Source organism: Zingiber officinale, chromosome 3A (assembly GCF_018446385.1).
Source record: "Zingiber officinale cultivar Zhangliang chromosome 3A, Zo_v1.1, whole genome shotgun sequence".
Classification (NCBI taxonomy): Eukaryota; Viridiplantae; Streptophyta; class Magnoliopsida; order Zingiberales; family Zingiberaceae; genus Zingiber; species Zingiber officinale.
This window is the reverse complement of record NC_055990.1, coordinates 158641811-158785989: the sequence shown is the minus strand read 5'-3', so window position 1 is coordinate 158785989 and position 144179 is coordinate 158641811. Positions and strand designations below refer to the sequence as shown.

Genomic DNA, 144179 nt, shown 5'->3' with positions numbered 1-144179 from the left:
CTCGCTTCTCCACCGCTCTATATAAAGAGCCTTATACTTCGCCGGAGGTACGCGTTGGACACTTTTGGAGCCACTTTTTTCACTATTTGCTTACCTGACTTGAGCGTCAGAGGGTCGACGCCGGGAACCCCTTCCTGGCCCGACTTCTGTGCAGGTTCGCCGGAGGTTCGTGCAACCAGTCGAAGATCCACGTCAGCAGCTGGGGAGCGCCACGTGCCCAGCGTCCGTTGATTCAGCATTCGGACAGGATCAATTTGGCGCCGTCTGTGGGAACGCTCCTGCATCCGAACGGAAACAATGGACGAGACTGGACGACAACACATGGTAACGCTCTCCACGGAGGAACTCGACGCTCTGATCGAGTTGAGGGCCGCCAAGCTTGTGGAGCAAAAACAGAAAACAACAGCCGAGCGGCCAGAGCAGCAAGCAACCTCAGCATCTGATGGCCGAGCGGAAGCACCTCAAGCCACCGTTGCATTCCACTGGGCCCTATTCTATACTCCTGAGGCCGCAGTAACCAATCGAGATAGGGGATCTTCTTCTGATGAAAGGCCAAGACGAGACGACAAAAAAGGGAAAGCCCCCCGAGCGGACGCATCACCCGAGCGGATTAATCGCCAATTTTCTGAGGCTATTCTAAGAGACCCTCTGCCCAAGCATTATGTGCCTCCGACGATCGGCGAGTACAATGGAACCAGCGACCCGAATGATCATTTAGGTAAATTCGATAACACTGCAACTCTGCATCAATACACAGATGGGGTGAAGTGTCGAGTTTTCCTCACCACCCTTTCCGGATCGGCTCAACGATGGTTTCGGAGGCTGCCGGACGGATCCATCACAAGCTTCAAGGACTTCCGAACGGCCTTCCTCCATCATTTTGCAAGCAGTCGGCGCTATCAAAAAACCAGCGTTAGTCTGTTCGCCATCAAACAAGAAGCCCGTGAATCGCTCCGAGCTTACATCCAGCGGTTCAACAAAGTGGCCATGGATATTCCAACGGCCACCTCGGAGACCATGATGAATGCCTTCACACAAGGCCTAGTGGATGGGGATTTCTTCCGATCGCTCATCCGAAAGTCGCCCCGAGACTACGACCACATGCTACACCGGGCCAACGAATACATCAACGTGGAGGAAGCCCAAGCAGCCCGAAAAATGAAACTCCAACCGAGCGGGCTCCTCCTTCCGAGCGGAAACAGCACGCTGCTCATCAACCGCCTAGAGGATCGAGGGCCGAAGCAATCCGCTCCCCCCATGCCAGGTCTCACGTGCAAGAGGTAGCTGCCGCCCGACCCAAGTCAAAGAAGAAATGGACCCCGATGTTCTGCTCCTTCCACCGGACGGATACGCACAACACAAGGGATTGTCGAAGTCTTCCCTTAATTGCTCATCCCGTTCCCCGGAATGGCGGCCGACGGTCTCCCTCAGTCGACAGGCGACAGAGAACTCATGAAGCCGATCGGACGCAAGCCGACAGGCGACAACAACAGACTCCCGATCGACATCGCTCTCCGAGGCTGGAGAATCGCCGAATGTCAAGAGAACGGTCCCGACCATCCGCTCGGGAAGAAGAAAATAGAAGTAAAACTTCCCGAGGCGAGATCAACATTATTGCCGGCGGGTCGACCGGAGGAGATTCCAACCGAGCAAGGAAGGCGAGCGTTCGGCAGCTCCAGATCCATGCGGTCGGCTATAGCCAGGAACGGGCGAACGGACCCAAAATCAGTTTTGGGCCGGGGGACTTGGAAGGAGTTGAAGTGCCCCACGACGACGCTCTGCTCATCAAAGCGATAATAGCCAACTACACTATTCACCGCATTTTTATTGACACAGGAAGCTCGGTCAACATAATATTCAAAAAGGCGTTCGATCAACTACAAATTGACCGTGCCGAGCTGCTGCCCATGACAACCCCCCTCTATGGGTTTACGGGCAATGAAGTCCTGCCGGTCGGACAAATCCGGATGGCTATTTCACTAGGAGAAGAGCTGCTCAGGAGGACGCGTACAACAAACTTCGTGGTGGTCGACTCTCCCTCATCATACAACGTCATTTTGGGACGACCGACGCTCAGCGAGTTCCGGGCGGTCGTCTCCACCTTCCACCAGAAGATCAAGTTCCCCGTCGAAGACAAAGTGGGAGAAGTACGGGGAGATCAACTGGCAGCTCGGCGATGCTACGTCGAAATGGTCCGAGCAGAAGCAAATTCCGCTCGGAAGTCGCCACGGATCGAGGTGAATGCTATAACTGAAAAGCCTCCCTCTTTAGTTTACGAAGAAAAAGAGGAAGTGCAAATACACCCGACCCGATCGGAGGCCACGACATTCATCGCGTCCGATCTAGAGGCAAATCAGAAAGAGGAGGTGATCCAATGCCTCTGAAGAAACCATGATGTCTTCGTCTGGTCAACACATGAGCTGCCCGGAATTTCACCAAGTATTGCGCAGCATGAGCTCCACGTCCGACCGGATGCTCGGCCAGTAAAGCAGAGAAAAAGAGATTTCAGCGCCGAGCAGAATGTCATCATCCGGGCGGAGGTGGAGAAGCTTCTGGAAGCCGGCCATATACGCGAGGTGCAGTTCCCGAGCTGGCTGGCGAACGTAGTATTAGTCTCCAAGCCGGGCAACAAGTGGAGAGTATGCATAGATTTTCGGGATCTCAACAAAGCTTGCCCGAAAGACTTTTATCCTCTGCCCCGGATAGATCAGCTAGTGGACTTTACGGCCGGCTGCGAATTAATATGTATGCTCGACGCTTACCAAGGCTATCATCAAGTGCCGCTCGCCCGTGAAGATCGAGAAAAAGTCAGCTTCGTGACGGCCGACGGCACCTATTGCTATAATGTGATGCCGTTCGGATTGAAGAATGCGGGAGCCACATATCAGCGCTTGATGAATAAAGTATTCAGAGAGCAGATTGGGCGAAATCTGGAAGTGCACGTGGACGACATTCTCATCAAGTCCGTCCGAGCGACCGATCTCTTCAAAGACATCTAAGAAACCTTCCGAACGCTACGCAAATATGGAGTCAAGCTAAATCCTCAGAAGTGCCTGTTCGGAGCAAAAGGAGGGCGCTTCTTAGGTTACATAGTGACCGAGCGGGGCATCGAAGCCAATCCCAGCAAGGTGAAAGCTCTACAAGACATGCCACCCCCAAGAAATTTGAGGGAAGTGCAGCGCTTGACCGGCCGGATAACTGCTCTGTCCAAATTCATCTCAAAAACCGCCGACCGGAGCCTACCTTTTTTCAAAATCTTGCGCAAAGCCACCAAGTTTCACTGGGACGAACAATGCGATCGGGCGTTCGAAGATCTGAAGGCATATCTGAACTCTCTCCCGGTATTAGCCAAGCCGGCTGCAGGTGAGCCACTTTGTATCTACTTATCTTCTACTGAACAAGCCGTCGGCTCAGCATTAGTAAGGCCGAGCGGAGAAGAGCCTGTGTATTTTCTGAGCCATATTTTAAAAGATGCTGAATCTCGCTACACCGGGCTCGAGAAACTTGCTTTCGCTTTGGTCCTCGCCGCTCGGCGCCTTCGCCCATATTTCCTGGTGCATACCATCATTGTCGAAACTAATAGTCCGCTCGGACGAATATTGCTGAATCCAGAAGCATCCGGACGACTCATCAAATGGACAACGGAATTAAGTGAGTTCGACATTCAATACCAGCCCCGGTCGGCGATAAAAGCACAGTCCTTGGCGGATTTCGTCACCGAGGTACAAAGGCCCGAGCCCGAAGCCATGTGGAAGGTATTTGTAGACGGATTCTCCACTCGGCTCGGGAGCGGTATTGGTGTATTATTGCTGTCTCTCCAAGAAGAGAAGATGCACTTATCCGTCCGGCTGGATTATAGAGCTACGAATAATGAGGCAGAATACGAAGCTCTTATAGCTGGTTTACAGGCCGCCCGGCATGTAGGGGCTGAACGGGTAACACTGCATTCAGATTCCCAATTGGCCGCTCAGCAGCTCACAGGTACTTTTGAAATCAACAACGCTCGGCTCAAGCTTTACGCTCAAGCCTTCGAGAAACTCAGGGCCGACTTTAGAGAAGTTATTATCCAGAAGATACCCCGAGCGGAGAACCAAGCGGCTGACGAGTTAGCCAAACTTGCAAGCTCAATAACGCCGATCGCCATCCAGCAGCCAATTGAACAAGTATCTTTAGTGGCGCACGTCGACCGGATGGAGGGCCTCACATTTCCGAGCGACTGGCGGACACCCATCATGGAGTTTCTCTGCTCGGGTGCTACATCGTCCGATCGGGATGAGGCCCAGCTACTGAGGAGGAGAGCCGGTCGGTTCACGTTCATTGGAGATCAGCTATACAAGAAGGCTTTCTCCCGCCCGCTTCTGAAATGCGTGAGTTCAGAAGATGCGGCATACATCCTTCAAGAAGTGCATCAAGGATCGTGCGGGGGTCATCCGGGCGGGCGATCACTAGCTAAAAAGATACTGCTGGCCGGATACTTTTGGCCAACTTTACAAGCAGACGCCGCTCGGACAGTCGCGACGTGCCTTTCTTGTCAAAGGTATCATAATTTCTCTCACCGACCGGCGGAGGAAATGAAGGCCGCTACTGTCTCTTGTCCGTTCGACCAATGGGGAATGGATATTGTGGGTTCGTTTCCTATGGCGACCGGACAGCGGAAATTTTTATTGGTGGCGGTTGATTATTTTTCCAAGTGGGTGGAGGCCGAGCCGCTAGCCAAGATCACCGAGCAGATGGTCAAGAAATTTATTTGGCAGAACATCATCTGTCGATTCGGCATCCCCCGTCGACTTATCTCCGATAATGAGCGACAATTCACAGGAAAATTGCTCGAAGATTGGTGCAAAAGCTATGGTATCGAGCAACATTTCACGTCCGTGGCATATCCCCAAAGCAATGGTCAAGCCGAAGTAGCCAATCGGAAAATTCTTCGTATTTTGCGCGCTCAGCTCGACCATATGGGAGGAAGCTGGGTGGATGAGGTGCCCGGCGTCTTATGGGCCTTTTTGATAAGTTTTTAAATTAAATTAATTATATGCTTAATCTAAATTAATTAACACTTTAACCTAACAAAATAATTAATTAAAAAAATATTATTTTGAAAAAAATATATTTTAAAACTTAATTTAAAAAAATCATTTTAAAACTTACTTAAAAAAATTGTTTTAAAACTTAATTAAAAAATCTTTTTTTAAAACTGAATTACAAAATCTTTTTAAAACTTAATTAAAAATCTTTTTTTACAAAAAACTTAATTAAAAATCTTTTTAAAACTTAATTAAAAACCTTTTTTAAAAAAACTTAATTAAAAATCTTTTCAAAACTTAATTTAAAAATATTTTTTAAAAACTTAATTAAAAATATTTTTAAAACTTTGTTAAAATAATTTTAAAAAATTAATTAAAAATCTTTTTAAAACTTAATTAAAAAATCTTTTTAAAAACTTAATTAAAATTATTTTAAAACTTAATTAAAAAATATTTTTTTAAAAAAAACTTAATTAAAAATATTTTTAAAACTTAATTAAAAAATTACTTTAAAACTTAATTAAAAAAGGTAATTTAAAACTTAATTTAATCATTGATAATTTAATAATTAAATTAAAACATATTAAGACTTAACTTAATACTTAACTAAATTCTAACTTAATAACTAAACTCAATTTAAACTCAAAGCAATTAAAACATAAAATATTTATAACTATATTTACCAAACTTTGGTTTAACTCCTTCGTTATCTGTAAGAATCCAAAGTTCTAGACAAATAGATTTTGGACAGCGGCTACTCTAGACATATGACTAGAGACCAGCACAAATTTACTAGATTGAGTTCAAAAACCTATGATAGTTGTCTTTGGAAATAATGATGAACTAAAGGTAATTGGTATGTAACACCCCAAATTTCATTATTTGGAGCTCTAAAAGTGCTTATAAATATCTATAAATGTTTTAGAAATGTTCTAGATATTTTTAGAAATTTTTAGAGTATTTTTATGTAATTTTTGGAGTTCGTTTGGTATTTTTACCAAAAAAGAAGTTGTAAAAACATAAAGAGGTTCGGCCGAGGTTCGAACCCGCGACCTCTGACCCGATCCATGACTTAAACGAAGCGCGATAGCCAAGCACCCAAGCAGGTGTTTCGTGATCAAAGAGATGGCGAAATAAATTTAAGTAATAACTGAAACCGAAATACCCTAAGTATAAAAGGATAAGTTAAGAGAGGGATTGGGTTATTTTCCTTTCTCTCGATCAAAATCCTCTCCTCTCGCTTGCGAACGACGTCGACTCCCTCTCGGGCGAAAATGAAGCCGAAGCTAGGGCTTCATCTCCGGGGGTCGGCCAAGGGGTATTTTCGTGAGATCTTCACACGTTCGTGACCGTCTCGTCGAGGGGAGCACGCAGACGTGAAGAGATCACTGATCAGCGAGCCTCTCCGCAAACCCTAGAAGCCTTCTTCTTCGGTGGTGAGTCCAAGAACGCAAAGGTAAGTGCTTTCACCTGCAGTAAGAGTAGTTCTGAGATGTTCTTTCCTTGCTGCTGCAAAGATTTTGGTAGCCGTGGAACCCTAGCATGCATGTTGATTGATTGCTTCAAGTGTTATAATCCGAACCCTAGTTTTCAGTTTGTGCTTATGGCTTTAGTATTTCAGTTTAGATCTTGTTGTTTGACTCAAGCATGAGATTTTAGGCCTTTCTGTGGTGTTCAGCATTTCAGTACAAATTTCTTGTTATTTTAACAAGCCTGGACAGCCTTTATTCTAGCATGTGGTTTAGATTTGCTTCCTTGCTACCATTTATTCCAAGCATACAGATTTAAGTTTCCTTGCTACCTCCATACGCATGAACGGTGTTATTTATAAGCATGCAATTTTTGATATCTCAGTTGTAAGCTTCAGTTTTAGATTTCTTGTATCTAGAGTCAATTGTTATAAGAATAGCTTCTTATCTTGCTCCGGATTTTGTACATGTACATTTATGAGTAATTATAGGTAAAGGAAGACCAAGGTCTTAATTTTGATCCCAAATTCCAGCATTTGAGGATCAGCAGCACGCCTAGTGCTTGAAGAAATGCCGAGGCATTATATATTAGAAGTAATAAAAGATAATAGGTATTTTATTTGAAAAGGGCTAGTACCCGACTTCCGAAGTTGTCGTTAAATAAATCCAGATGACCAATTGGTAAGACCAAGGTCTTTACCCTCATAGGACTAGTGGCTCGCTATCTCAGTTTCTATTAGGGAGCGCGCATTGGTACTAAGCCTGAGTCCAAGAGATTATTATTATTATTTTGAAATATTAAACTATACGTATTTGAATTAACGAAGCAAGTGTTTTAGAAGTTCAATTCAGCAAGTTTAGCTTCTTTCATTGCAAATTTAGCAAGTAGCAATGCGGATTTAGTTTAATTGCCATTTTCATTGAGCATGCATGGATTTCCTTAAACTTTCAGTTTAGTCTTTCTTGAGTATCTAGTTTTAGTTTTGTTATATGTATATGCATATTGTGTTTTTGTGAGTTAGACGGCGCTTACTAAGCATCCGCTTATAGTTGCATTTCTTCTTACTACAGATACAGGAAAAGGAAAGCTATAGTGAAGGAAGGCGACAAGGATGTGTGGGATGGATGTATGATGTCTGGACTATGGAAGCCTCGGGACCTTGCTAAAGAATTTATTAAGATTTTGTATTTAGACTGTTAGTGAAATTTTGGTAGATTATGTCCTTCTTGCATTGTTGGAACTATTCTTTCATGTTGATGATTTATTCATAGAATGTTTTTATGTATTTATAATTCTTCCATTTAAATTGCTATGCACATTTAGTTCAATTATTTGAATTATATCACTGTTGCATGCATGTACAAATTGATATATTTTAGTTGAGAATAATACTCGAGTAGAATGTATAGATGAGTTATTAACGTTTCCAGCTGCTACCAATTGCATGTTTCGAGTTTTCAACGAGTTCTAAGTATTACTTTTAACATATGAGCAAGATTAGTTAAGTAAAGTTAATAGTTAAGTAACACCCCACCTTCACAGACTAGTAGAGAGGAGGGTGGGGTCATTACATGGTATAGGTGAAATTATATTACAGTCTAACATATCAATTAAGAAAGTATTGCTTATTGAACATTTTTATTACAATTTGCTTAGTATAAGTCAATTATGTGATTCTGAATTTAAAATAAAATTTTTATCTTCTGAATGTCAAATAAGGTACACAAATTCAACCAATATATTATTAAAAGAATTTAGAGATAAAAATATTTATTCAATAAATCTACCAAAATCCTCATCCAAATGTCTTTTGACATAATACGAAGAAACATGGGTATGGCATAAGAGATTAGCTCATATCCATGTTAGAAATTTATTAAGATTAAACAAAAGTGGTTTAGTTAGAGGTTTACGAAAATTAGGAATTCTTGCAAATAAAATTTGTAATCCTTGTCAAAAAGGAAAATAAATTAAATCAATTCATAAACTAACTAATTAAAATAGAACTAATAAAATACTTGAATTATTACACTTAAACTTATTCGATTCCCGTGGAGTTAAATCACTAAATGGAAGTCTTTACTACTTAGTTATAATAGATGATTACTCCAAATATACCTGGGTAAAATTCTTAACTCATAAATATGATTCTTTTGAAATATTTAGTAATTTCTGCAAACAAATAGAAAATGAGAAAGAAATTAAAATCAAGAAAATTAGAAGTGATAATGGTGGAGAATTTAAAAATTAAAATTTTATAAACTTTTATCTAGAAAATAATTACCATCATGAATTTTCATGCCCCAAGACCACAACAAAATGGTCTAGTAGAACGTAAAAATAGAACCTTACAAGAAGCTACAAGAACAATGCTAAATAAATATGATTTACCTAAGTATTTTTGGATAGAAACTGTTAATACAGTTTATTACATCTAATAGAATTATAATAAATAAATTTATAAATAAAGCATCATATGAAATTTATTTTAATAAAATTCAAAATATAAAATACTTTAAGGTATTTGGATGTAATGTAATATTTTAAACCTTAAAGATTACTTAGAAAAATTTACTTCAAAAATTCAAAAAGGAATTTTCCTTGGATATTCATCTGCAAGTAGAGCCTATAGAGTTTATAACAAATCCGCCCTAAAAATTGAAGAAACAGTTAATGTCACTTTTGATGAAAATGTTAATAAAGATAATTAATCCTGAGAAAACTAATAATCAACCAAATTCAACAACTCAAGAAGGAGAAGAACAATTAACACAAAACAAACAAATAGAAAACCCCAACCAAAGAATAATACGACAAAATCCTGATCATCCAATTGAACAAATAATAGGAACTCCTAAGTTAAGAGTTCAAACTCGATCATCTTTTAGGAACTTAAGTCAAATAGTACTAATATCTCAAATTGAACCCAACCCCATTAATGATGCATTGTCTGAATTTGACTGGATAATTGCAATGCAAGAAGAGTTGGGTCAATTTGATAGGAATCAAGTTTGGGATCTAGTACCTCCACCAAAAGGTAAGTCAGTTATTGACACAAAGTGGGTCTTTAGGAATAAGTTAGATGACCAAAATGAAATCATAAGAAACAAGGTCCGACTAATTACCAAAGGATTTAGTCAAGTCGAAGGACTCGACTACGATGAGACTTATGCCCTCATAGCTAAGCTTGAATCAATTAGGATATTGTTAACCAATGCAGCATACAAAAAATTCAAGTATATCAAATAGATGTTAAATCTGTATTCTTAAACAGGCAAATTAAAGAGGAGGTCTATGTAAGTCAACCACCAGGTTTTGAAAGTCTAGAATACTCCAACCATGTTTTTAAGCTAAAAAAGACACTATATGGATTAAAACAAGCACCTAGGGTGTGATATGATAGACTATCTAGTTTCTTAAATTCAAAAGGGTTTAAAGAAGGATAAATTGACCCTACACTTTCCATAAAAACTGTTAACTCAGACATATTCTGTAACGACCACCCTTCTTACTACTACTACTCTCTAAGGGTGACCGTTACTTAACTACTAACTCTACTTAACAGGTATAATCGAAACCACGAGGAGTCTCTACCGAAAAATTTCGACAGAGTCTCCCCTGTACCGGTGACCATAAACTAAGATACAAACATAGTATACATCAGCCACAGGTGGCTGGAACATATAACAAACTCTCACGCAGTTAAATAAGTATCAAAACCAAAAATACATACCTACTAAACTGAATTCATCTTAGCATACTATCTAAAACAATCTCAAATGACATGGAACTCAAAATACAATCTCAATATTTATTAATCACTAAAATGCGAAAAACTCATCAACATCCCAAGTCTCTCCCATAGTCCTGGCATCACACACCATCCGCACATCCTCGTCGTCTTCCTTTATCTGCAGTAAGAGGAAATGTAACTATAAGCAAAATTACTTAGTAAGCGCTATCTAACTCACAAAACTCGAATATGCATGTAAACATACCGAAATCCAAGAACTGAAAACTCTAAAGAAAATACTACACATTCTCATCTAATAGCAAAAGAATAATGCATACTGGAATGCTAAACATGTAAAGCTAATCAGAATAACATGCTAGCATAAGGAAAACTAAAACTTGTTTAATTATAAACACTTTCTGAATCTTATTTCACTTGCTTAAAAACTTATTCTTTTATTTCACTTGTTTAAAAGCTTATACTTATAATACTTCAAAATAGTAATCAACTTCTCTTGGGCCCAGGCTTAGTACCATCTTATGCGCATTCCCTAATAGGTTGGGGTAGCAAGCCACCAATCCTAAAAGAGCAGACCTTGGTCTACCAGGGCCAAGACCTTGAAATTGGACACCTGGATTTGTTTAACGATAACCTTGGAAGTCGGGTACTAGCCTCTTCAAAGTAAAATATCTTATTATCTTAATTACTTCTTCTTTAAATGCCTTGGCATTTTAATAAGCACCTTGTGTGCCAAAATCCCTAAAGTCTTGACTTTGGGATCTACTTAAGGCCTTGCCTTTTTCTTTCTTATTTTTATCTTTCTTATACTTGTTAATACTTCTAAAAGAATGCTTCTTTAAAAATAAACTGAAATGTTTAAGCAAATTCTAACTTTGAAATGCTTAAACAAAAATCTGCATACTATGCTAATCAAAATTCTGCATACTATACTAATCAAGATTCTGCATTCTATGCTTCTGCATACTATGCAAACATAAATTCTGCACTATAATACTTAACCAAACTACACTATAATCTTTTTCTTTAAAAACTGCACTATAAGTTCCACCAAAAATCTACACTACAAGTTCCACCAAAAATCTGTACTATAAATTCCACCAAAAATCTGCACTACAAGTTCCACCAAAAATCTGCACTATAAACTTTAAAGAAATATGCACCATAAGCTCTTTAAGAAATCTGCACTACAAGCTCTAAAGAAATCTGCTCTAAAGAAATCTGCATTTTAAGCTCTAAGAAATCTGCACTACAAGCTTAATTAAAATCTGCGCTATAAGCTTACATAAAATCACTATGTTTAATTAAAATCAGACTATAGGCTTAATTAAAATCTGCTATGTAATTAAAATCTGCACTATAAGCTTAATTAAAATCTGCACTATAAGCTTACATAAAAATATGCATTATAAGCTTAATTAAAATCTGCACTATAAGCCTACATAAAAATCTGCACTATAAATTTTAAAGAAATCTGCACCATAAGCTCTTTAAGAAATCTGCACTACAAGCTCTAAAGAAATCTGCATTTTAAGCTCTAAGAAATCTGCACTACAAGCTTAATTAAAATCTGCACTATAAGCTTACATAAAAATCTGCACTATAAGCTTAATTAAAATCTGCACTATAGGCTTAATTAAAATCTGCACTATAAGCTTAATCAAAATCTGCACTATAAGCTTAATCAAAATCTGCACTATAGGCTTAATTAAAATCTGCACTATAGGCTTAATTAAAATCTGCACTATAAGCTTATATAAAAATCTGCATTATAAGCTTAATTAAAATCTGCACTATAAGATTAATTAAAATCTGCACTATAAACCTACATAAAAATCTGCACTATAAGCTTAATTAAAATCTGCACTATAAGCTTAATTAAAAATCTGCACTATAAGCGCTTCTCATTCTTCGAATTCAAGAAGAACAAAGGTCCGAAACTACTCCTACTACAGGTGAGAAGCACTTACCTTTGCGTTCTTGGGCTTACAACCGGAAAGAAAACTTCTAGGGTTTGCGGAAATTGCAAGCTTCGACCCCTCCTTCGTGCTCACGGTTTCCCCTTGACGAGAGGATCACAACCATGTGAAGATCTCCCGGAAATCTCCCTTGGCCGGCCGCCGGAGAGGAACCCTAGATCCCCCCTTTTTCCTTCGCCCAAACAGGAGACGCCGCGCCGTCGGGAGAGAAAAGGAGAGGAGAGGTTTAGGTTTTGGAAAATAATCCCTAAGTTCTCCCTTTTTATAACTTAATATTTATGTTAACTATCTTAAATAAATTCGCTACCTTTTCTAAACAGACAAATCCAACATCAACTTATCCCTTTTATAATTCAATTTTCTGTTAACTATCTTAAATAAATTCGCTATCTTTTCTAAACAGACAAATCCAACATCAACTTATCCCTTTTATAATCCAATATTCTGTTAACTATCTTAAATAAATTTGCTACCTTTTCTAAACAGATCTTTCTGTTTGAACACTTGGTTAGCCAGATTTGCTTAAGGTTTGGGTTGGGTTGGAGGTTGCGGGTTCGAATCTCGGCTTATTTTCTTTATTTTTTGCAACTTGTTCCTTTTGGTAAAAATACCAAACGAACTCCATAAATTACATAAAAATACTCTAAAAATTTCTAAAAATCTCTAGAATTTTTCTAAAGCATTTCTAAATATTTTTACGTACTATTAGGACTCGTAATAAGGAATTTTGGGTCGTTACAATTCCCCATATCTTATAAAAAGTTTGTCCTCGAACTTAGAATAATTCTGGAGATCTCTGTCTTATACTGTCCTCACGCTCCCACGTAGTCTCCTCACGTTTCTGAGGCCAAATGACCTTTACTAGTGGTACTTCTTTGTTCCTTAGTCTCTAAACTTCTCTGTCCATTATCACCTATATCGCATTGTACCCATTAGTGGTCCTTGGAAGACTTGTTATAAAGTCCCTGGAGACCGTAGGTGCATTAGTCACACCAAATGGCATGACTATGAATTCGTAGTGTCTATATCTAGCCCTGGGAACTATTCTGGGTGTATCACTTTCTTTCACTTTCAACTGATGATTCCCAGAACGCAGGTCTATTTTAGAGAACACTGTTGCCCCCTTTTAATAGATCATCTATTCTGGGAAGAGGGTACTTGTCCTTAACCGTTACTTTGCTGATCTCTCTAAAATCTATGCACATTCGTATAAACCCGTCTTTCTTCTTAACATCTAATTATGTAGAGAGAGGAAATCTGAAATTATCTCTATACTCTCTAGACATATTAACATAGAAAGACAATCAAGAACTTTTATCTAGCTTAAGCACATATAAACAAATTCTTCTAAAAATTTCTCTTTACTGTAGAGAATAAGAAAAGCATACTAAAAAAAAAATTTAAATACTTTCTTACTTGAAGACGACAAGGTTGGTGCTGATGTGTGATGCTGGAGAATAGGAACTGCTCTGATACCAACTTGTAACGACCATCCTTCTTACTACTACTACTCTCTAAGGGTGACCGTTACTTAACTACTAACTTTACTTAACCGGTATGATCGAAACCACGAGGAGTCTCTACCGAAAAATTTCGACAGAGTCTCCCCTGTACCGGTGACCATAAACTAAGATACAAACATAGTATACATCAGCCACAGGTGGCTGGAACATATAACAAACTCTCACGCAGTTAAATAAGTATCAAAACCAAAAATACATACCTACTAAACTGAATTCATCTTAGCATACTATCTAAAACAATCTCAAATGACATGGAACTCAAAATACAATCTCAATATTTATTAATCACTAAAATGCGAAAAACTCAACAACATCCCAAGTCTCTCCCATAGTCCTGGCATCACACACCATCCGCACCTCCTCGTCGTCTTCCTTTATCTGCAGTAAGAGGAAATGCAACTATAAGTAAAATTGCTTAGTAAGCGCTATCTAACTCACAAAACTCGAATATGCATGTAAACATACCGAAATCCAAGAACTGAAAACTCTAAAGAAAATACTACACATGCTCATCTAATAGCAAAAGAATAATGCATACTGGAATGCTAAACATGTAAAGCTAATCAGAATAACATGCTAGCATAAAGAAAACTAAAACTTGCTGAATTATAAACACTTTCTGAATCTTATTTCACTTGCTTAAAAACTTATTCTTTTATTTCACTTGTTTAAAAGCTTATACTTATAATACTTCAAAATAGTAATCAAATTCTCTTGGGCCCAGGCTTAGTACCATCTTATGCGCGTTCCCTAATAGGTTGGGGTAGCGAGCCACCAATCCTAAAAGAGCAGACCTTGGTCTACCAGGGCCAAGACCTTGGAATTGGACACCTGGATTTGTTTAACGACAACCTTGGAAGTCGGGTACTAGACTCTTCAAAGTAAAATATCTTATTATCTTAAATACTTCTTCTTTAAATGCTTTGGCATTTTAATAAGCACCTTGTGTGCCAAAATCCCTAAAGTCTTGACTTTGGGATCTACTTAAGGCCATGACCTTTTTCTTTCTTTTTTTTTTCTTTCTTATACTTGTTAATACTTCTAAAAGATTGCTTCTTTAAAATGAAACTGAAATGTTTAAGCAAATTCTAACTTTGAAATGCTTAAACAAAAATCTGCATACTATGCTAATCAAAATTCTACATACTATACTAATCAAGATTCTGCATTCTATGCTACACTATTTCTGCATACTATGCAAATATAAATACTGCATTATAATATTTAACCAAACTGCACTATAATATTTTTCTTTAAAAACTGCACTATAAGTTTCACCAAAAATCTACACTATAAGTTCCACCAAAAATCTGTACTATAAATTCCACCAAAAATCTGCACTACAAGTTCCACCAAAAATCTGCACTATAAACTTTAAAGAAATATGCACCATAAGCTCTTTAAGAAATCTGCACTACAAGCTCTAAAGAAATCTGCATTTTAAGCTCTAAGAAATCTGCACTACAAGCTTAATTAAAATCTGCACTATAAGCTTACATAAAAATCTGCACTATAAGCTTAATTAAAATCTGCACTATAGGCTTAATTAAAATCTGCACTATAAGCTTAATTAAAATCTGCACTATAAGCTTAATTAAAATCTGCATTATAAGCTTACATAAAAATCTGCATTATAAGCTTAATTAAAATCTGCGCTATAAGCTTACATAAAAATCTGCATTATAAGCTTAATTAAAATCTGCACTATAAGCCTACATAAAAATCTGCACTATAAACTTTAAAGAAATCTGCACCATAAGCTTTTTAAGAAATCTGCAGTACAAGCTCTAAAGAAATCTACTCTAATGAAATCTGCATTTTAAGCTCTAAGAAATCTGCACTACAAGCTTAATTAAAATCTGCACTATAAGCTTACATAAAAATCTGCACTATAAGCTTAATTAAAATCTGCACTATAGGCTTAATTAAAATATGCACTATAAGCTTAATCAAAATCTACACTATAAGCTTAATCAAAATATGCACTATAGGTTTAATTAAAATCTGCACTATAAGCTTAATTAAAATCTGCACTATAAGCTTACATAAAAATCTGCATTATAAGCTTAATTAAAATCTGCACTATAAGCCTACATAAAAATCTGCACTATAAGCTTAATTAAAATCTGCACTATAAGCCTACATAAAAATCTACACTATAAGCTTAATTAAAATCTGCACTATAGGCTTAATTAAAAATCTGCACTATAAGCGCTTCTCATGCTTCGAATTCAAGAAGAACAAAGGTCTGAAACTACTTCTACTGCAGGTGAGAAGCACTTACCTTTGCGTTCTTGGGCTTACAACCAGAAAGAAAATTTCTAGGGTTTGCGGAAATTACAAGCTTCGACCCCTCCTTCGTGCTCACGGTTTCCCCTTGATGAGAGGATCACAACCATGTGAAGATCTCCCGGAAATCTCCCTTGGCCGGCCGCCGGAGAGGAACCCTAGATCCCCCCCTTTTTCCTTCGCCCAAACAGGAGATGCCGCGCCGTCGGGAGAGAAAAGGAGAGGAGAGGTTTAGGTTTTGGAAAATAATCCCTAAGTTCTCCCTTTTTCTAACTTAATATTTCTGTTAACTATCTTAAATAAATTCGCTACCTTTTCTAAACAGACAAATCCAACATCAACTTATCCCTTTTATAATCCAATATTCTGTTAACTATCTTACATAAATTTGCTACCTTTTCTAAAAAGACAAATCCAACATCAACTTATCCCTTTTATAATCCAATATTCTGTTAACTATCTTAAATAAATTTGCTACCTTTTCTAAATAGATCTTTCTGTTTGAACACTTGGTTAGCTGGATTTGCTTAAGGTTTGGGTCAGGTTGGAGGTTGGGGGTTCGAATCTCGGCTTATTTTCTTTATTTTTTGCAACTTGTTCCTTTTGGTAAAAATATCAAACGAACTCTAAAAATTACATAAAAATACTCTAAAAATTTCTAAAAATCTCTAGAATTTTTCTAAAGCATTTCTAAATATTTTTACGTACTATTAGGACTCGTAATAAGGAATTTTGGGTCGTTACATATTCATAGCTCAAGTATATGTAGATGACATAGTATTTGGATCAACCAACTCAAATTTTTTTAAAAAATTTATAACACTAATGGAAAACGAATTTAGTTGGAGAGTTAAACTATTTTCTAGGCCTACAAATTAAATAAACTAAAGAAGGAAAGTATGTACATCAAATTAAATACACAAAAGAACTAATTAGCAAATTTGATATGGAACATTCTAAGGAACTAAAAACACCTATGGAAAGTAACATAAATTTAGATAGCGACCTAAATGGTAAATCAGTTGACTTAAAATACTATCGAAGTATGATAGGTAGCTTGCTATACTTAACTATAAGTAAACCTGACATATTATTTGCAATAAGAATGTGTACTCATTACCAAACATGCGCTAAAGAATCTCACCTATCTTATGTTAAAAGAATAATTAAATATTTAAAAGGAACTATTAGTGTAGGAATGTGGTATTCAAGAGCATCACATTTTGAATTAGTTGGACATTCTGATTCAGATTATGTCGGCTGTAAGTTAGATAGAAAGAGTACAAGTGGAGAATGTCAACTACTAGGATCTTCTTTGGTTAGCTGGTTTAGTAGAAAATAACATTGTATTGCCTTATCTACTACTGAAGCCGAATAAATAGCAATGGGTGAATGTGTAGTCCAATTGCTATGGATGTCTCATACTTGACTTTAATTTAGATTATACAAATGTGAAAACCTACATTGATAATATAAGCTCTATAAATTTAACTAAAAATCCAGTACATCACTCTAAAACTAAACATGTAGAAGTTAAACATCACTTCGTTAGGGATCATGCCACTAAAGACAATATCAAACTTAACTATATTGATTCAAAATCTAGCCTAACTGATATATTTATCAAACCTTTACCTGAAGCTGAATTTAGTAACTTAAGAAGACAATTAGGCATGTGCTATATAGGCTAGGTTTTTTTATTAGCATATTTTTGAAAATTATTAATTATTAGTTTTTTTAAAAAAAAACTATTTTCAAAATTCCCCTTTTAAAATTTGTTTTCAAAATAGTGTTCAAAATATTTTATCTTTTTGGAGTAGCCTAGGACTTACCGTAGAATTGCATATTCCTATAGTCTTAGAAGCCAACATCTCACAAGCACAATAGGGTATGTTGAAACATAGAACGGTGTGAGATGCTTAGGACTTGGTCTAAGATTTTAGATACTTATGTCAGTGCATCGGTATAAGTCTGGGCTTTAAGCAAAACACATTGATCAATTTGAGTACTCTAGCTAGTAACAAACTAGTTAGAACCAAACGCTCAAATTGATCAACCCGAATCAACAGCTGTTATCTTATGGTAGTTAGCTAAGTATGAAGGTTGGACATTTCATCATAAGGATTTTTTTTAGTTTTTAAAAACCATGCTTAGACTTTTAGGTATTTTTAAATTTTAGGGGGAGCTTCAATATTATTTTTTAAAATTTTTAGAACTAATTCAAACTTAATTTTTTAAAATTATTTTCAAACTTTATCGTTAAATATTTTTCAAAATTAATTTCCAAATTTTCTTTACCAAATTTCTTTTCAAAATAATATTTTTTTTTCAAAATTACTTTCCAATTTTCTATTCACCATATTTTTATCTTTAAAAATGTAACATTACCTTCAAATTTCTCTTTATCATATTTTCAAAATTTTTGACTTAACAAATTTAAAAAAAAAAAATCTTTAACAAATGATCAAACTTACTTTCAAAATTTTATTTAACTTTCAAAATTTTCAAACTTTTTTAAATTTATCTTTAGAATGTATCTTTGGATAAGTTTTCAAAAGTTTACTTTTTAAATCTATATATTAGAATTTTGATTAAATGTTTTTACCAATTCTTATTTTTAACATCTTCATTTGTTCAAACTTGATGCTTGTGTTTTTCCTATTTTTGATGTGTGTCAAAAGGGGAGAGATAGTAAATTCAATGGGAGTTATTAAATTCAAGGGGAGTGTTAAGTAAAAAATTACTTGTTTACTTATCTTTTCTTATGTTATTAACTTAACTGTGAACATTGATTGCCAAATATAAAAAAAGCGGAGATTGTTGGTGCAGTAAGGTGCACCAGAATCGAACATGAGTTTTGATATTGTCAAAGGTTCAAATTAATTCATGTTGTGATCTAACAAAATAACTAAGTGTGCAAGATGTTACTCAATCAGGAAAGCCTTAGCAGATCGTAAAAGCTAGGCAGGAAGCCTAAGTGGGTCGAGAGGACTTGACACTTGGCAGAAAAGCTCAATAGGTCTGGAGGACCAAAGATCGAGGAGAAGTACTAGTGAGTCGATCGGATGCTAAGCAGCAAAGTCCAAACAGGTCTAGAGGGCCAATGGTTGGCAGGTAGGTTGAGGTAAGCAAACTGGAGAGAAGCGACAATGAGGTCGTATTTCGAGAAGGAACAAACCCTAGGTTGCTGATCCAACTGAAGAAACTAGGAAAGTATCTAAGTTTGGATTAAGATAGTGTTACTGTCAATTACTACTCATGCATCATACTATACTGTGCTAACCTTTGTTTTGCAGGGATATATTGTGTTTAGCTCTGTTTTACAGGAACCGACCTGATCGGTCGACCGAACCTTGATGATGTGGCATAGATCAGATCGAGCCAAAGCAATAAAGGAATCTAGGCTGATCGGTCGACTGAACCCGGGGATCGGTCGATCGAACGATCACTTCATTAATGTAGAATTAAGTACGAATCTCAACGAATAAGGAAATTCACTGTTCGATTGACCGAACCATTAAATCTCATAAATGCGCAAAGATTGGATCTCCACGAAGAGGGAAGGGAGTGCATTTAGTAGATCGATAGGAGGTTTAGTCGACCGAATAGATCAGTCGATCGATGGATTTATCAGTCAACCGAACCATGCTTATAAAAGGGGAGCTTGAGGTCCGAGGCACATCATCAGTTTTTAGTTCACCTCTGTACTAAATCTCTTTCGTGCTACTAGTCTGTTTCTCATCTTCAAGAAAGCTACTGCACTATCTAGAAGTACCGACCGAGCTCAATCTACTACATATTGTCGGTATATTTTTGTTTAAGCCTGTATTATTTAAATTTCCAAAAGATAGTAGTGTGTTACTATCTTACATTCATCATTTTGTATGCATTGCTTCTTTTTGAAGATTTTGAAAAGAAGAATTCTAATGGATTGCTCAATGGTGTGATCAAGAGATCGTGGGTCTTAAAGTAGGATTCGACCTAGGTTTTGAACCAAGTAACCGAAACGAGTCTTTTATTTTCTGCTGCACTACTTTTGTTTTAACGTCTAAAAAAAATTTTAAGTGTGATATTCATCCCCCTCTATCGCACCTTTTCGATCCTTCAAATTGCATAATGAATAACACTTCGACCGAGATAAGACATTAGCTATCATCTCTTTAAACTTCTATTGGCTCAAACTAACCAGTGACGTAGCTCACTTCATGAACTGTTGCATTGTCTGTCAACAATCTAAAGGAACCCTCAACAATACTGGTTTGTATACTCCCTTACCAATTCTCAAAGCCCTTTGGTGAGAGGTTAGCATGGATTTTGTATTGGATTTACCCCACACCCAATAGACCACAAATTGTATTTTAGTGGTGGTGGACCGATTCTCTAAGATGGCTTACTTTATAGCATGTAGTAAAACCATGGATGTTGTTCATGTTGGTGCGGTTAGCACTAACGATCTAACTCAGGTTTTGATGAATGACAAATCAGGTTAAGTTAGATTTGTCATTATCTAACACTCTGATCGAGTGTACAGGATAAGTCCAGACAGGCAACGGGTTGACCGGATGTCTGGCACGAAGTCCAAGCGGGTCGACGGGCTGACCGGACGCTTGGCACGAAGTCCAAGTGGGTCGACGGACTGACCAGACGCTTGGCATGAAGTCCAGCTAGGTCGAAGGGCTGACCGGATAGCTGGCGAGAAGTCCAGACGGGTCGAAGGGCTGACCGGACGTCTGGCAGGTGAGTAAAGGTAAGTCATTGGAAGGGAGTGACTGTGAGGACGCGTTCCCGGGAAGGGAACATTAGACGTCGATCCGGCTTAGATCCATTTCGGATATCTAAGTTGAGATCATGACTAGATTCCGGTCTCGGAAAGACGAAATCTAAGTCATACTCTTTTTGTCAAACAATAAACTGAACTAACACTCTGTTTTGCAGGTTATAAATTATATATTTGCCTCGGACTAACCTTGTCTTGCAGGAAAAGAAGTTTTCTGGAGAAAGGTGGTCCGGGCGCCCGGAGGCAAATTTCATCCTGATCACGGTGTCGACACATGGAGCTCACCGGTTGGATCTGCTACGTCACACCAGGGCGCCCGGAAGGGATCTGGGGTGCCCCAAGCAGCATATAAAAGAAGGGCCAAGGTTGGAGCTTAACACAACAACTCTGAATTGAAGAACTCGCTCTCCTGTGCTCCTACGACACTGCAAAGCTCCGACAAACGCACTGCTTTCTTTTTTTTAAGTCTCTTATTTTGTCGGTATTGCTTTAATTCTTTCATTAGCATTTTCTGTACTTAGTTTGTAATATCTTTCGAACTACTAGTAAATTGCCCATCGAAAGCACCCTTGTGTGCGGGCCTTGGAGTAGGAGTCGACACAGGTTTCATACCAAGTAAAAAGGTTTTATGTTAGCATTGTTCTTTCTTTTCCATTGCGCTTACTCTCGACAATTTTTTTTTTTTTATCAATATTCCCCCCCCCCCCCCCTCTATCGAACGATCACGATCCAACAAGTGGTATCAGAACAGGTACCGCTTTGATTTGGTGCTACCACCAATCAGACAGGGGGAGAAACATTTCTTTTAATTTTTTTTTGGCTCTCAGTTTTTCGCATAACTCCAAACTGGTATTATTACCTTTTTGAATTTTTTTTCCGTTGTAATTAAAACTAAATTGGTGCAACACCAATTTAGCTCTTTTTCATTATTCTTAATTCTTCCCGCACTACTAATCCAAGACCAAGTCTTGGGATATCTTGTCTATTTGTTGATTTATGTGCAGGAAAATTATGTCTCAATTGGAAGGCTTCAGCACAGTATGTCCTCCCCTATTCAACGGGGATGACTTTTCATACTGGAAGAAAAGAATGGAAGTTTACCTGAAGACATACTACGATCAATGGTTCAGCGTCACAAAAGCCTACCGAGCGCGAGTCGACAACTCCGGAAATCCACTAGACCCGGAACAGTGGACTCCGGACATGAGGAAGAAGGCATCAACGGAGAACAAGGTGATTAACACACTACACTGCGGACTAACAAGGGAAGAGCTAAACCGGGTTGAACCACATCAGAATGCAAAAGAACTATCGGACAAATTGATCGAGCTACACGAAGGAACCAGCGATGCTAAGGTAACAAAATGAGACTTGCTTCTAAATAGAATATTTAACATAAAAATACAGGAAGGAGAAACGGTCAGCCAACTCCACGCAAGAATCAAAGATATTCTCAACGGACTCCACGCAATAGGACACCAAATAGAGAATCGGGACTTAATAAGGTATGCCTTAAACGCTTTTCCACGCAACAGCTTGTGGGCATCTATCGTAGATGCCTACAAGATCTCTAAAAATTTATCAAAATTAAAACTAGATGACCTTTTCTGTGAATTAGAACTGTATGAGCAAACTAACGTCGAGGTCAAGAAAGGTGTAACTTTATTTGCAGGTTCTTCAAAAGAAAAGAAGAACAAGTCTGAACTTGAAGAAGATTCTGACTAGAACTCTGAAGATGAAGAACACCTGGTGAACCTGGTAAGGAAGATGTTCACCAGGAGGAAAAGAAGCTTCAGCAAGAAGGACCTTCAAAAGATCAATTCTCCAACCGAATCGAGGAGTGTGACGTGCTTCGGATGCAACAAGAAGGGCCACTACAAGAACGAGTGCCCGAGATTGAAGAACGACAAACCGAAGACGACCAAAAAGAAGGCCCTCAAAGCGACGTGGGACGACTTCTCCTCGGACGAATCAGAAGCAGAAGATTAGAAGCACCAGAGCCACCTCGCGCTGATGGCTCGCGAAGCAGAGTCGGAAGACGAATCGGAAGACGAGTCCGAACCTGAATCGAGCCACGAGTCTGTACTCGTTTCCGAAGGTTCCGAAGAGGTATTCCTAACCTTAAACCGAAAGTTCTTTAAAATTATTTCTTGTTTAAATAATAAGTTAGTTAAATTAGAAAGTGAAAACAAAATACTCCTCGAGGAAAATCAAATCCTCAAGGGGTAAGTTGTAAATAATAAACCAACTCAAGATCTAACACTTGAGGAGGAGAATTCATCATTAAAATTAGAAATTAATAATTTAAAAAATATGTTATAAAAATTTACTACCAGATCAAAAAATTTAGATTTAATCCTAAACAATCAAAAAACATGTTATAATCAAACCGGACTCGGATATAAGTCGAACTCAAATAAAACTTTTAAATCATTAATAACCCAATACAAACCAACGAATAAAGTCTGGGTTCCGAAAGCGTGTTTGACCACGCAAATAGGACCTAACCAATATTATATCCCTAAAGATAAAATATATTATGTAAAGTCAAATAAACCAAATCAAAAACCAGAATATAAACCTAAACAAAAAAACTTAAAATCTAAAAATGTTAGAACTCACCAAAATTTAAACTATCACCAAGTAAAATATAATTATAAAAAGAATAGACATAAACCTAGAACTAAAAATTAAATCAACGACCAATAATTCAGGGGGAGGCTCCAGAATAGCTGACACCTCCAAAACTAACTTACCCGACAGGGTAACCCAAACCAACCTACCCGGTAGGGTAACAAGGACTAATTAGAAAGGGACCAAGTTTAACTTGACCCATGGTACTGGTGAAATTTTGGATGATAGTATGTTAAGGAAGCTTAGTCTATGCATGTCTAGGAAGATATGGCTTCGACCTGTTGCATTTGGCTAAGTGGAACTGACCGAAGCTACCCTTTATGGATCCTAACCAGTTAGACCAAGGTTTTGTACTAAGTCCAGTGGATAGGACTATTTGGAAAACCTCGAATGCATGGTTACTCTAATGATGTCCAAGTGACTCATCATGACCCAGAAGTTTATCCAGAGAACACCTATTTGTTGAACCCAAAGCTAAACCTGAATCTAACACAAGTTAAAAACAAACCCTAAAATTGAACCTGATTCATCTCACAAAATTATAGGATTCCCTAATTAAAAACATAGATCGGGTGAGATGACTAAGGACTTTAACTTTTAAATTTAAATTAAATTAAAATTAAAATTAAATTAAATTAAATTAAATTAAATTAAAATAAATTAAATTAAATTAAATTTAAATTAAATTTAAATTAAAATTAAATTAAAATTAAATTAAAATTAAATTAAAATTAAATTAAAACTTAATTTTTTTTAACCTAAATAACTATTTTAAAAATTAAAACTTAAATTTTTTTAACCTAAAAATTTATTTTAAAAATTAAAACTTAAATTTTTTTAACCTAAAAATTTATTTTAAAAAATTAAAACTTAAATTTTTTTTACTTAAAAATTTATTTTAAAAATTAAAACTTAATTTTTTTAACTTAAAAAATTATTTTAAAAATTAAAACTTAAATTTTTCTTAACTTAAAAATTTATTTTAAAAAATTAAAACTTAATTTTTTTAAAAAAAAAATTATTAAACCTAAAAATTCACTTAACAATTTTTTTCCCTTTATAACTTAAATGATGCTTGCTTGAGAATTAACTTAAAATAACCTTAAAAGACTAAAATTAGATTAACCTTAATTCCTACTTATTGTAGGAAACAAAGTGGATTTTGGACAGTGGTTGCTCTAAACATATGACTGGAGATCACACAAAGTTCACTCAACTCACTTATAAAAGCTTAGGGACAGTTGCCTTTGGAAACAATGACAAACTCAAGGTAATTGATATAGGTAATATTGAATTAAAAATAGATTTTATAATTACAAATGTTTTACTTGCCGAAAATTTTAAATATAATCTTCTAAGTATAAGTCAATTGTGTGACACTAGGTATAAGGTCAAATTCTTATCTACAGAATGCTTAATCAAACATCTAGATAATCTTAAAATAAGTCTAAAAGGGTTTAGGAAAGACAACATCTATGTGATTAACTTAACTACTTCAATTAAGTGTTATTTAACACAAAAAGAAGAAACCTGGTTATGGCATAGAAGAATGTCACACACGAATTTCAGAAATACAAGCAGACTAAATGGACTAGTTAGAGGACTACCAAAATTACCTAACTTTGATTCAACCATATGTAATGCTTGTCAACAAAGTAAGCAAACAAAATCTACCCACAAACCAACTAATGAATCACAAACCAACTCAATATTAGAACTTCTACACCTAGACCTATTTGACTCCCATGGAGTCAAATCAATAAATGGAAGCTTATATTGTCTAGTAATAATAGATGACTACTCTAGGTTCACCTGGATAAAATTCTTAAAAAATAAGGATGAAACTTTTGAAATTTTTACAAACTTTTGTAAACAAGTTGAAAATGAAAAGGACCTTAAAATTAAAAGAATTAGAAGTGATAATGGGGGAGAATTTAAAAATCATAACTTTAACAAATTCTGTCTTGAAAATGGCTACCATCACGAATTTTCGTGCCCTAAAACCCCCCAACAAAATGGGATTGTAGAAGGAAAAAATAGAACCTTACTTGAAGCCTCTAGAACGATGTTAAATGAATACAACTTACCTAATCCGGTAGTAAGAGCAGGGGGCCCCGCCCTGTGAAGTCAACACCACGTGGAAGTCACAGTGGCAGTCGTCCATCCGGAGAGGGCCGGGTCCGACCGGACGCTCGGAGAGGGCCGGGTCCGACCGGACGGCCGGAGAGGGCAGGGTCCGACCGGACGTCCGGCCGGCCGATGGAATCGAACGCCCGGAGAGGGATGGGTCCGATCGGCTTGCCGACCGGACGATATACGGCTGATGGTTAAAGGCGCCCTGTCGAAATCAGGGTTCCGGCGCTCAGTGGAAAAGGTCGTGGGCCGAGCGGACCTCACGCTCGGCCAAAGCCATAAGGTAACACTGCTAATAGTCCCTATAAAGCACGTGATGGAGGATCTCCCCAAGTAAACCATCGCATATGTCCGGCCGGATGTTGAGGGAGCTGTCCCCCCGGAAGCCAGATTTGGAGCAAAGGGGAAAAGGACAAGGAATGTTTTTTTCTGACAGCAGGTATGTTTCACGTGTGGGTCATGCTCCAAATCTTGTGACAGGGGATCCCGCTGTCCCGTCGAGGACATGCTAAGACTGTAGCAGTATGGGTTAGGGAAGCTCACTGACAAGTCCTTATTGGAGTATGGGCTATGGACACGTGTACACCTCGGTAGGTGTACACTCACTTCTTCGCTGCCCTATATAAAGGCCCTCATTCTTCGCCGGAGGTACGCAGTCTACGAGTTTTAAAGCCACTGTTTCTTTCTGGAGCTTCGCCTGACTTGAGCGTCGAAGGGTCGCCGCCGGGAATCCCTTCCCGGCCCGACTTCTGTGCAGGTTCGCCGGAGCTTGGTGCCGCCAGTCGAAGATCCACGCCAGCAGCCGGAAGCGCCACGTGCCCAGCGTCCGTTGATTCGGCATTCGGACAGGATCAAATTGGCGCCGTCTGTGGGAACGTTCCTGTATCCGAGTGGAAACAATGGATGAAGCTGGATGACAACACATGGTGACGCTTTCGAACGAGGAACTCGACGCTCTGATCAAGATAAGGGCCGCCAAGCTTGTGGAGCAAAAACAGAAGGCAACAGCCGAGCGGCCAGAGCAGCAAGCCACGTCAGCATCGGGTGGCCAAGCGGAAGCACCACCAGCGACAGTGCCATTCCATCGAGCTCTCTTCTGCACTCCTCCTGGAGCCTTAGCAACTAATCGAGAGCGGGGATCATCTTCGGATGAAATACCAAGACGAGACAACAGAAAAGGGAAAGCCCCCCGAGCGGACGCATCTCCCAAGCGGATCAATCGCCAATTTTCGGAGGCTATTCTACAAGACCCTCTGCCCAAGCACTACATGCCTCCGACGATCGGCGAGTACAATGGGACAACCGACCCGGATGATCATCTGGGTAAGTTCGATAACACAGCCACTCTCCATCAATACACAAATAGAGTAAAGTGCCGAGTTTTTCTTATCACTCTCTCGGGATCGGCTCAACGGTGGTTCCGGAGGCTGCCGGACGGATCCATCACAAGCCTCAAGGACTTCCGAACGGCTTTCCTCCATCATTTTGCAAGCAGTCGGCGCTATCAAAAAACGAGCGTGAGCCTGTTCGCCATCAAGCAAGAAGCCCGTGAATCGCTTCGAGCTTACATCCAGCGGTTCAACCAAGTGGCGATGGACATTCCAACGGCCACCTCGGAAACCATGATGAATGCCTTCACACAAGGCCTAGTGGATGAGGATTTCTTCTGATCGCTCATCCGAAAGCCGCCCCAAGACTATGATCACATGCTACACCGGGCGAACGAATACATCAACGTGGAAGAGGCACAAGCGGCTAGGAAAAAAGAAACTCCAACCGAGAGGGCTCCTCCGGCCGAGCGGAAACCACACGCCACACATCAGCCGCCCAGAGGACCAAGGGCCGAAGCAATCTGATCCCCCCATGCCAGGGCCCACGTGCAAGAGGTAGCCGCCGCCCGGCCCAAGCCAAAGAAGAAATGGACCCCGATGTTCAGCTCCTTCCACCGGACTGATACGCATAACACAAGGGATTGCCGAAGCCTTCCCTTCGTGACTCATCCCGTGCCCCGGAATGCCGGACGACGGTCTCCCTCAGTCGACAGGCGACAGAGAACTAATGAATCCGATCGGACGCAAGCTAATAGGCGACAGCCACAAACTCCCAATCGGCATCGTTCTCCAAGGCAAAGGAATCGCCGGGCATCCAGAGAACGGTCTCGACCGTCCGCTCGGGAAGAGGAAAATAGAAGCAATACTTCCCGAGGCGAGATCAACGTTATTGCTGGCGGGCCGATCGGAGGAGACTCCAATCGAGCCAGAAAGGTGAGCGTCCGGCAGCTCCAGATTCATGCGGTCGGCTGTAGCCGAGAACGAGCAGAAGGACCCGAAATTAGTTTCGGGTCCAGGGACTTGGAAGGAGTTGAAGTACCCCACGACGATGCTCTGCTCATCAAAGCGGTAATAGCAAATTACACTATTCACCGCGTATTTGTTGACACAGGGAGCTCAGTCAACATCATATTCAAGAAGGCGTTCGATCAGCTGCAAATTGATCGAGCCGAGCTGTTGCCCATGACAACTCCGCTCTACGGGTTTACGGGTAACGAAATTCAGCCGGTCGGACAGATCCGGCTGGCTTCCTCGCTGGGAGAAGAGCCGCTCAGGAGGACACGGACAACAAACTTCGTGGTGGTCGATTCTCCCTCGTCCTACAACGTTATTTTGGGACGACCGGCTCTCAGCGAATTCCGAGCGGTCGTCTCAACCTTCCACCAGAAGATCAAGTTCCCCGTGGAGGACAAAGTGGGAGAAGTACGGGGAGATCAACTAGCAGCTCGGCGATGCTACATCGAGATGGTCCGAGCAGAGGCCAATTCCGCTCGGAAGGCACCCCGGATCGAGGTAAACGCCATCACCGAAAAGCCACCCTCTTTAATTTATGAAGAAAAAGAGGAAGTGCATATTCACCCAACCCGATCGGAGGCCACAACCTTTATAGCGTCCGATCTGGAGGAGAAACAGAAAGAAGAACTGATCCAATGCCTCCGAAGAAATCATGATGTCTTCGTTTGGTCGACACATGAGCTGCCGAATTTTGCGAGCATGGCGCGCACGAGCTATGTCCGGCCGGACGCCTAGTAAAGCAAAGAAAAGGGACTTCAGCGTGAACGATTCCATCATCCCGGAGGTGGAAAAACTTCGAGGCCGAAGTATCGACGAGAGTTCCCGAGCTGGTTGGCTAACGTAGTATTAGTCTCAAGCCGGGCAACAAGTGGAGAGTGTGCATAGATTTTCGGGATCTCAACAAAGCTTGCAGAAAGATTTTTATCCTCTGCCTAGACTCTACGGCCGGCTGCGAATTAATCTGTATGCTCGACGCCTACCAGGGCTATCACCAAGTGCTGCTCGCCCGTGAAGATCAAGAAAAGGTTAGCTTCGTGACGGCTGACGGCACTTATTGCTATAATGTAATGCCGTTCGGATTGAAGAATGCGGGGGCCACATATCAGCGCTTGATGAATAAAGTATTCAGAGAGCAGATCGGGCGGAATCTAGAAGTTTATGTGGACGACATTCTCATTAAGTCCGGCCGAGCGGCCGATCTCTTCAAAGACATGGAGGAAACCTTCCGAACACTGCGCAAATATGGAGTCAAGCTAAATCCCCAGAAATGCCTGTTCAGAGCAAAAGGAGGGCGACCGAGCGGGGAATCGAAGCAAATCCCAGCAAGGTGAAAGCTCTACAAGATATGCCGCCTCCAAGAAATACAAGGGAAGTGCAGCGTTTGACCGATTGGATCACCGCTCTGTCCAGGTTTATCTCCAAAACCGCCAATCGAAGCCTTCCTTTTTTCAAGATCTTACGCAAAGTTACAAAATTTTACTGGGACGAAGAATGCGACCGGGCGTTCGAAGATTTGAAGGCATTTCTGAACTCTCTCCCGGTAGTAGCCAAGCCGACTGCGGGCGAGCCACTGTACATGTACTTGTCTTCAACCGAGCATGCAATCGGCTCGACTTTAGTGAGGTCGAGCGGAGAAAAGCCTGTGTATTTCCTTAGTCACATTTTAAAAGATGCTGAATCTCGCTACACTGGGCTCGAGAAGCTGGCTTTTGCTCTGGTCCTTGCCGCTCGGCGCCTTCGTCCATATTTCCTAGCGCATACGATCATTGTCAAAACCAATAGCCCGCTCGGACGTGTTCTACTAAATCCAGAGGCATCCGGACGGCTCATCAAATGGACGACGGAGTTAAGTGAATTTGATATCCAATACCAGCCCCGCTCGGCGATCAAAGCGCAATCCTTGGCCGATTTTGTGACTGAGGTGCAAAGGCCAGAGCCGGAAGCTATGTGGAGAATATATGTGGATGGGTCGTCCACTCGGCTCGGAAGCGGGATTGGAATATTGTTACTCTCCCCTCAAGAAGAGAAGATGCACTTATCCGTCCGGTTGGATTATAAAGCTACCAACAATGAAGCGGAGTATGAGACCCTCATAGCCGGCTTGCAGGCAGCTCGGCATGTGGGAGCCTTCGGATTCGCAGTTGGCCGCTCAGCAGCTCTCTGGTACCTTCGAAATCAATAGTGCTCGGCTCAAGCTCTACGCTGAAGCCTTCGAGAAGCTCAAAGCTGATTTTAGAGAAGTTATTGTCCAGAAGATACCCAGAGCAGAAAATCAAGCAGCCGATGAGTTAGCCAAACTCGCGAGCTCAATAACGTCGGTCGCCATTCAGCAATCAATTGAAAAAGTACTGTTGGTGGCGCACGTCGACCGGATGGAAGGCCTCACATTTCCAAGCGACTGGCGGACACCCATCATAGAGTTCCTCCGATCGGGAGCCACACCGTCCGACCGGAATGAAGCCCAGCTGCTAAGGAGAAGAGCCGGTCGGTTCACACTCATCGGCGATCAGCTTTACAAAAAGGCTTTCTCTCGCCCGCTGTTGAAATGCGTGAGCTCGGAAGACTCGGCTTACATCCTCCAAGAGGTACATCAAGGATCGTGCGGAGGACATCCGGGCGGACGATCACTAGCTAAGAAGATCCTGCTAGCCGGATACTTTTGGCCGACCTTACAAGCAGACGCCGCTCGGACAGTATCTACGTGCCTTTCGTGCTAGAAGTACCATAACTTCTCACACCGACCGGCCGAGGAAATGAAGGCATCAACCGTTTCATGTTCGTTCGATCAATGGGGAATGGATATTGTCGGTCCATTTCCGATGGTGACCGAGCAGAGGAAATTTTTGCTAGTGGCGGTCGATTATTTTTCCAAGTGGGTGGAGGCCGAGCCGCTGGCAAAGATCACCGAACAGATGGTCAAAAAATTCATCTGGCAACACATCATCTGTCGGTTCGGCATCCCTCGCCGATTGGTTTCCGACAATGGGCGGCAATTCACAGGGAAGGTGCTAGAGGATTGGTGCAAAAGCTACGGCATCGAGCAACACTTCACGTCCGTGGCTTATCCCCAGAGCAACGGTCAAGTCGAAGTAGCCAATCGGGAAATTCTTCATATTCTACGCGCTCGGCTCGACCATTTGGGAGGAAGTTGGCCGGATGAAGTGCCGGGCGACTCATGGGCCATCCGAACGACTCCGAAGGAAGGGACGGGCGTCACACTGTTCCATTTGGTGTATGGCGGCGAGGCGGTCATTCCGGTCGAAGTCGGCGTTGAGTCCATCCGGATCCAGAGCTATGATGATGGCAACGCCGAACGGAGGAACATGGAGTTGGATTTGGTCGACGAGGAGCGAGCCAAGGCGTCCGTTCGGCTGATGGCATACCGGCAGCGGATGAAGCAGAACTACAACCGCCGCGTAATCCCCAGATCCTTCCAGGTCGGCGATCTCGTCTGGAAGAAAGTCAAGCCGGTCGGCGACGTGGCAAGCTTGAAGCTCCTTGGGCGGGTCCCTTCAAGGTTATTGAAAAACTCCGCTCGGGGGCCTATTATTTGGAGGATGAAGACGAGCGACAGCTGGATCGACCGTGGAGTGCGAATCATCTCCAGCCTTATCGAGCGGGGTGAAAGGTGCACGAGTGTAAATCATTTTTGTATATGTTAATCGCCCAGACCCATGTAATGCAGGAAGCAAAATTAATTCAAAGGATGGCCAAGGGTTCCGCCGAACGGCAGTGTCGAAGTTAGTCGTAAAGACCGTCGAGCTCCGACGTTAATTATCGAGAGACGAGCCGGCGTCTATAAACGTCCGAGTGGAAGACCGTCGAGCTCCGACATTAAATATCGAGAGATGAGCCGGCGTCTATAAACGTCCGAGCGGAAGACCGTCGAGCTCCGACGTTAAATATCGAGAGACGAGCCGGCGTCTATAAACCCTCCGAGCGGAAGACCGTCGAGCTCCGACGTTAAATATCGAGAGACGAGCCGGCGTCTATAAACCCTCCGAGCGGAAGACCGTCGAGCTCCGACGTTAAATATCGAGAGACGATCTGGAGTCTATAAACGTCCGAGCTGAAGGTCGTCGAGCTCCGACGTTAAATATCGAGAGATGAGCTGGCGTCTATAAACGTCCGAGCGGAAGACCGTCGAGCTCCGACGTTAAATATCGAGAGATGAGCCGGCGTCTATAAACGTCCGAGCGGAAGACCGTCGAGCTCCGACGTTAAATATCGAGAGACGAGCCGGCGTCTATAAACCCTTCGAGCGGAAGACCGTCGAGCTCCGACGTTAATATTGGGAGACGAGCCGGCGTCTATAAAGGTCCGAGCGGAAGACCGTCGAGCTCCGACGTTAAATATCGAGAGATGAGCCGGCGTCTATAAATATTCCGAGCGGAAAAAAAAAAGACTGCAAGTGTCCGAAGAAGTTCGCCGCCAATATCGTTCGACCGACTCTATGTTCCGCTCGGCTCAAGGCCCAAAGGTTCTTGTCGGCTTATAGTGAGCGATCCTTGCTAGCAAAGCGGAATGTTACGCGTCCGGAATATTTGCCCGAGCGGAAGGGCATTGCCAAGTACTTCGCAAAAATGCCTTTCGAATGCCAGAGGTGTGATAATAGGCGAGCGGGCAACACACATATTAATTAGCAAAAGGACAAAGTGCAAAAAGATAGAGTGCGCGAAAGGAAAGCATTGCATTAAAAATAAAATCTCAGGCCGGGCGGCCTAAGTACAAAAGGGATCACATTTAGCCGAGTGGCCAAATTACAAAAATTACTCGATATAATCATAGAGGGTCTTGGGGATGTTATCTAGGAGCATCACCTGATCGCCGGCCGGAATATTGGTGGACTCCGGAAGAAGGCCCTTCGACTTCAGATAGGTCATAGTGGCAGTCATGGCCAAGTCGAAGGCTGAGTACATCCGCTCGCAAATTTTCTCCGAGAATTCGGGCGATCGGATGTAGCTCTGTCGTAGAGCGGCGACTCGGCTCGGCTCGGCATCCTGATATTCTTTGAAAGCCGCCTGGGAGCCTGTGAGGGCCTCGTTCAGATTCTTAAGCTTTTCCGCGTCGGCCGAGCGGCCCGCCTTCTCCCTGTCGAGCTGCTCTGTCAACTCCTTTATCTTCAGCTCCAGGCCCCGAGCCTCAACGTTCTTCTTCTCCAGATCAGAGATAGCTGTATTCTTCCGAGTGGTGGCCAGGGTTATTTTTGTGTCAAGCGACTTGACTTGTCACTCGGACTCGGCCAAGGCGTGGGCCTGGTCGGCTGTCTTCTTCTGCTCGGCCGCCAACAGAGTTTGAGTTTTCTTCAGCTCCTTTTGCAGCTCGGAATAGGAAGGGCCCTGAAGGCCGGACGGACCAACTGCGGCCTTCAGTTGCCGTAGCTCTTCATCCACCAAGGCCAAGCGGTTGGAAACCGCAATTTCCTCCACCCATCTCTGGCAAAAAGAAAATTATAGTTATTAGCGGCCGATCGGAAAGAATGCATACAAAACATAGTAGAGCAAACTTACCCCCGTGGCCTCCCGCATGTGGCTATTGGCCAAGTTTCCGAGGGGTATCAGCGCAGTGCGTGCCCGAGCATCGGCCCACATCTCAGCTAGGGGCCCTTTCAAGGTGATGGTGTGCTCGGGTGCAGATGGGCGGTCGGCCTCTGGAATCAGCTCTTCAGTCGGAAGATGAAGAGTGACCCGAATCGTGCGGCCATGAACGGGGGTCGTCCGACCGGTAGTCGGAAGGGGATCAAAAGCCGGCGTAGAAAACTGGGAATGAATGGTCGAGCGCTGGGCTGAATGGCAAGCGGGCGGAAGGGTGCTGATTGGAATAGCCTCCACTGGAGCAGCTGGCTCGTCCCAATCCGAAGGCGTCCGGTCGGACGAGATAGTTTCGGTCTCTGGCGCCTTGCCCCGAGCAGTTGCAGTGATCCGCTCGGATGGTTGGACCGCGGAGGTTGCCGACCGCAGGGGAGTCTCCACTCGACGCCTCTTTTGTAAGGGCTGCTCCTCCTCCCGAGCGGAACCTTCCTCGGGGGCAGTTGGTTCTCCATAAGGAGTGGCTCCGCTGGCCACGTTTTGCTGAGAAGCGGGAGCGGTCGACTCAGCCTGAGTCCCGCTCTCTCCTTCGTGGGATCCGACCGGTTGGATACCCAAAGCTTCCATTTCTCTGGCCGCCGCGGCTTCCAGAGCGGCCGCCTTCCTCTTCAAAACACCGGCCATGACCGAATCCATAACGATGTCCGCTGCAAAGAAAGGAAAAAAATCAGTTAGCAATCAAAGCAAATGCCCAACCAAAGTTCTTACCGAAGCCGGCCGGAAGAGGGGTCCGTATAGGACTCAGCCCGAAGATGTACATCACTCCCTCGTGGAGAAGTTTGTTGATGTCAAGTCGCTGACCGGCCAGTATATTTGTAGCGTGGAGATAGTCCGGTCGAGTCTTGAACTTCTTCAACTCGGGAGTGGGGGGCAGACTGACCTGCCACTGGGTCGGGAAGTTTGCCTGATTGGGCATACGGATGTAGAAAAAATAATCCTTCCAATGTTTATTGGAAGTAGGAAGTTTGTTGAAAAAGACCAAGCCGGGCCAAGCTTGGAACATGAAGGTGCACGGCTCGGCTTGCTTGGGGTAATAGAAATAAAAGAAGACCTCCGGTCGGAGGGGGATGTTGTGAATCTTAAACAAAACGACAACATCGCAGAGGAGACGGAAGGTATTGGGTACTAAACTGCCAAGCGGCACACCGAAAAAATTACAGACATCTATAATGAAGGGGTGCACAGGAAAACGAAGATCGGCGGTAAACTGGTCTCGGAAGACACAGAAAGCTCCGCGCGGCGGCCTGTGAGGCTGAGCGGAGGGACCAGCTAAGCGAATTTCGAAATCCTCTGGGATTTCGAAATTGTCTGCCAAAATATCGAAGTCCCGCTGTTCGAATCGGGATTGCATGGTGGTGTACCATGGGCCGAGCGACTGATCTTCGGGGTTTGAAGAGCTAGCCATGGGCCGATCGGGAGGAGTCAAAAGGCAAAAAGGCAGGAGCAAAACAACAGCAGACGAAAGGAAGTTTCAAGGATCGAAACTGAGAAAGAAATGCGGAGGAAACACCGGAAAGGAGGAAGGAAAGATGTAAAACCTTGCTGCGGAGAAAGGGATCAAGGAAAAGGCGTCGGAGAGCGTCGGAGAGCAGAAACAGGATCGCCGGAGCTCCGAAGCGCAGGAGGCAATGGTCGAAATCGCGGAGGCAGGTGAGGAAGAGAAGGAAACGAAGAATTTATAGGGTGAAGGTCGGGCGGCCTCCACCGTTGGATCCAAGTCACGGGAATCAAAGCATGCATCGAGCCTTCCATTTCGAATCGCTTCGATCACATCAAAACACCATGCCACCGCCGCCGTACGCCGATGGCAGTGCTCCATGTGGCATTCAATCATTCGGAGCATTTAATGAAAGCATGCTCAACCTTAATGTCGAAGATTGGCGCAGAACACGAGGAGATCCGGTGAATGCCATTGTTGATTCACTTAAGGCTACCTCTATGGTTCTTAGTCCAGTCAGTCGGACTAGTCGCCTCCTTCGACTAGACTTGAAGGGGAGGCAAGTGATCCGGTAGTAAGAGCAGGGGGCCCCACCCTGTGAAGTCAACGCCACGTGGAAGTCACAGTGGCAGTCATCCATCCGGAGAGGGCCGGGTCCGACCGGACGCCCGGAGAGGGCCGGGTCCGACCGGACGGTCGGAGAGGGCAGGGTCCGACCGGACGTCCGGCCGGCCGATGGAATCGAACGCCCGGAGAGGGATGGGTCCGATCGGCTTGCCGACCGGACGATATACGGCTGATGGTTAAAGGCGCCCTGTCGAAATCAGGGTTCCGGCGCTCAGTGGAAAAGGTCGTGGGCCGAGCGGACCTCACGCTCGGCCAAAGCCATAAGGTAACACTGCTAATAGTCCCCATAAAGCACGTGATGGAGGATCTCCCCAAGTAAACCATCGCATATGTCCGGCCGGATGTTGAGGGAGCTGTCCCCCCGGAAGCCAGATTTGGAGCAAAGAGGAAAAGGACAAGGAACGTCTTTTTCTGACAGCAGGTATGTTTCACGTGTGGGCCATGCTCCAAATCTTGTGACAGGGGATCCCGCTGTCCCGTCGAGGACATGCTAAGACTGTAGCAGTATGGGTTAGGGAAGCTCACTGACAAGTCCTTATTGGAGTATGGGCTATGGACACGTGTACACCTCGGTAGGTGTACACTCACTTTTTCACTGCCCTATATAAAGGCCCTCATTCTTCGCCGGAGGTACGCAGTCTACGAGTTTTAAAGCCACTGTTTCTTTCTGGAGCTTCGCCTGACTTGAGCGTCGGAGGGTCGCCGCCGGGAATCCCTTCCCGGCCCGACTTCTGTGCAGGTTCGCCGGAGCTTGGTGTCGCCAGTCGAAGATCCACGCCAGCAGCCGGAAGCGCCACGTGCCCAGCGTCCGTTGATTCGGCATTCGGACAGGATCATTACCTAAATATTTTTGGGCAGAAGCTGTTAGTACAACTTGCTATGTACAAAACAGAACAACACTAAATAAAACCCATAACAAATCATTTTTCGAAGTTTATTATAATAAACAACCCAATATAAAATAATTTAAAGTATTTGGGTGCCCAGCTTTCATCTTAAACACAAGAAAACACTTAGGAAAATTCACCTCTAAAGTTGAAAATGGATTTTTTTTAGGCTACTCCCTAAATAGTAGAGGCTACAGGGTTTATAATAAGGCTACCTTAAGAATTGAAGAAACTACTAATGTGAAATTTGAAGAATCCAAACAAAACCTAGAACAAACACAACTTCAACCAATTGAATTTGTTCAAGAAAATAATAATTCTGAAGGAACCAACCAAATTCTAAGTCATGAATAAGAAGAACAACCTCAGGAGAGTCAACCCCCTAGAACTATAAGAGTCAACCCAAATCACCCAACTGATCAAATAATTGGTGACCCAGATCTTATGGTTCAAACTAGATCATCCTTTAGAAATCTAAGTCAAATATCTTTAATCTCAAAAATTGAACCCAAAACCATAGCTGAATCCCTACTTGACCAGACTGGGTCATAGCTATGCAAGAAGAATTAGCTCAATTTGAGCGTAATGAAGTTTGGGACTTGGTACCACCACCCAAGAATAAGAAAATAATAGAAACAAAATGGGTATTTGGAAACAAATTAAGTGAAACTGGAGAAATTACTAGAAATAAGGTCAGGCTAGTTGCTAAGGGGTTTAGTCAAGTAGAAGGACTTGACTATGATGAAACATATGCCCCAGTGGCTAGACTAGAGTCCATTAGGATGTTACTAAGTTATGCAGCACACAAAGGGTTTAGACTATGCCAAATAGATGTTAAGTCAGCATTCCTAAATGGACTAATAAAAGAAGAAGTCTACGTAGGACAACCACCTGGGTTTGAGAGTCTAGAACACCCTGATTATGTCTATAAATTGAAGAAAGCCTTATATGGACTTAAGCAAGCACCTAGGGCATGGTATGAAAGACTAACTTCTTACCTAATCTCTAAAGGGTTTAACCAAGGTCAAATTGACCCAACCTTATTTGTCAAATTAATAAAAGAAGATATTTTTATAGCACAAATTTACGTAGATGATATAATCTTTGGTTCAACAAATTCAGAATTTTTAGATGAATTTACAAGTTTAATGGAACACGAGTTTGAAATGAGTCTGGTAGACAAATTAACCTATTTTTTAGGATTACAAATCAAATAGACAAATGAAGGTAACTACATTTATCAACAATAATATACTAAGGAATTACTTAAAAAATTTGAAATAGAAAACACCAAAGAGATAAAAACACCTATGGCAGTAAACACAATCCTAGATGATGACCCCAATGGAAAACTAGTTGATTTAAAATACTATTGGAGTGCCATAGGTAGCCTACTATACTTAACTGCAAGTCGACCAGATATCTTATTTGCAGTTAGTATGTGTGCTAGATACCAAACCTGTGCTAAAGAATCTCATTTGACTCAAGTCAAAAAAATCTTTAGATACCTTAAAGGAACAACAAATGTAGATATTTGGTATCCTAGGACTAATAATTTTGAATTAATAGGGTACTCTGACTCAGATTATGCTGGATGCAAATTAGACCGCAAAAGCACAAGTGGCGGATGTCAATTACTGGGTCCATCACTTGTCAGCTGGTTTAGTAGAAAGCAACACTGTGTTGCCCTATCCACAACTGAGTCAGAATATATAGCTATAGGAGAGTGTGTTGCACAATTATTATGGATGATGCACACCCTAAAAGATTTTAACTTGAACCTTACAAATGTATAAGTCTTAATTGATAACATTAGCTCAATTAACCTAACAAAAAATCCAGTGCATCATTCCAGAACTAAACACATTGAAATTAGGCATCACTTTAACACAGGCTCCGAACTAAGTAAAAAGGTTCTATGTTAGCATTGTTCTTTCTTTTCCACTGCGCTTACTCTCGACGAAGTTTTTTTTAATCGATATTCACCTCCCCTCTATCGAACGATCACGATCCAACAGTTCAGACTGTCACCCTCTTCTTCAAAGAGATTGTGCATTTACACAGTATTCCTTAAACTATTACTTCAGATCATGATACTAAATTTGTTAGTCAATTTTGAAAGATTTTATGGGGAAACCTAGGGACAAAGCGAAACATCAGCAGTGTCTATCACCCTCAGATGGATGGTCAGATCGAGGTAGTGAACTAAACCTTAGGAAATCTTTTGAGATGTCTCATAGGAACCAAACTAAAGCAATGAGATCTGGTTTTACCTCAAGCAGAATTTGTATACAACAGATCAAAGAATAGGATCACTGATTTGAGTCCTTTCGAAGTTGTTTATGGACAAAACTCATCTGGGGAACTAGATTTAGTCCTATTTCTCCAATAGGACAAGCTAACCCTCAGGCTAAGGAGATGGTCAAGCATCTTCGGGTGATATGGTTTGGGCAGATCGACATCGACGTTAGGTTCTTTTTGACGTTGGTGATATGGTTTGGGTTGCATTAACTCGTGACCATTTCCCTATTGGTGAATACAACAAGGTCAAAGATTGGAAGATTAGACCTTGTGAGATACTAGAAAAGATTAATGACAATGCTTATAGGTTGTGACTTCCTAGTCATTTAAAAATTTTTGATGTTTTTAATGTAAAACACATAAGTCATTGTGCTCTGGAGTCAGATACACTCACCCTAAACTCGAGGATGAATTCTCTTCAACTCCAAGCCACTGATGCAGGAGGGGATCCCAATTGAATTTTTTAAAAGTATTTATCCATTAATTAAGTTTAGTTTTTTTAATTATATTTAATTTTGTTCTAAATCTTAGGGAACCAAGTCTTACTAGTTAATTTATCCTAAATCTTAGAGAATAAGTCTACTTGGTTATTTTTTCTATTTAGAGTTTTTAAGTAGTTATCTTAGGCACCCCGAGCAGGGCTATATAAACAACCCTGCTCCCAGAAGCTAAGAAGAAAGAAACTGTGAAACAACACTTGTACGCTTTTAGTTTTCTGTTTAGCTCTCTGATTCTATGTTGTCATTGCTGTAAAGAGGCTTCTCCGCCTGAAGGAGAAATTAGTGTGCTTTACTTCCTTGGATTAACAACCTCCTTGGTTGTAACCAAGTAAATTCTCAGTGTCTCTGTCTTTTAGTTTCTATATTATACTTAAGCAAGTGTTAGATTTATAAAGCTATAAATCCAAGAAAGGTCTTTTTGCTTGATTTGTGCAGGGGATATTCACCCCTCCTCTAGCCAACCGCCAAGGGTCCTAACAAGTGATATCAGAGCACGTACACTTCAGGAGGACTAACCGCTAAACGAAGCACACGAGATAGTCAGACCGTGCATCTACCCACCAGTATTAGAGGGGAAGTTCACTTTTTGGAAACGTTGGATAGAGGTATATTTTAAAACCGATTTTAATATTTCACTAACAATTAAATATGGTTTTGATATGCCCAAAAGAAAATAAGGAAAAGAAATTGAGAAGCATCGATGGATCGAAAAGCAACGCAATGACTTCATGACTAACGGTAAGGCTGAGTTCCACCTTCTGAGCATTCTTCCTGCCTAGGATGTCGATAGAATCGGCAATTAGAGAATGCAAAAGAACTTTGGGAAAAGTTTTTAAAGCTCTACGAAGAACCAAAAGTAGTCAAATCTAACTCCTCGATGAACTTCGAGTCGTAATCAGAAGTAGAAAACGAGGAAATTGCCGAAATTGCTCTCATAGCCGAGTACCTACATGAAGATAAAGAAAGTTCTTCAAAAATGAGAATTGAGAGCATCAATGAAGAGGGAGCAACGTCAGAGGAAAGCAGCTCTATAGGGGGAGCCAAGATAAGTCAGGTACGGTCTCTACCTCCTGACCAATTGTTTAATTTGATAAAAATATTGTTGAAAGATTCTTGTAAATCAGAAATAGAAAATAAAAAATTATTAATAGAGAATAATGAGTTAAAAGGAACTCTAGCAACAACTTGTCAATTAGAGGATTTCGACAAACTAAAAACAGAAAATGAAATGTTAAAGGAACATACACAAACTTTAAAAATTTCTGAATATTCAAAATTCTCTGCTTCGAATTTTAAAAATTATTATAGACTAAAATATAAATTTAAATATCACAATGGGCAAATTAGAAAATTGTCAAAAACCTAAAAATTTTCTTGTTAATCCTATAGAAAGGAATCTATTTTGGATTCCAAGATCATGCTTATATTTTTTGCAATTGATTTTTTTTTTAACTATATAATTCCTTTTGAGTTTAATTATTATCCAAAATTAATTTGATCTCAATTTTTTTGAGAAAGAGGAATTCAATATTCATCTATAGAAAAATTTCAATATTTGAATTTTGTTTTTCAAAATTTTCAAGAGTTATCCCTGCTAACTAAGAAAACTTTTCTAAAAAGTTTTTGAGTTATTTATCTAAACATAATTTTTTTTAAGAATTTTTAAATTATAAATCTTGAAAATGTATTTTCTTTTGTCAAAATGCATGCTCTATAATTTTTAAGAAAATATTTCAAGATTTCTAAAATTGTTTTAAGGCTTTCAATTTTTTTTCCTCTTAGACATGTGCTTAACATTCACCAACTTTTTTAAAGTCATTTTAACCTTATAAATTCAGAATTTTGTTTGTTAAACGACTTAAAATTCTTGACAAGTTACCTTTAGACTTTTGAAGTACCCCGCTTTTTATGTGATCAAAGGGGGAGAATGGAAGATTAAGTCTAGGGAGAGGTAGTGTAAACTTTTTTAATTTTTGCACTTTATTGCAAAATTTATTGGTTTTACTTATGTTGGTTTACCCTAACTTAACTTAAGTTGCTCACATCAAAAAGGAGAAGATTGTTGGTACCCAAGGTAGTTTTGATGTGATCAAACAAGTTACGTTAGGTCCTGTTGTGTTTAACCATTTGTCTAAGTGTGCAGGAACTTTGGAGCATAGGAAGTCGAGCAAAAGATGCAGCTAGCGAGAAGGACGACACGGGAGAGAGCCGATGGGCTCGGTGTGTCTGAGGGACGAGGTACTGCAGAAGAGTACACTACGGACGAGAAGGGAGCTTGTGGTGTTTCTGAGGGACGAGAAGTCGGAGCGGAAAATTGCTCGAGAAGTAAAAGACGCAGCTGTCTAAGGGACAAAAAGCTGTGGAAGAGTACGCTGGCGGACAAGAAGGAAGCAAGCAGCGATTCTAAAGGACGAGAAGCCGGAGCGGAAGTTTGCTCGAGAAGGCCGGAAGTTGGGTTTGGGTGAGCCCTATTCCTGATGGCTGAAATCACCCAAGCGAGCGGAACCGAAGATGGAGGCCCGACCCAAAAGTCAGCAAAAGGCTGACTTCTGATGCCCGGGGATCTCGGACCAATTCGGGGCGCCCGGACTAGTCCGGGGAGCTCGGAACCCGACTTTTATCCAGATCAATGTGGCTTTCGACTGTTGCATTGGGGATAGATTTGTATCTCATTCCAGGCACCTGAAAAGGTTCCAGGCGCCCCGAGCAGGGCTATATAAACAGCCCTGCTACTAGAAGCTAAGAAGAAAGAAACTGTGAAACAACACTGGTACGCTTTTAGTTTTCTCTTTAACTCTCTGATTCTATGTTGTCATTGTTGTAAAGAGGCTTCTCCGCCTGAAGGAGAAATTAGTGCGCTTTACTTCCTTAGATTAACAACCTCCCAGGTTGTAACCAAGTAAATTCTCGGTGCCTCTGTCTTTTAGTTTCTTTATTATACTTATGCAAGTGTTAGATTTATAAAGCTGTAAATCCAAGAAAGGTCTTTTTGCTTGATTTGTGCGGGGACTATTCACCCTCCCCCTCTCTGTAGCCGGCTGTCAAGGGTCCTAACACTTACTAGCACTGGTTACAAGAAGGCCATTGGTGGAGATCTCCAGAGGGAAGGTCAGAGAAGATGAAGCACAAGTGATTGGTTTCTACATCACTTAAGGTTTTTAAACAAAAGCCATGAGCTATACTTTCCAATCTCAACCATTCAATCAAAATGGCCTACTTACTGGTAATCATTAGATTGCAAAGAAGGGAGTACCATTGGTCAGTACGAAAAGGTGTACGTCAACTGTCGCTTCGAAGAATGAGGTAGTGGGATAAGTGGCACTTACCCATAAATGGGAATTTATGATGGGCAAGATAATCGCATCATTACGCTGAAAAATACCTTCTCGTGTATCATTAGAGCATTACTTGGATTGTCAAAAACTCGGCATGCATCTTTCCAAGATAAAAATTGATCGTAATATTTAAAGTGCGAGTGGGAACATGGCCAGACAGTCTAATCAAAAGCACGTCCAGTCAGTCAGACCAATAAGTTGGGTGATCAGACTAAGATAAGACTTGGGTCTAGTCAGTCAGCTACAAGTCTCCTTCGACTAGAATTGAAAGGGAGACTAGTGATACAGGATGTTATGAACAGACCCAGAAGTGACATGGAAGTCAAAGTCAAGGTGACGTAGAAGTCAAAGTCAAGGTGATGTAGAAGTCAAAGTCAAGGTAAGGTCGTAGTCAAAGTCAAGGTGAGGTGGTAGCTCCTCATCAAGGCTTAGCTCCTCACTTGACGCTAAGGCCTTCGGTATAAGGACAGTCGGCCTAAAAGCCGATCGTACTTGAAGGATCCAGTTCTCCACTTGTGAATAATCGGCCAGCACAGAGGATGGTCGAAATTATGACCTGTATAACATAACTCTGTTATATATCCGACCAGCCAAAGGCCATCCGGGCTTATTTAAGCTTAGTGTTCATTCTCAATATATGGCCGAAAATATGGCTGAACATCCCTGAAGCTAGGCGGGCTTAATAAACGTATCTCTCCATTCAGTGCCAAGACATACAGACTAAACCCGAACAACCTTGAAGTCGATTGAGCAGATGGGGTTTAGTTCTCCACTTTTACAATATTACCTTCAGCTTATAGATGTCATCCTACAGTGCAGTACAACATTCAGTATAAATCAGACCATCACAAGGATGGTCGTACCTACAAGTCTAAGCGCCTTGTTATCCAATAGTCAGTCTCCCATCGTACGACTCATTGGTCCTAGAGCTGACCAGACTTGCGAGACTTGGCTCCTCATTACTTATCAGATCTTCAGTATGAGCCTACAAGGATATTGCCGATTGGACTTATTGTCGGTCGGACTTATGGGATTCAACTCCCCCTTCAAAGGTATATATATAGTGCTCCTATTTATAAGTTTACTCGGGTTTACGAAGCACTGTTCCCGTTTCATATATGAATGTTCAGGGCAAGATGCATAAGGTTATTCTCATTACAAAAGTCGGTCGAACATAAAGATGGTCGGGATACCCTGTTCGTCCAAGTATTCGATCGAAATATATTCCAGGAGAATGCTCAAGGCAAAATACATAAGGTAATTCTCATTACAAAGCCGGTCGTACATAGAGATTATCGAGATTCCCTGTGCGTCCAAGAATCCAGTCGGACTATATTTCAAGAGATAATATTGCCAGTTAATCACAACAGATTGTCAGAATAATAGCTATCTGTCAGAGAATATTCTTCGGTTACAACATATGTATTCAATAGAACCTTCTTACAAAGGTGACTATACAAATTCTATCATTATTGCGGAGGTTACATGAGACTGTTTATATACCTATAATCAAAGATTTCTTGAAGGATAATTGTACAAATTCTATATTGTATACCTTCCATTATCCGACATCTTCTTACACCAACTATTTCCTGTCACCTCATTACTGCGGAGTTATAAGAGGTGATATAAAAAGAGGGTTCTCCGCTAGCAAGGTACACTTTAGATACTAGAGCACAACATTACTCTTCATCAAACTCACTTAATTTTACTTTAGTTCTTCTCCACTTTTTGCTCAGCTATCTATTGACTTGAGCATTAGAAAGTCTACGTCAGGGACCCCTTCCCTGATTTGTGCCCTAACGTTCTATTAGCTCTTTTGAGTGTGCACAGAAAGGAGTTGAAAGGAGCGTCGGGTGTCATCGTCTCTCCCTAGCGAAGTTTTCTCTAGGTCAACAGCGGCAGCACTTTTCCCAGCGCGCTATCTCTACGGCTTTCAAATAGGATATAGATCAGAATATAATAAATATCAAATATTTAAAAGTTTATCATCTAAACACCTGGACATGATATAAGAAGTTAAGAACAAATCCAAGTAGCAACGTCCCCTCTGAAAATCTAGAGGCAACAAAAGTATAATAAAATAAAATTAACAAGGTGATCAGTACAACATCGCAAGTACTATGTGCCTTATGGCTAAAATTTCTAGCGTTCCATGTTTGCCTCTTCCCTTTCGACCTCAACACCTCCTTTCTCAGAAAATCTAACAAAATACTCACCCAATAAGACATCTCTGATCTTCTGTTCTTCAGCAATTTAGACAGGTCCTGTAAGGCTTCAGATTTAGTAGAGTTATAATTAATGGCTATCAGAACAATTAATGCATATATGTTTGGTAACTTCAGGCAATCAAATATGATACTGCAAAAGAGGGCACAATATATAACACAGCATACAAAACCTAGGTCTCCCCATCAATTGTTTGTACTTTAAGACAATGTTTATTCACACTTAGTAGATTTATCCTAAAGCCGTGCCAAAATATTAAAGGAACAATTAGGTAATTAAATATAGAAAGGATAAAGTCTCCCCTTTAGCTCTTAAATCCTCATGTTAAACCTCCTCTCGTCCCCTCTGGAAGCTAGTTTCCTTTTCCTTCTGAACAGATACAGAATAACTGCTGGCAACTATGCATGCATGCTTTTGACTTAACAGTTCTCTCTCACCTGGGAAAAATAGTCAAGGTCAATATATTTTCATGCATAGAAATCAGAGGAGGAAATGTAGGTCACGGAGGAGAGACAAGAGCCACTCAGGTTAGCCAAGATGACTGCCCATGAAAACCACAAACAGGCTTTTCAGAAACCCTAGAAGCCTCTATGGGGGCATAGGCAAGTCATTCTTGGCTACCAAAGATAAAACTTTGTCTCCATTTAAGACCTCTCTTCATTGTGGCACATTAATGGCTACCTCCAAGGCCTCTATTTATAGTTGTTGCAGTAAGCGAGAGAGTTGTATCTGGCTTAACTTTGCTTTGGTGGCTGTTCTTTCTCGATGCGATTCTTCTCTGTAAATGTAGAATATATTCTGTATATTTTGCTTGATTAAGATTTTTTTTTTTAGAATTATTAGTGTTTTTTCTCAACATATATATATATATACCCTCCATGTTGGGGGTTGACCTTCAATTGTTTGTAGCAATAATTCTTTCATGTACATAGCAACAAAATTTAGAAAGAGGACACCAAGATCACATATTGCTTTGCTTAAAGAAGAAAAGTGTGTAATCAGGAATATATTCTTTGAAAAAATAGCTAGACTATGAGTCACAGGAAGATCCTCATATCGAATGGACCGGAGACTCATTTTTGCAAAGACAAGATTGCCCCTTAACTATTTCAATTTGTCAATGCAAGTCCTTGGTACAACAAACAAAGTAGTTCTTTCAAATTTGAAATCCCTTATTGATCCTCTTTTGTGAATTAGCACGAGCAATGGTAATTACACTAACAACAAACTTTATTTAATTAGGACTTCAAAGATAATCAAAAATATCTCAAAGAAATTGGCACATAATCCTAAATGGATGTTACATTATTAATAAATGATAATTAGTTTGGATCGAATCATGAACCTCACGACCACGAAACTATGCGTCTCCAGTTATGTTACGCCCTGAGAACTACTGCTTTATATAACCAAGTTGATATTTAGAATTGCTTTATTATTTCTTGGGCCATTAAAACACCTCCTTTGCCATGTACTCATCTCAAAAAATATTATGGCAATGGAATGATAGAGATGAAAATGAATAATTACAGGTGGAACTTCATGGACGTCTATTTACAAGTGCACTTATATATATCATGTTCTTTGCAGGTGAATTGACCATAATTACCTATCTGAAACAAAATAATTAATCATCTCGGAAATTTAATTCGATAAAATTTTCATTTTGACAAATCAAATCCTGCTCAATTTAAATAACTCTAACCAATGATCAGCGATTCAATTAATTTGGATTACCCAAAAGGAAAAGTCAACCCTTGCATTGGAATAAGAATCTACACTTTGTTCCTTGAGGTGGAGTACGAGCGTCATGCACATTTAGCTTTCTAATTCTAAACAATTTGTCCCCTGATTATAGAATATGACCCTTCAAATAAATCTAGGCGCATTTCCTTTTTTCTCTTTGGCACGTACAACGAAAAAGAATTGCATTTGCTCCATTATTTCACGGCCGCTAAGTGTTGTTAATCTGAGACAACAATTGATTACTAAAACAAATTAATTATAAAAAGTGTTTTCAACTCAGACAACTATGAATTACAATGATATAATCATTGTATTTGGCTTACTTGAATTTTGGTACCTACATGACAAAAAATGGGCAAAATTTGATTCTGTCGCACATATTACCAGTTCATTTTGTATTGGACGCTGCTTGATACGCACATCCATGATCACGTTCAAGAGGGATTGGAAGATAAAAACAATGATGATAGTCAGTTCCAAAACCTGAATAGAACATTTGAAGATGATATATTGACAAATTGTATGCTCATGGGGCAAGATTCCTCATTTGGGTACAACAGCATGGAGGCCGAGAATAACTTTAATCAAATTGAACTGCAAATAGAGAAAAGAGAATTACCGAAAGTAGATAGAAGACAGAAGTTGAAGCAGAGGACTACAAAACAGGACTACGATACTGAAGCTTAAAGTTGTTTCTAGGAACACTTACAGGTACATATCAAACACTAACGATTGCCTTTCTGCATCTTGAATCTTGAAACTGGCTTTGTGGAACTCTGAGCAGAGGACTACAAAACAGGAGCAATTCCATTACACTTCTAAATAGACACCATCAGGGACAACAAGATGAGGCACTACGGCAGGAACATTGTAGGTATATTGAGTCAAGAAATTGAACTACAAAAAGATGGAATCTAAGGACTTGCATAAGCTACGCAAACAGGTTTGTTTTTATTGTTTCTGGAAGAGGACTGTTGCATTTAGGTAATTTTACCCAAAAAAACATCATAAGATGAATGGAGATGACACGGAAAAAAAAGATGGAAGAATAGATTAAAAGTTCTATTCTGTAATCAAATACTTGATTACTAATACAGGAATATAGTATGCAGAGATATAATGAGTGTGGATTATCTAACAAATAGAAATTCCAGATGAATGCCTGATACATTCATCACCTGTTTTGATATTACAAAATGCACAGGCAGCACAGCTTGATCTGTGAACTCAAGAACGATGCTAGGAGTGACTTTATAAGGCAAGTTTCTCACCATATGTTTTACTTGGGAAAAGATGCCTGCGTCCACATCCTCATCAATTGAAGTTGAAAGTTGGATTAATGCTCAACCATTAGATTCTTTTATTTAAGATTGGAGGGAGGAAGATTTATTTTAAGTCAAAATTCAAAGAGGCGCACTTTAAATCAAAAAGTGTCTAATATGGTAATTTACAACAGATTATGCATGTCTTAGTCTAGCACAAAGCTGGTTGGTAAGGAGCTAGAGGGGTCTGAGTTGGGTAAAATTCAGCCAAATTATGGACAGGTGGAGTTCTATTCTCTAAACTAGCTTCATAATTATGAGGGTTGTTTTGTCAGTAAATGGTCTTAAAATCTCCAACCACAACTTAAACTTTACCCTCAGTTCCCATATCAGAAAATATTTGCTCTCACTCCCTAACCAAACATAATGGACACTAACTTACCTAATTGCCCTCATTTTTTATTAGGTAAAAAAAGTCCAAAAGTATAATTCTTCCTAAATTCAGTACATTTAAACTAGAATCTAGTCTATTTTCTATCAAATTGAGCACAACTTTTTTTCCGTCTAATCAATCGATTGGGAATCATACCATTTAATTGGCTTAAGCTGAATCGATTGATCCAATCGGGGAATCATACCATTAATTGGCTTAAGCTGAATCGATTGACCCAATCGATTAAGCCTAAGTCAATCGATTGATATGAGCTCCCAATCGATTGGTAGGCGGGGAAAAAATCGTGCTCAATTTGATAGAAAATATACTAGATTCTAATGTAAATGTGCTGAATTTAAAAAGAATTATATCTCATTTTGAACTTTTTGTACCTATAAAAAATGAAGGGCAATTAGATAAATTGGTATGCATTAGAGAGTTGAAGCAAAGAAAAAATTGCATGCAGGGAGTGGAAATAAACTTTTTCTGACATGGGGATTGAAGAGGAAGAATAATTTGTTATTAGGGAGTTTTGAGTAATTTTCCCTTGTTTTGTTGTAGAATGCAGCTCTATTATTTTACATAGTGTGTTACTTTTGTTATTGTGCATGTGCAATAACCATCTCTGTCGTTGATGATGTAGTATAAGGGATGTGTTGTGAGCATTTATAGCGACTTCGTAGCATGGTCTGATAGACCGCACAAAGGTCACACGACATATACTTGCAATTGATCGAATGATATATTACTACATGTCTTAGTTTTCTATAGCATATCTTCTGTTTGTCTTGATAATTTATACTTAATATATTGATTATATGCATGCTACTTATGTTTTTGTTATATTTCAGATGGTGTGTTAATCATTATATGATTAATTAGTATAAACTATACAACTTATTTTGCATAGTATGAATTGCTAGGTTGGCATATATTAAATTGATTGCGGACTAAATTAGTGAAAAGTAAACCTTGCCATCTATATGTTGAGCATATTATCAATATAAATAATCTTATTAAAATTTTGACTGTATATGCCTTTGCATACGCACTCACAATACACATATTTGTAGTAGCGGGTCACTTGCATACCTTTTGCATTTGTTAGTTAGTATTTACAACCTTGACACTATTAAATTCTAGTCTTTGCACAAGACTTCCAAAATCAATCTATAAACAAGTTTCAGTCAAAAAAATGAATTTTGGCATTAAAATACTTAGTGAAAGACTCAGCTTCCATTTCTTTTAGCTTTTGCATTGTCATCCACGTCACCATCAGAGCATAACATCAACATATTAAACTTATTCTATCTCATATAAATATCAGAAAACCTGTTTCGTTGCACTTTAAACCAACAAAGTGATTACTTCATAAAATATTGTAAAACATTCAAAGATTTTGCTGAGGCCATAGATTGCTATTTCAAATTTGTATATTTTGGTTCCTTTTATGGAACATAACTTGGATATTATTTCACTTAAACTCACCAGAATGATCCATCATGTAGAGGGGAATCAAGGGATTGTCAAACAGTGGGAAAGTGACAGAGTGCCGAGATTGCTGAGCTAAAGATCGTTGGCAGGGGGGACAGGATCACCATCATTAGGGGGATTCAGACATCATAAGGCATGGGACAACAAGAGACATGTGCCAGATGAGGGAGAAGAAGGCCATTACAAGGAGCAGGAGATTACAAGAGATCACACTTGCAGGTGAAAGGGGGTGGTTTGGTTTGTCTGAGATCAAATTAAAAGCACAGTTTTGTTATATATACAACCAGTGATCACACCTTAATAAATAACCCTCAAGATTAACAATATATCAATAACTAGTAATATACGACAAAACTCATTAGTTGTAGCAATTATCATTATGCATGTGAGGATGATAAAAAAAAATCATATTCAATTGCTTCATTTTTCAACATCCGATTATATCTAATCTAGCTTCATTTTTCAACATCTGATTATATCTAATCTAATATGCCTATTCTTAGTTGTTCACACTATAATATATCTTTCATGATTCATGAAAGAGTACTGGTATCATGTATTTAGATCCCTACTTATTTAAGGATAAGAAATTGTTGCATGTGTCATAACTGTGACAGTCTGACAGATTGGTACTTTTTGATGACTGTATGGGTAGAGGACCAATATCACGCTCAACAATAAAAAGGGCAGTCCGGTGTACGAAGCTCCCGCCATGTGGGGTCCCGGGGAAAGATTCATTGTACGTAGCCTTACCCTGTTTTTTACAAGAGGTTGTTTCCAGAATTCGAACCAGTGGCCTTTTGGTCACATGACAACAACTTTACCGTTGCGCCAAGACTCCCCTTTAATATCACACTCAACAATAGAGCCTGTAAATGCCTACACAGGAAAAATATGAGCACGAGGAAAAAAAACTAATCATAGAAGAAGATGAGCGACAACTATCACTAGGTCTGTTCTGAGATCAAGTTAAAAGCATGGTTTCGACCAGTGATTACATCTTAATAAATAACCCTCAAGGTTAACAATATATCATTAGTTAGCAATATAAGACTAAACTCATTAGTTGTAGCAATTATCATTATGCATGTGATGGTGACAAAAAAAAACATATTCAATTGTTTCAATTTTCTATGTTACTTGTTCAAACTATATCATATCTTTCATGAAATAGTACTAGCATCATGTATTTAGATCCCTACTTAATTAAGAATAAGAAATCGTTGTGTGTGTCATACCTGTGACAGATTGGTATTTTTTGATGACTGTACGGGTTGAGGATCAAGATCACGCTCAACAATAGAGCCTGAAAATGCCTACACAGGAAAAATAATAGCAGGGGAAAAATAATAATCATAGAAGCAGGTGATCAACAACTATCACTTATTAAGAAAAAGGGCAGACTTTGTGACCCCTTGAGACTATATTAAGTGTTTGTCCTGTAGTCTCATGCGGAGAATCCTGCAAAAAGGAAAAAAAAAAAAAAACTCTATATAAATTATCATCATCTATAAAATTATAATCAGATAAAAGTAAATATGTATTATGAAATTAGTATTTCTTGTAGCTATGGAAAATGTTTTTTGTTGTAAGAACTACAGCTGAAACAAAGAGATGTAAAAGGCCTCTCTATAAAATTATGACATGCTTTCACACTTAGGGTTTGTTCTCACAAATTTGCACATGGATTATAAACCACTTGCTTAGATTATTGTATTGCTTAAGCTCTCCGTAACCTTTCCCTTGCTAGTTACCCATTTAAGTAAAGCCATGCATTGATCTACAATGAAATCTAACTAACAACTACATAAAGAAAGATACCTCAATCTTTGAAACAGATGACTGGGCATCAAATGGAGATGATGCAGTCTTCTCTTTGCCAACAGACAGTTCTTTGTTACTAAAAGAATGAGCTGGATGGATAGAGGAACCAATAAAGAATCAGGATGCAATCCCATTATTTTCAATGATTTTTTCGCATTGCAATGTTGAAGACTTGAAACAATAATCTAAGTAGAGAAATACTAGCTCGTCATTGGTAAACATGGTTATCTTATTGTGCTACAAAAGAGAAATTTATTGGCATAATAATTTCTTCCACCAAATAAACAAATAATATAAGAATGCAACTTCCAGTGACACACATCGAAATGTTATTTAACAAATTTTCTATTTATGTCGACTATTTCTAGATTAACATACAACCCAGTTAAGTTTAGGCAAAATTTCTTCACTGAAGACATAATAAACTGAGAATCAGACCAAGCAACTGCATGCACAGTTAGACATCTCAATGAATCACGTCTAGGTCGAGCATGGGCCTGTATTCAGTCCAACTTGGGCATAAAAATGGTTCAATACAGACGTCGGCTAACACGAGCCTAATCATTTCATGCCAGGGCAGGGAAAATTTTGTAAAAAGAAATACAAAACTTTGAAAAAATCATACAAATATAAAAACAATATTATGTAATCAATGAGCATACATTCTAACTGTTGACTCTGATATTTATACTGTACTGCTAACATAGATGTCTTCTACTCTAGTATTTATTGTGAAATCATATGGAATAGCTAGTGGTCAATGTCATAGTCTTCAATTTCACCTGTAAACGGCCTGAATATTGTCTAGTCAACTCCAGTCAAGTAGCAAGAGGAAGAAACAGTTTCAAAGTGAGGACCTGAGTATGCCACACACATGGCCACAACATAAGCTTTGTCATTGCCAGCGCAATTACAGGTAGTGGGAAAACATGTCACCGATCAAGGACTTGAGCATATTGCCCATGACATAATTGGTATTTAAGGATTATGAATGTAGTCATAATGAAACCATCGGACATAATGCAGCCACAGGCCTCCAGCGACACAATCTTCCCTCGTCCTTGCATCAAAGTTGATATATCCATGACCTCGTTGATAATGTGACTTAGCTCCAACTAAATACCAGAACATTGTTATAAGAAAGTACGAGTTTGAGACTTATGATTGATGGGTGATAATGAGAGATGAGGAGAAAAATGAGTTGAGGGTGAAGATTGCAAAATGAGAGATGAGGAAGAGATGAGAAATTTAATCATTAAAGGCCAGAGCAGAAGGTACTCATAAAAGAATAAGTTTTTTTAACATTTAGGAGCATTTTCATTTTTTTACAATAAAATACTAGAATACCCCAATTACATTGATATTTTAATATAAAATAAGGAGGTATATCATGAAATCATGGGAAAACCCACTAAGCTCGTCCTTATCATGCCTAACACTGAGGTCAAACTTCACTGGCTAGATGGTTATGCCCAACCTAACCCAACACTATACCAAGCTTGGCTCTCAGGTGTGCAGTCAAGGCAAGTGTTGTGCTCAGAAAAGCTGGCTGCAGGGCATGTTGATCTCACCACATGGGTCATTTTCCTACCACCCAACACAGGCATAGGCAAACATAGCTAAAGCATGCCATGTCACAAGCAACTCAGCTGTTGGCACCCCATGCATAATATGTTCCTAGTGGTAAGTGATATAATTTAGTTTTTATAACTACTAGAGGGAAGAAAACATTGAGATAGGAAGGGTAGATTAAGGTGCCTGAAATTTTGTGTTTCCATAAGTTCTCTCTCTTACAAACAAAAAGAGTAGTGAATTTGGATAGGAAACATTAACATTTAATTCTTCAAAAGTAACTCAAGTAAACAAACTTATAGCGCACTGCTATAAACATTAGACAAAAAAAACTGTCTACTATATTCAAATTTCTTTACATGTAAAATAAAAACAATGTACCTTGAGCAACCGTAGTTTCAAGAACAAACAACTATTGTGAAAGGTGAGTTGCAAATAATAGCAATAAAAATAGTACTATATAATAGAAGAATCAGCAATACAGGTCACATATTATTACAACAATACTGAATAGCTATGTATAAGACAATAATAGAAAATGATAATAGCAAGTGGAGGCATATCCCATATGGTTGAAGGCTTACCTTCAACTGGAAATTGCATCCTCGAGTTACTCTGCAGTGAAAAAGAAAAAAAAATTATCATTACAATTATAAAAAACATGTACAAACAAACACAACCAGACACAAATAACCAAGTGTTCTCTTACAAATGCTTCCTCCTTTAGTTGTTGTTTTGAAATGTTTCCGGTCTGACGAGAAATAAATGAACTCAGAACTTTTTGGTCGCTAGCCTTCTGTAAGGGATCTTTTAGTTTTTGCTTTGGCTGTAAATGGTTTAGTCAATCATCTTGAAATTGAAGTCCTGAATGAAATTTAACTTATTTGTGCAGAATCACCTCAATAACTTCATATTTATGATCTAATGTCGAGAAACTATGACCAGCCTCAATGTCCTCATCTTCATCTTCATCTCCAGCTTTGCTACCCCCATCTCCATCACGAACCACAGTATCCTCATTCTCCTGAGTGTTATCTTCTGAAGTATTTCCATTTTCAAGCTCCTCCATCCTTTCTAGTTCTTCTATCCTTGCCATAATTCGAGCATATTCTTCATCTTCATCTTCATCAAGCTTTTGCAGATTTTCTGTCTTGCAGGAGTGTAAAGAATCTGAAACAGCTAAATTGAAAATTAGAGGGAAGCACTTCATCTTTCACCCAAACTAGTAATATATCATGCCTTGCAAATGAATATTTACTATGTGTATTACACATCAAAGTAAGTTAGAATCTCAAAAGTAGTTGCACAAAGAGAAGCATAGAAGTTGCCAACTATACTAAGAAAATAAAAATTACAGTATGTGATTCCATTTCAAATAGATCAATATGAAATCTCACAAGAACAATATGTATATCTTAAAAAATGTTCTATATCGAAATATAACAACTAACAAGGAGTGAGTTAACATAGCATACAAAAACATGATATTATTCACAATAAATTTAGTTCTTTCCAAATATGTTAATCACATGCTAGCTTATTAGATGAAAACTAATAAATGCTAGACAACACATCATGGGGAAAACAACACAGGGATGAAGCAGAAAATGCTAATGTAGCTTACTATCTGAACTCAAAGAATTCTTCTCAGGTTCTTCAACATATTCCTCCCTTATTTCCACAATCCCCTCCTGTGAGAGGAGGAAAGTGAATATATTAGAATCTGAAATTAAATGGACAAAAAGAGAAGAGAATGAAGGGTGTGATTTTGAGTATGTAGGAAAATATGAGCATTATTTTTCTTTCTCAGAAACCCTATCTAAGGATAAAGAATGAGCATGAATCTTAGCTATTAGCAGTTGCCATACAAAAAACAATAATGTACGAGTTATGAGAAAATGTTATATCGCACATTATACTATCTTGAATATGTATCACTACAGATACAGTTTATCATTCATGAATATAGCATATGTAGATATTCAACTGAGTGTTCTTATCATAAAGATGTTAGTGGTAGTCGGTAGAGAATAGAGCCATCATTGAGAGGTTAAATATTTTGTGCTGAACAAGAAGAACTATCACCAGTAGCTTTTGAAAAATCCTCAATAAAGAAAATGAGGTGAGAAACAGATAGGCAATAACCAGCAATATTAGCATGTTTATTTTGTAAACACCTCTACCCTATTGTGTAATGCTTAGAAGCAAACCCCGATTGCACAATCGACAATTCTGCAGAGAACCAAATTAACACAGAAAAGCAAGGAAAAAATATAGAATTTTACATCCAATCATTGGATTGATAGTGGAGTAAACTCGTTATGTAGAAGCACTTACAATAGCCTCTTCCGCTGTGGAATTGAAGAACTTAACCTCGGCCTCAAGATCCAACATCGTCGCCTTCAAAGCCTCAACCTGGGCTTCCATTGCCTTGCCCCTCCTATGCAAAATATCCATAGTCTGCTTCGCAGTCCTCTCTGCATAATATCCATCTCCTAACAATACCTAAGTCCACGAAATCATTCCCCGTGCCAAAAAGATTCAATCGCGCTAGAAACAAACGGTATTCTCAACGAAATGAGCAATTTTTATACCAGAAACTCGTTGGTATGGATAAGGCGGCCAGGGAAGAAAGCCACACCTCCAAAAGGAACCTATCAGATTTTACAAGGGAGACAATGATAGGAGTTGGAATTTTAGCAGGGAGAGAGGGGGGTTTAGATAGTAGGAAAAGAAGGAAAGGAAAGCGAATTTCTCTTGCCATGATTTCGTGAGAGAGCTCATCCGGAAGGGAGCGAACAAGGGATATAAGGGCGGAATTCTCGGAGACGAAGCCCTGGAGACGCCGGAGCTCGCTACTGCGCTGGACGACAGCTCCCTCCACCCGCTGTGCGGCCTTCCGCGCCTCCTCGGGGGAGAAAAGGGATCCGAGGGGGGTGACCGTTCCCTTCACGCCGTCGCCCATGGAAGACAGGAACGGATAGAGAAGGATCGAGAAGATCGTACAAGGGTTTCCCGCAGGCCGCTGGGTTTACAACTGAAAGCACTCCCCGTCCTTCTCTTTTAATTCTCGTGCGGTTGCAGGTGAAATAGAGAAAAATTGCAAGGGCTACCGAGGCAGATTCGGATGGCAAACTTGATGTTCTTATTTTACAAAATGCACCCCGTATTTTCTGGTCCACGTATCATCTCTTATTTTATTTTATTTTTTTTTTTTATCTTTGCTGTTGCTGAAGGGTTTTAACGCAACGATATATAGTTTTATGATCGAATCGTAAAAATAAACTCTTACAATGTCAGATAATAATACAGAGATGTTTGTTGGATCCAATTAAATAATCGAATAATTAGAATATATAGAAAGATTTCTTTTTCTAAATTTTAAACAAAATCTAAATATGTTTTTATTGAATTATATATTTTTTTGATACGATATTGTAATATGATTTTATTGAATACTTGAATGGAATAAGTAAAATTATTAATATAAAGCTAATACTATTTTTATAGGACGACGATAAATTATTTTTATTATTTCTTATATGCTAGTTTGTTAATTTTTTATCTTATTATTATTTTTTTAATTTAATAAATATCTAGAATATACGATGAGGATAAATATAATAAATAGATGACATAAAATTAAATTTAAATACGAAGCTGCGCTCGTCTGTTTCACGATTAGTGTGTGCACGAGAAAGAAATATCTAATGAAATTTTGTGAGGGGAATCCGATCACCTCGTTCAGTACTGATCGCTATTTGGATTTTCTTTAACTACGGGACTTTTATGGAAATCATTTTTCTAGATTTTCTTGAACACTCAGGAAAATGAGCGACAGTTTGTGTAGATAATTTGTTTTGCAGATTCACAGCAGAGACTGGTCCGGTTTCAGTGGCGCAGCAGGCAGCAGATGCGAGAGATGGGCGTTTCAGACAGCGAGGAACAATATCCGAGAAAGACAAAAGAACACATAAAACACCACTAAACATCAAAAACACAGCACTTCTACGCGTGCAGAGAGTTAATTGCAACTACAGACAGCATAATTAAATTCTTCTTCTCACATGAGTTTGGAAACCGTTCATTTCCCTTTTGCTTCCTTCTGATCCTTCGGCTTGCTCTTCGTCGTCTTCACAAAGCAGAAGCACGAGCAGCATGGACTCCGAACCAGGAACTTCATGGTCGATCGTTCGTCTTCTCGATTCTTAGCAGTAGTCTGTCTTAATTAGCTTGCGGTCTCTCCTATTTAATCTGCAAGTGATTCCTTTCCTTTGTGTCACTCGTTAAAGGAGATGCCTAGCTACTATCCAGCTCTTCGACTATAACCCTGTTTTTTTAATCAACAGCTAGCCATCTACTTTCCTTTTGTAGGGCCATGCTGATGCTGGCCAATCAAAAAGATAGATAGGCTCTTTGTTTCTTGTTCCGCGAAATCCTCTGGGAGGAAAAGGAACCTCGTTGGTCCACTTTTTTCAACTCGCATTCCTTCTTTCTCTCTGTTCATGCCGACCGAGTTGATTAATTTTTAATTCAAGTGTTCGCATCGTGAAGACAGTGAAATGAGATGCGGCATGGGATCTATGTATTATGAAAATGGTACTTATTCCTCGCTTTATTTTTGTTATTGATGCAGCCCGGTAATAAAATCCGATTGGATCAACGTCCTATCACAATCTTCTATACCCGGGAATGGCGGAGCTAGGGGGGGTTCCACCTGATCCCGCTAAAGTTGTATTAATTTTACCAATTGGTTATATTGATTTTTAATTCTCAAGTAGAACAAGAGGGTCTTTAGCCCAAGGAAATTTTTGGAGGACATTTGTAGCGCAAGCAGGCTACAAATCTTGGCTCCGTCGTTGACGCCGGATCGAGAAGCCCCTCACCATAATAAAGGTCCATCAAATCCCAACCTTTCCTACCCGAGCAGCCATAGTAATTTTAGAATCACGAGGGATCTCGGTCGAGCGGGCTCTTTCCGATCTCTATAAAATCGACCCCACCTGAAAAGCGACACCAGACTAACGGTCAGACATCACCAATAGTATATATAGACAAATGATTGTCACCCTTGGAGCAGCGGCCTGTTTGTGTAGTTAGCCAATGGGCGACGTTTCACTTGTGCGATCGTCCACTCAGTTCATTCAGGACTTATGTGACAGTCTACCTCCATGAAAGTAAATGAATCTTACCTTCTCAGACATCCTTCATTGAGTCTTTTATCGCCACACTCCTGAACAAAATGAATATGCAGAGAGGAAACATCGTCATATAATTGAAACTGCCTTAACCCTTCTTAATTATGCCTCAGTTCCATTTAAATTTGGAGATGACGTTGTCCAAACCTCAGTATACCTTATAAATAGTTTACCCACTCCACTACTTCAAAACAAAAGTCCTTTAGAAAAATACTTTATAATCGCTCTTTGGATTACTCATTCTTTCGTATCTTTGATTGGGCATATTATCCTTGGTTGCGACCTTACTCTAAACATAAGTTAAATCCTTGATCTCAACAATATGTTTTCCTTGGTTATAGTAATTTATATCATGGGTATCATTGCCTACATATATCTACTGGATGAATATATATTTTTCAACGTGTTACTTTTGATGAGTCTCTCTTTCCATTTGTAGTTGTTCCCTCAGACACTCTCTCAGATAATCAAGATACCTTTTTGATTTCCCCTAATAGTATATCAGGACTCTCACAGGTTGCTCTAACAAGACATAATCAAAATACAAGGGAAGATGGAATTTTGGGCTTTGTTCCATCTCCACGAAATCTTGCAGACTTAAGATCTAGCAATGTTCCGCGCTCTAGTCCTGATTCCCATCAATTTGACCGCTCATTTTCGAGTAGTTTCGATGATGATACTCCTCGTCGTATATTTCCTCTAAGCGAGATTTATGCTCGATGCCCACTAGTTTCCACCCGCTATCATCTTCCACAGACTCTAATTGCTTATTCAAGTTTTGTTAAACCAACTAGCTTTACACAGGCAGTCAAAGACCCAAATTGACGTATTGTGATGGCTACAGAGTTTGATATTCTTCTCCGTAATGAAACATGAACCTTAGTTCCTCGTACTCCGTTTATGAATATTGCAGTCTCTAAATAAGTTTACCGAATCAAGTATCACGTAGATGGATCCATTGAATGCTACAAAACTCGTCTTGTTGCAAAATATTTTAGTCAACAACTAGGTATTGATTTTAATGATACTTTCAGTCCGATCATCAAAATTACAACTATTCGATTGTTACTATCTATAACTATTAGCTCTAATTGACTGATACAATAATTAAATGTTTCCAATGCTTTTCTTCACGATCAACTTGAAGACTATATTTATAGAGCAACCACCAGATTTCATTCACTCATAACTTTCAACACATGTTTGTAAACTTCAGAAATCTATATATAATCTTCAACAAATATCTCATGCGTGGTTTTATCGTCTACCTAATTGGCTTCATATTCAGGATTTTTCTGGGTCAAAAATTAGTTCTTCGCTATTCTATAAATGCAATGGAAAATATACCATATTTTTCTAATTTACATGGATGATATTTTAATAACTGACAGTGATCAAAAAGGCATAACTTCTTTCCTCCATCTTCTTAATCAAGAGTTTTCGATTCGAGACCTCGGTAAAACTCATTTTTTTCCTTGGCATGGAGTTTCTTCCATATGCTTAAAGTTGTCTTCTCTCTCAAAGAAAGTATATCATTGGACTTCTTCAACGAACTACAATGGATGATGCACGTCCTATCTCCACACCAATCATTGACTTTCAGATCTATCGAAGTATTATTGGTGTCCTTCAATATATTACCATTACATGACCTAACATTATTTTCACAGTTAATCGCGCCTGTCAATTTATGCATTCTTCCACTGAGTATCATTGGGAAGGTGTTAAGAGAATTCTTCATTATCTTAAAAGCATAATTTTATATGGTCTTCTTTGATGATTTCATCGGTCCTCACTAGAGTTGAATGTTTATAATGATACAAATTGGGCTGGATCTTTGAAGACTTATATTCGACTAATGGATATGTAATATTTTTTGGACGAAATCTTATTTCTTAATTCTCAAAAAAGCAACCTATAACCTCTTACTTAAGCAAAATAGAATACAAAACCATTACTATTGCCACATTTAAAATTATTTAACTACAATATCTTTTTTTATATTTCTTTCACCACTCGTGTAGTGGCTGATGGGCAGCGTCTAGCTTGTGTGGTCGCCCCCTCAGCCCTAAAGCGACTATATAATTAAGGTTTCGTGAAAGTAAATGAACTCTTGAATACTCCTTCATTCTTTCAGTCGTCCAACGTTGACTTGATGGTTAGAGGCCACGCCGACAACATCGACCATGATTCCGAGAGCAGACTCATCGGAGGACAGCACCACCACTTTTAAGGAAGAAGAGTACCCCGAGCGAGATCCATCAGTTATTTTAATTTTTATAAATCGTATTTATTTACGTACTTTTTAGTTGGTCCACTACTCCAACACACGCCTGCTAACTCCCGCCTACGGCCGCTTAACTGCGGCTAAAAAGAGAAGCATGTCGTCCACTTGCACTTGTATCTTCTTCTCACATGCTTCTTGATTATGCGACTGATAAGAAAATAAGTGGGACGTTGCGTGCGTTCAATTATTAATTTTTAGATTGGACATCTCACAAACCTTCAGCATTACGAAAACAAAACAAAATAAAATAAAACGAATTTTTATGATGGGCGTGGACTGGGTTTGGCATGAGGCTCATCTGTGTATGTTAAACTAGAATCATTCTTCTTTAGTTAAATTGATTTAAAATAAAAATTAAAAATTACACTCCAGCTGGAAGACAAAGAAGAAAGATTCTACGCCTTCCAGAAATTTGTGAACTAAATTCAATTCAGAGACATTGCCGACGAGCGGCAGCAATTTTGGCATGCTCGAATTAGACCGTCTCCTATTTCTAAACCATGTTTGACAATTTCCGTCACACTTCTCTTTCCAAGGAATTGCTTTGCTGCTCCGTCTTTGTCGACTCTGTCAGAATTTAATGACCTCCCACGACACAGAAGCAAAGATGAAGAACAATCTTGGATCTGTGAATAACAATCGATCTTTTCTATCATTCTGTGCAGATTGTGTATGATTTTTGCACTCAATGGTAGACATATTTAATCAGTTAAATTAATAATAACAATCCTATTCCGAAGCTGAGCCAGACGGAAAGGCCGGTGATAAGAACAGGGATGTTGACGGAGAGAGGACTTGGAGATGGAACTCGAAGATGCGCTGCAGACTTCGAATTTCACGTGAGGCAGGAAAATACAATTTAAAGTGGTATTCACGGACCTACACACCATCGAGCGAGAGATCACACGGGAGCGTTAGAACAAGTACTAGGGAAAGAGTCCTTAATTAACGTAGGCACTCCGACGCTCAAATCAGAATGAGCACAGAGCGAAAAGTGCAGGAAGAAGATAAATAGTAGAACAGTAGTAGATGCGTGTGTATGCGTGTAAAATATGATACCCAAATAATAATTAAATAATAAAATTATTTGAGAAATAATCTTATATAATTTTCTGAAAATTTTTAAAAAAATTTCAGGATTTAAACGGAGTCTGTAAGGATAGAATTAATGGGCTCCAACAGTTGAGCACACCCGATCGCCGACACTATCTGTCTCTCCCTCCTATCTCCCTCCTGTCTGACCACCGAAGTTAGCCATGACTACACGACCAACTCGTGATCTATTGTGTCGCCACCCTTCTACATCGCCGTGCACGCCATCTAGATCTCTCTGACATGATCTTTGGCTGGTTCAATGGCAGCATCGGCTGGAACCGATGCTCCTCATGCCCGTAGCTTGGTTCTTCGTCGCCATCTACCTCGTGATCCCTCATTATGCTCTCAATCCACCCCCACTGTGAGATCTCGTAGTGGTCTGTCGACGACCCCAGTTACCGCTCGCCTGCTTCACAGTGGGTCTTTCCGTTGAGAAGCCTTAGCAGATAGCTCGACTTCAACCACCAGTATCGCTGCCTCCACCTAGCGTTGTGTTCTGACTGAGACCTTATCGCTGAGTGTTGGCCGCTGTTTTGTCGTGAGCCTCTGCCGGAGCAACAAACAATTGACGGGAAGAAATTGGAAGGTAACGAATTTCTTAACCTAAGCTTGATTGACTTATTTTAGTTCTTATTGGAAATTGGAATTAGAATGCGATATATGGATGTGGGTAAATCTTGGATAATTAGAATTGTTGTTTATCAATACACAGGTTTCTGATATAATGGAATTGTGCAGTTAACCAAGTAATTGGTTAGGAATCTGTATCGAGGATTAAGTGGATTTAGTTTGGTTAAGTTTTGATCATTTGTAAGGTGAAGGTATGGTGGGATAATTAGGGTTTGATTTGCATTATCCGATCTATATTAGATCTAGGTATTGATTGCGTTATTAATTTCAAGATTGATTCGAGATTGGAGCACAGATTGGAGGATATTTAGTATGAGATACTTTAAAGGCAGGTACTGTTTCCTTGGCTTTTATAATTTTTTGAACTTAGTGCATGGATTATCAAATGGATTAAGTTGCTTTATCTTGACTCCAGTGGTATTTTTCCTGAGCTTGATACTTATATGCTTGATCATTGAGATACTCTTTTTATTGTCTATACAGTCTCATTGTTTGATATCCCTCTTCTGTAAGGTGCACACGTGTATAGTGGGTATAATAGGAATTTACATTTAGATTGTTTGTATGTTATAGGGTACACACGAGTTTGGTGTGTGTTATTGGAGCTATCATGCTGATTATGCATATATTAGTGTACACATGTGTATAGGTGCTGTCATGTATTGTAAATGTTGTTGGTTGACTCATATTGGATCTTTTCATGCATATAGATATACGTGATTGAGGGATTATATTTATGGATCTATGTGTGTTGGGTGTGCATACATGTCGGGTAGGTTCTATTGGAAGTATCTTGATGATTATATCTATGTTATGAGTGTACACGTGTTTGTCGTGTATGTACGGGTGGCTAGTGAGTAGTATTGGAGTATCTTGTCGATTAAACCCGTGTTGCTCATGTGCTTAGTGTGTACTATTGGAAGATCATGTTGATTAAATTGTACTTATGTTGAGGAAGTTGTTACATTGATGATCATTATATTAGTATCATGATTATTTACATCATGTTTATTGATCCGGTGGTAAGACGAAGAGATATGCACGAAGCACTGATCGGGGGAGAAAGATCAGTCCCACAGAGACTGAGTGGGATCCAACTCATCTATTAGCCGATCGACCAACCGTTCACCATGCTACTTGTCCAGTCAGTCGGACTTACAGCCTCCTTCGACTAGACTTGAGGGGGAGACACGTGATCCGGTGGTAAGATGGGGCCCGCATGATAGGAAGTCAAAGTGGTCAATACCCAGGGTAGGCGGCCGATCGGGCGAGATACCTTCCTGAGCGGCAGGAAGAATAGCCGACACGACATCTCGACAGCTCGGCCTGGCGCCGAGTTTCCGACACTCATAAGGCAAAGCGAGAAGAGATGAAGGCCGAGCGGACATCCCGCTCGGCTAACTAGGAACATAGCATCGACCCGGCATCTCGACAGCTCGGCCTGGCGCCGAGTTTCTGACGCTCATAAGGCAAAACGAGAAGAGATGAAGGCCGAGCGGACATCCCTCTCGGCTAACCAGGAACATAGCATCGACCCGGCAGCTAAGGCTCCCTCGCTCGATAGGGTGGAGTCGGACATCAAATCAGCGGTCGAGCGGGCATCCAAGTCGGTCCGACATACCGGGAGAGCGTTAACCGAGTGATCCCTTCTCTCGGCCAGGGAAAGGTGCTAGCCGAGCGGTTCCTACGCTCGTCCCGGTAGAGGACAAAGGAAGCAGTTGGTGATATCTTCCTAGGAACTAGTGCCGAAGACAAAAGGCATAGTCGGCGGCATGGTCAGACAGAGAATCGTATGGGGGAAACTTCCACTATTGCGCCAGAGATATGCTCGTGCTATTAAAGTATGGCGTCCTGCACGCTTTTCTGACATATACATTCCAGGTATGCTTTGAGGAGTGTGCACGCCTCGGGGAGCGTGCACGTGCCTTTGGGGAGCCCTATATAAGGACCCCCAGACTTCGACGGAGATATGCTCACTTATTCACTGTAGTTACAGTCTCATTTCTTCTTTGCTCTACTTCTTTCTGCCGGAGGTTTGACTTGAGCGTCGGAGGGTCGTCGCCGGGGAACCCCTCCCCGGCTCGACATTGTGTTTGCAGGTTCACGGCGGCAAAGGATCTACGTCTTTGGAGTCTTCGACCAGTCAACAGGAGTGTCACATCCCCAACGTCCATGGATTCAGCACTCAAACATGATCATTTATCATTGCACTATATGCTTGGTGATGACATTGTTCCTTAGTGGTATGAGTTAGTTTGACGACTATTGCTCCATTTCGGTATGAGCTAGCTTGATGGTCATTGCTCCCATGTGGTATGAGCTAGTTTGACGACCATTGCTGCCTTGTGGTATGAGCTACTTTGATGACCATTGTTCGTTTAAAGTATGAGCTAGTTTGATGGTCATTGCTCCCATGTGGTATGAGCTAGTTTGACGACCATTGCTCCCTTATAATCGGAGCCAGCTGACAGTGATTGTTATACCTCTGATTTGCATGACTTTTATCGACCAGTGCTCCCTCTCGTTGTAGGATGAGGTCAGAGCCAGTCAACGGTGAATGTTATATCCTGGGCTACCCACAATGATCTGTGGTAGAGTGATCTCGCGCAGCTCGTAGTTAGATAGATATTACCTGTTTGCCCACAATGATCTATGGTAGAGTGATCTCGCGTAGACAGGGGTCGGGCCTTGACATTAGGGATGGTAATGGGGTGGGGCGGGGACGGGTTTGCCATCTCCATCCCCGCTCCTGAATTTCATCCCCGTCCCCATCCTCGCCCCCATCTCCACCTTTTCAGATTCGGAGAATCTCCGAACTCGAACCATCGGGGATCAAATTCTCATCCCTGCTCCCATCCCCACTTTCATCCTCAAATTAATTTTATATTATTATTATTATTATTTTACTATTAATATTAATATTATTATCAGTATTAATAATAATTTTATTATTAATATTTAAATTTTTTTTAATATCAATATTATCATTAATATTTTTAAAAATAATATAATAATAATAATAATAATAATAATAATAATATTATTATTATTATTATTATTATTATTATTATTATTATTATTTTCGGGGCAGGTTCGGGGATGGGGACAATATCCCCATACCCACCCCGAACCCGCCCCATCCCCGAAAAAATCGCTGAACTCGTCCCCATCCCCGAATAAATCAGGGATCTCCGTCCCCATTTTGGTTTTCCCTGCAGGGCCTTGAACCCGCGGAGAAAATTGTCATCCCTACTTGACATTGCGGACTGCCCACAATGATCTACAGTAGAGTGATCTCGCGTAGTCCCTATCTAGATAGCTAGATATCTTGATCACTTGTATTTTCTTGTGGCGGAGCGTAGCTCCCACGTATGATGGCTTACTTGTGATTTTATTCTTGGGTTATTATACCCTGGGTTGCCAACAGTGATCTATGGTAGAGTGATCTTGCACAGCCTGTAGCTAGATAGCTACTTCCCTGTCTGCCCACAGTGTAGAGTGATCTCGCGCAAACAGGGACCCTGACATTTTGAATTGCCCACAGTGATCTATGATAGAGTGATCTCGCATAGTCCCTAGCTATATAGCTAGATGCCTTGGTCACGTGCGGATTGTTTGTGGTAGAGTGTTACTCCCACATATTACGGATTGGTTGTGGTGGAGCGTTGCTCCCATATATTGCGGATTGGTTGTGATGGAGCATTGCTCTCACATGCTATGGATTGTTGGTGGTGGAGCGTTGCTCCCACATACAATGAATTGCTTATGGTGGAGCATTTGCTCCCACATATGACGTATTCTTGCGATGAACGATGCTCTTACATTTGATGACCTATTACTGTTTTATCATACATGATTATACTATTATGTATATATATATATATATATATATATATATATATATATATATGTTGGTTAGTCCTAGAACAACGTACCGGTTCCACTGTACAAAAATTTTTTGTACAAGTGTCGAACCTTTCCTTAAATAACCTATTGTGTTCTTTAGAAGTTAAATTAGGAATCGCGGATGGAACTTAACATCATTGATTCCAAATTTAACTTATATGTTCTTAATGGTTTAGATTTGAATCGCAAGCAGAACTTAACACTATTGATTCAAATCTACCTAAGTTATTAATTTCATAAATATTAATTTCCAAAATTGGCTTCCAGGACTGCATGGCGAGGCACATGGCCTTCTTGGATATGGGAGCAACCACCACCGCCTAGGCAAAGTCTTTTAAGGAAAGCTAATATTTATTTCCTTAAATAACTCTAGGTTAACCAAAAAGAACAATCGAATCACAAATTCGAAAAAGAAGAAAACACAAACTCGAAAAAAAACTATTTCGAAAACTCTAGAATCATATGCCTCTTATGTTTGGTATTTCCATAAATAACTATACAAAGAAAACTAGTATGATACAGAAAACAATTACTAGTTATACCTTTCTTTGTTAGCAAAATAACCTCTTGATCTTTTACCGTATTCCTCTTCTTATCTCGGACGTTGTGTGGGCAACGATCTTTCGAGACGAGAACCACCAAGTTCCTTCTTCTTCAAGCTAGATTCGGCCACCAAGAATTCTCCATGAGAAGTAGAGGTCCGACCACCACCACCAAGCTCCAAGGGATGCAAGAAACAAAAACCTCCTTTCTCTCCTTCTTCTCCTAGCTTGAACCGGCCACCATCAAGAGCTCCAAGAGGGGATAAAACCGGCCACTAGAGAAGAAGAGAAGAGGAGAGGGAGAACCTCTAAGGGTCGACCACACCAAGGAGAAAAAGAGAGGAAGAAAAGAATAGAGTTTGTTCACCATGAAAGCACCTCTACCCCCTCTTTTATAATCCTTGGTCTTGGCAAATAAGGAAATTTTAATAAAAACTTCCTTAATTCTTTTGCCATGAAAAGAAAAATTTATTTAATTAAAAATAATTTTCTCTTCTCCAAATTATTTGGCCGCCACATTTCTCCCCAAAATAAGGAAAGTTTTAATTAAAACAAAAATTAAAACTTCTTAATTTGTTTCCAGAAATTTATAAAAAATTTCTCTAATAATTTTAATCCCTTCATGATTGGTTAGTAAAAAGGAAATTTTATAAATTAAAATATTTCTTTTAAACATGTGGATAATTTTCAAAAAGGAAAGTTATCTCTAAAAATTAAAAACTCTTTTCAATTTACAAATAAGGAAAGATATCAAATCTTTTCTTAATCTTTTGTAGAAACTAATAAAAGAGAATATTTAATTTTTAAAACTCTCTTTTAAATTATGATCATGGTTAAAAAGGAAAGTTTTCTCAAAATTAAAATCTCCTTTCAATCTACAAATAAGGAAAGATTTCAAATCTTTTCTTAATCTTTTGTAGAAAGCTATAAAAAGAAAGATTTAAATTTTAAACTCTCTTTTAAAAATATGATATCCACATAAGAAATAATTTTAATAAAAATCTTTTTTAATATTCTAGTGGCCGGTCACCTAAGCTTGGGACCCAAGCTTTGGCCGACCACCAACTTGACTCATCCACTTGGTCTTGGCCGGCCCTAGCTTGGATTCCAAGCTAGCTTGGCTGGCCCCATTAAGATGGGTAAGAAGGTGGGTATGTGGTGGGTATAAATCTCTATATACAAGAGGTTACGATAGGGACCGAGAGGAGGAATTAGTTTTGGTCTCCCGATGAAATTAAGCAACCCGTGTTCGCCCCGAACACATAACTTATTTTCATCAATAATAATTCATTCCACTAAAGAACTATTATTGAACTACCGCACCAATCCCAAATTACATTTTGGGCTCTTTCTTATTATGAGTGTGTTAGTCTCCCTGTGTTTAAGATGTTGTCCACTAATTAAGTGAGTTACTGACAACTCATTTAATTAATATCTTAGTTCAAGAGTAGTACCACTCAACCTTATCGTCATGTCGGACTAAGTCCACCTGCAGGGTTTAACATGACAATCCTTATGAGCTCCTCTTGGGGACATTATCAACCTACATCACTAGGACACAGTTTCCTTCTATAATCAACAACACATACTATAAGTGATATCATTTCCCAACTTATCGGGCTTATTGATTTATCGAACTAAATCTCACCCATTGATAAATTAAAGAAATAAATATCAAATATATGTGCTTGTTATTATATTAGGATTAAGAGCACACACTTCCATAATAACTGAGGTCTTTGTTCCTTTATAAAGTCAGTATAAAAAGAAACGACCTCTAATGGTCCTACTCAATACACTCTAAGTGTACTAGTGTAATTATATAGTTAAGATAAACTAATACCTAATTACACTACGACCTTCCAATGGTTTGTTCCTTTCCATCTTGGTCGTGAGCTACTGTTTATAATTTATAAAGAACCGATAACACGATCTTCTGTGTGTGACACCACACACTATGTTATCTACAATATAAATTAATTGAACATCTACATTTGGTATATATAAATGTAGACACTTGACCAATGTAATTCTTATAAATGTTTATACAAAAGCTAGACTTTTAGTATACACACCAACAATATATATATATATATATATATATAGGTATTATGAGCAGATCTATTGTTGATCCCTAGTGATTTACTGAACGTTATATCATATGTGTTAGATCGGTACTGGTATGTATGTTTATCATGTCATATATGATCATACTCTTATTTCCCTACAGAGACTGTATATCTTTGATCACCTTACACTTTTGTCCATATACTATTATGTTCTTATTACCCGCTAAGTGATCCGCACTCACCACCCCTTGTACTGGTTTTCTTTCGCCAGGTAGTAGGTAGAGGTCTGAGGAGTTGCTTGGAGGATCCTGTTTGTCAGTTCCACGTCACATCGGAGATCGACTTTCCATGTTATTTGGTATTACGCTATTGATTCTCTGTATTTGGTCTTGGTATTGTATTATGTTGGTTTGTTTATGGTTTTGAACTTTGTGGCCACATTTATTCGTTTTGGATTTGTATTGTAGTGTAAGTCATGCCGGCATGCAGTCAGTGTTTTATTTTGCATAGTTTGTGTTTATACCAGCTGTGTAGTTTTATTTTCTTTCGTTGTATTCTTTATGTTTCAGCTGTGTGGGCTACCTATATAACTGCATAGTTATGTTCTTTTTGTTTCAACCGTGTGGGCTAAGTATATAACTGTGTGGTTGTGTATATTCCAGTCGTGTGGGCTGTTGATTATTTCTTATGTGAGCTTGTGACCTTGTATACAAGATTCATTTGTCACTGCTATAGGGGAGGTGCTGTCCGATTTTTGTCGGACAACCTTACTCTCGGGGCATGATAATGCGTATACCTGGCCAACAGAGAGGACCCTCTTTTTATACTGACCATTGTAATTTCCGTAATAATGTTATAATGAGACATCAAAGAAATTCTGGTGTCAGAGTATATCAGTTGATGGAAGATGTCGTGACATGCATGTGGCAGAGTATCGGAACATTCCCTAACGAATAACCGTTATTCTCTAATATGTGGTTGTGATTCCTTGACAATGTTGTCTCCTGGCGATAGTCCAACCAGTACTAGGGTCGACCTAGTATATGTTAGGAGTCGTGCCCTTGAGAAGCTAGGAGCTGAGTCTTGGAGATCTGATTGGTGCTTGGGTTGACCAGGAGTAGACTGAGATCTGTGTCCATGAGAAGTGAGGGGTTGAGCCTTGGAGTCCGATTGGCACGGGGCCGACCGAGAGTAGATACAGAGTCATGTCTATGAGAAGTGAGGGGTTGAGTCCTAGGGTTCGACCGACTCGGGGGCCAACCAAGAGTAGACTAGGAGTCGTGCCCATGAGAAGTGAGGATCTGAGCCTTGGGGGTCTTGTTGGTGTAATATCCCCTGGGCCAGGTTGACCAGGTTGATTAAGTTTGAGTTGACTCAAGCTTGAGTCTTGATGTTTAGGTTTCAATGTTTGATAATATGTGGAGATTGTAGGTGCAATCGTCGATTAGGGAGATCGTTGGTGCAATTCTCCTTTGGTCAATGTTTGACTAGTTTGATGTGAAGAAGAGTCAAGTAGGTCAAGATTGACCAGATACTTGACTGGGAAAGTCCTAGTTGGAGGTTAGGCAAAGGCAAGTCCTAGTGAGTGAAGTCAGGCAGTTGGAAAGTCCCGGTGAGTGAAGCTGAGCAGTGGGAAAATCCTAGTGAGTGAAGCCAGGTGAAAATTCTAATGAGTGAAGCTAAGTGAAAGTCCTGATGAGTGAAGACAGGTAGTTGAAAGTCCTAGTAAGTGAAACTAGGCAAATGAAAATGTCCCGATAAGTGAAGTCGGACAGTGGAAAAATCCTGGTGAGTGAAGGCAGTTGAAAGTCCTAGTGAGTGAACCTAGGCAAAAGGAAAGTCCTGGTGAGTGAAGCCAGGCACATGGAAATCCAAGTGGGCCAAGGTTGACCGGACACCTGGTGTTGGAGAAGTCCAAGTAGGTCAAAGGAGTGATCAGATGCTAGGCACGAAGAGTCCCAACAGGTCAGGGTTGACCGAATGTTGGGTTTGGGAGTCCTAGACTTTACTCGGGCAAGCTAGGGTTGGTCAATTTGATCAAGTGATCAAATTGGACCAATCCCAATCGATCAACTGATCGATTGGGCATAGTGCTGCGATAAACAGTAGCCCAATTGATCAGCTGATCGATTGGGAACCTAAATCACGAGCACAGAATACAACCCAATCGACCGGCCAATCGATTGGGCACCGTTAATCAATTGGTCGATTGATTGGGGGATGATTTTCTCGCGCAATCATGAAGAAGCCTGAATCGATCAGTCGATCGATTCAGGCAGTTTCTAGTAGAGCATAGAGGTGTTCTGAATCAATCAGCCGATCGATTCAAGCCTCCCCAATCGATTGGGATGTGACTGTTGTGAATGAAGCGCCAAGTTTAAAGTCGTATTCCTCGCAGCGACTCAGTATCTCTCCACGATCTTCTCTCATGATTCTCACAGGTTATCACCGCCAGTTCTTGAAGCGTCTTGGAGTGAGATGCTGCTGCATTTCCAAGGTCAAGAGGCGTTCTAAACAAGAAGGAAAAGCAAGCTAGATTTTCGCCATTGTAAATCTTGTAAGATTTGTTATTGTATTAGCTTGTATTTCTTTCTTCTTATATTGAGAGGTTGTACAAAGCTTCTCTGCTTTCGGTAGTTACCGAGAATGAGTGTTTTTCTTAGTAGAGAGTGTGGCGTGTGTGGAACCATGGATTAGTCACCTCTTCTTAAGGTGGATACCAAGTAAATCTACGTGTTAGCGTTGTGAGTCTTGTTTCGAGTCCTTTCCACAGCATATCGACAATACCGAGGCAAGCAAACGAAGCGCGATAAGCTATTCACCCCCTCTCCCCTCTAGCTACAAATCAACCCTAATAGGTCTGACAGGCACGGGGAACAACCGAGAGTAGACTGGGAGTTAGATCCATGAGAAGTGAGGAGCTGAACTCTGGGGTCTGACCTATGTGGGGGCTGACTAGAGTAGACTGGGGATCATACCCATGAGAAGTGAGGGGTTGTGCCCCGGGATCTGACTGACATTGGGTCCGATCGGGAGTAGACTGAGAGTTATGCCCATGAGAAGTGAGGGACTGAGCCATGGGAGTCCAATCGACACTGGAACCGATCGGGAGTAGACTAGGAGTCATGCCCATAAGAAATGAGGGGCTAAGCCTTGGGGTCCGACCGACCCTGTGGTTGACCAAGAGTAGACTGGGAGTCATGACCATGAGAAGTGAGGGGTTGCGCCCTGGAGTCCGACCGGTCGGCGTTGGGGCTGACCGGGAGTCATGCCATGAGAAGTGGGAGCTAGCCCTGAGGTCTAACTGGCTCGAGGGTTGACCAGAAGTAGACTAGGAGCAATGCCCATGAGAAGTGAGGGGCTAAGCCCTTGGGATTCGACCAACATTAGGGCCGATTAGGAGTAGACTGGGAGTTATGCCTATGAGAAGTGAGGGGCTAACCCCTGGGGGTTCGACCGACACTGGGTTGACCGGGAGTAGACTGGGAGTCATGCTCATGAGAAGTGAGGGGCTGAGCCCTGGGGGTCCGATCGACACTAGAGTTGACCATGAGTAGACTAGGAGTTATGCCCATGAGAAGTGAGGGGTTGAGTCCTTAGAGTCTGACCGACACGGAGGCCGACTGAGAGTAGACTTGGAGCCATATCTATGAGAAGTGAGAGGATGAGCCCTGGGGTCCGACCAGCACTGGGGCCGACCGAGAGTAGATTGGAAGCCATGACCATGAGAAGTGAGGGGTTGGGGCCGTGATTTGACCAGTATTAGGGCCAACCCAGAGTAGATTGGGAGTCATGCCCATGAAAAGTGAGGATTGAACTCTGGAGTCCAACTGGCTATGGGGTCGTTCGGTTGTGAACTAAGAGCAGTGACCCTGAGGCGGGGGATCCAAGTCCCGAGAAAAATGGTCCATTCAGACACGTACTCCTTGACCTTGACTATCACTTTTGATTACACATCATCTTGACTGATTCGGTAATGAAGAGGACCAAGGAGTAGAAAGACCGGCTGACGTGGAAGACAAAGTCAAGTGGGGTATCCAAACCGGCTGATCAGACAGACTGGGTACGCTCGAGTAGAATGGGTACTGTCGAGCGGATGGTACTAGCTTAGGAGACAAATAAGTTGGGCACTCCCTGGTCGGGTAAATTGCCCTCTGACAATAAAGAAAGTTAATTAGCAGTTGGTCTCTTTGATTGGGCTCCGCATCCGGTCAGAGCGGGATAACCGACGACGATCAGGAAGCAAGGAAAGAGACGAGCCAATAGGCCCTAAGGACACTGCCAAGCGGGGGTAGCCCAGCCAAGCGAACTCTGGTCGGCTGAGCATGCCCCCACCAAATACCTTATCATATCTTTTTTGGAGTTTGTACTACTGACAATATGACATGTCTAGCAGGTAAATTGTACTTTAGAAGCTTCCAGATTATTACATCATAGGATTGCATGACTGCTTAAGAATGGTGTCAGAGACACTTTTTTGACGTGTCTTTTCCTAAAACACCTAGAAAAATATGCCTAGCTTTGAGATGCGTGCACAAAGTCTACAGTGGCACTATAAAAAAAGGTTCCCACCTACGAGGAGAGGTGTGTACAACTTCATTTACTATACACTTTGTTTATAGTTCTTCATCTTTTGAGATCACCCGACACTGACTTGAACGTCAGATGACCAATATTGAGAACCTCTTCCTTACTCGGTATTGATACTTTTGTGTCACATAATTATTTGGAGTCTTTGCTATATTAACTTTAAAGTCACATCTCCAACTTGTAATCCTTACATGTGATAAGATTATTGACTATTGACCCTACACTATTTCCGATTCCATCCACTATACGCCATATCATATAATACATGTTTTTTTTGCGAAGATTTTTTTCTTTGGAAATTCATTTAAATTGTGGCTATTTGGCAGCAAATATTATCACTGGGAGTAGATGAAGTGTGTTTGTCTCTTAATCAATACGATGAAGGCTTTCATTTTTCTGATTAAGACAAGTCAGAAATTTTCTGAGAATCCATTCCGTTTGTCAATTAAAATTATACAGCTCATGTGCTTGGAATTCAATCTTCTAAGCTTCGCTAAGAAACATTAGTTTGAACATCCACTTCAAAAAACTAAACAAATACTTAATATCACCCTCAAGCTAAATCATTGGCTTGTAAATTCCGAAAATCTACAATGAAGTGTGACAGGATTTTTTATTTTAAAAAAAAGGGAAAATGAAAGGCCACACGAGCCTTCTCTTCTGTTGAAAGAGAAGCCCACGGAGTCCATGTGTTTTTGCACTACCTTTATTTAAAGCTCCAGGTTGCTTGTTTTAAGCTGCAACTTGAAAATTACAATGAACTAGTCTCGAATGGAATAAAGAGGCTGAGCATGATATAAGAGGGGTTATGGAGAAAGCAAGAGGAAGGTCCTAACTGAGCAGAAAAAGCTGCAGTCTCCATGGAAGCATCAAGTACACAGACCTTACGGTCTGCAGAGAATCTAAGCCTTCCCAAGGTATTAATTGCTTCATTTCAGATCAGGAAAAAAAAAGAAGCTATTTTTCTTATTAATTCTCATCACGTGTATAAAGTTCATTAGAATGGATGCTGTTGTCCCTGATCAAGTAGGAGTTTTTCCATGTTAAATTCAGCACCTCTGTATTATCTTGCATTGAGTACTTTTTCAGTTTCTTGGCTGTTTAGGTTTGGATAAAATGGCAACATTTTTTTATTATTTTTAGTTTTTGCTTCATGCTGGAGGGAAAAAGTACTATGAAAAGGAGCTTGTCTTTGTTTTTTTAAAACACATTACTGGACTAGAAAGAGACTTGCAAGAGAGACTTTAGTGCCCAGCTTCTTGTGATCTCACATATTAAAAGAGAGAAGCAATTAACTAGCTCAGAGTTGACTAGATTATTTATTCAAGAATGGCAATTTAACAGACTAAATCCTTCTTAAGTTTTCCTGTGGCCTGATTTTCATGAGTAATGTTTATATTTGATCGAAAATCCATCCCATGGAAAATTGTTTGTTTACCAACAAACGAATTTAATTAATTTGCCATTAAGCTGATTGCAAACATGGTTCTGATGCAAATTTAGGTGCAAGTGGTTGTTATGACTGCCAATATGAGCTGCAGCCACTGCAAGATGAGGATCTCCAGGGTCGTCTCCAAGATGAACAGTAAGAATTAATATCTAGGTTGGGTCACAAGAAATATATATCTACTGCAACAACTTTGGAACTAACTTCATTTGTAGAAGGATTGATAGATTACACGGTGGACATGACCAAGAAAGAGGTAACGATGAGGGGTGTCATCGACACCAAGAAGGGAGGAACACGTCAAACCAAGAAGAAGAGATCTTTGAGTTTATTTGGACTAGAGTGTTTTGGTGCAACCTAGTTACATCATGTACAATGACTAGCATTATAGTTACTGATACATGAAATATTTGAAAATTTTTAAAATGGAAAGAAATAAACATGTAAAGAAGCTACAGACTGTACAGATGGAGATTATAAATATATTTTTCCAAAGTGGAACAGAGGTAGGGTGTGGTGTTAGTTGTTCAAGATTTCATGACTTTGATATGATGATCATAAATGATGAATTTGCACTACATTCATATGGGAAAAAACTGCAACAATCTCCACATATTAGGTCACAGATTACTGCTAGTTTGTTGAAGTCTGAAATCTGAACCAATATTACTGCTCTGCAGGTCTTCATTGGGGACTCTCATGGAATTCCATCTCCTGAGATTTATGGCCAAGTCATGAAATGATTAAGACAGCGAATTTAAATATGATGTCTATTGCAATTGAATCCATGAGCCATTTGATGGCCAGATTTGAAAATAAATAAATAAGCAGCATTAGAAAAGATGTCAACGTAAAGCAACGCTGGCAAATGCATCTGTTGAATTGGTACATTGATTTGTTCAAACCTATTGAACTGAAAACTGGGTATTCGTACGTTTTATAAAGTAATCCCCATGAACCTTTTGCATCTTGTTAAAAGAAGAATAAATCAGAGAAACACCAAACAAATAAGATTCCTATTTTTGTAATAAATAGAATAAGATCAAGTCTACTAACTTTTTCTCTCTTTTTTTTTTTGTTTTAGTAAATAATTTGTGAACCTATAGATAAGTTGTAATTTGTGTAAATTCAAAATAATTCAAATAATACTTTTCTTTTACCATGGTAGGTTGATGTAGGTATTGCCATCCCTAACTGCAGTGAGTCCTTAACAAGTATCTTCTATAGTAGTGAATACCACAGGCCTAGCAAGTTGTTTCTAAACATGCATCTTCCAACAAATACTAATCAGAGATGGGCAAGTTTTCGTATAAATTCCCAAAATGTTTTCGCATATACTCTGTCATGCAGCAGTATTGTAACTTTGTCAGTTTGTAACTGATATATACTTCTCCGCAATAATATCAAGGAAATTAGCAGAAAAAAAGTTATGGCACATGCACGATCAAATGAGTACCTCAGTACTAATATGCCTTGCCCATTCAAACACCATGAATCAAGAAACTGGAAAAAGACAACTCTAGGGAGAGATGCAGCAACGGCCCTGTTGAGATTCAATCAACTTTTCGTATTGGAAAGATTTGGTAAAAATCATGGGTTTAAAAGGATGTAGGAAATCTCCATTGGCATGAGACCTTTTGGAGAGCCCAAGAGCAAAGCCATGAGGGCCTAGGCCCAAAGTGGACAATATATGAACATCCTTTCGGGCACAACAATTAATATCAGGCCATGGTCCAAACTAGATGCAATGTGGGATGACCTTGAACGACGTTGAGGGTAGACCAGAGCTGGTCATGAGTGATCGGATGCTCGTGGGGAGGCCCGGAGTAGGTCAAGGTGACTGGATGCTTGTGTGGGGCTCGGAGCAAGTCAGAGTGACCAGATACTTACAGGGGGCGAGTAGGATGCTTGCGGGGAGGCCCAAAGTAGGTCAGGGTGACCGGATGCGGTTGCTCGCGGGGAGACCCAGAGTAGGTCGGGATGACTGAATGCTCACGGGGAGGCCTGAACCATGAGAGTAATTGTGGTCATTCGTTTGAGGGGAGGATTGTTGGGGTTCAATTAAAGTCTCATATTGGAAAGATTTGGCAAAGATCATGAGTTTAAAAGGATGTAGGATATCTCTATTGACATGATGCCTTTTGGGGAGAGCCCAAGAGCAAAGTCATGAGGGCCTAGGCCCAAAGTGGATAATATCATATCATTGTGGAGATATATAGACATCCTTTTGGGTACAACAGACCCATTTTTCTTGTTTGCTTAAGCGAAGAAGGTAACAACCAAAAGATTATTTGTAAAACCACAAACTGGTGGTGATATACTATAAACTGTCCAATGCTAGACCATTTAAGTTCATAAAGATTGCGTCCACATATGGATCATTACTCCCATGAAATCTTTAGTGATTGAAGAGAATATGGTGATCCACAAGATAAAAAAGAAAATGAATTTATGGGATCCAGAACATTTCTAGATAATCAAACGCCCAGCACAGGATAATCTACACACACACATACATCACAAAAATAAATTCATCATCTTTGCATAAAATTGCTGATCTATTAGCAATAAATATGATCAAGCTAAGATAGTAAAGGAGGTAAATTGTTTAAGTACCTTTCCACAAACTGGACAAGTGTCACTTCTTTCCATCCATTCATATATACAGCCGAGATGAAAATGATGAGAACACCTTGCCACAATTTTGGGATTTTCTGGAGTATATTCTGTGATGAGTAGACAATTAAGAATCACTCAAATGACCATCAGCTGTTCCCATAAGTTAACATTTCTCTCGAGTCTGAATGATGACTTAACAAAGGAAATTACCATAACTAACAAGATCCAAAAGGATATTATATACAAAATTCAGATTCATCTGTAACAAAGAAAATGTAAGAAGACTTTGCAGTAGTAGATATAACTATTGTCTATAGATAAGTCCAGTTTTGGACTTGAAATTTGCAATTATACAAAGTTGATTTTGGAGCATTGGATAGGACAATTGTTAAGTAGTGAGGATGATCTTCCACTTAAATTTATAAGCTATTGAGCTATAAATGTCTATATATTGGAATGCGTTAAGCATGATGGATGGGTAGCTGGTACTAATTGCAAAAATCTTATGCTATCAGGAAAAAACACAATCCAGCCTTACATTTTAAGATTCAAAAGCTTACAATATTAGGAAAGAACACTGATTAATTTTATATTTTAATACTTCCTGGTGTGAGCTTGCAAATTGGATTGTCCAACTCAAAACATGATTAATTTAGCTTAATCAGTTGTATGTTTTTCCTAATTAAAAAAAATCAGATATATGTATCCTCATAACACTAGGAGGAATTGAGCATGCTTCTGTGCAATGATAAACCTGATTAACTACTTGACCCATAAGTTGACATTGTTAGTTTACTGGAACTTTTCAATGTTCATTTTTCTAGAAAAAATAATTTTAAAAAATGAAAAAAATAGAAAACAAAAGATTAACCATCATCTTTTAACTTCCTATACAACAAAACTTATTTTCTATGCAGAAAATCAAGAAAAATAATTATTATCGACCATATTCTGAAATGATCAAACTAGAAAGCTGTAGTTTTAGGAGTATAGCAGACATCATGCTGAGGAGGCAAACTATGTAAAAATGCTTAGACTGGGTTTAGTGTCTTTGAAGTCACCTTCCAGACATGTAGGGCAGACATCTTCATCTTCTGAAGATGTAACAAGCAAACGTGTGCCAGATGCTTTTGTCGACAAATTTTTCTCTGATTCAATGTGGGCCATGTTGCATGACTTGCATCCTTCAACAGATTCTGTAATATTTCGTTTTACAACACTTCCCAAGGTTTCAACAGCAGAACTGCTACCATTTCTTCTAAGTGTGTGCAAATCTTCAAGGATGTGGCTCATAGACTTCTCACGTCTCAAGACCAATCCCTCATGTTGTGACAGAGAATATCTAGGATCTATTTCATAAGGTGGTGGTCTAGGAACAAGGTGAGATGTCTCTGATAATGAACTATCAGAAACAATTCCTGATGCCGAAGATGCTAATGAAGTTGTCTGAATTTGGGCAGAAAAACGCCCATCAAGCCTTTGAAATGTTTCACCACACTGCAAGGATGAAAGATTTTCAAACTCGCAAAAAATCACCAAGGTGAACTAAAATATTAATTGAAGGTGCCAGACAAGTTGACAATAAATAGAGAAATATTCAGAAAGCTTTTTTCTGATATAACTTTTTGATACAATTAAATCTAAGAAATAATGCCAACCAAGAGAAATTATGTGCATTAGAATCACTGAATATTTAAGATGATGGTTCATACTAGAATGACAAGCTATAAGTCCCAATAGTTAAGAATCCTTTAGAAATTTGGGTTGGCTTTTGCCATCTTCTTCAAAAAGGTAAAATAAACTGAAATACTGAAATGTCTACTATTACCCCATTCAATAGCTGATGAAAGAAATATCTTAGGCATAAGCAGTGCTGATATATGGGATTGCTTGAGTAGGCATATTCTTCAAAGTCCTCTGGACACAGACAGCAACAGAGTGCACCCATGAATGCAGTCCCTGGTTAACTTTGCACAATTGCAAGTATTAGGATCACTAAGAGTTCAAGATCAGGTAAAATAAAAATTTAGATGCAATAATATTTTCCGGATCATGAACTTACCACAGAGCAGGTTGCAAAACCTGCAAGAAGTTTCTTAGTCTTGCTAAAATTTCCAGAGATTTTACAAAGAACAAAAATTCAGACTTCTTTCAACCTCCCCCACAATGGAATCAAAATATTTCCATTATTACCCATAAATTGATAACCTCATATTTATCAGGTTATTTACAAGAAAGACGATGCTCAGTCTTTTGAATTGGAGACAAACGCATGTAAACTTGCAACTGATGTTCTGTCCTTGAAATTGGAGTTCAAATGCATGCACACTTGCAACTCCAGGAGCTCAAAACAAAATGAAAAATGCACTTCATCACATGTCAAGCACATGCAGACAATCAGGCATCAACGAGTATATGTGAACCTAGAAACCAAAAAAAACATTGCTTTGGCAAACTCAATATGTAGCAAGAGGAGATACATTAATAAGTTAGCAGTAAGAGCAATCATATAGAAGTTGGCAAGGTTACTTCATAAGGAGCTTATATCCGAAAAGATTCTCCATGAAATGGAGCAGAATGAACAAGCCATAGCCAGACTACACAGATCTTATTGATAAGGTTATTTGTATACATTGAAATCTACTCTAAACTTTTAGAATCACATAATAACAGTGTTAAGGTCAAAACCAAGAATCAAAGAAGTCAAACAACAAATGCTCCAGTTAGGACAATAGTCTGGTATACTCACTCAATCGAACTCATCACATCACAAACATTTCCATACCATCCCCCAACATACAATCAGCTCCTAATGAACCTCTTCGAGTATTAAACATTGCAATAAATATTCAAAAGGCCTTCGTAAACAGAACAATCAAGCTATAACTAATTGTAGAAGCAAAGAAAACAACAATTTAGATGTCAAATAATCTTTGAATAAATTTGACATTTACAAGAGTGTGGGTGGGTTGCTGAAAATAAAGAAACGGATCAATAACATTCGCACATTCGATTTCTGATAAAAGTAAAGATGCCAATCATGCCACACTTATGCCAAGCAAGCAACACTTAGTGTATGTTCAAAAATGATAGCATGATGTCAACACTGGCTGGTAGCAAAACCAATGAAACCTACGCAAATGTTTCTAAACTACACTTGATGCACATTTCTCATTAGCATGTTGGCATGGTAAACTACTGTATAGTCCAATTCTATTTGTGTCTTGAAACATCAAAGAATGTATCCAAATACAACTCGATACTACCACTATGATAATAATGCTATGCTTTTCTCTACACAACCAACTACTTGGTTAAATATAATTAACTACCAAAACTATTATATGATACATTTCCAAATGCTTTCCTCTTCCATACCATGATTATTTACAAATTTAGTCATGCATAGCAACAAACCAGGCCACCATCTATGCAACATATATTACAAAAATCATTTAATGTGTCAAAAATCTCATGCATTTGCCATGTAACACAGGCCAACTATTCATCAAGCCATGTTCGTCAAACCAAGATATGCTGCTATACGAGGTATTTATCAACATGGTTTCTGCATCACAATATCCTAACGATCCCAAATTACACAGTAAAATTTTTCCCTTTGGTAGCATGTTTCATCAAGTGCCAAACTGACTTATCTATTTCAATTATTTGGCTACTTGATTATGCCTTTTGAATAAAAAGTTTTGCTTGAACCACACGTCTACCAAATTCTCCAAGAAATTCTACCCTTTTCTCTGTCTTTTTGTGAAGTCCCAACTCAAGCTAAACATGTCCAATTAAAGAACATTTTCTTTCTTTCTGATACTAGAATCTCATTTCTAATTAGTAATATAAATTGGATACCCAATATATTGACGCAAAAAGGCATTCTATCTTCTGATTTATAAAATATAGAACTAAGAACACAATTGGAACACCACAGATAAATGTAGAAAGATGAAATATTTTTCCGCATTTACCAAATAAAACGCAAACACAAGTCCTGCTCGAAAGAACTACTTCAAAAATTCATAAATAATAAAGCCTCTTCGGCGATACACTATTGAAATACATAAATAAACTGATCTCATCGGGCTCCCAGGAGAGACGATAAAATAATTGGGAAACAGCAATCGAGGCGAGAGATTGAGAAATAACAAAGCTAGGTCTAGAATCAAACAAAATACAATATAGGCGAAAATTCTCACCTTGATGAGAGAAATCCAATCGAGAGAGGGTATACCGCCCTCTCGCATATTGGGCGAGGGGAAAGGCAAAAACCGAGAAAACGAAGAATACGAGCCCAGGAGGAGACGGGTTTGGTGCGGTGTCGCATGTCGTCACCGCTGCATCATTGTGGGCACCACCCCCATAGAAAGTCTACATGCGAGAAGACCGGCCTTTGCCATCGTGTCCTACCATCGTCCGTCCGTTCTGCGTAGCAGAGCCAACGGAGTACGGGGTGCGATAAGAGGAGTCAGATGAGGATGTTCGCATAAACATGCGAGTTCGTGCTCAACAAATGAAATATGCGTGACTGAAGAAGCAATAATATAAATAATATATTTAAATTTGATATAACAGAAAACATGTTGAGATGGCCGAGTTGGTCTAAGGCGCCAGATTAAGGTTCTGGTCCGAAAGGGCGTGGGTTCAAATCCCACTCTCAACATTTTCTTAATTTTTTACCCTTTGAAAATTTGCAATCTAATAATTGAGTCAGGCTGAAGAAGTAATATTATAAATAATATTATTAAATTCATGCAATTACAAACGTGTTGAGATGGCCGAGTTGGTCTAAGGCGCCAGATTAAGGTTCTGGTCAGAAAGGGCGTGGGTTCAAATCCCACTCTCAACATTTTCTCAGGTTTTTTTCCTTTGAAAAGTTGCAATCTAATAATTGATTCAGGCTGAAGAAGTAATATTACAAATAATATAGTTTAATTTATACAACAATTCATATGTTGAGATGGCCGAGTTGGTCTAAGGCGCCAGATTAAGGTTCTGGTCCGAAAGGGCGTGGGTTCAAATCCCACTCTCAACATTTTCTCGTTTTTTTTCCCTTTGAAAATTTGCAATCTAATAATTTATTCACTGTGTAGATCATTTATATCCAACTAAATATTCATTATCAATTTAACCTATCGTAATTTTTAATTTTGTTATTAAAAAAATAATAATTTTAAACTATTGATATCAATCATGTTCTTGCTCCTGTTTTCTGATGTCGTGATTGGTAGGTAGCTTCAGAGTTCTGTAGATTCCTAGTGCTTTAGACAGATTTTCTCATTTTTTGACGTTCATAAGAGCAGATTGATATATTTTTGTAAATTATTTGTGGTTTCAGGAGGAAATCATCGTTCCAGTTCATGAATCATGCCTGACGATCTGTTTTAAGCATAATTGTGAGGTCAAATTCAATAGCAGGACGACCGTACGATCGACCCGGCAGCCAACAATTGCTGCACGTCCAACGGCTGCATGCTCCTCGCTCTTCCGCGAGCGCGATGCTCGGCTCTCTTACAATTTTGCTCCGCCATCGAGCAGGTAAAACAGATCCACGCCCAGCTGATTGTAAACGCTCTCCTCGCTCAGCCGTCCGCCGTCGCCAAGCTGGTCGAGCGTTACCACTCCGTGGCCGGCGGGAAGGGCCACGTTCGTCTCATCTTCCACCATCACCATTGCAGCAGCTCTTCGTTAGTGTCCAACTCCATGCTCCTTTGCACCCGCCCAGAAGACGCTCTGTCCCTCTTCTCCCACCAAAACAAAAGCGGCCTAGTCGCGCCTGATCGCTTCGCCTACACTTGCGCCCTCAGTTCATGCGCTCAATTGAACGCTCTTCTCGAAGGGACGCAAGTCCAGGCGCTCATCGCCAAGTCTGGGTTCATGTCCGACGTCGTCGTCAGCACCACTGCGGTCCACTTCTACGCGAGCTGTGGGGACGTCGAAGCGGCGCGGCAAGTGTTCGACGAAATGACTACGAGAAATAGTGTGACTTGGAACGCTCTGATGACCGGCTTCTGCCTCAATGACCGCGCGGAGGAGGCGGTGTCCGTGTTCGATGAGATGCTGCGACATGGTTTGCGCATCACAGAGAGGACAGCGATCGTTTTGCTCTCCGCTTGTTCTCAGCTTGGCGATCTGGCCTTGGGCAGCACGGCGCATGGGTACATCTACAAGGCTGCTGCGCGTTTCGAAGATTGTGTGTTCACCGGCACTGGTTTAGTGGACATGTACTGCAAATGCGGATCCCTTACCAGTGCATCCAAAGTGTTCGACGATATGACTAGCAGAAACGTTTTGACATGGAGCGCGATGATAGGTGGGCTTGCCATCCACGGAGAGGGAAAGGCAGCACTGCGGCTGATGGAGGAGATGGTGAAGGCAGGTTTTTGGCCCAACGCAGCCACCTTCACTGGTTTGCTTTTCGCCTGCGTCCACCGCGGGCTCGTAGACGAAGGCCTCCGCCTGTTCGACGTCATGAAGAGCAGGTTCGACGTTGAGCCGTGCATGAAGCACTACGGTTGCATGGTGGACCTCCTTGGGCGAGCCGGGATGGTGAGGGAAGCGTATGAGTTCGTGAAGGCAATGCCGGTGGAGCCAGACGTCGTCGTGTGGAGGGCTTTGCTGGGGGCGTGCAGAATCCACGGCCATGAAGAACTCGGCGAGGAAGTTGGGAAGATTCTGCTGCAGTGGGAGAAGAGATCGGCAAGGAGGGGTAGGGGTGGTTGTGAAGACTTCATTGCATTGTCAAACATGTATGCTTCAGCTGAGAGATGGGAGGATGTTTCAACAATTAGAAGGGAGATGAAGAAAAATACAACAGGAAATAGACCAGGTCAGAGTACAGTCTGAATCTGGTTACACATCAAAACTTGTTCCTTCATTAAACTTTATATGTTCAGATGTACATAAACATTTTTATCAAAATCATGTAATGCGTTTAAACCAGTAAAGACTGCAACCACAAATCTGTAACGATTCAAGGGTCTGTAATACATGTAAAAGTCATCTGCGCAAGTATTCTATCTGGATTCCTCGATAAATCATTACAGGTGGGTGAAGAAGATGGTGCACTAGATAGGTGACTCTGCTATTGACTGTACGAAAATTCTTTGCTAGAAAAAATGACTCCGAATGATCCTATGTGTCAAAAGGAACGTCAGCAACCGGATTAGGGAAGGGGTCCCCAGTTCAAGCACTCCGACACTCAAGTTAATGATCCAGTTAAGGGCAATGAATAATGCCGAACAATAGTAATAGACGAGTAGAATGGTGTAGTCTTGCGAAATGTAAGTATACATGTGTTTGTAGATGGAGAACTCCTTTTATAGTGTTAATTTGTGCACGAATCTCAAAGCATTTCTAAAAAAAGAATAGACTATAAAATTGCTCTGACATCTTTCTCAAAATGGGCCCGCAATCTCTGTGTTTGACATACTGGAAGCTTCTTGTGTACCTTTTGTATATAGAATATTCTTTGTCATCCGTGGCACGAAACTCCAAGATGGAATGTGAGGTCGTTGAGTCCTTAATATACGTAGGGGGCGTTTGGTTAAATGATGGGAATGACTATAGCTATGAGTTTGATAGTAGGGTAGAATGAGAATAGGAATGTAAATAAAACCCATCAAGTTATATGGATTTGGTTGATTCCCATAAATCTAATAATCATTCCCAAAATGTCATTCCCAAATCCACAATCCAAATACTATCTTTTACTATCATTCCATTTCCTCATTCCCAAACCCATCAACCAAACACCCCCTTAGCTAACCAACCGACCAAGTCCTTGTAATTCGATCGACCGTTGCTTACAAAAGCAACTAAGTCGGTTTTGAGGAATGTTGTCGGGGACTCGTCCTTCAGTTGGCCTCTCCCTTTGGTCCTAGAGTTTGGTTGGACCAAGTGTCCAGTTTGTTCGATCAAACCATAGGTCCGATCAGCTAGCTTACTCGACCGAAACAGTTGACCGCACTAATTTGCCCGATCGGACCGTAGGCCCAATCGACTAGTGTACTTGATAGAAATAGTTAACCGTGCTAACCCCGAGTGATGAAAGAGGACCTTGCTCTGGATGGCTCTAAATTGGCATAGAGCTTCATCAATACTGAGGGGCTCAGGGTTTGACTGACCCAAGGATTTGGTCGGATGACTTATCAGTCAGGATGATCGTATGCATTGGCCCTTAGTATTGATCCCTCATTGATTTTGACTGCCATGTTAGCTGGCCTTCTTGACTTTGACTCGACTCGATGGCTCTGTCATATTCGTCATATCACAAGTCTCTCATTCAAGTCTAGTCAAAGGAAGTTGTAAGTTCGACCAACTAGATATTTGTGTTGCTTATGCCTCTTCCAATCGGACTTTCAATTTTCGTTCTTCCGTTCGGTTCACGCGGAGATTATAATTTGCTGTTGATGTTTTTGGGGTCCTATGTTTTCCAACCTGACGCTCATTCTCTAAACTGTCGCTCAGCCTAAGTTGACATCACTTTGGCACCTTGGAAATAGGTCAAGTCACTTATCATTAATGCTGAACATGGTGCACATGAATTTTTATCATAAGCTTGTTTATTGCCTCTCATCCCTCATAAATAAGGCCTATGTCTAGTCACCACATGTCACACGCCTGCACTGTTTGTGCAATTTCCCTAAGTTAAGGTTGACTAGTTTGACTAAGCTTGAGATGACTCAATCTTGAGTCTTGATATTTGAGTTTTGATGTTTGATAATATATGGATATTCAAGGTGCAATTGTTCATTCACTACAAAAAAACAGTCTATTAGGGACGACAGTTTGCAACGAATTTAAAATTTGTTTCAAATTTTTCAACAAAATTTGCAACAAAATAATAAATCGTTCCGAATTAGCAACAAATTTACCAACAAAATAAATTCGTTGCAAATTAGCAACAAAAGATAATTTGTCGCTAATTTTGTTGCAAGTTAGCAACAAAAAATAAAATTTGTTGCAAATTTTGCAACAAATATTTTGTTCGTTGCAAATTTTGCAACGAATATTTTGTTCGTTGCAAATATTTGCAACGAATATTTTATTCGTTGCAAATTTTTGCAACGAATAGTATTTTCGTCGCAAATATTGCAACGAAACTATTATTTGAAGGAAATTCCCGACAAATATATAATTCATCGCAAGTTTACCGCAAAAATTTGAGGGTAGAGTTTCCAACGAATCTTAAATTCGTTGGAAATGTTTCCAACAAATAGGTAGATTCGTTGGAAATATTTCCAACGAATCTGCCACTTCGTTGGAAATTTCCAACGAAATGGCAGATTCGTTGGAAACATTTCCAACGAAATGGCAGATTCGTTGGAAACATTTCCAACGAATCTACCAATTCGTTGGAATTTCCAACGAATCGCAGATTCGTTGGAAAGTATGCTGTGATTTAAAAATCCGTTTGACCGACCTAGAGACCTCGGAATCGGATGAAACAAATTTCTATGTGCTCCTCTTGGTCTCCTGATTCTACAGATGGCCTCAAATATTTTTTTTGAATTAAGATAAATTTTTAACATCAAGGTCAATTGGATGAACTTGAATTTGAGCATGAAAGTGTTAGAGTTTTAAATCAAAATTGAGTTTAGTTGAACTTGGTGGATTTAAAAAATGATGTTCGAGTGCTCAGAACGAGGGAAAATCAGTTTGTTGGGGAGCGTAAGGTTCTCGTGATTATATCCATGAATTAAAAATAATTACGGAGCTAATTTATTTTGATTTGTGAATTTTTAAACTTGAATTTAATTTTTCCAACACATTGGGGGTTGAAAAAATAAAGGAAAAAATATATAAAGTAAAAAAAATATTTGACGACACATATGAAGCCAGGATAAATAGAGGAGCACACAGGAACCAGTTTCATCCAATTCGGAGGTCTCTAGGTCGGTCAACCGTTATTTTAAGAATAGGAAGGGTTTCCAACGAATCTGAAATTCATTGGAAATTTCCAACAAAATGGCAGATTCGTTGGAAACATTTCCAACGAATCTGCCAATTCGTTGGAAATTTCCAACAAATCACAGATTCGTTGGAAAGTATGCTGTGATTTAAAAATCCGTTTGACCGACCTAGAGACCTCGGAATCAGATGAAACAAGTTCTTATGTGCTCCTCTTGGTGTCCTGATTCTATAGATGACCTCAAATATTTTTTTTGAATTAAGATAAATTTTTAACATCAAGGTCAATTGGATGAATTTGAATTTGAGCATGAAAGTGTTAGAGTTTTAAATCAAAATTGAGTTTAGTTGAACTTGGTGGATTTAAAAAATGATGTTCGAGTGCTCAGAACGAGGGGAAATCAGTTTGTTGGAGAGCGTAAGGTTCTCGTGATTATATCCATGAATTAAAAATAATTACGGAGCTAATTTATTTTGATTTGTGAATTTTTAAACTAGAATTTAATTTTTCCAACACATTGGGGGTTGAAAAAATAAAGGAAAAAATATATAAAGTAAAAAAAAATTTTGACGACACATATGAAGTCAGGATAAATAGAGGAGCACACAGGAACCGGTTTCATCCAATTCGGAGGTCTCTAGGTCGGTCAACCGTTATTTTAAGAATAGGAAGAGTTTCCAACGAATCTGAAATTCGTTGGAAATTTCCAACGAAATGGCAGATTCGTTGGAAATTTCCAACGAATCACAGATTCGTTGGAAAGTATGCTGTGATTTAAAAAATCGTTTGACCGACCTAGAGACCTCGGAATCGGATGAAACAAGTTCCTATGTGCTCCTCTTGGTCTCCTGATTCTATAGATGGCCTCAAATATTTTTTTTGAATTAAGATAAATTTTTAACATCAACGTCAATTGGATGAATTTGAATTTGAGCATGAAAGTGTTAGAGTTTTAAATCAAAATTGAGTTTAGTTGAACTTGGTGGATTTAAAAAATGATGTTCGAGTGCTCAGAACGAGAGGAAATCAGTTTGTTGGGGAGCGTAAGATTCTCGTGATTATATCCATGAATTAAAAATAATTACGGAGCTAATTTATTTTGATTTGTGAATTTTTAAACTTGAATTTAAATTTTCCAACACATTGGGGGTTGAAAAAATAAAGGAAAAAATATATAAAGTAAAAAAAATATTTGACGACACATATGAAGTCAGGATAAATAGAGGAGCACACAGGAACCAGTTTCATCCAATTCGGAGGTCTCTAGGTCGGTCAACCGTTATTTTAAGAATAGGAAGGGTTTCCAACGAATCGCAGATTCGTTGGAAAGTATGATGTGATTTAAAAATCTGTTTGACCGACCTAGAGACCTCGTAATCGGATGAAACAGGTTCCTATGTGCTTCTCTTGGTCTCCTGATTCTATAGATGGCCTCAAATATTTTTTTGAATTAAGATAAATTTTTAACATCAATGTCAATTGGATGAATTTGAATTTGAGCATGAAAGTGTTAGAGTTTTAAATCAAAATTGAGTTTAGTTGAACTTGGTGGATTTAAAAAATGATGTTCGAGTGCTCAGAACGAGGGGAAATCAGTTTGTTGGGGAGCGTAAGGTTCTCGTGATTATATCCATGAATTAAAAATAATTACGGAGCTAATTTATTTTGATTTTGAATTTTTAAACTTGGATTTAATTTTTCCAACACATTGGGGTTGAAAAAATAAAGGAAAAAATATATAAAGTAAAAAAAATATTTGACGACACATATGAAGTCAGGATAAATAGAGGAGCACACAGGAACCGGTTTCATCCAATTCGGAGGTCTCTAGGTCGGTCAACCGTTATTTTAAGAATATAAAGGGTTTCCAACGAATCTGAAATTCATTGGAAATTTCCAACAAAATGGCAGATTCGTTGGAAACATTTCCAACGAATATGCCAATTCGTTGGAAAGTATGCTGTGATTTAAAAATCCGTTTGACCGACCTAGAGACCTCGGAATCGGATGAAACAAGTTCTTATGTGCTCCTCTTGGTCTCCTGATTCTATAGATGGCCTCAAATATTTTTTTGAATTAAGATAAATTTTTAACATCAAGGTCAATTGGATGAATTTGAATTTGAGCATGAAAGTGTTAGAGTTTTAAATCAAAATTGAGTTTAGTTGAACTTGGTGGATTTAAAAAATGATGTTCGAGTGCTCAGAACGAGGGGAAATCAGTTTGTTGGGGAGCGTAAGGTTCTCGTGATTATATCCATGAATTAAAAATAATTACGGAGCTAATTTATTTTGATTTGTGAATTTTTAAACTTGAATTTAATTTTTCCAACACATTGGGGGTTGAAAAAATAAAGGAAAAAATATATAAAGTAAAAAAAATATTTGACGACACATATGAAGTCAGGATAAATAAAGGAGCACACAGGAACCTGTTTCATCCAATTCGGAGATCTCTAGGTCGGTCAACCGTTATTTTAAGAATAGGAAGGGTTTCCAACGAATCTGAAATTCGTTGGAAATTTCCAACGAAATTGCAGATTCGTTGGAAACATTTCCAATGAATCTGCCAATTCGTTGGAAATTTCCAACGAATCGCAGATTCGTTGGAAAGTATGCTGTGATTTAAAAATCTGTTTGACCGACCTAGAGACCTCGGAATCGGATGAAACAAGTTCCTATGTGCTCCTCTTGGTCTCCTGTTTCTATAGATGGCCTCAAATATTTTTTTGAATTAAGATAAATTTTTAACATCAAGGTCAATTGGATGAATTTGAATTTGAGCATGAAAGTGTTAGAGTTTCAAATCAAAATTGAGTTTAGTTGAACTTGGTGGATTTAAAAAATGATGTTCGAGTGCTCAAAACGAGAGGAAATCAGGTTGTTGGGGAGCGTAAGGTTTTCATGATTATATCCATGAATTAAAAATAATTACGGAGCTAATTTATTTTGATTTGTGAATTTTTAAACTTGAATTTAATTTTTCCAACACATTGGAGGTTGAAAAAATAAAGGAAAAAATATATAAAGTAAAAAATATTTGACGACACATATGAAGTCAGGATAAATAGAGGAGCACACAGGAACCGGTTTCATCCAATTCGGAGGTCTCTAGGTCGGTCAACCGTTATTTTAAGAATAGGAAGGGTTTCCAACGAATCTGAAATTCGTTGGAAATTTCCAACAAAATGGCAGATTTGTTGGAAACATTTTCAACGAATCTGCCAATTCGTTGGAAATTTCCAACGAATTGTAGATTCGTTGCAAATATCCAACAAATAATATTTTTGTTGGAAATTTGTTGGAAGATCCCTAATTACATATCCATACCCGGCCCGATCCCTTCTCCTCACATCTTCTCTTGACCTAATTTTCCTTGACGGCGGCTGCGGCGATTTTTTCACTTCTCTGGACTGGTAAGCCACCTCTCGATCTAGCTCTTCTTTTTTTCCCGATCTCGCTGCGTCCCTTTTTTTTCCCGATCTCGCGGCGTCGCCTTGCCCCTCGCGGCGTCGCGTGGCCGATCGCGGTCGCGCCTGGCCGGTCGCGCCCTCGCCTGGCCGCGAGCGGCCGCGCCTGGACGCGAGCGGCTGCGCCTGGCTACGACCGGCCGCGCCTGGCCGCGACTGGTGCCTGGTCGCCAGTGGCCGTGAGTGGCTGCGAACGGCGGCGCATGGCAGCTTGCCTGGCCGCTCTTGCAGCTTCCTGGCTGCTCTCAACGGCGGCGAGGGTGGCCACTAGCAGCCTCCCTGTTCACTGTCGGCATAGGATGGCTGATGGTGGCCTCACCTAGCTACTGTTTGGCGTTGGTGATCCCGCTGGCGGCGTAGGCTGGCCACTGGCGACTGATGCTGTCCGCTAGCAGCTGATAGCATTGGGTGACCTCTGTTTGTAAATCGACATGTCATTGTTTGATGTTAACTAGCTGTTCTCGATCTTGGTTGGTCGTGGGCTGTCTATGCGTTACAGTGGCACAGCTGTCCGGGGGTCAATGCCTTGCCGTTGGGGCCAAGAATATATTTGATCATTTCTAGACTTTTTATTTTATTGTAAACTTAATATTATTGTTTGTGCAGGTTTGGATTTGACGTGGCTGGGAGAGACTTTCGGTTTTATTTACCTTTGTTAGGTATATTTTTCTCCACATGATATTTTAATAATGATTGCATGTTTTTATTTTTTCCTCTATTATATGTTATTTGCAGTTGTATGTGAGCTAAGTAATATTGACCATTAGTATTTGTGTTCTAGGAATTTTATTACTATATCTTATTTGAAACAGGCAACATGCAGAATGAAAGAAGTTGGATGTATAATAAAAATTTACCTGACCGTGGGGGTTTAACTGATGAGTTTATCACTGGGTTGAGACAGTTTTTAAATTTTGCATCTAGTAATGTTGAGTTTATGGATGGTAATCAGATACGATGTCCATGCAGAATGTCACGCCCCGGAGGAGTCCCTGTCCGAAGAAATTTCGGCAGCACCTCCCCTGTACGGCGGATAATCTGAAACTTTCTACATACACAATATACATCAGCCACAGGCGGCTAGAATATACACACAACCACGCAGTTATATATATATCATCAGCCCACTCGGCTGGAACAAAATATAAAACACAGCAGAAAAACGATAGAAATCCAAATACATGATTGCTAGCCGGCTAGGCTTACACCACACAACATCACAATACTCCGGGAAACAAAACCGGAACACAAAGTCAACTATACACATACCATACACCACGATAAACATAAACAAAATGCGAAGACTAGTCTTCTAATGTGATGTGGGCACCAACAGTCAGGATACTCCAAGCGACTCCACAAACAACCTGCTACCTGAAAAAGATAGTATCAACGGGGGTGAGTTTAACAACTCAGCGAATACCAATGGACATGAGTAGTAAGATATATCTAACAACAATAAACATGGAATACAGCTTCCTAATCATATATAGGGAATATGTAAAACTGAAAGGTAACTGAGGAAGCTGTACTCACCAGGAACTCCTATCCAGACAAAAGGGTCATCAAACCGAAAGTGTCAATAATCCTGTATGCAGGTCAAAAGTATGCATCCAACCAAAATGCAGCAACCAAATGCAGCAAACACAATCATAAGAATATAAATACATCAATGCATATGATGCTAATGATGCGTCCTGGTCACCCCTGACGCCAGACACAAGAGGCGAGACCGAGTGGGTAGGGCTGTGACAACCGTGCACTCTGTCGTCACTGCTCCTGATGAGTGACCGAGTGGACGGGATGCTGTCGGAGTACTCCTGTCCTGACCCCAAATCATAAATGGGGGAGTTCAATGCTCTCATCTCCCGGTACACGATAACGGGGAGGTATCTCTGCTGGCTACCACGCTGAGTCACCTGACCAACGGAGCCAAACAGAGTCCACCATCTGCCGGCTACTACGCTGCTACACTAAATGCCAGCGGAGCCAAACAGAGCGGAACTGTCTGCTGGCTACCACACTGAGTCCTAAGACCAACGGAGCCAAACAGCAGAACCGCCACACACCTGTCTGATATACCACTAACCCATGAGTGGTGGCGTGTGCAGTACATGTAACAGGCAATGTGCTCAACCATAGTGGAGCCGACAATCGCACAGCATGCAATCATGATGCATGACACTAAGCATAGCAAAACTGATCAACATATCCATATCCATATATACATAATATGGGTACCACAGTATCAGTAGGTCAAATCCACATATCTAGGGTATACATGTCCTCTATGATATAACAACCTAGATCCTAAACATATCCCCCTTCCTTAGCATATGTACCAACAACATGCACAGATCAAAGAAAAAGGGTCTAGGTACACAAATCAGATATGATATACAAATAGAGGTACACAAGACAGGTATGGTATAAAAACCTAGGTATCAGATAATCTAGATACACATGCCAGAAAAATAAAATCCAGAACCTAGTCCGAACCTCAGTAGGTATGGTATGCCACTTACTCTAGGAACCAAGGTACTCATGGCAATAATCCTGAAACGTAAACATGGATACATAACAAACGGCCAACAGATCATGCTATGGGTATCAAACCGTGACATACCAAGGCAAACATGATCATTGCTTGCAGCTATAAAATACTATGCATATCCAATAGACAATATCATAAAGATAAGTCAAGAGGTACCCGCCTCCGATATAGATCGAATCGAACCAATCCGATGTCGAGACGCCCGTCTCGAATCACAGTCCTGTAACAACACGATATACAGATTTAGCTAATTACATATTTCTTAATTAGATAAATCAAATTCCCGAGAAGCTAACCTAAATCCAAATCCAATTTTAAACCTTAATTGGATCATCAACTCCTCAATCATTTCATAACTAGTTCATACAAATTAGAACTTGCAACAATTATAATCCCTCACAACAACGTAATCACATAATCTAGATTACATCATGATCTATAACAAAAATCAAAACTCTATTCCTTACCTCAACACCAAAGTCTCTTCTGTTGGTCCACAACAGGTGGTTCCTGTCGGAATAAGGGCAGCCGCTGAAACAAAATACACCACCGTCGCAATGAATCTATAATTAGAAACCATAATCCGTAGTTAGCATAGCCTTCCACCCAACCCAAGTATTGCTCACATCATGACAAGAACCAGAGTACCAAATTTGAAAACACAAACCTTAAGCCTTCACCTTCAACCCTTCTGCCGGATGCACTTGCTGTTGGCGTCGGGGCTCTATGGCCGGCGGCTCTGAAGAGGGGCAGCAACCAGGAACTAGGGCACGGCCTGGAGGCTAGGGCAGAGGGGAAGAAAGGAAAGGAAAGTATGCGACGGTGGAGAGGCTAGGGCACGCGACAACTTGAGTGTTGGCGAGAAGAGGAGCGATCGGCTCCGAGGTTCCTGTGGCCGGTGGTGAATCTAGGGCACACGGAAGGAGTGGCCGGAGAGGGCAGCGGCAGTGGCGTCGCGTCCCGATCCCAGTGGCGAAGACAGGGAAGAAGAAAGGAAGAGGGAGAGAAAGATGCTTTGCCGCCGGCTCACTGTTCCCTGGCATCGTCGGCGTCGGGCAGAGGGGAAAAGAAGAGGCGGCGCCGGCGCTAGGGCAGCGACTAAGAGGAAGAGGGAAAGGAGGAATCGGCTTGAATAGGGCACGGCTCGCGGGGGAAACAGGAAGAAGGAAACGGGTAGCAGAGGGAAAAGAAAAAAAAATAAGAAAAAGAAATAGGAAAAAGGAAAATAAAACTTTTCCTCACTAAAACAAGGTAGCCTAAACAGGCTTTTCCCGGGGCCCTATTTTATCCCCGTAAACTCGTCCATATGAGCTCCAAAAAATTCCCGAAAAATTTCTAAAAATTCCGGAAAAATCCCTTATCATTATTCGCTAATTTTTAGTATTTTAAATTCTCCCCCACTAATAAAAATTTGGTCCCCAAATTTCGTTATCTACCATCAGCAAATACTAACAACAGGTAAAGAGTATAAATGTTGAACGGTAAATAATATCACACACCTCAAGTGAAAAGATGGGGTATCGTGCTCGCATAATATCCTCGAGCTCCCAAGTTGCCTCCTCGTCTATATGATGCTGTCATCCGACATCAACCAGCCGGATAGTCTTGTTCCACACCTGACGCTCTTTCCGGTCCAGTATCCGTACCGGAATCTCCTCATAAGTGATGTCGAGCTAAACAGAACCGAGATATCTGTCAGTGCATGTGTCGGTTCGAGTAGGTATCTACTTAACATAGACACGTAGAACACATCGTACACGCCTACCAAGGATGGTGGTAGTGCTAACCAGTAAGCTACCGCTCCAATCCTCTCCAAGATCTGAAAAGGACCAATGTATCGCGGAGCTGGCTTACCTCTGAGGTCAAATCTCTTCACCCCTTTCGTGGGTGGAACTCGCAGAAATACATGGTCGCCAATAGAGAACGCTAGGGGTCTGCGTCTCTGATCAGCATTACACTTCTGGCGATCCTGCGCCTCTAACATCCTCCGACTGATAATACGGACCAACTCTGCCTCATACTGAGCTCTATGAGGTCCTAATAACTGGGCCTCCTCAACCTCAACCCAGAGGATGGATGTCCGACAAGGCCTACCTTACAACGCTTCAACGGTGGCATTTGGATAGCCGAATGCAAATCGTTGTTGTAGACGAACTCTACCAATGGCAAATGGTCCTCCCAACTGCCCCAAAAATCCAATACACAAGACTTCAGCAAACCCTCTAGAGTCTGAATGGTCCGCTGTGACTATCCATCTGTCTGAGGATGGAAAATTGTACTGAAACAGAGCTGCGTGCCAAGGTCTGCTGCAGACTCTGTCAAAAACGAGACGTGAATCGGGGTCTCTATCCGAAATAATAATCAACGGGACACCACGTGATCTAATGATCTCCCGGCAAAACAGATCTACCAATTAATCCAGGAAATCTGTCCTCCGAATAGCTAAGAAGTGCGCGGATTTGGTTAATTGATCAACGATTACTCAAATCGCGTCTTGGTCTCGTTATGTCCTCGACAAACTCACCACAAAGTCCATAATAATATGTTCTCATTTCCACTCAGGAATAGAAATCTGCTGAAGTAAGTCGGCAGATCTCTAATGCTCGGCTTTCACTTGCTGACAGCCAAGACATCTAGCTACAAAATCCGCGATGTCATTCTTCATGTCATTCCACCAATAGGAACGCCTCAAATCTCGGTACATATGGGTACCGCCTGGGTGGATAGCCAATCGGGAGTGATGAGCCTCCTCAAGTAACTCCTCCCTGACCGGTGAACTGGAGGCACTCATAATCGGCCTTGGTAATATATAATACCCACATCAACGCGGGTGAACTCTGTTTGCTGCCCAGAACCTAGCTGGTTGCCAATGAACTGTAAATACTGATCACCACCCTGAGCCTCTCGGATCCTCGTCCTGATCGACGATTGAGCAACCATGGTAACAAGAATACCATGCTCTATCTGTAGCCACAACTCGGTGGCAAGCCAAAGTCACTCTAGACTTCCGGCTAAGTGCGTCGACAACCACATTAGCTTTTTCCTGGGTGATAGCTAATGGTACAATCAAAATCCTTCAGGAATTCCATCCATCTTCCCTGTCGGAGATTAGATTCCTTTCTAAGTGAACAAATATTTGAGACTCTTATGGTCCGTGAGAATCTCAAATGTAACACCGTATAGATAAGGCTGCCAAATCTTCAAGGCACAAATAATGACGGTCAGCCACAAGTTATGTACTGGGTAGTTCTACTCATGCTCCTACAACTGTTGAAAAACATAGAAGACTACCGTGTCGTGTTGCATCAGAACAGCGCCAAATCCTGTAGAGATGCGTCAGTATAAAGCACGAATCCGTCCTCTCCAAATGTTAAAACCAAAATCGGAGCCGACACTGGTCTCCGCTTTAGCTCCTAGAAGCTGGTCTTGTAGTCCTCGAACCACGTAAACTTCACGCTTTTCCTGGTCAAGTGTGTTAATAGCATAACAATCCGTGAGAAATCCTCAACGCATCTCCGGAAATATCAGCCAAACAAAGGAAGTTACGAGCCTCTTCTATAGACTCCGTCTACTCCCAACAGTAACATCCTCTATCTCCTGTGTAACCACGGTATACTCCTACTGGTGACCGTGTGTCTCAAATATCTCATAGAAGACAACCAAAATACACACTACTGATCTTCACATATAGATGTTCTCGTCGAAACATCTCTAGAACTATGCGAATGTGGTGTACTTGACTCACCTCAGATCCGTAATAAATCACAATATCGTCAACAAAGACAATGGAAACCGATCCAAACATTCTAGGGATACCCAAATCATCGAGTCCATGACAACATCTAGGGCATCGCAAGCACTAATGGTAAAACCAAGACACATAATGTCCGTATCGCAGACATTCCTAACAATAAGATCCTCAACAATAAACAGATCTAATTACCAACGATATATAATCACCAAAGAATAGAACCTCCAGTGTGAGAGCAATGCTCTATTACACGAAATACCACATATGTGGGAGCAACGCTCTACCACAAGAAATCCTCCATATGTGGGAGCAACGCTCCACCATAAATAATCCAAAATATGTATCCACAATAAATATGGGAGCAATGCTCCGCTACAAACAATCCGCAATATGTAGGAGCAATGCTCCACTACAAAACAATCCCTAAATATGCGGGAATCCAGAATATGTGGAAGCTACACTCTACCACAAACGATCCATAACATGTGGGAGCTACGCTCTACCACAACAATACAAAAGTGCCCAAAGTACCTAACTATCTAGCTAGAGACTGCACAAGATCTCTCTACCACAGATCACTGTGGGTAGCCTAGGGTATAACCACCCAGTAAGCAAATCAAATCCATAGTCAACTCTATCATCCTCCTAGTGGGTCGGTCACCCACTAATGGGAGAATTAGTTGACAGGGTAAAACGACCAATATCATAATGTAGACATTTAATATTCTACATTTAACATAGGTAGAATTATCATGATGCTACCAACCATACATCTGACACACGTGCACACACAACATATCTATGATCGACATAATCCTCCAATTAGTACACACCAAAAATACTCACATCATAGGTATAAATCTCCGTGATACCTCCAACAATGCATACCGAACCCGTGTACACATATCAATATAGGTATAATCGACAATACACCTCAAACAACACTCACCTGACATATATACACATATGCCAAGAGTATAATCAACGTATACTTCCAATAAGGCATACTAAAACCCAGGTGCATTCACAAATCACACAAAATCAACAAGATACCTCAAATACCACACCAAACACATATGTACATACCATAACACCGATGTAGTCGACAAGATACTTCCAACATGACATTCACACCCATGTGCACATACCACGACACAGATTTAAATCGATAAGATACCTCCAATATGTCAATCAGGCACGTACAGCTAACTAAATAGGTATAATCCACAAGAAACCTACCATAACCATATCTAGATGGGAATACCCACACTATCCACAAATGAACTATCCATCATAGAACTCCTTCAACTCATAACAATCATATGTACACTTCATAGATATGCATAATCAGCATATTTAATTCAATCTATCACACAAACCCTATGTCATCTTCTAAGTTATCCAATTAGGTACATACAGTCTAAAATTACAGTACCCATGGAATAGGATACATCGATCATCTATCAACTGACCAAACCGACAATAGTATACGATCAACTCCGTCTTTTCCACGTCAATACAAAACTTGTACTCAAATGTGCTCTAGATATCAATTAAGCACATACAACCCAAAGATTCAGACATCTAGAAGTAAAGTAGGTTAATCTGCTACTGATCGGATCAACACAACTAATCGATCATCTACTAACTAATCAAGAATAAATAAAGCCTCTACAAGCATCTAAGGTAAATCGATCACAACTACCCAAATCAAACAAACGTCAATCTATCTTCTACTGACAAATCTAACAAGAGTAAATCAATATTTACTGATGAAATTTACTAAAATAACATGGTATACTACTGGCTAGGTCATCATAAAGATATAAATACTATCCACTACCCAGCTAATAAAAGCAGAGGCCAGTATGTGCCTCAATCTGCTAACCAACTGGTAATAACATAAGCTAAAAAACTACTGGTGTATGATATGATAAATCACCAGAACTGTAACCCTTAATTTCTATTAAGGTCAATCAAGATCAGTGGCTAACCTAATACATAAAATATATGCTATATCAACTAGACAGGTACCAGTAAAGAGTGCTAATACAGGTCATAAACAGTAATAGTCAACAGTGCATATACTAACAAAAATGTAGGATAACAGTATACCACATACCTCCTATAGCTTGGAGATGGCCTGTCGCTGCCAGGTCCCAAAATCCAAAAAGTCACATCGAGAAGACCAAAACACAAAATCCGAAACACCGGAAAAATAAGACACGTAAGTCGATCTCTGATACCAAATAAATTGATATCAGATAAATCTCGAAAATCCAGAACACATAGCAAGTATCGTATACCTGCTCTGATACCACTAAATTGTCACGCCCCGGAGGAGTCCCTGTCCGAAGAAATTTCGGCAGCACCTCCCCTTTACGGCGGACAATCTGAAACTTTCTACATACACAATATACATCAGCCACATGCGGCTGGATTATACACACAACCACGCAGTTATATATATATATCATCAGCCCACTCAGCTGGAACAAAATATAAAACACAGCAGAAAAACGATAGAAATCCAAATACATGACTGCTAGCCGGCTAGGCTTACACCACACAACATCACAATACTCCGGGAAACAAAACCGGAACACAAAGTCAACTATACACATACCATACACCACGATAAACATAAACAAAATGCGAAGACTAGTCTTCTAATGTGATGTGGGGAACGGCAGTCAGGATACTCCAAGCGACTCCAAAAACAACCTGCTACCTGAAAAAGATAGTATCAACTGGGGGTGAGTTCAACAACTCAGCGAATACCAATGGACATGAGTAGTAAGATATATCTAACAACAACAAACATGGAATACAGCTTCCTAATCATATATATGGAATATGCAAAACTGAAAGGTAACTGAGGAAGCTGTACTCACCAGGAACTCCTATCCAGACAAAAGGGTCGTCAAACCGAAAGTGTCAATAATCCTGTATGTAGGTCAAAAGTATGCATCCAACCAAAATGCAGCAACCAAATGCAGCAAACACAATCATAAGAATATAAATACATCAATGCATATAATGCTAATGATGCGTCCTGGTCACCCCTGACGCCAGTCAGTCCTCTCACACACAAAAGGCGAGACCGAGTGGGTAGGGCTGTGACAACCGTGCACTCTGTCGTCACTGCTCCTGATGAGTGACCGAGTGGACGGGATGCTGTCGGAGTACTCCTGTCCTGACCCCAAATCATAAATGGGGGAGTTCAATGCTCTCATCTCCCGGTACACGATAACGGGGAGGTATCTCTGCTGGCTACCACGCTGAGTCACCTGACCAACGGAGCCAAACAGAGTCCACCGTCTGCCGGCTACTACACTGCTACACTAAATGCCAGCGGAGCCAAACAGAGCGGAACTGTCTGCCGGCTACCACGCTGAGTCCTCAGACCAACGGAGCCAAACAGCAGAACCGCCACACACCTGTCTGATATACCACTAACCCATGAGTGGTGGTGTGTGCAGTACATGTAACTGGCGATGTGCTCAACCATAGTGGAGCCGACAATCGCACAGCATGCAATCATGATGCATGACACTAAGCATAGCAAAACTGATCAACATATCCATATCCATATATACATAATATGGGTACCACAGTATCAGTAGGTCAAATCCACAGATCTAGGGTATACAGGTCCTCTATGATATAACAACCTAGATCCTAAACATATCCCCCTTCCATATATATATAAAATGGTACCACAGAATCGAAGGTCAGATCCGAGGATATAAGGTACACAAGTCAGGTATGGTATAAAAACCTAGGTATCGGATAATCTAGATACACATGCCAGAAATATAAAATCCAGTACCGATTCCGAACCTCAGTAGGTATGGTATGGCACTTACTCTATGAACCAATTTACTCATGGCAATAATCCTGAAACGTAAACATGGATACATAACAAACAGCCAATAGATCATGCTATGGGTATCAAACCGTGACATACCAAGGCAAACATGTTCATTGCTTGCAGCTATAAAATACTATGCATATCCAATAGACAATATCATAAAGATAAGTCAAGAGGTACCCGCCTCCGATAAAGATCGAATCGAACCAATCCGATGTCGAGACGCCCGTCTCGAATCACAGTCCTGTAACAACACGATATACAGATTTAGCTAATTACATATTTCTTAATTAGATAAATCAAATTCCCGAGAAGCTAACCTAAATCCAAATCCAATTTTAAACCTTAATTGGATCATCAACTCCTCAATCATTTCATAACTAGTTCATACAAATTAGAACTTGCAACAATTACAATCCCTCACAACAACGTAATCACATAATCTAGATTACATCATGATCTATAACAAAAATCAAAACTCTATTCCTTACCTCAACACCAAAGTCTCTTCTGTTGGTCCACAACAGGTGGTTCCTGTCGGAATAAGGGCAGCCGCTGAAACAAAATACACCACCGTCGCAATGAATCTATAATTAGAAACCATAATCCGTAGTTAGCATAACCTTTCACCCAACCCAAGTATTGCTCACAGCATGACAAGAACCAGAGTACCAAATTTGAAAACACAAACCTTAAGCCTTCACCTTCAACCCTTCTGCCGGATGCACTTGCTGTTGGCGTCGGGGCTCTATGGCCGGCGGCTCTGAAGAGGGGCAGCAACCAGGAACTAGGGCACGGCCTGGAGGCTAGGGCAGAGGGGAAGAAAGGAAAGGAAAGTATGCGACGGTGGAGAGGCTAGGGCACGCGACAACTTGAGTGTCGGCGAGAAGAGGAGCGATCGGCTCCGAGGTTCCTGTGGTCGGTGGTGAATCTAGGGCACACGGAAGGAGTGGCCGGAGAGGGCAGCGGCAGTGGCGTCGCGTCCCGATCCCAGTGGCAAAGACAGGGAAGAAGAAAGGAAGAGGGAGAGAAAGATGCTTTGCCGCTGGCTCACTGTTCCCTGGTGTCGTCGGCGTCGGGCAGAGGAGAAAAGAAGAGGCGGCGCCGGCGCTAGGGCAGCGGCTAAGAGGAAGAGGGAAAGGAGGATTCGGCGTGAATAGGGCACGGCTCGCGGGGGAAACAGTAAGAAGGAAACGGGTAGCAGAGGGAAAAGAAAAAAATAAGAAAAAGAAATAGGAAAAAGGAAAATAAAACTTTTCCTCACTAAAACAAGGTAGCCTAAACAGGCTTTTCCCGGGGCCCTATTTTATCCCCGTAAACTCGTCCATATGAGCTCCAAAAAATTCCCGAAAAAATTCTAAAAATTCCGAAAAAATCCCTTATCATTATTCGCTAATTTTCAGTATTTTACACAGAAAGTGTCATAATGGAAAATTTTTACCATCTAATAAAGTTTCAGAGCATCTTTGTAGATTTGGTTTTACTCCGAATTACTATAATTGGACATGTCATGGTGAACCATCCATATCTAATGAGGATTATTATGGACACAACATACAAGTCTCTAGGGATCAAAGTTATTATAATCAATTAAATCCATATCAAAGAATGATATTTGATGCAGCGGCTCCGAATTTAATTCCTGAACCACATGGTGCCAGTTCTAGCTGCCCTCCAACAGTTGAGCAAATGTTTACAACATATGCATCACCATTAGAAGAGGTACAAGTGCCAGGTGTTGATGAAATTGAGAATAATGAAACATATCTTAAATTTCAGGAAGTGTTAAGTGCTGCAGATGAACCTTTATGGACTGGTTGTAACAAGCATACTAAATTATCATTCACTGCAAGACTGTTGAATATCAAGGCAGAGTCTAATTTGTCGGAAGATAATTTCAATAAGTTTGTTCAAGCTATTGAAGAGGCATTGCCCCAAGATAATATACTGCCTAATGATTTTTACAGTATGAAAAAACTTACGAAAGAATTAGGTCTTCTGGTGGAAAGAATTGACATTTGCAGAGACGGTTGTATGCTATATTGGGGAGATGATGCAGATGCAAATGTTTGTAGATTCTGTAATCAAGATAGGTACAAGATCTCTAGAAGGAGTCAACAGCGACGTAAATCATACAGTCAGTTATTTTATTTGCCATTAACTCCTAGGTTACAAAGACTTTATGCATCAAAGACCACTGCTCAACACATGACTTGGCATGCAAATCATCGAACAGAGGAGGGATTAATGTGTCATCCATCAGATGCAGAGGCATGGAAAAATTTTGATAGAACATATCCTGAATTTGCGAAGGAGACTCGAAACATTCGGTTAGGTCTTTGTGCTGATGGTTTTGCTCCATTTAGTAAATCAGGAAGACAATATTCTTGTTGGCCAGTTATATTAACTCCATATAATCTTCCACCTGGGATGTGCATGAAAACACCGTATATGTTTTTAACATTAGTTGTGCCTGGCCCGCAAAATCCAAAGAAGTTAATAGATGTTTATATGCAACCACTGATTGCAGAGCTAAAACAACTACGGGATGAAGGGTTTCCTACATATGACGTCCATACTAATTAGATGTTTGTTATGAAGGCTGCTCTTCTTTGGACCATTAATGACTTTCCAGCTTATGGAATGCTATCTGGTTGGAGTACTACGGGAATCTTAGGTTGTCCAATATGTATGGAGAGATCAAAGTCGATCAGATTGAAATATGGAAGAAAGCCGAGTTATTTTGATTGTCATAGACAATTTTTACCATTAAATCATAATTTCAGAAGGAATAAAGATGAGTTCACTAAGAATAGAATTGAAAGAACACCTCCGCCATTAAGATTGGCAGGTCAAGATATTTGGTATAGAGTGTGTCACTTTCCATCTGTTATTGAAGAACCACATGGTACAACATATGAATATGGAAGCACTCATAAATGGACTAAGCGGAGTATATTTTGGGATTTACCTTATTGGTATAGTAATTTAATTCATCATAATCTGGATGTAATGCATATTGAGAAAAATGTTTTTGATAATCTCATAAATACAGTGATGGATATTGCCGGAAAAACAAAAGATAATTTGAATGCAAGAAAAGATATGCGACTAATTTGTAAACGACCCACTCTTGATGTGGATGAAAGTAGTAGGGGACCAAAGCAAAAGGCAATTTATACATTGAATAAAGAACAGAGACGTGTTGTTTGTGAATGGTTGAAATCATTGAGATTTCCTGATGGGTATGTCTCTAATCTTGGGAGATGCGTCGATATGAAGGAATTGAAATTGATTGGTTTGAAAAGTCACGATTGTCATATATTTATGGAAAGACTTATTCCAATTGCTTTTAAGGAACTCTTACCAAATTTTGTATGGGGTACAATTACGGAGTTAAGCATTTTCCTTCATGATATTTCCTCAACAGTTTTGAGATATTCACAGATGGAGAAGTTAGAAAGAGACATTCCAATTATTTTGTGTAATTTAGAAAGAATCTTTCCACCTTCATTTTTTGATTCAATGGAACATCTTTTGGTTCACTTGCCATACGAGGCCAAAGTTGGAGGACCAGTCCATTTTCGATGGATGTATCCATTTGAAAGGTATATTTTGTTTTATCTTATATACTTCGTTATTAATGCGTTGTAAATTTATAACTTTTATATATATATTCATCTAATACAAATTGTTATATTTCAATCAGATTTTTATATCATTTGAAGAAAAAAGTAAAAAATAAGGCACATGTTGAAGCCTCTATTGTTAATGCATACATTGTGGAGGAAGTAACAACTTTTGCATCGTATTATTTTGAGCCTCACATTCAGACCAAAAGACGAAGACCTGGAAGAAATGATGAAGGTCCTATTGATCCCAATACGAACATATTCTCAATTTTTAATTATCTTGGTCGACCGAGTGGACAATGTAAGCAAAGATATTTAACTGATCAAGAATGGCGAGCAGCCCAGACATATGTTTTACTTAATTGTCCAGAAGTATCACCATATTTCGAGTTAGTATATCTTTCCTATTTTTTTTATCATAACTTTTTGTTATTATAATTCAATTTTTTATGATAGGATTTTTCAAAACTTGTATTCTGATATGCCAACACTAGAGTTTGATCGTTTCTGCGATCAAGAATTTGCACCTTGGTTCAAATCATATGTAAGTAATTTTTATCTTGTATTCTAATTTACCGTATTGGTATAGTATATTTTAACTTTTAAATGAATAACATATTCATTTGAGTTTAGGTTTATGATAATCAAGCTCATCTCGAACATCAAATGTTATTTCATCTATCTTGGGGTTCAAAAGCAATGGTACGCACTTGGCCAGCATATTTCATAAATGGATATAATTTTCATACTCAAGAATATGGAAAAGGGAAGACTACAACGAATAGTGGGGTATGTGTTCAGTCATCCAATGATGGAGGTGTAAGCAATGATTTTTATGATCTACTGGATGAAATTATAGAGATAGAATACCCTAGTCCAGAAATGCGAGTTATCTTATTTATGTGTCGTTGGTTTGATCCTATCAGAGGGATGAAGGTGCATCCATGTTATAATTTGGTTGAAATAAATCATAAAAGATTATATAAGAGATATGAACCTTTTGTTTTGGCACAACAAGCGATTCAAGTGTTCTATGCTTCATACCCTAGCTTGAAACGTGATAAAATGGATTGGTGGGCTGTTTGTAAAACTAAAGCATGAAAAAAAAATAGAGGAACATTGGGAAGACATTGCATATCAACAAGAGGAGGTTGTAAATACATTTCAGACCGAGGAATATATTATTCCAACATTACAAGATCCCAGCGGAGTAGTGATAAATGTGGATGCCAGTGAATTTCATGAGGTTGATGATAATGATGATGTTGATGATGATGATGAGGAGGAGGAGGAGGACGAGGACGAGGACGAGGACGAGGAGGACGACGACAACTTTGATTTTTAACATGTACGATAAGTTTTTTTATATTTAATTTTAATTTGTAAATTTATAAAATTCATAGTTTAATTAATTGTCTACATAATATCTCATTGTTAAATTTATATATGTTATATGTGTGCTATTTTTTGTTCTATAGGTCATTAGAGGTGAGACAGTATCACTGCAGATTCTCGCTCTCTGACTTATATTATGGATATTGTAAGTTTTTCATATTTCTTCAACAAGCATTAAGTTTTTTATTTCTTTTATTCTAATTTTGATTTTTGGTTGACAGTTTCGACGGGCACGCCATAGACGACACCATTCAAGCATTGGCCAGACTGATTCACCATCTGATAGGATGGTACCTACGCCCTCCCCTCAGGCAGGACCTTCACATGGTCAGTCGCCAGCAGAACCTTCTCATGGCCAGTCACCGGCAGGACCCTCACGTGGACCGTCCCCGGCAGGACCTTCACGTGGCCAGTCACCGGCAGGACCTTCATGTGGCCAGTCACCGGCAGGACCTTCACATGGCCATTCACCTTCCCCACTTGAGTCGCCGATACCTGCCAAACACTCAACCATTGATATTGCCGACGCTCGACTGCATATAGTCCCTCTTGGAGACTCGTAAGTATTAAAATTATTATATTTTAACTATCTTAATTATTTAACGTTGTTTATTATAATTTTATGATAGATTTGAAAATTCAGTAACTGTTGTTCGTGAGATTAATCAAATTGTGAATAACTTTTGGAAAGGAGACTCAATGTCATACTCAAGCACTCCAGCACCCACAAAAGAACTCTGGTGGTGCGAGTTTAAGGTATAGCTAATTTATTTTATATATAAAACAATTACATTCATGTATAATCTATTGTTTTTTTTCATTTCAGCGATTATTTAGTTGGGACCCTTATTTTGAGATGGAAGTTAAAAGAATTTTCAAAAAGAAATGTGGTGATCACATTCGGCATGTATTAAACCATGCCAAAAGTACTGGGAAAAAGCCTCCCTTTATCACGACGGACAATTGGGTTAGGATCTGCAGTTTTTAGCAAACTGATGAGTGCAAAGAAAGGAGTTTGCGGAATAAAATAAATCAAGCTTATAATTCTGGAGACTCACGTGCAATATATGCAGAAGGATCTATAAATATCGAGGAGCATTCACGTAGATTGGTAAATTTTCAACTCTACAATTAGATTTTTAATATATTTGATGTTATTATATTATTTCTAACCGTATTATTTTTAGTCTAGGGATTTGGGAAAAGAGCCCGATTTTATAGACACTTTCGTCCGCACTTTTCAAAAAAAAGACAAGACTTGGAGTGGAGATAGAGCTAGAATAATTAAGGTTTGATTTAATCTTTAATCTTAATTTTAACTTAGATTTTATTAACTATCTATTTGCTCTAATTAAGGTTTTAATTTTTCATAGGAGAGATATGACGAGCTATCATTATCTCAAAGAAGTTCAGGTGATGGTGATAATATTGAGGGATCTGAGCCGTCTGTTACTAATAATTTAGATTTATGGTTAGAGGCCAGTGGGGGAGTCAAAGGGGGAAGGATAATAGGTATGGGTTCTATGAGTAGAATCCATAATGTTCCTCGAAGATCTTTATCTTCTTCTACCCCACCAGCAGTAACGGCATAGATTCATAGCTTAACTGAAGAGGTTGACAATTTGAAAGGCATAATATCTCAAAGGGATTAGCAAATTTTAGAAATTCAAAAACAAAATTCACAAAGAGATCTAGATATGGTTGAAATGCGCAAACAACAAGCCTTTCTTTTACAACAATTTCAACAATTTAGATCGGGTTCAAGCTATATTCCTCCTGGTATTGGTGATGATGCTAATGACGATGATGATGTCGATGATGATGCCGCCGATGATGTTGATGATGATGCATGAGTGTTTGTAATTAGAATTTTTGACTTCTTTTATTTTATCAATTTTATAAATTCTTAATTTTTGTATTTTAATTAGTATTGTTATTTTTGTTTCAAACAGGGTTGGTAGGTGAAGATGATGGTGGTATTGATGTAAACATATGTAAGTCTTTACCTATTTACTTTTGTTTTGGTTTATAAGATTTTCTTTTTCTTTGTTTATCTTTTGATGTAGGTAGAAGAAGAATTTGGACTGAGAAAGATCTCCATAAGATTATCTTCAACTCTATCTTTTTCATGTTCTTGTATGATATTGGAATTTGGATACTATGACATGTTTGTTGTAACTTTATTGTAGTGTTTGGTTTAGGGTGTTAGTTGTAGTTGTATATTGTTGTAGTTTGTATTGTTGGATGATGATGTGTTGTATTGTTAGTTTTATTCTCTTAGTTTAGGTTGTATATGGAACAACATGTTTTAATGGTGCATGTGTTTGGGTTTATATTATTGATGTTTGTATTTATTTTGTTGTACACTAATATGTTAGTTGATTTTTTATTTATATTTGTGTTATTGTGTTTAGTGGTGAATATGTTGAATCTGTTAATGTGTATAGTGCTCTTATATATATGTTGAATTTGTTTGAAAAAAATTGTAATAGGAAAAAATATTAAAATTATATATGGCTGGATATTTTTTTTAATTTTTGGGACAAATTTTGCAACGAAATTAGATTCGTTGGAAATATCGTATTTTATCAGAATACTGCAATGAAAAATATAAATTCGTTGGAAATTGCCAACGAAATATAAATTCATTGGCAATTTCCAACAAAATTAATTTTGTTGGAAATTTCCAACGAAAATATGGATTCGTTGGAGATTTCCAACGAATTTAGAATTCGTTGGAAACTTCCAACGAAAATTAATTTTGTTGGAAATTGCCAACGAATTTATATTTCGTTGGCAATTTCCAACGAATCCATATTTTCGTTGGAAATTTCCAACGAAAATATAAATTCGTTGGAAGTTTCCAACGAAAATATGGATTCGTTGGAAATTTCCAACGAAATTGCATTGTCGTTGGCAATTGCCAACGAATGTACATTTTTGTTGGTAATATTGCATTTTGAAACTTTTCCAACAAATAATTATTCGTCGCAAATCTATTTGCAACGAATATGTTTTTTAGTTGCTAATTCGCAACAAATTTAGGGTTCGTTGGAGATTTTTTCTGCTGACATTTCCAACAAATATTTATTTTCGTTGCAGTTTTCCAACGAATTTTGCAACGAATTTTGTTTTTGTTGCAAAGTTTCCAATGAATTTTGCAACGAATATGATTTTCGTTGCAAAATTTCCAACGAAATTATAATTTTTCGTCGCAAAGTTTTGGGATGGCAAATTTCCAATGAATTTTTTTTGTCGCGATTTTCGTCCCAAATCCAATTTCTAACGAATTTTTTTCTAAAATTTGTTACAAATTTTGTCCCTAAGTGACAGTATTTTTGTAGTGATTTGGGAAGATTGGTCAAGGTTTGACCAGTTTGATGTGAGAAGGGTCAAGTAGGTCAAGATTGACCGGATACTTAATAGGAAAGTCCTAATTGGAAGTTAGGCAAGAGCAAGTCCAACGGGAACGTTGGCAGAAGATGAAAATTAAAGTGGGTTAGTGTTGACTGGACATTTGGTGTGGAAAGTCATAGTAAGTGAAGTTAGGCAGCTGGAAAATCTTGGTGAGTGAAGCTAGGTGAAAAGTCATAGTGAGTGAAGCTAGGCAGTTGAAAAATCCTGATGAGTGAAACCAGGTGAAAAGTCCTAGTGATTGAAGCTAGGCAGTGAGAAAGTTCTGATGAGTGAATGTAGACATGTGGAAATTTAAGCGGATCAAGATTGATCGGATATATGATGATTGGAAGTTCAAGTAGATCAAAATAATTGGTTTTGCATGCCCTAATTTTTAGTTATTATTGCAATACATTTTGGAAATTGACAATTTTCACAATAAAAAATTATTAAGAATGCACATGTTGACAACAATTGTCTTATTTATGACACAATTCATTTGCACCTATATATTGTCTATGTTCAAATACATGTATCATGTACGCCTCCATCTTTAAGAATAAAGATACTGAAACTAAATATGCTATGATTTTTTTTTTTTTTCGCTTTTCAGTTTAAAGTCAAATAGCATTGGCTCAAATCACAATTTGAAAAATCGTCTATTAGGTTGTGCACGTTTATTATCTCATCAGGCATGCCCACTCTATCTTTATTCTCTATCTTAATTTTTGTCTTATTATATTGATATGTTATTCTGCTTCTGCAAAATTATGCATCATTACGCTTTGTTAACTAGATAGTGGTGTTTGATAAACAATTTATATATCCTGCAAATTTGTAATACATAAACTCTCGTAGTTTTGTATTCTGAAATTTTTATATATTATTGAGCCTTCTCAATATTATTGTGTTTGTTGACTCTTGAGTTGTTGACCTTATCAATTTAACTTATTTACTTTTATGTAAATCTTAATTGGAAACAATATAAGATATACCCTTTAGCTATATTCACATAGACAAAGGGACTTGAATTTATATCTTTGTTCTGTGTGTTATGTATACTTGAAAAGTTATCTTGATTTCCTTATTGCTTGCTAAATCATTTTTCTCGGGATTTTGTATCACTGTAATGGCTTTGCTTGCACGTCTCAGGGTTCTTGTTCAGCAGGTATTATTCGTCAAACAAATTATTTTAATTTTTTGTGAAATTATGATCTCGCTTCTTAGAAACTGAATGATATAACCAGATGAATTGTGCCAGATGTTATCTACAGATAAAAAAGGCATTCATCTTTTTTTCTTTCATGTAAATACAGACATATAGATACACCACACATGAGCTATGCAGTAGGTTGAGTACATATTGCTTGCAAAGAGTCAAGCATTAGAATAGCTAGGCTTGTGCTTATATTGTGAGGAATTGGGAAAAAAATAATATTTCAAAAAGTGTGTGCAGGTAATATGTAGCCACCTAATAGCAAATATATAGAAACCCAGAGACACATGGAAGGGCATGCGTGGTCAATTAAAAAAAAAACCTTGTGTGAAAGTTTTGGTCATGCGAAATCTCAGGAAGGATACATGTGTGGTCAATATTCATAATTATTAAATATATTTATTGAAAAAAATGAGTCACATATGCCCAATAAAATATATTAATCATCACCATCATCGAGGTATACATGTCCTAACTAAGCTAATGTGTTGAGTACCTGGATCATATTTCTACATTGAGTTATATTTAAGGTTGTATCACTTGGTAAAATTATAATCAATTAATTTTTTTAATTACATTGACCAATCAATGAAATGTCGTTCCATGCCGCTCGGCATGGACGGTTTTTACCGTTCCGCCGCGGAGGTGAAATTGACACATCACACGCGCATGTCTCGATGTTTCTGGCGGAGCTTCCTCAACGTTTTTGGTGGAGCCGGAAGTGTGGCGTGACGCCTCCGGCGCCGTCGGAATCATTGTCGGACGCCTCCGGAACCATCGAAGGCATCACGGGCACGCCCCGATCGCTTCTAGCGGAGCCAAAAACGTCGCGGGACGCCTTCGGAAAAACAATATTAATCTGCAAAGAAAACAATATTAACTTGACCACGACTGGGTTAATGGTCCTTATGTGCCATAACTTAATAAGAAAATAATCTTGGGGTTCAAACAGAAACTTAACTTGTTTGATCACATCAAAACAATCTTAGGATATCAACAGAAACACCATGTCAAACAACGGATGCAACTAATTCACCCCGAGCCCAAGGGGATAAATTTACTGCAACTACTGAGGCAGCAACAAGGAATGTGCCTGTGGAACCCCAAACTCAATCGAGAAGGAAGGTGGCCTTTGTATCAGTGAAAAGATCTGCTGCTGCTTCTAACACAAACGAACCTGTCAAAATTCCAAAACTTGACTTGGTTTCAAACAATTCCCTAGAAACTGACGATCCATTTTTAGATCTACTCTTTTCTGAAATAAACAGCTCTTGTGCTACAAACAAGTAATCGTGTAAACCTACTGAGTTTATAGGTTTATTTTTTCTCATTTATTTACTTTGCTCGATGAATACTCCCCAAATATCAAGTTTAATTTGTATCCACAAGTTCATTGGAGTAATTCTAATCGTTGTTGAACAATAATTGAGGCACTAAACAAGTTAAAGAAGAGCAATTTCTTCAGAAATTAAAGCATGTGCTCCAATGATTCCTGCTAATTATAGAGTTATTTAGCATTGATACATCACAATCACTCGGCCAAGTTGGAAACTTTTAAAGAGAAAAAGATGTTGTTCCCCGGGTAGCTTCTGGAGTATGCAAACTGATCGTCGAGGTTAGTATTCGACACTATCTCCGTAAACGATATTGCTCCGCTACGGTGCTTAACGGATTGTTGCAATTCGTTCTCAAGATACAACGACGACGAACGTCTCGGAATCGTAGCACTCCGACTTCCGAGACCAGCGAACCTTCTAGTAGACTTCTTGGACTCTTGAATGCACAAGATGAGATGAATGCTTGAGGAAGAGAAGAGATGATTGAGTGAATTGAGTGAATTTTCCATCATCTGGAGGGTTCTAATGCTTGAGGAAGAGAAGAGAGGATTGAGTGAATTGAGTGAATTTTCCATCATCTGGAGGGTTCTATTTATACTGAAGGAAGAGGTTGATTGTCCTTTGGGTGAGTGGATGTGTTCCTTGGGCTGGATCGATCTAGATCATCCATTCTGAAGGGTTGTAACCCTTCACCAAGCCCACTTCAATCTCATCCATCGGATCTGAGGAGTTGTGGCCCTCAGATCCCGCCTATTGTCATCGGTCATCGGATCTGGATCCATTGATTCGATGCTTCAGATCAAGTCTCATCCCAGGCTGTCAGATCATTACTCTTTGCGATCCAACGCTCTAGATCGCATCACAAGCGATCCATCATACCTATTTGATCAACGTTGATCAACGGTAGCCATCCATTCCCTAAGTCAACTGTCCAGTCATCTCCCTTTGCCCACGAGGATGCCGCATAGGTGCTGGTGCTGCCACGTCAAGTACGAGCCTGACATGTCACCCGAGTGCCACGTAGGCACTGCAATAACACCTGGTGCATAAATTTAAGCTCAGTGCAAAGTGCGCCTACAAAGCGCCCATTGCGCACGTGGCGGGCTCACAGGTGCAAGCACCTGCTCGTCCTGGGCTAAGGGGTAACCTGTCCTTTTATTTTTGTGTTAACTCCATTAACACATCTTCATTAATAAGTAGAGAATACACATCGAGAATTTCCGATGTGGGACTATTCTCCCATGCACTTTATTAATGAATAATAAATGTTATTTTGGGCTGACTTTAAACATTAATTTTTCATTCACCCTTAATCGATTTTGAGCAAATTAATAGTCTAAATCTATCTACGCGAATCGTAGATTTCAATTTTGAAGTCAATTACGACTTTCAACAATTGATGGCTTCCTTCCTCTAAATCGTTTTAGTCCATTTAAGGCCCCAATATCCAACAAAAGATTACTCCAACGGGGCTAACTCAATTCCCTACCAGAGTTTGTATAAAGTTGACCCTGTATATCTGTGTGTACCTCTTTCTATATCCGTGAGATCAACACTAAGAGAAATATTAATATAACAGATCTATATTTTTTTTTATATTAAGTTAGCACTCTTCCATGAGCTTCTACTATCCTTTAGGATGGGCTAACTCATGTAATTGTCATTCACGTGAAAACCATTTTCCTTTGATCAGACTTAGAGTTCTCATTTCATTTGAAACGAAACGAAAACGTCCACAAACAAAAACGTCTACAAACGAAACGAAAACGTCCACAAACGAAACTAAAAGTTGAAGCAAACGTAAAAATCTAAAAGTTGTAAATCGCTCGTTGTGGTAATGCGTTCTATTCGGCAAATTATGTGGTTAATGTGGTAAAAGGTGAAATCGCTCGCCCCCAGTGCCCCCGCCGCACCCGACCCAAGGTCATCACGAGGGAGGTAAATCATAGCATCCTGAGCGAGCATGTGACAGGTGGGGTGAGTTGCACAGGGACCGGGGATTAAAAAGTTTTCAAAATACCTAAATCATGTCATGAAATCACATACTCAATACCATTTTTACTCCTCTTATACTGTTCTTAATTGATTATTAAATCTACTGATTGGGAATAATTTTGTGACCCCTAAATTTTAAAATCGGAGTGATTAAATCATATTTAATCAGTTAAATCATTAATAGTAATACATTTTTTCGAAGATTTTTTCTTTGGAAATTCATTTAAATTGAAAAAAAAAATCTATAAGATATTGGTTATTGGTAGTGTATATCATCCCAGGGAGTAGATGGAGTGTTTTTTCTCTCTTAATCAATATACGATCAAGCTTTCATTGTCTTTCTGATTAAGAAACGTCGAAATTTTCTTAGAATCCATTCCACTTGTCAATTATAATTATATAGCTCATCTGCTTGGAATTCAATCTTTTAAGCTTTACTAAGAAACATTAGTTTGACCATCCACTTCCAAAAAAAAAAAAAAACTAAACAAATACTTAATATATATCACCCTCAAGCTAAATCATTGGCTTGTAAATTCTGAAAATCTATAATTAAATCTAACAAATTAAGTGTGACAGGATTTTTTTTTTTCAAAAACAGGAAGGGGGGGAATGAAAAACTACATATAGGATTAAGTTTACATGGTGAACTAAATCTAATTGAGTTTACATAAATGCACTTAATTTTCATAAGATGGACTTACATTTAATTATCATACATAACTAATTACTATTAAAATAACTAAACATAATTAAGTGATTTAATGTTTTAATACATGTAAAGAGGATTTAGATTAAATGAATATGGATTTAATACGTGAATCCAAAATTTGGTTCATTAATATTGATGGACTGTTAATAATGAATGAACTTTAAGATGGATAGTCCTTATAGGATGAACTTGATATATAAAGGAAGATACTCATGAATTAGGGTATGTTCAAGAGTTTTCTTTAACCTCCTTTCTTCCCCATTAAGAGAGGACGAAGGATTTACCACCATCCACTTCTGTAGAAGATTATTCTACACTAGCAAGTACTTTGACGATAAATAAGAAGCATTAGTCTTTGTGATGGATTCAGATCAGGTTAGCCATTTATGAGCTATTATTTCAATTTTCTATTGTACTTTAGAGATTGATAATAAATTGCAATTCTAACCACACGAACCTTCTCTTATGTTGAAAGAGAAGCCCACGGAATTCATGTGTTTTTGCACTACCTTTTTATATAAAGCTCCAGGTTGCTTGTTTTAAGCTGCAACTTGAAAATTACAATGAACAAGTCTCGAAGGGATAAAGAGGCTGAGGATGATACAAGAGCGGTTATGGAGAAAGGAAGAGGAAGGTCCTAACCGAGCAGAAAAAAGCTGCAGTCTCCATGGAAGCATCAAGTACCCAGACCTTACGGTCCGCGGAGAATCTAAGCCTTCCTGAGGTATTAATTGCTTTATTTCAGATCAGGAAATAAAAAAAAAAAAACTTTGTTTCTTATTAATTCTCATCAATAAAGTTCATTAGGAGTTTTTCTCTGTATTATCTTGCATTTGAATACTTTCAGGTTCTTGTATGTGAAGGTTTGGATTAAATGGCAACCTATTTTTTTATTATTATTTTCAGTTTTTGCTTCATGCTGGAGGGGAAAAGTACTATGAAAAGGAGCATGTGTTTAAGTTTTCCTGTGGCCTGATTTTGCCAACAAACGAATTTGCCATTAAGCTGATTGTGAACATGGTTCTGATGCAAATTTAGGTGCAAGTGATTGTTATGACTGCCAATATGAGCTGCAACCACTGCAGGATGAGGATCTCCAGGGTCGTCTCCAAAATGAACAGTAAGAGTTACTATCTAGGTTGGGTCACAAGATATATCTACTGCAACAACTTTGGAACTAACTTCATTTGTAGCAGGATTGTTAGATTACACGGTGGACATGACCAAGAAAGAGGTAACGATGCGGGGTGTCATCGAAACCGAGAAGGGAGGAACATGTCAAACCAAGAAGAAGATATCTTTGAGTTTATTTGGACTAGAGTGTTTTGGTGCAACCTAGTTAGATCATGTACAATGACTAGCATTATAGTTACTGATACATGAAATATTCGAACAAATTTTATAATGGAAAGAAATAAACATGTAAAGAAGCTACAGACTCTGTACAGATCAAGATTATAAATGTATTTTTTCCAAAATAGAAGAGAGGTAGAGCGTGGTGTTAGTTCAAGATTTCATGACCTTGATAGGATGATCATAAATGATGAATTTGCACTTCATTCATATCGGAAAAAAACAGCAACAATCTCAACATATTAGAGCACAGATTACTGCTAGTTTGTTTTAGTCTGAAATCTGAACCAATATTACTGCTCTGCAGGTCTTCATTGTGGACTCTCATAGAATTCCATCTCCTGAGATTTATGACCAAGTCATGAAATGATTAAGACAGTGAATTTTAATATGATGTCTATTGCTATTGAATTCGTGAGCTATTCGATTGTCAGATTTGAAAAAAAAAAAAAAACTTAAATAAACAGCATTAGAAAAGATGTCAATGAAAAGCAATGTTGGCAAATGCCTCTGTTGAATTGGTACAGCAATTTGTTCAAACCTATTGAACTGAAAACTGGATATTCGTACTTTTATAAAGTAATGCCCATGACCCTTTTGCATCTTGTTAAAGAAGAATAAATCAGAGAAACACCAAACAAATAAGATTCCTATTTTTTATAATAAATAGAATAAGATTGTAATTTGTGTAAATTCAAAATAATTCAAAGTGTACTTTTCTTTTACCATGGTTGGTTGCCACAAACCTAGCAAGTTGTTTTCAAACATGCATCTTCCAACAAATACTAATGAGAGATTAAATGTTTTCACATATACTCTGTCATGCAGCAGTATTGTAACTTTGTCAGTTTGTAACTGATATATACTTTCTCCGCAATAATATCAAGGAAATTAGCAGAAATATAGTTGTGGCACATGCACGATCAAATGAGTACCCCAGTACTAGTATGCCTTGCACATTCAACACCATGAATCAAGAAACTGGAAAAAGACAACTCTAGGGAGAGATGCAGCAAGTGGCGATTTTTCCTATTTGCTTAAGCAAAGAGGGTAACAACCAAAAGATTTTTGGTAAAACCACAAACTGGCGGTGATATACTATAAACTGTCCAATGTCAGCTAGACCATTTAAGCTCATAAAGATTGCATCCACATATCGATCATTACTCCCTTTAAATCTATAGTTATTGACAAGAATATGGTGATCAACAAGATAAAAAGAAAATGAATTTATGGGATCCAGCACATTTCTAGATAGTCAAACACCCAGCACAGGATAATCTATAAACATACATAAATCACAAAACATAAATTCATCATCTTTGCATAAAATTGCTGATCTATTAGCAATAAATATTATCAAGCTATCTAGTAAAGGAGGTAAATTGTACAAGTACCTTTCCGCAAACTGGACAAGTGTCACTTCTTTCCATCCATTCATATATACAGCCGAGATGAAATTGATGAGAACACTTTGCCACAATTTTGGGATTTTCTGGAGTATATTCTGTGATGAGTAGACAATTAACAATCACTCAAATGACTATCAGCTGCTCCCATAAATTAACATTTCTCTAGAGTATGAATGATGACAAAGGAAATTACCATAACTAACAAGATCCAAAAGGATATTATATACAAAATTCAGAGTCATCTTTAACAAAGAAAATGTAAGAAGACTTTGCAGTAGTCGATATAACCATTGTCCATACATAAGTTCAGTTTTTTGGTAACCGTGGACTTGAAATTTGCAATTATACAAGGTTGATTTTGGAACATTGGATAGGACAATTGTTAATTAGTGAGGATGGTCTTTCATTTAAATTTTATAAGCTATTGAGTTATAAATCTCTATATATTGGAATGCGTTAAGCATGAAGGATGGGTATTATCGCAAAAATTTTATGCTATTAGGAAAAAGCACAATCCAGCCTTACATTTTAAGATTCAAAAGCTTACAATATTAGGAAAGACACTGATTAATTTTATATTTTAATACTTCCTTGTGTGAGCTTGCAAATTGGATTACCCAACTCAAAACATGATTAATTTAGCTTAATCAGTTGTATGTTTTTTCCTAATTATAAAAATCAGATATATGTATCCTCATAACACTAGAAGGAATTGAACATGCTTCCGTGCAATGATAAACTTGATTAACTACTTGACCCATAAGTTGACATTGTTAGTTTACTGGAACTTTTTCAATGTTTACTTTTCTAGAATAATTTGAAAAATGCAAAAAAAATAAAAAAATAAAAAAAAGGAGAGATTAACCATCATCTTTTAACTTTCTATACAACAAAATTTATTTTCTATATAGAGGATCAAGAAAAAGAATTACAATCAAATATATTCTAAAATGATCAAACTAGAAAGCTGTAGTTTTAGGAGTATAACATCATGCTGAGGCGGCAAACTATGTAAATATGCTTAGCTGAGTTTAGTGTCTTTGAAGTCACCTTCCAGACATGTAGGGCAGACATCTTCATCTTCAGAAGACATAACAAGAAAACCTGTACCAGATGCTTTTGTAGACAGATTTTTCTCCGATTCAATGTGGGTAATCTTGCATCCTTCAACAGATTCTGTAATATTTCGTTTTTTAACACTTCCCAAGGTTTCAACAGCAGAACTGCTACCATTTCTTCTAAGTGTGTGCAAATCTTCAGGGATGTGGCTCATAGACTTCTCACGTCTCGAGACCAATCCCTCGCGTTGTGACAGAGAATATCTAGGATCTATTTCGTAAGGTGGTGGTCTAGGAACAAGGTGAGATGTCTCTGACAATGAATTATCAGAAACACTTCCTGGTGCCGAAGATGTTGATGAAGTTGTCTGAATTTGGGCAGATAAACGCCCATCAAGCCTTTGAAATGTTTCACCATACTGCGAAGATGAAAGATTTTCAAACTCGCATAAAATCACCAAGGTGAACTAAAATATTAATTGAAGGTGCCAGATAAGTTGACAAAAAATAGAGAAATATTCAGAAAGCTTTTCTCTGATATAACTTTTTGATACAATTAAATCTAACAAATAATGCCAACCATGAGAAATTATGTGCATTAAAATCATTGAATATTTAAGATGATGATTCATACTAGAATGACAAGCTATAATCCTGATAGCTAAGAATCCTTTAGAAATTTGGGTTGGCTTTCGGCATCTTCTGCAAAAATGTAAAATAAAATGAAATGCTGAAATGTCTACTAATACCCCATTCAATAGCTGATGAAAGAAATATCTTATGCATAAGCAGTGCTGATATATGGGATTGCTTGAGAAGGCATATTCTTCAAAGTCCTCTGGACACGGACAGCAACAGAGTGCACCCATGAATGCAGTCCCTGGTTAACTTTGCATGATTGTGAGAATTAGGATCATTAAGAGTTCAAGATCAGGTAAAATAAAATTTTAGATGCCATAATATTTTCAGGATCATGAGCTTACCACTGAGCAGGTTGCAAAACCTGCAAGAAGTTTCTTAGTTTTGCTTAAATTTCCAGAGATTTTACAAGGACCAAAAAATCAGACTTCTTTCAGCCTCCCCCAACGGATGGAATCAAAATATTTATATTATTACCCTCAACAGATAGCTAAAGTTCCAGGCCACAGTGCTAAAAATACAAATAACTAAAGAAATGTGTCAATAACTTTCACACATTCAATTCCTAATAAAACTAAAGATACCAATCATGCTATATCCAAAAACGATAGCAAGACGTCAACACTCCATGGCAAGTGTGTCTATACTACATTTGATGCATGTTTCTTATTAGCATGGCGGCATGGTAAACTACTGTATAGTCCAATTCATTCTGTGTCTCAAAACAGCAAAGAATGTATCTAAATACAGCTCGATACTACCACTATGCTAATAATGCTATGCTTTGCTCTACACAACCAACTACTGTGTTAAATATAATTAACTACCAAAACTGTTACATGATGCATTTCCAAATGTTTTCCTCTTCCATACCATGATTATTTACAAATTTAGTCATGCACAGCAACAAACCAGGCTACCATCCATACAACATATATTACAAAAATCATTTAAAATTTCACAGAGCATTTAACAAAAATCTCATGTCTTTGCCGTGTATCATAGGCCAACTATTCGTCAAGCAATGCTCGTCAAATCAAGAAATGCTGTATAAGGTATGCATCAACATGGTTTCTGCATCACAATATCCTGAAGATCCAAATTGTACAGTAAAAATTTTCCCCTTGGTGGCATGTTTCAACAAGTACCAAACTCACTTATCTATTTCAATTATTGGCTAATTGATTATGTCTTTTAAATGAAAGTCTTACTTGAACATCATGTTTACCAAATTCTCCAAAAAAAAAAATCACTTTTTTTTTTGTCTTTTTATGAAGTCCCAACTCAAGCGAAACGTCTCCAATTAAAGAACATGACAAGTTCATATTCTCTTTCTTTCTGATACTAGAATCTCATTTCTAATTAGTAATATAAATTGGCTAACTCCAATATATTGACGCAAAAAGGTATTATATCTTCTGATTTATAAAATATAGAACTAAAAATACAACGGGAAACCAAGGCAGATAATGTAGAAAGATGATTCCCCCCCCCAACCCCCCAATTGCCAAATAAAAGGCAAGCACATGTCCCGCTCGAAAGAACTGCTTAAAAAAAAAATCATAAATAAAGTCTCTTCGGAGATATCCGATTGAAATTCATAAATAAACAGATGTCATCGGGATCCCAGGAGAGGCAGTAAAATAATTGGGAAACAGCAATCGAACGATTGAGTAATAAACGAAGCTAGGTCTAGAATCAAACAAAATACAATCTAGGCGAAAATTCTCACCTTGATGGGAGAAAACCAATAGAGAGAGGGTATACCGCCCTCCCGCATATTGGGCGAGGCGAAAGGAAGAGCCGAGAAAATGATGTGGGCACCACCCCTAGGAAGTTGTACATGCGGAAACGCTAGCGTTTGCCATCGTGTCCTACCATCGGCCGTCCGTTTAGCGTAGCGGAGCCGACGGAGCACGATAAGGGGAGTTAGATGAGGATGGTCGCATATACAATGCGTGTTCGGGCTCAGCAAATGCATTTGATTGGGTGTTTTTAAATATATAATTAAAGTAAATTTACTTTAACACAACGTTGAGATGGCCGAGTTGGTCTAAGGCGCCAGATTAAGGTTCTGGTCCGAAAGGGCGTGGGTTCAAATCCCACTCTCAACATTTTCACATTTTTTTCCCCTTTGAAAATTTGCAATCTAATAATTTATTCAGACTGAAGAAGTAATATTAGAAATAATATATTTCAATTTAATACAATTACAAACATGTTGAGATGGCCGAGTTGGTCTAAGGCGCCAGATTAAGGTTCTGGTCCGAAAGGGCGTGGGTTCAAATCCCACTCTCAACATTTTCTCATTTTTTTTCCCTTTGAAAATTTGCGATCTATTCAGAAGTAATATTACAAATAATATAGATCAATTTATACAACAACAAACATGTTGAGATGGCCGAGTTGGTCTAAGGCGCCAGATTAAGGTTCTGGTCCGAAAGGGCGTGGGTTCAAATCCCACTCTCAACAAAATAAATTTTTCTTTTTTCTTTCGAAATCAGGAGTTATCTCATATAGCTTCAATTAGAGATGATAAATAATTAGATATGGGAATTTTCGGATACGGATAGACCGATTGACCCAAACTTAACTCATCCCACTCAACAAACCATTTTTTTCTTTTTTTTCCATTTTTTCCTTCGAAATGTTTTATGTGGTCATATTTAAGATTATTTTTATGAAATAAAATAAAATAATTAGAGATGATAAATAATTAGATATGGAAATTTTCGGATACGGATAGACCGATTGGGACTAGACCGATTGACCCAAACTTAACTCATCCCACTCAACAAACCATTTTTTCTTGTTTTTTCATTCGAAATGTTTTATGTGGTCATATTTAAGATTATTTTTACGAAATAAAATAAAATAAAATAATTTAGAGAGAAAATATAAATAAGATAATTGAAGTGAAAGAAATTGTCGGATATTTTATATAAAATTGTCAAACGGAACAATCTATGTAAGGTAAATTAATTAGCTCGTGGCGGAGTAAATCGATTTATCATCTTAGCGGATTAGAAAATTTCTAACTCAATCCAAGGCAGGCTACGAGTTAGAGAGGTCAATCCACAGATTTATCAAAAATTTAAACAAAAAATTAGAAAGATTTCAAATCTTCATCATTTTCCTTTACACCCTGTTTGGAAAGACTAAGAATTGAATTCTTAGTGGAATTGGAATTCAATTTCATTGTTTGGTATAAAATTTTGATATGGAATCGCTCAAGAATTGAATTCTAATTCCATGAAATAGTGCAAAAGCAAATCAGACCAAAACCCATCTGATTTGGATAGGGAATTTACCCTGAAGAATTAGAATTACTTAAATGTCCCTTTTAAAACCCCCTTTTTTTTCATCAGCCGACTGCTTGCTCCTGTGCGTCGTGTGCCAACTTCTTCCCGTGCGTCATGTGCCAACTTCTTACCTGCTGAACAGAATCAGCAATAAAATCAACGACTTCCTCAGTAGTCTCTACATTTTGTTTAGATAGATCAAGAGTGGTATGCTAACACTCTTTTTCTGGAGTTTTTGTTATTAAATGGTTAGTTATGAGGATAAAATGGTAAATGTATAAGCATGGAATTCAATTCAAATAGATTCCAAATTAAGAAATTCAATTCATTTCTGTTATTCACTAATCCATTCCAAACATAGGAATTGAATTGAATTCCAGCAAACATAGGAATTGAATTGAATTCCTGCTGGAATTCAATTCTTAATGGAATTCAATTCAATTCTTAATGGAATTCAATTCAATTCAATTCCTTCACTTATGTGGCAAAAGGCGATTCGCTCGCCCCCAGCACCCCCGTCAACCCGTCCTTAAGCCAACACGGAGGAGGTAAATTACGGGTGGCTACTAGCCATTAGTGCAAATGACCAAGACATGGGGGAGGTTATGCTCGGTCACGCCGAGTTTCGACCCCAAGACCTCATGTGGCAACACCTCATGCCTTAACCATCACACCGCCCCGAGGGGGACAAATAAAAACTTCCATTGTCGATCAATTCCTTCACTTAAGTTGTTTCTAAATAGGGTGTTAGAAAAATTTCATTAAATGTATTAAATGTATCTAGAAATAAATATTTTAAAAGTAAATAGATAAATATTTATGTTTGATGAAAATTACTATTTTTATTTTAAAATTACAAAAAAATAATAAATTAACATAAAATTTATCTTACATGTATTTCTCAACACACAGACTGACCCAGGCTTGTCGCGGGTCGACCCAAGCCCATTACAAGCTGACCCAAGCTCATCGCGGTCAACCCAAGCTCGTCGCAGGTCCACCCAAGCTCATCGTGGGCCTACCTAAGCCCGTTGTAGGTTGACCCAAGCCCGTCGCAAGCCGTAGTCTTGGGATATGCCTGATACGGTGTGTGCTAAAATACATTTCGTAAACATGCACAACGGAAAATAAAACAATAATAATTCTTAAATTATTACATCACACGCATCACACGCATATAAGGATACAACATGTCAAATATGATCGCGTAATTAAATTTTTACGGAAAGTAAATTTATGTTAGGTATATCTTACGGATGACTTGTAATGAGAAGGGCATCAATCGTAGCGATGTTGTCGAACATTGCCTCTATTCATATCCATGTCGAGCTCTTCAAAACAACTCCTTGAGTACAAGCCTCTCTTTCGGAAGTTACTAGCAATGAGCGAAGAAGAGGGATCAAGAGCAAGAGGAAGAGAAGTACACAAGGAAGAGATTTCTTCCTTGAAGTGGTCACAACAACAAGGGGAAGAGCTTCCCCTTGTTGGCAGCGGCAAAGAGAGAGGGGAGAGGGAGAGTAGAAAAGAAATTGGGTTAAGGTTTTCCAAAAACCTTACAAGTCAATTAATGATCAAGTCAATTAATGATCTCATGTCTTTAATTTTCTCTCAACCATATCAATATATAGTCCTCATTAATTAATTAGATTAGAAAACTCAAACCTAACCCATTATCCCTTAATAAAAAATTAGCCCATTAACTCCTTGGTTTGGTTCACAACTAAACCAAGTTGGTTCATAACTAATTCATGATTAAACCAAATATAATCCAACTCTTCCATAAGAGATGTGGCTCATCTGTACTTCCATTGCAACAAATATTTCCATATTTGTTTTATGTATGGTCTAACCAAATATTTATTTCTTGATCTAAGAACCATATTCTTTAACTTCTTTTACATCTTTTAGAGACTCGTTAGTGCGTATGACCCAATAGATTCTTAGTTTATCTTGGTCGTCCATAATTAACTACTTAATTATAGAACAATCATGAGTGACACCTAGTAGTACATCATAATCCCCAATTAGTCGGAAAATCATAGTTAATCTTAGAATTAATTCTAAACTCTTTAGCAGCTACAATGATTCGTGCCTCGTTCCTTTTACTCGTCTTATACCCACTTGGTTCATGACATGGTCTATGTGTTTTGTCCCTATTAGGTTGACTACGTAATACTTCCTCATTCCGCAGATTCAAATTACTCGTACATGTGTATAAGAGTCTCACACTCTTGACATGTGATGCTTTGGCCAAAGACTTTGAGTAATAATCCTAATGAGTGGTCATAGGGTATACGTCTCCTCGCAAGGAGCGATGAATCCTCTATAGGCTATCCAAACACCTTCAAACACTTCAACTTATACCCAATCATCCCGGATCCTCACCTCAATGAGATGCTTGCTTAAGATGTCAAAGTATAAGTCTCTATGACCAAGATGACTTGTATATCTCAAGTGGAAGTAAACTTACACTTGTGCTACAATAAGAACTTCACAGACATATATATATATATATAGAACCATATGAAGTCTTACAACGAGTCTTACCATAACCAACATCCACGTTTAACTCTCGACATCCCAATGTTTCTAGCCAGTGAGAAAATAGCTGCTTGACCGAACCAAGGAGTATAACCCATGCTAGTCTTACAAAATTGATGATGTCCAAATACATCAATTCGACAACTAGGAAAATTTTAATATATTTATAATTGCATATGTAGAGATAATCACTAGTTGCGATTCAATCACAAATTCTCTCATGCTATGAATTATATTACGAACATTCAGTAAATGAGTTTAAGATAATCAAAATATAATATATACTCAAATAGTGAATTTATACTTATCAAATAAATAGAAAAAAAACGTAAGGCGATTGCTTTAGAACATCCCTCAAATTCTAACACGTAGGTCACGAGCCTAGGAGGGTTAACCCACAACAAGCTTGGGTTAATAAAATTCTAATTCAATCTACTTAAATTATTTGGCGGGGCAAGCCAAAGGAAAGTTCTACAAACATGTTAGATGTTTTATGTGATTATAAAGTACCTCTAAAAGTTAAAAGAAAGTTCTACAAATGACAGTTAGACTTGCTATGTTATATGACATTGAATGTTGGGTTATGACTTGAACATATGACCAGGTAATGAGAATTACAAAACAAATGATGTTAAGGTGGATGTATGGACATACGATGGACAAAATAAAAAATGAGAGCATTATAAAGAAAGTCGGAGTTGCATAAGGGGAAAACTTTGGAAAACATGTTTAAGCTAGGGTGGTTCGGTAAGGTATATCAAAATTTAAACCGTATATCGTACCAAAATTTGATATAATAAAATTCATACATATACCCTACAAAAATTTTGATATATCAAATTTCATATCGTATATAGTTACATTTCAGTATTGGTATGATATACTAATAATTTTGATAGAAATTGTATAGTTATACTGAAAATTTTGGTACGATATTATATTATATTGAAATTTTTTGTATACCATTAAATAAGTATAGTTCGATAACTTTTGGTGCGGTATACCGAAATTTTAGTATTTTTTCTCACCCCTTTAATTAAGATAATATGGATATAAATTTAGATGGTGAATAAATATTATAGTTAAGAGCATTTACATCAAATACCCTATTTAAAGATTTTATCTTAAATTTTGGATAGGGTAGCTAAAAAATCTTTGCATCGACTACCCTATCCATTCCCTAAATTATGCATTTATGAACAGTATTTCTCTAAATTTAGGGAATTGATTCCATTCCCTAAACATTATAAAAGAGAGAGAAAAAATAGGAAAGCTAATATATGATGTATAGAAAAGTGTAGGTGCAGTGGAGGCCGACAAGAGGGGGGTGAATTGCTTATGAAAAATAAAAAGTATACCTTCCTCAAGAACTTTCAACTCAAAGTAAAAGCAACTATAATAAGAATAAAACAAAAAGGAAAAAGGGAGACAACGATTAACTTGGTTACAACCAAGAAGGTTGTTAATCCAAAGCGGTGAAAAGAGCACACTAAGAAAGTCTCCTTTACTGTAGGCGGAGAAGCCTTTTTTACATACTGAGAAAGCTCACAAGCTGCTATGAATTGATTACAGAGTTGAATACTCAATTGATAATTAATTCCTATGTCCAGGGGTCCTTTTATAGCCCTTGGAAAGTCTATCCCGTAGGTCTAAGGCGCCTCAAACTGAGGTCCAAGGCACCTCAAGTCGAGTGAACGGATAAAACTCTATCCGATCGACAACGAGCTTTGAAGGCGCCTCGAGCGTTTTGACCGAGATGAAGGCGCCTTCATCAAGTCTTGAAGGCGCCTTCAAGGTGAAGACCCTTCAAGCCATAATGAAGGTGCCTTGAGCTACCTTTCCAACTCATTTTCTTCTTTGCTTCAACTTCCGAAGTTCCGTCCTTTTGGGTGATTCTGGCCAATCGAAATAGGGCTCACCCAAACCCAGTTTCCGGCCTTCTCCTCGAGCAACCTTCCTCTCCGACTTAATGTCCCTCGAACACCGCACACGTTCTTCTCGCCCACCGGTGTACTCTTCCGCATCTCTCTTGTCCTTCGGACGCACTGAGCCCGTCGGCTCCCTTCCCGTGTCGTCCTTCTCGCTAGCTGCGTCTTCCACTTGACTTCCTGCGCTCCTAAGCTCCTGCACACTCAGACACAGGGATAAAATACAAAGCAGGACCTAACCAACTTGGTTGATCACATCAAAACAACCATGGGGTCTAACAATCTCTCCCTTTTTGATGTGCATCAACCCAAGTTCAAGTTAGGGTAAAAATAGACAAACAGTAATTTTAAAGAAATTACCAAACTAACATTTTTAAGCATAAATTTGTAATTAAAATAAATTGCAACTATTTAATTAAGAGTTTAAACATAATTTTTCAAAAATATTTGTAAGACTCAAAGTGAAAAAAAATTCACTCCCCCTAAACTTATACCTTTCTCTCCCCCTTTGATCACAACAAAAATAGGGTAATAATAAGAGAATATGAGCAAAATGAATTTTTAAAATTTTCCAAAACAAAATTTCTAACTAAAATGAATTCTTTGAATTTTTAAAAAATTTCTAAGTTAAATGACTTTTTTGAATTTTCAAAAAAAATTTCTAAGTAAAATGAATTTTTAGAATTTTGAAAAAATTTCTAAGTAAAATTTTTGAAGATTTTCAAAGATAATATTTGAAAAATTTTCAAAGTATTATTTAATTCTAGTTTAATTCTTTTTCAGAAAGTTAATTAAATATTTTATTTCAATATTTCAGCTTCCAAGTCGTGGCGAGACACTAGGCCTTCTTGGTTATTGGAGCAACAACCACTTCCTTAGACAAAGCCTCATAAAGAAATTTTAACGTTTAATTTTCTTGCTGGAAGCTTTAATAATAAAAGAGATTCAGTCTAATAAAGCTTTTGGAACCCAATAGAGGTTCATTCCTACTAGATTAATCAGAAACCTATGGGGTATATAATTCTTGCGAATTTTCCTAAGTTGACCTTAATGATGTTTAACATACCAGTTTAATTTTCCATAAATCCTAAATTTTGACTTTTGAAAAATATTTGTTTTAAAACATGCATCAGCTTTCAATTTTTCAATTTCTAATTTTAATTTTGCATTTTCTAATTTCAAATGTTCATTTTCCTTTTCTAATTTATCTAACTCTTTAGAAAGGGCTTTAATAAAACGAAAAGACTGAGTTGGGGTTAGATTACATACCTTACTTACCTGACTTGGTGATGCTCCCCCTTCACTGTATCTTTCCTCTTCTGATGCTCCTCCCCCTTCATCTATGCTCATCTCTGAGCTTGACTCTTCTTCTAGCTGATGGTTAACCTTTAGCGCTAACCCCGAGAAGGTTTCGACGTCTGATTCAGAAGAAGACGAATCTGACCAAGTGGCCTTCAAGTTCTTCTGTTTGGAGGAAGATTGTCGCTTTTCCTTTATTCTTCCCTTTTTCTTCAATTTTGGGCAGTCATCTTTGATGTGCCCTTCTTCGTTGCAGTTGTAGCAACGAACCGTTCTTCTCTTTCTCTCATGCCTCTTTGTCTGTGATCTAAATTTATTAGAATTACAAAACTTATTGAAACGCTTTACCAGTAGTGCCGCTTTTGATTGGTCGATCGAGGATTCAGAGTCAGAATCGTTTGTTCTTGCCTCTAAGGCAATGTTCTAACTTGTTTTCTCCACTTCATTGGGCTCTGCAATCCGAGATTCATGAAGTTCGAAAGTAGAAAACAAATTTTCTAAACTACTTACCTCGAAGTCCTTAGAGATGTAGTATGCATCTACTAAGGACGTCCATTCTGGAGTTCTGGGGAAGGTGTTGAGCGCGTACCAGATCGAGCCCCGGTTCGTTACTTCTTCTCCAAGGTTGCTTAGTTGAGTTATTAGCTCCTTAATCCTTGCTTGGAGTTGCACTACCTTCTCGCCTTGGTTCATCCGGATGTTCGTAAGTTGAGTTCAGAGGATATCGCGTCTTGCAAGCTTCACTTCGGATGTACCTTCGTGAAGTTCCAGGAATTTTTCCCAAAAGTCTTTCACGGAGTCGTAGCTTCCGATCCGACTTACCTCTTGTGGTGGCAGCACGCTAAGCAGGTGGAACTCTGCCTTTCTGTTGGCAACAAAATCGACTTGCTCCTTCTTGCTCCACTGATGCTCTTCTTTGTCTTTCGGAACTTCAAAACCATATTTCATAGTTATTAAAATATCGAAGTCGGTTTAAAAAATACCTCCATCTGGCATTTCCACGTCGCGAAGTCTCCGTCGAACTTCATGTTGGTGCAGTGAGCATCAGATGATCGAACCTGAGTTTTGATTATGGCAAAGCGCTCAAAGTTAAAGCTGTGGTGTTATCTAACAAGGTTCATGGAGCTTGCAGGGAAGTCCTAAGTGATACTTAGGTAAAAGTCTTAGCTGCGGCTAGGCAGGTGAAAACCCTAGGGGGTGGTAACCCTAGGTCCTAGGAGGAGGTAACCTTAGGTGGAGGAAAACCCTAGGGAGTGGTAACCCTAAGTCCTAGGGGAGGTAACCCTAGGTGGAGGAAAACCCTAAGGGACGGCAACCTTAGGTCCTAGGGGGTGGTAACCCTAGGTGGAGGAAAATCCTGAGGGGGGGTAACCTTATGTCCTAGGGGGTAATAACCCTAGGTGGAGAAAACCCCTAGGGGGTGGTAACCCTAGGTCCTAGGGGTGGTAACCCTAGGCGGAAAGTCCAGTCGGTCTGGAGGACCGGACTGGCATCAGGTAAATCTCCTGAGTGGAGTAGGTGAGGATGCGTTCCCCGCAAAGGGAACAGTAGGCGTCGGGTTGACCTAGGGTTTCCGGTTGGAAATCCGAAGTCAAACCCGGACAGTCCGGAGACTGTCATCATATTCTATTATCATTGTTGTTTTGTGCTAACTTTGTTTTGCAATGTATGTGTTTGGGACTAACACTTTTTGCAGGACCAAAGGAGCACAACTTAGCCTCGGATGAACAGTGTCCGAGGCGCCTCCATGGGGCTTGGAGGCGCCTCGGGTGCAAAGCTAAGCTGACTGCGAAGCAAGCTTGGAGGCGCCTTGAAGGAAGCTCAAGGCACCTTGGACTGGTGGATGAAGGTGCCTTGGATAGCACAGAAGGCGCCTTGAAGGGATAAGTCACGACCAGTTCAGGCTTGATCCACGCGGGTGACTCGGCCATCCGGGAGGTGCCTTGGATGTCTTTCAAGGCGCCTTGAACACCCTTTATAAGTAGCACTCGACCAGCAGCTCAAAAGTACTTCGAAAAAGCAATCCATCTACAACGTGCTGCTAACGAGAGGCTCCAGCTAAGCTGCGACAAGTTTCCGACAACCCGACACTCCGATTTTTGTAAATTTTGTTGTCGGTATTGCTTAGATTTTCTGTACTCATTTCATACTTGTACTATTGACGATATTATAGTTGTTATCCACTGAAAGCGGTCAACGACCGCGGGCCTTCGAGTAGGAGTTGAGATAGGCTCCGAATGAAGTAACCTCTCGTGTCTTCTGTGTGTTTGTGTTGTTTCTATTTCCGTTGTATTATTACACGTGTTTTACGAATCAGAAAAGAGTGAAACCCATGAGCGCTATTCACCCCCCTCTAGTGCGTCTCGATCCAACAATTGGTATCAAAGCGGGGTCGTTTTGAATCAGTGCAACAACTATTCAAAACATTTTTTTTCGTGGTATTTTCAGATTTTTCAGAGTCAAATTAGAATTAGTTTAATAGCTACATTCTAATTGTTTTATCGAATCAGTTTTGCTCGAGGTTGGTACAATACCAATCGAGCTCGTTTTCCCTTATTTCTCCCGCACTGCTAATCCAAGACCTAGTCTTGGAACCGGTTTTATTGTTTTTGTCGTTCAGGATTTTAAATGGCCTATGAAGATGGATACAACACCGCAAGCCTACCACTCTTGTCCAGCAAAATTTTTGGTTACTGGAAAGACCAGATGGAGCACCAACTGAAAACCCAAGTAGAGACATGGACCATAGTCCAGATCAGACTCATTCTCCCAACTGAAGAAGGTGTATCTATCACCTGTGACAAGTGGGATGCACAAACAATAAGAAACTTCGAGACAAATGCAAAGGCAACATATATTCTCCTAGGCGGACTATCAAATTCAGAGCTTGATCGAGTCGGAAGGTTCGACACTGCTAAAGAGCTTTGGGAGAAACTACTCAAACTTCATGAGATTCCTTCAGAGTCAGAAATTGAACAAGACTGCGAACCCAAATACGAATCTCCAGAGTCAACCTCCGAACCAGACTCGGAAGAATCAGATCAGACCGATTTCATAGCACTAATGGCCAGAGAGGAAATTGCTGAATCTGAGTCTGAACTCGAGGTGACAACAGTCAAGGGGGAGGATCGTGTCATGAATTTGAGAGGTAAGATTGTAAATTCAAAATGCAAATGTCACATAACTTGTTTTAAGTGTAGGGAGAGAGGGTACTATAAAAACGAATGTCCTACTCATAAGACTCAGCCGGTACAATCGAAGGAGAAGGAGAAAATGATCAAAAGAGGGAAGGAACAAATTAAATGCTCCAAATGCAAACAAATGGGTCACTGCAAAAGACAATGCCCAGAAAGAAGACCCAATAATCCAGAGGGAGAAATCAAGGTAAATAAATTTATATTATATGAAAATCCAGTTTTTACAACACATGATTGTAGTAGTTCAACTAATCTTGCTTGCTCTAGTATAGATTTTTCTTCAAAATTAGATACTCATGCTAATAATACCATGATTAAATTTGATTCATATCTAAACAAGAATAACTCAAAATTATTAAGTAAAAATAAGAAATTAACTTTAAGAAAATTAGGAATACAAAATAATATTTTAAAAGATAAAATTGATAAATTAGAGAAGATTGTTAATAATTTAGTCAAATCACAAAATCTAGACTTAGATTACAAGTCTAAAGTAAAACTTAAACACTACAAACCAAGTTATAATCAAGTACCTTTTATTTACTAAACTTAAATTAAATATAACTCTAACCTAATTTAAATAAAATTATCAATAATGTAGGGGGAGGCTCCAGAATAGCTGGCACCTCCAAAACAAACTTACCCGACAGGGTAACCCAAACCAAACTACCCGGTAGGGTAATTATGACTAGATTAAAAAAGGGCTAAGCTTAACTTGACCCACGGTACTGGTGAAGTATTGGATGATAGTACGTTAGAAAAGCTTAGTCTATGCATGCCTAGGAAGATATGACTTCGACCTGGTGCATTTGGCTAAGTGGAACTGACCGAAGCTACCCTTTATGGATCCTAACCAGTTAGACCAAGGTTTTGTACTAAGTTCAATGGGTAGAACTATTTGGAAACCTCGAAGGCATGGTTACTTTAATGATGTCCTTGTGACTCACCATAGCCCAGAAGTTTATTCAAACAATGTCTACTTGTTGAACCCAAAGCTAAACCCAAATCTAACACAAAGTTAAACCAAACACTAAAATTGAACCATAATTCATCTCACAAAAATTATAAGATTCCCTGATTGAAAATTTAGATCGGGTGAGATGACTAAGGAATAGAAATTCAAATTTAAAATTAAATTCGAAATTTAAATTAAATCAAATTACTAATTCAAATCTAATTAATAATTCAAATCCAAATAATAATTCAAATTTAAATAATGATTCAAATCAAATCTAAATAATAATTCAAATCAAATTAATAATTAATAATAAAAAAACTTTTAAAAACTTAATTTCAAAATTATTTAAAAAATCTTTTAAAAAAACATTTCAAAAATCTTTTAAAAACTTAATTTCAAAATTATTTGAAAAATCTTTTTAAAAAATCATTTCAAAAATCTTTTAAAAACTTAACTTCAAAATTATTTGAAAAATATTTCAAAAATCTTTTAAAAACTTAATTTCAAAATTATTTGAAAAATATTTTTAAAAAATCATTTCAAAAATATTTTAAAAACTTAATTTCAAAATTATTTGAAAAATCTTTTTAAAAAATCATTTCAAAAATCTTTTAAAAACTTAACTTCAAAATTATTTGAAAATTTTTTTAAAAAAACATTTCAAATTTTTTTTAAAAACTTAATTTCAAAATGATTTGAAAAATATTTTTAAAAAATCATTTTAAAAATCTTTTAAAAACTTAACTTCAAAATTATTTGAATTTTTTTTTAAAAAAAATCATTTCAAAAATCTTTTAAAAACTTAATTTCAAAATTATTTGAAAAATCTTTTTGAAAAATCATTTCAAAAATCTTTTAAAAATTTAATTTCAAAATTATTTGAGAAATCTTTTTTAAAAAAAAATCATTTCAAAAATCTTTTAAAAACTTAACTTCAAAATTATTTGAAAAATATTTTTAAAAAAACACTTAAAAATCTTTTAAAACTTAATTTCAAAATTATTTGAAAAATATTTTAAAAATCATTTTAAAAACTTAATTTCAAAATTATTTGAAAAATCTTTTAAAAAATATATTTTAAAAATCTTTTAAAACTTAATTTTAAAAATCTTCAGGAAATCATTTTAAAATCGTTTAAAAAAATATTTTAAATATTCAAAATCATTATCTACAGAATTATAATTTTTCAAATTATAATCAAATTTCAAGTTATTAAAATTTTAATTCTTTTCAAATTATGATTTCAAACTTAATTAATTGAAAATCTTCAAAACTTTAAATGTTTAGTCTTTTGAAACTCTAACTTACTTTAAATATCAATTAAAGTAGAGTTAACTCCATCTCACACTCACTTATAAGCTGAACATGATTGGCTAGGTGAGATGGAAAATTAGGAACATTAATTTACTTATGTTTATTAACCTCTCATGCTTGGACTCGAGGACACTAAGAATTTATTAAGGCATTAATTAAGGGGGAGTGATTTTGAGTTGTCTTAAAGTTAGTTTTTCCAAGTTAGTTTTTCATTGAAGTAAATTTTTTCAAAGCTAAATGTTTTCAAAGCTAAGTACTTAATTAAGTTTTCTCTAACTAAACTTAGTTAAATTATTTTCTAAACTTAGCTACTTGGTAAGATATTTTCTCAACGCAATCATTTTAAGCTGAAAACATAGCTAAGCATTTCAAATTTAGCTAATTGTTTTTCAAAATAATTCTTTTTGAAAAGCTAAGTCTTTTAGTTTCAAAAGCCTTATAAATTAAGCTAAGTACTTAACCAAATTTTTTTTTATCAAAGTCTAAGTACTTAACTATGTTACCCTTTAGGGGGAGCTTAAAATTAAATAGACTATTTCTCTCTTTTGTTAATTCTTTTTGATTTATGTCAAAGAGGGAGAGAAAAATCAAAGTTAAGAAATTAAACATAATGAAAGAGGGAGCATAAACTTTAAATTGCATTGATGCTCATGGTTAACTTTCATTATTTATTCCTTTATTTAATGTTATGTTTTACTTAACTTTGAACCAAGGTTGCCATAATAAAAAAGGGGGAGATTGTTGGTGCAGTGAGCACCAGATGATCGAACCCGAGTTTTGATTATGGCAAAGCGCTCAAAGTTAAAGCTGTGGTGTTATCTAACAAGGTTCATGGAGATTGCAGGAAAGTCCTAAGTGATATTTAGACAAAAGTCCTAGCTGCGGCTAGACATGTGAAAACCCTAGGGGGTGGTAACCCTAGGTCCTAGGGGGAGGTAACCCTAGGTGGAGGAAAACGCTAGGGGGTGGTAACGCTAGGTCCTAGGGGGAGGTAATCCTAGGTGGAGGAAAACCCTAGGGGGTGGTAACCCTAGGTCTTAGGGGGATGTAACCCTAGGTGGAGGAAAACCCTAAGGGGCGGCAACCTTAGGTCATAGGGGGTGGTAACCCTAGGTAGAGGAAAATCCTAAGGGGGGTAACCTTAGGTCCTAGGGGGTGGTAACCCTAGATGGAGAAAAACCCTAGGGGGCGGTAACCCTAGGTCCTAGGGGGTGGTAACCCTAGGCGGAAAGTCCAGTCGGTCTGGAGGACCGGACTGACATTAGGTAAATCTCCTGAGTGGAGTAGGTGAGGAGGCGTTCCCCGCAGAGGGAACAGTAGGCGTCGGGTCGACCTAGGGTTTCCGGTTGGAAATCCGAAGTCAGACCCGGACAATCCGAAGACTGTCATCATATTCTATTATCATTGTTGTTTTGTACTAACTTTGTTTTGCAGGGTATGTGTTTGGGACTAACACTTTTTGCAGGACCAAAGGAGCACAACTTAGCCTCGGATGAACAGTGTCCGAGGCGCCTCCATGGGGCTTGGGGGTGCCTCGGGTGCAAAGCTGAGCTGGCTGAGAAGCAAGCTTGGAGGCGCCTTGAAAGAAGCTCAAGGCGCCTTGGACTGGTGGATGAAGGCGCCTTGGAGAGCACAGAAGGCGCCTTTAAGGGATAAGTCACGACCAGTTCAGACTTGATCCACGCGGGTGACTCGGCCATCCTGGAGGCGCCTTGGATGGCTTTCAAGGCCCCTTGAATACCCTTTATAAGCAGCACTCGACCAGCAGCTCAAAAGTACTTCGAAAAAGCAATCCATCTACAACGTGCTGTTAACGAGAGGCTCCAGCTAAGCTGCGACAAGTTTCTAACAACCCGACGCTCCGATTTCTATAAATTTTGTTGTCGATATTGCTTATATTTTCTGTACTCATTTCATACTTGTACTATTGACGATATTATAGTTGTTGCCCACCGAAAGCGGTCAACGATCGCGGGCCTTCGAGTAGGAGTCGAGATAGGCTCAAAACGAAGTAACATCTCGTGTCTTCTGTGTGTTTGTGTTGTTTCTATTTCCACTGCATTATTACTCGTGTTTTATGAATCTGAAAAGAGTGAAAGCCACGAGCGCTATTCACCCCCCTCTAGCGCGTCTCGATCCAACACTTCAGGGGATGAATGCTTGTTCCGGCCATCTTCTTGATCTTCATGCTTCAGTCGGCGGTTAGTCCTTCTGAGGCGGTCTGGCTCTGATACCAATTATAGGTGCAGCGGAGGCCGGCAAGAGGGGGTGAATTGCTTCTAAAAAATAAAAAGTATACCTTCCTCAAGAACTTTCAACTCAAAGTAAAAGCAACAATAATAAGAATAAAACAAAAAGAAAAAAGGGAGACAGTGATTAACTTGATTACAACCAAGAAGTTTGTTAATCTAAGGCGGTGAAAAGAGCGCACTAAGAAAGTCTCCTTTACTGTAGGCGGAGAAGCCTTTTACACACTGAGAAAGCTCACAAGCTGCTTGGAATTGATTACAGAGTTGAATACTCAATTGATGATTAATTCTTAGGTCTATAGGTCCTTTTATAGCCCCTGAAAAGTTTATCCCGTAGGTTTAAGGCGCCTCCAACTGAGATCCAAGGCGCCTCAGGTCGAGTAAACGGATAAAACTTTATCCGGTCGACAATGGGCATTTTGACCGGGATGAAGGCGCCTTCATCAAGCCTTGAAGGCGCCTTCAATGTGAAGGCGCCTTGAGCTGCCTTTGTCACGCCCCAGGTAGTCCCTGTCCATCCCTGTCCGAAGAAATTTCGGCAGCATCTCCCCTGTACGGGTGATAATATGAATCCAGAATACATATATCTATACCTCGGCCACACACGGCCGGAACAATACAATACAAATAAGAAACAAACCACGCAGTTTATATCAACATTCCACACAGTTCAACATATAATCAATCCATGCAGTTTAATAAGGAAGAAAAGATATAGAATCCTCGAAAATATATGTAAATATCCTACTCCACTACAATGAAGAAAACAAATCCACGAAGTAATGAGAAAATCCGCAGCGGAAAACAAAAGTAGCAAACCCGAATGTTCAATGTCCACAATACCAACCCACAATACAAGTATATAAAATGCAAAAGCAAAATATAACCCGACAACGAAAATCCTCGCGATAATGGGGCTAGCGACTGGAATATCTCCCGACGGCCTCAACCTGAAAAATAGTAACAACGGGGTGAGTTCAAAGAACTCAGCAGGTAATCCAATAGACATGTACAGCAACATATAATCACCAGTAACATCCTATGGTACAGTACACTAAACCATAGAGCCTACAGTACAGTTTCCTAATAGTACAACCTACGGTACAGTCTCCTAACAGTATAACAGATATGCATAGCTGAAATAAACTGTAATAACCAACAATAGGCATAAAGTATAGTCTATAGCAAGAATAATAAGAAAATGCATAACTGAAATAAACTGTACTCACCTGCGAGGCTTGGGCGAATGACTGTGGACATACACAGACAAAGATAGTCAGAGCAAATAAGCATGTATCCTGTATGCATGTCAATCATATGCAGTCACCTAAGTGCATCATCCAATATGCTACAATCACAATAAATGCAATCTGTACATATGATGCAATATGACATGGTCACCCCTGACGCCAGTCAGCATCTCACACACAATGTTGAGACCGCGTGGGTAGGGTTGTGACACCGTGCACTTTGTCGTCACTACCCCTGAAGAGTGACCGAGTGGACGGGATGCACCGGAGTACACCTATCCTCCAACCTCAACTATAGGAGGGAGCGCAATGCTCTCATCTCCCGGTGCACAATGACGGGGAGGGACCCCGGTGTGCTACCACGCTGCCTATCACACTACCCATGAGTGGAGCCTCCAGCGGAGCACCACCGAGCAACCTACACACCCTGTGTGTTGTGCCACTACCCATGCAGTGGTCACGTGGTGCGCAGGTCAATATAGCCGGCCGACGAGCTCAACAATAATGGAGTCGTCAATCGCCCAGCATGCAATCATGCGATATGGTGCATGCAGCTACAATATGTCATACCTGAACATATCCTCCTCCATATGTGTAGATGCCAAACAGACAACACATATATAACAATGATAATAAACAGCATAAACCCAACATCACATATCCAGCATGTATAACAACTAATCCAGTATAGTGAAGCACTATAAATATCCATATCCACAAACATATATACACATGGTAAGAAGTAAAGGTATACCAGCCTAATGTATAGTAGATAACAGTAGAAGCATGTAGCAGGTATCAACTAAACTAAACCCAGGAAAATACTAACTACCAACACTAGTAAGTATATATAAACTGTACATATCATAAGACACTATCAAAAGATAAGTCAAAGGGTACCCGCCTCAAATAGAAGGTACTATCAAGCGATCCAAAGTCGAGACACCCGTCTCGAATCAGAGTCCTGTGTCAACAAATAATATCTATATTTTATTTAGCTAAATCCAAATGAATATCTAAATAAAATCCCTAAACCTAAATTAGGGCAAAACCCTAATCACACAATCTCAATCTACATAATTAAATCTAATGGTTAATTAGGATTAGTTACCTAATCCCTAATCACCAATTAGATTAGAAATCCAACGGTTGACTAGGGTTAATTATCTTAACTCTAATCATTTCATTAGATCAATATAAACAAATAAATCTAAACATAATCACTAACCATCTAGTAATCATGTAATCCAATTCATACCTAAATCTACACATAAACCTAATTCAATTCTACACATGATCAAGTAATACAACCATAATCCACATGTATCAAAATCCCTACACATACCTCGATTCACAGCCCCTGTTGATTGTTGGATCAAGGAATGCTGCTGGAAATCACCTCACTGATCCAAAACCTTTGTCAACAGCACAGCAACAGAACCTCACTACCAAGGTTCTAAAATTCGCTAGGCGCTAGTCGGGCGGCGGACCAGCGCCTAGCGCCTAGGCCGCCTAGGCGGGGACTAGGTGGCGCTAGGCGGATTCCTCGGTATTCCTTGTTTCATGTGGACTGTGGATAATGTCATATACAAATCTAAATGTTGTCTTAAACAATTTCATAGCAATGGAGATCTAACTATGTATGCTGAAATAAATACATACTTTCCAATACCAAAAAATGAAAAACTATAAAAGAAAATTAATAGTTTTGTGCAAAGGAAATATACTAGACTTAGTAAATATGAGTTAAAAAAAAATAGTTAAACAATAGAACATGCAGTAAGTTATCATAATAATATAGCAAACAGTAGAACATTGGAAAATAGTAGCAATAGTTCAATTCAAGATTACAATGCATTGTGAATTAGTAACCAGTAACCACTAAGCAAAATATAATTGTTAAATAACGTAAATCATGTCTTAACAAAATGAGTTCAAAATTACACAACTAATAATATCTCATAAACTCGTATTTATTCTGCTTCCTCTTCTCCATAATTTTCAATAACTTGTTCTTCATCGAACACAAACTCAATATCATTATTGTGATCCTCATCTTCTTCTTCAGATTCAAAATCATCTTCATGAAGTTCTCTCACTCTAGAGCTTCTTCGGGGTTGTAGATTTTCATCCGCTCCACTTGCTTCATCAACCATTTGCCAAGTGAGCCCAGAACCTAGTTCAACTTCATCATCTTCCCCACCATCCACAATCTAACCTTGTGCATTTGAAGCATCTTTTGCAAGAAGGACATCAACATTTCTTTCTTTTTCTCTTTTTTGTTTGTTCAACAATCTATCATTAAATTGGACAAATACTAGATTGTTCAACCTGTTGGCATCCAACCTATTTCTTTTCTTTGTATGAATCTAAAAAAAAAACAGAGAAAGTAAATATTATAGTTAGTACCTGAATATAGAGTAGACATTAAAAATTATAACTAATTTAATTAAAGAGTGAAAGTTTAAAACTTACTCCTTCAAATGTACTCCAATTTCTTTCACACCCAGATGAACTTGTAGTTAATGAAAGTATCCTCAATGCCACCCTTAGCAAGTTAGGTGTGTGAGCACCGTATGTACTCCACCATGCATATGGATCAAATGTATCATCATTTTTTTCACATGCTTTTGCTGCCAATGTTTTTCCAAACAACCCAGTCTTATTTCTATATTTTGGAAATTCCTTGTTAATAATTGTATCTTGTAGATCTAACTCATTGGCATGCAAAGTTTCCATGCATTCAAAAATCCCCATTGCGACCTCCTCATAAAGAGCAATAGAACTATCTTTGTAGTAAAAATAAGGATTCAACAAAAAAGCAGTGGTATGCAATGATGTATCAAGTCTATCCTTCATTTTTGACTCAATAATGACTATGATAGGCTGATAATTTGATTCCACGTTATTCAGAGCCACCTTGATATCTTCTTTAGCTTGAAGAAGCTCCCCATATAGAAACCCCATCGATGACTTTCTATCTCCATCTACCAATCGAAGAACTCTTACCAAAGGAGCAAATATTTTCAAACAAAGTGTCACACCATTCCAAAAACTCATGCTCATCACTGTAGAGTAAGCCAATTTTCCTTTGTTTGTTTTTGACCATTTACATTTCTCCCACATATCACTTGTAAACATGGCTCTTAAACTAGCTTTTTTTTCAATCAAACTTTGCAATGTGAGGAAATTTGATGCAAACCTGGTAACTCCTGGTCGGACTATGTCTCTCTTCTTCGTGAAACTTCTCATCAATGATAAAGTCTTATGGTGAGCATAGATGAAAATGGTAAAAGCCTTGGATTGCTCAATCACCTTTTTATATCGTGGAAGTTTGCCAATACTTTCAAGCATGAGATTAATAGTGTGAGTTGCACATGAACTCCAAAAGATCCCGGGTCGTTTTTCTCTCATCAATTTAGCTGCAGCCATATTGTTGGTGGCATTGTCTGTTACAATCTGAACAATATTCTGAGCTCCTACTTGTTCAACACACTTGTCAACATACTCAAAAATAAGTTCAGCTGTATGCGCCTCCTCTGAAGACTCCTTAGACTCTAAAAATGTAGTACCCTCCTTGCAATTAACACATAAATTTAAGATGCTTCTTCTTTTTCTATCACTCCATGCATCTGTCATAATTGAGCACCCATTCTTTGCCCATTCTTCTTCATGTTTCTTCAGCAATTGTTTTGTTCTTTCAACTTCGGCTTTCAATAGTGGCTCCCTAAGTTGATATTGAGTTGGAGGCTTGAATCCTGGTCCAAATTGACCCACTGCCTCCATTAGTTGCTTGAAGCTATCATTATCAACAGCATTGAATGAGATTCCATTTTCATAAACTCATCTCCCAACATATTGTTGAACTTGTTGAGTTCTCTCTTTGAAAAGAGCCTCATTTATATTTTTTTGGCGAAGTACTTTACTTCCACTGGAGCCTGCATTTTCTGGAGCAATTGTCGATGCATATCTATCCATGGGGCCAAGTGGAAGAGGTTTTTTAACTCCATCCATCCCTTCAATTTCAAGACCTTCTTCTTCATCTACGGAAATAGCCACCTCTGCTCTACAACTTTGTTCTTCCATTATTTTGTTCTTCTTTCTGTTCCTCCCTTCTAAAATAGCCTGTTTGCACTTATTTTTGTCTTCTTGAGATGCTTTTCGACAACCAGATACATTTCCAGGTATATTTCCAATGTGCTCCTTTATCCTATACACTCCTCCTGACATTGCTTTTCCACATAACTTACATTTAATTTTGTCGAGGTTCTTAGGATCAATCAATATCCCAAACTCCCATCCGATGTCATTTGACTTTCTTCTAAGAATCCCGGATTCGGGTTGAGTGACAGATGCTGTCGAAGATGGATTACTTGCCATTGATAATAGATATAATCTGAAAAAATTATATATATTAATAACTAACAAGACATAACATGATAATAAAATTTAAATATTTAATTATACTATACAGATACAGGCATACAATACAAAATATTTTAATAACATTAAGTCATTAACTAGTCTGAGAATATTTTTTTATATATCTTAATCTAATTAATAAAATTTATTAGATATGTGTTTAAATAAATTAAATTTTAAATATATTTTTTTATATTTTTAAATCTGTTTTATACTGTTATATATAATTATAAATTAATAATATTTATTATTTATTGGAATTTTTAAAATTTTAATTTAATTTTCATATTTTTAAAACTGATTTATATAAATTAATAATATTTATTAGAATTTTAATATAATTTTAATATTTATAAATTCGATTAATATAAATTAATAATATATAAAATTTATAAATATGATTTATATAAATTAATAATATGTATTATATTTTTTAAAAATTTAAATATTTTTTATTTTTAAATCTGAATATCTGATAAATGATAATATTTATTATAATTTTTAAATCTGTTAATATATAAATTAATATTTAATATTATTTATTAAAAAAGTTAAATATACTATTTATATATTAAAATCTGATTAGTGATTATATAAATAATAAATTATAAAATTAATAATGGAATTTTATATATTTAAATTTGTTTTATATAAATTAATAAAATTTATTAAAAAAATAAATTTTAAATATATTTAATTTTTAAAGGAATTGTTTGAATTTATTAAATTAAAAAAAAAAACAAAAAATGCCGTCTCGCGACGCGACACTGTCGCGAGACTCGCGACTCGCGCGACAGCGCGGATGCCACCGGCGCCTCGCGGGAGGCCTCCGGCGCCGCCGGAAGCTCCGCCGGACGTGTCCGGCGAAGTCCGCCGTTGCTTCCAGCGGCGCCGGAAGCGTCGCGGAAAGCTTCCAGCGCCGCTGGAAGCATCACGCGATGCTGTCGGACGCGTCCTACGACGCGTCCGGCGGCTGCGGACGCGTCCGGCGGCTGCGGACGCGTCCGGCGTCGCCGGAGACGTGCCGCGACGATGACTCAACACTGTTCTTTTGTTGATGTATCAAGTCTAAACGTAAAAACTTAAAAACGTAAAAACTTACCGGAGCGACGAACCCTTCGACGCAACGATGCAGCTACGCAGCAACGATGAGAAGACGAAGCGGCGCTGAGAGACGACAAAGGCGTAAACAGGAAATTTTGAACAAAATACCAAAACAGTGAAACCTAAATAACGTGTCGCGGAGGCCCGACGAGGTCACCCGCCTGGGGGTTTTCCGGCGCGGCTTGCTGCCGCACAGCGACTAGGCGGCGCCTAGGCGGCCGCCTAGTCCGCGTTTTAGAACACTGCTCACTACTCTAATCAAGTTGCTGTTGAAACAAGATGCTGCTGGAGAGAGATTCTGCCGAAATCCAGGTGAGCTGCTGGATTAAAGAAACCACAGCACACAAATTGAAATCCACAAAACAAATCCTCACTGGAATCAGTCGGATCAAGCAATGAATCAAGCAAGAAGATCACAGATCCAACCCCAACCGAATTAACAACCTAACCTTACCTCCCTAGATCGGATCAAGATAAGGTGATCACTGGAGATCACAGATCACGCAACACCAGAATAGAGTACTAACCCGTGAATCAACAAGAATCCAACACTGAATCAAGAGGAAAGAAGGGTCTCGATGGCTTACCCTTGAAGCCCTAACTGCTCTTCCACATCGGCGATTGGGTGGCACAGCTCAATCCAGTGGCGTTGATCGGGGAATCGCAGACCAAGCTAGGGCACAGATCGGAGAAGATCCAGAGAAGAGTCAATACCGAGAAGAACCCTAACCTAGCTAAACCTTGAATCCACCAAAGATTTGGCGAAGCCTTACCTCTCTGGATTCCTCCCAATGGTGTCGCTGTCCAAATCCAGCAAGAAGGGAGGTGCAATGCGATGTCTACAGCCCGGAGACAAAAGGCATCGACCGGATCTAAGCTAAATCCAGAGGCGCCGGAACAGGAACTAAGGCTCGGCATGCACGATCGATCAGGGGCGGAGAGAATCGGCCGTCGGTAGCCAAGGAAGCTTGACGTTGGTGAGACTCTAGAGAAGAAGACCTCCGCCGGCAATCTGCTCCCTGGTGTCGTCGGCGTCGGGTCGCTCGCGAGAGAGAGGCAGCGAGAAGAAGTAGAGGGGAAGAAGGAGATCAGAAAATCGTAGGGAGAGGAGAAGAGCACGGGTTCGGTTCGGCGTTTGGGGAGGAAAAGGAATTAAAAGAAAATGAGTTTATATATTACAACATTTCCTCACTTAAACGGGTATCCCAAACAGGCTTTATCCGCACCCGCTGATTCGCCCTCTCAAAACCCTCCGTTCGAGATCCGAAAAATTCCCAGAAAATTTCTAAAAATTCCTAAAAAATTCTATAAGGCTATTTTCCAAATAACCCTATTAATTAAATTTTCCGAGATCTC

General features: G+C 39.0%; 5 protein-coding genes, 2 long non-coding RNA genes and 6 other non-coding genes across 26 annotated transcripts in view; 10 read left to right on the top strand and 3 right to left on the bottom strand.

Moving 5' to 3' along the window:
- Positions 1 to 44026: 44026 nt before the first annotated feature.
- Positions 44027 to 56256, bottom strand: LOC122053034 (RNA polymerase II subunit 5-mediating protein homolog). 7 transcript variants are annotated; one of them, XR_006132150.1, is made up of 13 exons: positions 55923 to 56255; positions 55756 to 55815; positions 55499 to 55666; positions 54786 to 54852; positions 54060 to 54340; positions 53871 to 53987; positions 53746 to 53776; positions 51587 to 51678; positions 51170 to 51226; positions 51004 to 51081; positions 47286 to 47364; positions 46900 to 47170; positions 44027 to 46799 (listed from the first exon to the last, which is right to left on the bottom strand). XR_006132150.1 is itself a non-coding variant. In XM_042614878.1 (11 exons), the coding sequence occupies exons 3-11, from the start codon at positions 55616 to 55618 to the stop codon at positions 50570 to 50572; spliced, it is 918 nt and encodes a 305-aa protein (XP_042470812.1). In that variant the 5' UTR covers positions 55619 to 55656; positions 55756 to 55815; positions 55923 to 55995; the 3' UTR covers positions 47387 to 50569. The 7 variants fall into 7 exon arrangements, 4 of the variants coding, with proteins under 4 accessions (XP_042470812.1, XP_042470809.1, XP_042470810.1 ...); XR_006132152.1 differs by having other exon boundaries at positions 44027 to 46818; positions 46918 to 47170; XR_006132151.1 differs by having other exon boundaries at positions 46918 to 47170.
- A 19139-nt stretch (positions 56257 to 75395) lies between these two features.
- Positions 75396 to 81888, bottom strand: LOC122053033 (E3 ubiquitin-protein ligase At3g02290-like). Of its 3 annotated transcripts, XM_042614872.1 has the most exons (6): positions 81753 to 81862; positions 79607 to 79967; positions 79373 to 79511; positions 78606 to 79041; positions 77542 to 77651; positions 75396 to 75639 (listed from the first exon to the last, which is right to left on the bottom strand). In XM_042614872.1, exons 3-6 carry the CDS (start codon positions 79490 to 79492, stop codon positions 75610 to 75612), a joined length of 696 nt encoding a protein of 231 aa, XP_042470806.1. In that variant the 5' UTR covers positions 79493 to 79511; positions 79607 to 79967; positions 81753 to 81862; the 3' UTR covers positions 75396 to 75609. The 3 variants fall into 3 exon arrangements, with proteins under 3 accessions (XP_042470806.1, XP_042470805.1, XP_042470807.1); XM_042614871.1 differs by lacking the exon at positions 79607 to 79967 and having other exon boundaries at positions 81753 to 81888; XM_042614873.1 differs by lacking the exon at positions 79607 to 79967 and having other exon boundaries at positions 79373 to 79503; positions 81753 to 81887.
- Positions 81889 to 82135: 247 nt separating this feature from the next.
- TRNAL-AAG lies at positions 82136 to 82216 on the top strand. Its single transcript has one exon. It is a non-coding gene; the product is annotated as a tRNA-Leu (tRNA).
- Positions 82217 to 82321: 105 nt separating this feature from the next.
- On the top strand, positions 82322 to 82402 carry TRNAL-AAG. The gene has a single exon. It is a non-coding gene; the product is annotated as a tRNA-Leu (tRNA).
- Positions 82403 to 82507: 105 nt separating this feature from the next.
- TRNAL-AAG lies at positions 82508 to 82588 on the top strand. Its single transcript has one exon. It is a non-coding gene; the product is annotated as a tRNA-Leu (tRNA).
- Positions 82589 to 82712: 124 nt separating this feature from the next.
- On the top strand, positions 82713 to 84557 carry LOC122053031 (pentatricopeptide repeat-containing protein At3g18970-like). Of its 3 annotated transcripts, none has more exons than XM_042614869.1 (2): positions 82713 to 82780; positions 82892 to 84557. In XM_042614869.1, exon 2 carries the CDS (start codon positions 83026 to 83028, stop codon positions 84397 to 84399), a length of 1374 nt encoding a protein of 457 aa, XP_042470803.1. In that variant the 5' UTR covers positions 82713 to 82780; positions 82892 to 83025; the 3' UTR covers positions 84400 to 84557. The 3 variants fall into 3 exon arrangements, with proteins under 3 accessions (XP_042470803.1, XP_042470804.1, XP_042470802.1); XM_042614870.1 differs by having other exon boundaries at positions 82768 to 82784; XM_042614868.1 differs by having other exon boundaries at positions 82768 to 82800.
- Positions 84558 to 104809: 20252 nt separating this feature from the next.
- Positions 104810 to 105436, top strand: LOC122053030. Its single transcript, XR_006132149.1, has 3 exons — positions 104810 to 105135; positions 105203 to 105290; positions 105380 to 105436. It is a non-coding gene; the product is annotated as an uncharacterized LOC122053030 (long non-coding RNA).
- A 1209-nt stretch (positions 105437 to 106645) lies between these two features.
- On the top strand, positions 106646 to 107074 carry LOC122053029. The gene is made up of 3 exons (XR_006132148.1): positions 106646 to 106700; positions 106771 to 106897; positions 106968 to 107074. It is a non-coding gene; the product is annotated as an uncharacterized LOC122053029 (long non-coding RNA).
- A 9022-nt stretch (positions 107075 to 116096) lies between these two features.
- On the bottom strand, positions 116097 to 121131 carry LOC122053028 (E3 ubiquitin-protein ligase At3g02290-like). 4 transcript variants are annotated; one of them, XM_042614866.1, is made up of 5 exons: positions 120992 to 121085; positions 119370 to 119500; positions 118613 to 119039; positions 117548 to 117657; positions 116097 to 116491 (listed from the first exon to the last, which is right to left on the bottom strand). In XM_042614866.1, the coding sequence occupies exons 2-5, from the start codon at positions 119487 to 119489 to the stop codon at positions 116462 to 116464; spliced, it is 687 nt and encodes a 228-aa protein (XP_042470800.1). In that variant the 5' UTR covers positions 119490 to 119500; positions 120992 to 121085; the 3' UTR covers positions 116097 to 116461. The 4 variants fall into 4 exon arrangements, with proteins under 4 accessions (XP_042470800.1, XP_042470799.1, XP_042470798.1 ...); XM_042614865.1 differs by having other exon boundaries at positions 119370 to 119508; positions 120992 to 121079; XM_042614864.1 differs by lacking the exon at positions 120992 to 121085 and adding an exon at positions 119604 to 120985 and having other exon boundaries at positions 119370 to 119508.
- Positions 121132 to 121292: 161 nt separating this feature from the next.
- On the top strand, positions 121293 to 121373 carry TRNAL-AAG. The gene has a single exon. It is a non-coding gene; the product is annotated as a tRNA-Leu (tRNA).
- Positions 121374 to 121479: 106 nt separating this feature from the next.
- TRNAL-AAG lies at positions 121480 to 121560 on the top strand. The gene has a single exon. It is a non-coding gene; the product is annotated as a tRNA-Leu (tRNA).
- A 90-nt stretch (positions 121561 to 121650) lies between these two features.
- TRNAL-AAG lies at positions 121651 to 121731 on the top strand. The gene has a single exon. It is a non-coding gene; the product is annotated as a tRNA-Leu (tRNA).
- A 20734-nt stretch (positions 121732 to 142465) lies between these two features.
- LOC122050823 (pentatricopeptide repeat-containing protein At3g18970-like) overlaps positions 142466 to 144179 on the top strand; it is a 5758-nt gene continuing 4044 nt past the window's right edge. The window contains exon 1 of the mRNA XM_042611697.1: positions 142466 to 142764. Coding sequence (XP_042467631.1) covers positions 142466 to 142764 — 299 coding nt within the window. The remainder of the gene's footprint in view (positions 142765 to 144179) is intronic.

Bases quoted from the DNA above. Each gene is read 5' to 3' on its own strand.
- LOC122053031 (XM_042614869.1), top strand. From the start codon at position 83,026: ATGCTCCTCGCTCTTCCGCGAGCGCGATGCTCGGCTCTCTTACAATTT.
- LOC122053033 (XM_042614871.1), bottom strand. From the start codon at position 79,492: ATGGGTGCACTCTGTTGCTGTCTGTGTCCAGAGGACTTTGAAGAATAT. The intron at 79,042-79,372 runs GTAATAGTAGAC...TCATCCTTGCAG, and splicing joins TTCATCAGCTATTGAATGGG to TGTGGTGAAACATTTCAAAG. The intron at 77,652-78,605 runs GTGACTTCAAAG...TACTCATCACAG, and splicing joins CTGCCCTACATGTCTGGAAG to AATATACTCCAGAAAATCCC.
- LOC122053028 (XM_042614866.1), bottom strand. From the start codon at position 119,489: ATGGGTGCACTCTGTTGCTGTCCGTGTCCAGAGGACTTTGAAGAATAT. The intron at 119,040-119,369 runs GTATTAGTAGAC...TCATCTTCGCAG, and splicing joins TTCATCAGCTATTGAATGGG to TATGGTGAAACATTTCAAAG. The intron at 117,658-118,612 runs GTGACTTCAAAG...TACTCATCACAG, and splicing joins CTGCCCTACATGTCTGGAAG to AATATACTCCAGAAAATCCC.
- LOC122053034 (XM_042614875.1), bottom strand. From the start codon at position 56,126: ATGGGCGACGGCGTGAAGGGAACGGTCACCCCCCTCGGATCCCTTTTC. The intron at 54,853-55,498 runs GTAAGTGCTTCT...CTCCTCTCACAG, and splicing joins CCACAGCGGAAGAGGCTATT to GAGGGGATTGTGGAAATAAG. The intron at 53,777-53,870 runs GTAAGAGAACAC...TTTTCACTGCAG, and splicing joins AACTAAAGGAGGAAGCATTT to AGTAACTCGAGGATGCAATT.